At 47.2% G+C, this 137725-nt stretch overlaps 27 protein-coding genes across 27 annotated transcripts; 10 read left to right on the top strand and 17 right to left on the bottom strand.

Moving 5' to 3' along the window:
- Window positions 1-187: 187 nt before the first annotated feature.
- F5891DRAFT_963331 (uncharacterized protein) lies at window positions 188-1033 on the bottom strand (the record flags this gene model as incomplete). Its single annotated transcript, XM_041375987.1, has 4 exons — window positions 188-269; window positions 321-561; window positions 612-739; window positions 792-1033. Coding segments are annotated over 4 exons (693 nt in total), but the record flags the coding sequence as incomplete, so codon positions are not given.
- A 1941-nt stretch (window positions 1034-2974) lies between these two features.
- Window positions 2975-5773, bottom strand: F5891DRAFT_963338 (amino acid transporter; the record flags this gene model as incomplete). The annotated part of the gene is made up of 13 exons (XM_041375989.1): window positions 2975-3022; window positions 3078-3216; window positions 3273-3502; window positions 3562-3665; window positions 3720-3798; window positions 3852-3885; window positions 3936-4189; window positions 4247-4362; window positions 4411-4529; window positions 4584-4630; window positions 4675-4890; window positions 4938-5163; window positions 5235-5773. 13 exons carry the CDS (start codon window positions 5771-5773, stop codon window positions 2975-2977), a joined length of 2151 nt encoding a protein of 716 aa, XP_041218823.1.
- Window positions 5774-7509: 1736 nt separating this feature from the next.
- On the bottom strand, window positions 7510-8326 carry F5891DRAFT_986090 (uncharacterized protein; the record flags this gene model as incomplete). The annotated part of the gene is made up of 3 exons (XM_041377694.1): window positions 7510-7888; window positions 7946-8062; window positions 8112-8326. 3 exons carry the CDS (start codon window positions 8324-8326, stop codon window positions 7510-7512), a joined length of 711 nt encoding a protein of 236 aa, XP_041218822.1.
- An 8818-nt stretch (window positions 8327-17144) lies between these two features.
- F5891DRAFT_50244 (YT521-B-like domain-containing protein) lies at window positions 17145-20652 on the top strand. Its single transcript, XM_041372052.1, has 4 exons — window positions 17145-17238; window positions 17290-19038; window positions 19097-19242; window positions 19296-20652. The coding sequence occupies exons 2-4, from the start codon at window positions 17329-17331 to the stop codon at window positions 20173-20175; spliced, it is 2736 nt and encodes a 911-aa protein (XP_041218821.1). The 5' UTR covers window positions 17145-17238; window positions 17290-17328; the 3' UTR covers window positions 20176-20652.
- A 424-nt stretch (window positions 20653-21076) lies between these two features.
- F5891DRAFT_1067476 (uncharacterized protein) lies at window positions 21077-23568 on the bottom strand. The gene is made up of 5 exons (XM_041363153.1): window positions 23312-23568; window positions 23079-23253; window positions 22884-23024; window positions 21759-22833; window positions 21077-21709 (listed from the first exon to the last, which is right to left on the bottom strand). The coding sequence occupies exons 1-5, from the start codon at window positions 23409-23411 to the stop codon at window positions 21368-21370; spliced, it is 1833 nt and encodes a 610-aa protein (XP_041218820.1). The 5' UTR covers window positions 23412-23568; the 3' UTR covers window positions 21077-21367.
- Window positions 23569-27967: 4399 nt separating this feature from the next.
- Window positions 27968-30090, bottom strand: F5891DRAFT_963334 (cytochrome P450; the record flags this gene model as incomplete). Its single annotated transcript, XM_041375988.1, has 12 exons — window positions 27968-28058; window positions 28124-28390; window positions 28442-28466; window positions 28516-28572; window positions 28630-28816; window positions 28871-28884; window positions 28937-29054; window positions 29106-29221; window positions 29274-29425; window positions 29486-29674; window positions 29729-29858; window positions 29907-30090. 12 exons carry the CDS (start codon window positions 30088-30090, stop codon window positions 27968-27970), a joined length of 1530 nt encoding a protein of 509 aa, XP_041218819.1.
- An 891-nt stretch (window positions 30091-30981) lies between these two features.
- Window positions 30982-37376, top strand: F5891DRAFT_1166465 (inositol hexakisphosphate-domain-containing protein). Its single transcript, XM_041365429.1, has 33 exons — window positions 30982-31403; window positions 31458-31649; window positions 31774-31909; window positions 31964-31998; window positions 32052-32167; window positions 32237-32244; window positions 32299-32329; window positions 32378-32623; window positions 32679-32690; window positions 32747-32846; window positions 32894-33058; window positions 33163-33292; window positions 33348-33423; window positions 33488-33507; window positions 33567-33750; window positions 33800-33828; window positions 33884-34161; window positions 34219-34309; window positions 34371-34647; window positions 34701-34857; window positions 34912-35076; window positions 35126-35245; window positions 35302-35503; window positions 35559-35669; window positions 35718-35738; window positions 35793-35868; window positions 35919-35989; window positions 36036-36258; window positions 36314-36337; window positions 36387-36648; window positions 36703-36826; window positions 36879-36956; window positions 37015-37376. The coding sequence occupies exons 1-33, from the start codon at window positions 31067-31069 to the stop codon at window positions 37157-37159; spliced, it is 4242 nt and encodes a 1413-aa protein (XP_041218818.1). The 5' UTR covers window positions 30982-31066; the 3' UTR covers window positions 37160-37376.
- F5891DRAFT_49974 (uncharacterized protein) lies at window positions 37368-38421 on the top strand. Its single transcript, XM_041372040.1, has one exon. It carries the CDS (start codon window positions 37563-37565, stop codon window positions 38220-38222), a length of 660 nt encoding a protein of 219 aa, XP_041218817.1. The 5' UTR covers window positions 37368-37562; the 3' UTR covers window positions 38223-38421.
- On the top strand, window positions 38268-38810 carry F5891DRAFT_963327 (uncharacterized protein; the record flags this gene model as incomplete). The annotated part of the gene is made up of 1 exon (XM_041375986.1): window positions 38268-38810. A coding segment is annotated over one exon (543 nt), but the record flags the coding sequence as incomplete, so codon positions are not given.
- Window positions 38811-40517: 1707 nt separating this feature from the next.
- Window positions 40518-40691, bottom strand: F5891DRAFT_1067440 (uncharacterized protein; the record flags this gene model as incomplete). The annotated part of the gene is made up of 1 exon (XM_041363152.1): window positions 40518-40691. A coding segment is annotated over exon 1 (155 nt), but the record flags the coding sequence as incomplete, so codon positions are not given.
- Window positions 40692-45118: 4427 nt separating this feature from the next.
- On the bottom strand, window positions 45119-45939 carry F5891DRAFT_986085 (uncharacterized protein; the record flags this gene model as incomplete). The annotated part of the gene is made up of 5 exons (XM_041377693.1): window positions 45119-45379; window positions 45431-45532; window positions 45590-45673; window positions 45725-45793; window positions 45874-45939. 5 exons carry the CDS (start codon window positions 45937-45939, stop codon window positions 45119-45121), a joined length of 582 nt encoding a protein of 193 aa, XP_041218814.1.
- Window positions 45940-52971: 7032 nt separating this feature from the next.
- Window positions 52972-53904, bottom strand: F5891DRAFT_1196688 (uncharacterized protein; the record flags this gene model as incomplete). Its single annotated transcript, XM_041368342.1, has 1 exon — window positions 52972-53904. One exon carries the CDS (start codon window positions 53902-53904, stop codon window positions 52972-52974), a length of 933 nt encoding a protein of 310 aa, XP_041218813.1.
- Window positions 53905-54053: 149 nt separating this feature from the next.
- F5891DRAFT_963323 (uncharacterized protein) lies at window positions 54054-55092 on the bottom strand (the record flags this gene model as incomplete). The annotated part of the gene is made up of 3 exons (XM_041375985.1): window positions 54054-54589; window positions 54665-54842; window positions 54907-55092. The coding sequence occupies 3 exons, from the start codon at window positions 55090-55092 to the stop codon at window positions 54054-54056; spliced, it is 900 nt and encodes a 299-aa protein (XP_041218812.1).
- Window positions 55093-55847: 755 nt separating this feature from the next.
- On the bottom strand, window positions 55848-56448 carry F5891DRAFT_1196686 (uncharacterized protein; the record flags this gene model as incomplete). The annotated part of the gene is made up of 2 exons (XM_041368341.1): window positions 55848-56186; window positions 56242-56448. The coding sequence occupies 2 exons, from the start codon at window positions 56446-56448 to the stop codon at window positions 55848-55850; spliced, it is 546 nt and encodes a 181-aa protein (XP_041218811.1).
- Window positions 56449-56667: 219 nt separating this feature from the next.
- F5891DRAFT_963322 (uncharacterized protein) lies at window positions 56668-59885 on the bottom strand (the record flags this gene model as incomplete). The annotated part of the gene is made up of 6 exons (XM_041375984.1): window positions 56668-56942; window positions 56999-57865; window positions 57914-58111; window positions 58187-58577; window positions 58643-59149; window positions 59208-59885. Coding segments are annotated over 6 exons (2916 nt in total), but the record flags the coding sequence as incomplete, so codon positions are not given.
- Window positions 59886-61206: 1321 nt separating this feature from the next.
- On the top strand, window positions 61207-63549 carry F5891DRAFT_986082 (uncharacterized protein; the record flags this gene model as incomplete). Its single annotated transcript, XM_041377692.1, has 5 exons — window positions 61207-61416; window positions 61476-61885; window positions 61938-62038; window positions 62105-62293; window positions 62351-63549. 5 exons carry the CDS (start codon window positions 61207-61209, stop codon window positions 63547-63549), a joined length of 2109 nt encoding a protein of 702 aa, XP_041218809.1.
- A 69-nt stretch (window positions 63550-63618) lies between these two features.
- F5891DRAFT_1196683 (uncharacterized protein) lies at window positions 63619-64665 on the bottom strand (the record flags this gene model as incomplete). The annotated part of the gene is made up of 5 exons (XM_041368340.1): window positions 63619-63824; window positions 63873-64010; window positions 64095-64379; window positions 64434-64511; window positions 64566-64665. 5 exons carry the CDS (start codon window positions 64663-64665, stop codon window positions 63619-63621), a joined length of 807 nt encoding a protein of 268 aa, XP_041218808.1.
- Window positions 64666-64934: 269 nt separating this feature from the next.
- On the top strand, window positions 64935-68374 carry F5891DRAFT_1196682 (uncharacterized protein; the record flags this gene model as incomplete). Its single annotated transcript, XM_041368339.1, has 10 exons — window positions 64935-65081; window positions 65130-65346; window positions 65399-65592; window positions 65652-65858; window positions 65906-66133; window positions 66189-66239; window positions 66288-66594; window positions 66626-67122; window positions 67158-67540; window positions 67810-68374. 10 exons carry the CDS (start codon window positions 64935-64937, stop codon window positions 68372-68374), a joined length of 2796 nt encoding a protein of 931 aa, XP_041218807.1.
- Window positions 68375-70270: 1896 nt separating this feature from the next.
- On the bottom strand, window positions 70271-71240 carry F5891DRAFT_1196681 (uncharacterized protein; the record flags this gene model as incomplete). Its single annotated transcript, XM_041368338.1, has 3 exons — window positions 70271-70627; window positions 70675-71139; window positions 71190-71240. 3 exons carry the CDS (start codon window positions 71238-71240, stop codon window positions 70271-70273), a joined length of 873 nt encoding a protein of 290 aa, XP_041218806.1.
- Window positions 71241-71573: 333 nt separating this feature from the next.
- On the bottom strand, window positions 71574-72954 carry F5891DRAFT_986078 (uncharacterized protein; the record flags this gene model as incomplete). Its single annotated transcript, XM_041377691.1, has 4 exons — window positions 71574-72026; window positions 72082-72573; window positions 72611-72626; window positions 72908-72954. 4 exons carry the CDS (start codon window positions 72952-72954, stop codon window positions 71574-71576), a joined length of 1008 nt encoding a protein of 335 aa, XP_041218805.1.
- A 560-nt stretch (window positions 72955-73514) lies between these two features.
- F5891DRAFT_1131356 (uncharacterized protein) lies at window positions 73515-76645 on the top strand (the record flags this gene model as incomplete). The annotated part of the gene is made up of 9 exons (XM_041364656.1): window positions 73515-73648; window positions 73844-74093; window positions 74151-74457; window positions 74510-74622; window positions 74663-74850; window positions 74956-75556; window positions 75602-75708; window positions 75730-76214; window positions 76269-76645. 9 exons carry the CDS (start codon window positions 73515-73517, stop codon window positions 76643-76645), a joined length of 2562 nt encoding a protein of 853 aa, XP_041218804.1.
- A 1345-nt stretch (window positions 76646-77990) lies between these two features.
- Window positions 77991-79929, bottom strand: F5891DRAFT_986076 (uncharacterized protein; the record flags this gene model as incomplete). Its single annotated transcript, XM_041377690.1, has 11 exons — window positions 77991-78121; window positions 78225-78435; window positions 78482-78584; window positions 78609-78690; window positions 78772-78858; window positions 78920-78974; window positions 79040-79116; window positions 79189-79221; window positions 79453-79549; window positions 79700-79719; window positions 79878-79929. 11 exons carry the CDS (start codon window positions 79927-79929, stop codon window positions 77991-77993), a joined length of 948 nt encoding a protein of 315 aa, XP_041218803.1.
- A 3568-nt stretch (window positions 79930-83497) lies between these two features.
- F5891DRAFT_986075 (uncharacterized protein) lies at window positions 83498-85236 on the bottom strand (the record flags this gene model as incomplete). The annotated part of the gene is made up of 8 exons (XM_041377689.1): window positions 83498-83597; window positions 83648-83719; window positions 83787-84289; window positions 84362-84432; window positions 84497-84536; window positions 84768-84841; window positions 84957-85025; window positions 85161-85236. 8 exons carry the CDS (start codon window positions 85234-85236, stop codon window positions 83498-83500), a joined length of 1005 nt encoding a protein of 334 aa, XP_041218802.1.
- A 9189-nt stretch (window positions 85237-94425) lies between these two features.
- On the bottom strand, window positions 94426-99855 carry F5891DRAFT_1196677 (uncharacterized protein; the record flags this gene model as incomplete). The annotated part of the gene is made up of 14 exons (XM_041368337.1): window positions 94426-94539; window positions 95095-95731; window positions 95782-95893; window positions 95948-96074; window positions 96461-96578; window positions 96628-96773; window positions 96833-96995; window positions 97048-97223; window positions 97987-98122; window positions 98552-98994; window positions 99050-99214; window positions 99266-99477; window positions 99530-99663; window positions 99719-99855. The coding sequence occupies 14 exons, from the start codon at window positions 99853-99855 to the stop codon at window positions 94426-94428; spliced, it is 2820 nt and encodes a 939-aa protein (XP_041218801.1).
- Window positions 99856-102939: 3084 nt separating this feature from the next.
- Window positions 102940-104894, top strand: F5891DRAFT_1196676 (uncharacterized protein; the record flags this gene model as incomplete). Its single annotated transcript, XM_041368336.1, has 5 exons — window positions 102940-103122; window positions 103177-103239; window positions 103869-104282; window positions 104331-104464; window positions 104516-104894. 5 exons carry the CDS (start codon window positions 102940-102942, stop codon window positions 104892-104894), a joined length of 1173 nt encoding a protein of 390 aa, XP_041218800.1.
- A 1181-nt stretch (window positions 104895-106075) lies between these two features.
- Window positions 106076-108687, top strand: F5891DRAFT_986071 (uncharacterized protein; the record flags this gene model as incomplete). Its single annotated transcript, XM_041377688.1, has 8 exons — window positions 106076-106255; window positions 106301-106689; window positions 106745-106873; window positions 106931-107049; window positions 107094-107261; window positions 107318-107686; window positions 107807-107826; window positions 107884-108687. The coding sequence occupies 8 exons, from the start codon at window positions 106076-106078 to the stop codon at window positions 108685-108687; spliced, it is 2178 nt and encodes a 725-aa protein (XP_041218799.1).
- A 5533-nt stretch (window positions 108688-114220) lies between these two features.
- On the top strand, window positions 114221-114949 carry F5891DRAFT_918980 (uncharacterized protein; the record flags this gene model as incomplete). The annotated part of the gene is made up of 1 exon (XM_041373754.1): window positions 114221-114949. A coding segment is annotated over one exon (729 nt), but the record flags the coding sequence as incomplete, so codon positions are not given.
- Window positions 114950-137725: the final 22776 nt, after the last annotated feature.

Genomic DNA, 137725 nt, shown 5'->3' with positions numbered 1-137725 from the left:
TGGAGTCGTCGCTGGGAGGTACGCAGACACCTAATCTCCGAGCCTGTTTCCGCTCGCGGATTCTGGCAAGACTTCGGCGTCGCTCCTCCATCCATTGTTCCTCATCCACCTCAAGGACAAGAGAGGCCCGGCCGGCGGGATCAGATGAGACGACAGATTTCGGCTTCTCACTACGGAGATAAACATGCACCCCTGCAGCTGTGAGCACCCGAACGATAGGCGCATGTGAGCTGCGACTTCGCATTCGGTGCGCATACGATGCTGTCATTCTACAACATGGATAAGTTCGCATCAGCAGAACATCTGGAACGTAGACTAACCCTGGCCCGAGGACGAACTCGCCACCAAGCTGAGTAGGGTCTCCGGCTTTCTCCCAAACAGGCATGCCGACACGCAGAGCATTTGCGATCACCATGGCAATGCCTCCCGCGCGACTATGTCGGACGTAACTACTGCGCCGTTGCTCTGCTTTTGACTCGACCGCCTTCACAGTCATCCCAAGAATGCCATAGATACGAGAAGATGGATCGGTATACACTGCATAGGGCGTCCGGAAGATTTCTTGGGGAAAATGAGCATGGGTTGAACGAAACGAAGGGTGGCATGCTTACGTCGGTAAGACTTGATCATGTTGTACGAGCCATTGCTGATGATGACAAGGTTGATCCCTGACTGCTTGAGTACTTGTGGATCTACAGTATTGGCGATAGAAAACATGTAGTCTTGGCACAGCGGACACCTAGCATGATACGATAAGCTCAAACACGTTCAAGATCGACCTGGAATCTCACCAAAAGTGCCTGATAAATATAACGACTGTCTTCTGTTCCCGGAAGAGATCGCCAAATGGAACCCTAATGCCGTTTTCGGCCACGACAACACAAGACGCTGCATCTAGCAGCTGCCTCTTTGTCGGAAGGGCGTTCTCGTCGAAGACATGTGCGAAGTTAGAAGGAGCGGTGGAAGGACGCGACGACGGTTTCTTGCGTGACGACTGCTCATTCGAATTGAGAAGGCGCTGCTGAGGTTGCATCGTCTGAGGCCTAGGTTTCTTCGGAGTGAGAGGTGCTAGCTCAGAAGTGACAGACGCGAGACCGGAAGGAGAATACAAGGAAGAGCTACTAGGTTCAGACATGTAACCAGGCTCAGCACTTGTAGGAGAGTCATAAATAGACGTTCCCGTTGAAGGATAGGATACATCAAGTGATTGCATGTTCGCGGCAACGACTGCCGGAAATAGCATCGACATCGATGATTTACGGCGTGGGCGGAACGTGTTCTCTTCTGGTACGTGTTTCTCTTTGGACGGGCGCTCGGAACTTGCTCCGAGAGCAACGGCCATCGAGGGGAACGAGCGATGATGTTGATGGTGTTTCACGTTCGCGGTCTCACTTGAGAATTCAGCGAGACTGAGACCGCTACGGCTTTTCCTGGGAAGGAAACGCGCAAGCTTCTTGACACGAGAACGCGAAGTGTGCGTCGGCTCCGGTGAAAACGTTGATGCTCTACTACTAGGTTCAGACAGGAGGGATAGCACTGGGGCCGAGTCATGGCGGGCTATTGGGATAACGAGGGGAAGCAAGCTCTCGCTGCCATGGCCGATATGCTGCATCCGAAAAGGCTGAGAAGAATGCGCAGGGGAGGGAAATCTAGAGCTAGCCAACACATATGCCTGCAGATTTGTATGGCCATAGGGCGACGTCCCGGGTGACACGGGACACGTGTTAGTCCGCGCTTCTTTTCGCGAGACGGCTGATCGCGAGCGCCTGCGCTGGGGAGTCGGCAAAGTACGAATGCTTGGCGAATCACATCGTGAAAATTGCGGCGGCCATCGTCCTGACTCGGTAGTGTCATGGAGGTTTTGCGAAATATCAAAGCTGCTTCTAGTGCTGTATGTCGTAAGCGACCCCGGTTTTTGGTCAGGAGAAGCGACACCGGGACTGGCCGGCGGCGTGGCTTGGTATGGATCAGGAGGGAATGGACTGCCGCCGGTATATGGAAGAATTGGGAGATGTGACGTTGAGTCACCAGCGAAGGTGAGGAGGCCGAGGGTGCTGGCAGTTCTGGTGCGGAGCACTGAGAGGGGTGCGAATGGGTCATCGGGGTCAGGACAAGGATAACGTGCATCTAGCACAATACTTGGCGCTGGCTTGCGCCGGACCATGGAACGTGGCTGGGGAACGGAACTAGATACATTAGTTGCTACAGGCATAATAGAACAAAGGGAACGATATAGTGTTAAATGATGATCGTCGGCTCGAATGAGAGAGAGTGGCCGGATGACACGACTGGCGAGCTCCAGCTGGAGGGGAAAGCAAAGAATGTCAACTCTGTGCGAAGGGCATTTATGTGGCGATCAGCGTGTTTTCGATGAGGGCTTTAAGATCGGTAGAATTATAGGACAATGATCGGAAAACGGGTGTAAACACGTGTGCAGCGCATGTTGAGAGGACTCTGAAGAAGGCCGTCGTCTGCAGCGCGGTATCCTCACTTCCGTCGCTTGACAATAGTACCTCCTTATCACCCTTGCCTGAATGCTCCGAGTCTTTGCTCTGTCAACAGGTAGACAATTGTCCATCTAAGTACGGGATTAGTGCTCTTCAAATACGATCGATTCCCAAGATAGATACTTCCAAACCAACGTTCCATGCGATACCTGTCAGCATCAGTTATATACACAGCGAAGAAGCGAGTTTAACCCGCAACAAAGTCGTGGATCAAAACTTTCACCTAGAAGAACGATGATGATAATGGTGACATGATTCACAACCGCAATGAGCTGCAACGACCCTGATCTTCCCACAGTCGTGTAAGAATGTAGACATGTTGATGACATCTGGCATACGCAGAACATCATGTTATTAGAAAGGTCTGAGATCTATTAATTTATCCCTTGGTCAGGCATGGGTGTCCCTAGATGTGCTGTACTTATCTACTGATGATATCACAACACAGGCTCCTTGTCTTTCGATACTCAGCACGAGCTAGGAAGGTCAGCAGGTGGTCCAGGCTCTGCCATCAGCTGTGTATATCAGATCAGCACGGGATTACCGCTCAAGTAAAGAATGACAGAATACCTTGATGGTCAACGCAGTGGTGTACATCATTGCGGCCATACCAAATACGCCAAGAACAATGTCCCCGATCTTCTCTGTGCGCGTTTTGGCAACTGCCTTGTAGTGCAGCATCGCTGGGTATACGAAACACAAAGGAACACTGTAACCATCGTTCATCCATCGTCACTCTCAAGTGAGTATCTTTGTCGCACTTACCAAGCAAAGCTACCGATCAGCGAGACAAATTTGTCCAGGTCCGCGGCACCAACCCAGCTAATGACAGTGGATATGGCGACTAGCCCAAAGCGAAACGAGTTCTTGAGCCATTTCACACGAGGATCTTGCTTTCCACTTCGCACGAAGAGCCCATTCTCGAGAATTCGCACGGCAGGGAAGAACTGGAGGGGTATAGAAAGGAGGATGGCGAGCGAGTACAGGAATTGGACCTTGAGATCGAGAGAATGGACGTGAGATTCCATCGACGAAATTACTGCGATAGGCTTACAGATTGTGTGAGCTTGCTTGTTTGGTCGAGGTTGACTAAGACCACAGTGTTCACATCCGAACCGAAAGTCAGGTACGACAATGCACCACCACCACCGAATAGGACTGAAAGTGCACGGTGAGGCTCGACAGATAACAAAACATTGAAAAAGTGCCCACAAAGCAATGCGATCATGACGCCTGTCAGTACCTTGGGGAACTTGCGTGGCTCACGCATGGCGTCGGTAATGGGAATAACCTAACCCGAACCATCAACGTCTCTCCGTTCCAGCATGGAACAGGATGACTCACCAAACCAATGCCCTCGAAGGAAAATACGGCAGTTCTATGTCCATTCTTCAGACGCCAATCAAGCGCTCTAAGAGCGAAACTCACCCGACAAATAAGGGGAAGTCCTTGGGGTTGAACATCTGCACTTCGGCGATACCCCGTTTTCCAATGAATGTCATCTCACTGCTAAATATGTAAACCAGCCCGGCAAGGATAAACGCATCCGCAATGAGGGCAGATGCGCTAAGCTTCGCGAGATTACGGATAAGAGCCAGAGGGACGAAGATTATGAGTTGTACAAGGATGAAGTATTGTACAGGCCAATCCGTCTTGCAACTGGTGACTCCGAGCACGAACGCCTGCACGGCACGAAGTCGAATTCAGTGACGACAATTAAGAGAATGTAGCATCCTCACCTTTAGATTCTCGGCTACAAAGATCGTGTATGCAGAGACAAACCCAATCTGGGAAACTACAATGGAAGATAATATCAAATAACGCATCCAAGGACCATATAGAGCACCGCCGATATCTTCATCGCAGAGTGAGATACAATCGACTCAAACAAAATTGAACTGACCTCCGAAAGATCCGGAGACGACAAACTTGGTCCTGACGAGGAGTAGGAATGAATATAAGGAAACGAGTGCCACCACAGAAATCATGATAAGGGAAAACAAGAGACCACCATTGGCGAAGCTGGAGGACCATTCTCAGCACATGAAAGGAAAATACTGGTATGAAAACACATACGCTTTCCCAAGAAATAAGATCCCGGTACCAACAAAGGCTTTCAGAAGCTAAAAACAAGCTAAATAAACTATCCCCCTGATAGAGAATAGACGAGACTTGCCATCAGAACGGCTGATGTGACTGATGCATCTCCATGAGGACCCACAGAAGCAGCTCTCCGTCTAGAGCGCGACATTGAGCGAGGCTTGAGCAAAGGTTGGGTTTCATCGACTGCTATGTGGACCTCGAGCTCAGAAGGAGCAGCACGAATGGTAGCTTCTTCGTCATCAGCCCTGTCTTCCTCTTCTTCCTCGAGATCTTCTCCAGCCTGTTTGCTAATGAGGATTGACGCGCTACGTGAGGATAAAAACTTACGAATTGACCATATATGTACAGAAAATCGATGAAGTTGTTGGTCGGACGTGGCTCCTCTCCACCATTCTCATTCGCGCGCATCAAGACATAGTTTCGTCTGAAACCTCCAGGCTCGTGTATGTGCTCGAAGGCAGGATTTGATGGTGTCACAGAGCCTGAGAAAGAAGTGGCACGAGGGCGCACAGCCTGACGGCGCTGATCCGTGTGCCATTTGTAGATATCATGGCTTGGGCGTAGTTGTTAGCTTTCAGAAGAAACGCCAAGCCTTGACGACACTAAAGGTTAGAGCGGACTCACGTAATATCTGCACCCGGAGCTTCGTAAGGTATAGGAAATGCCTCCGATTCCTCTCTGAAAGTTGCTGGAGGCGGAGTAGAGGAACCTGTAGATGGAACTTCATCGTTGGGGACGCGACCGTCTAATTCTGAACCAGATATTGAGTTCACGTCTCCCCGGTTCTGTCTCTCCTCTCGCATCAAAAGATGACGCCTAATGACCCTGGCCTTGTGATCGTCTTGGGGAGTGCCGAAGTCAAGAGCAGCAGGATCAATACCACTTGCAGGTGTAATGGTGCTTGACGGCCGTGGGCTAATTCCAGTAGGAGGTAAACGATAGGCCTTGCCTAGAAATTCGCTTTGTGGAAGCAGGCTCTGACCTAGAGAGCCACTAGTGAGGCTTTCTGGTGTATAGCGCGCAGGAATATTAGGCACTGGAGGTGTTCCAGTATACTGCGCGCGCCAAGCGCGGAGATCGGGTGTGCCAATTGGTGTTGGTGTTCCCGAATGAAAGGCATTGTCCGGCCGTGGACTGCCAATATTGACTGGCTTTGATGACATGAATTTAGAGAGAGTTAGTGAACGTGGTGGTGGTGGTGGTGGTGGTACCGGTCCAAGGATGAGTTTGGCTGAAAAGCAGACTGTAAGTCATACGGCCTTGAGCCGGAGCCTTATCGGGAGTAATGGGGCTAAAGTACTTCGTCACCATAGACGTTAAATTTTATTTCGCTCTAAGACTCAGATGAGTCTCAATTTTGAGTTTAGTTCTTTAGACTAAGTATTCTTCAATAAGTTATACGAGCTCAGTCACTTATGCAGTACCCAATCGATGAGAAATAAAAATCAAGTGTATGGAACTGTAACCGGGTGTGACCAAGGACCAGGTCCGCTTTCCCCAATTATTAGCGTGTGAACTATACAGATTCTGCCGATTGTGTGCCGAACAGATCACGTGAAGCTCGGAAAATGGAGTCATCCATGATCCAGCTCAAATCCAGCTCGGTGAAACTTTTCAAGGGGTCAATTTCCACTTTTCACGGGTTAATTTCCCGCTTTCCTGGGGGTCACTTTCTTTTTTGGGCAAAGCAAGCCCCATCGGCACTCGGGAGCAATAAGGTGCAGGTCAAGCGGAGTTTCAAAAGTGTTTGAGCGTGATCAAGACGAGGCCCGGGACCCGAGTGCATCAAGTGAGTCTGACCTGCACTATAACATGCAGCTTGGTTCCGGATCATCCACGACTTCAAGTGTGCTTGGCACACAAGGAGTTTTCTGACTCTGAGAGCGGGACATCTATCATCCTTCACCTTCCTGAATCTTGCTTTGGACCTTAGAGTGATTCATCAAGTTTTACCAAGAAGACAGCGCGAGGACAACTCTCTCTACCTCCAGGACCAAAGCCCCTTCATTAATCCCTGGTATCATATGAACGCCGACTCTCGCATACAATGAATGGAGTGATATCTATAGCCTGCTTTTGCTTTTGCTCTTGTTTGACACCCGATATATCCGACAGAGCTGCATGCCACCATATACACTCCGTATCTTCGACCAGGATGTTATCTCGTGACCTCTGGGAAGGTAGCGCGAGCGCTTCTTGAGAAGCGCTCAAGCAGTTATTCTGACATGACCCCGTTTTTCTACGATAGAACTACAAGTGATACGATTTTGTGCTTTGAGGCCTACTCATATCGCCGCCCCTCAATTACATTCAGGACGGTTATGCGAAACTACGGCCATGTGACATAGGCACAGGTGAGCATGGGTTGTAGACTGCTTGGCGTTGCTTATGCACCACATATTTTAGACGAATATACAATCGAGCCTTTCGCCCTGAAGCCGCTGCTCTTAGTCGGGCTTCTCCATGGCTCTTTTAAGTATGATCTGCATCTGGAGATGCACTCGGCATCCATCGTCATGTCTACGGACTAAGATTTCGATTTTGAACCTCAGTGGACCCCCGGAATTATATCGTATGTAGCTCTTACAAGTACTGGCGCGTGTAGTACTGACAACTCGCAGGCGTCCCGTGAACTTCCTATGTTGGGTCATCCCTCGATAACGTGACATGGATATAGAGAAGCTAGACGGGGTGGATGTGTTGTTTCCTGCTAATGAACGTGAGTCCTTTATGGTTCGACGTGTGTGGTCTTGTTGGCGATTGCTTAGAAAAACGATGTTCGGTTTGCGATCACTTTACTTCCCTAAGTGATCTCTACTAGACACTGCGCAGTACAACGCCGCTCAACAGCCGCCGATGCCTACTTATATCACTAATATCGAAAACAAAAGTAAGGTGATCATTTGTCTACATTCGGCCGTTGAAATCGCAATTCTCTTCGAGAGTATTGCTGTATGAGCTTCGTAGCATCCGGATCGTCTACGATGAAGCACCAGAGCTCTTCAGCAGCTCCCGTCATATCCCGTAATGTCTGTGTGAGCTCTTGTGCCTGAGATAGCAATTTCCCTACCCTATTCTCTTCCGCAAGTTCTGCCTCTAATGTGCGGGCTTGCAAACTATGTCCTTCTAAAAGTTTCATGGCGTCCGAAATTATTGACAGTCGGAGTTGATAATCATTCGAGTTCTTCGTCAGGCTGGAGTAGAGATGCTCGAAGTAGTCCTCAGCATGAAGAGCAGTTGTCTCTGCTACTGCTGTTTGAATGTCTTGGATGCGTTGTCTAAGGTTGAATCCATCATTGTTGAAATAAGAAAGTGGCGGGAGCCCGAACACATACCGTAAATCGATGCGTTGGGAAGTACTGTCAGGCAGCGACTCGTGTTCACTCTCGCTATCCGATACGGATGTCTCTTGTTCGGTAACATACCCCTCGGGCTGTGGAGAATGCCCGATGCTTTGTATCGATAAGAGGAATGGAACCACGAAATAACTGAGCCACTCACGGTTGTGTGGCGTTCGCAGGCTCATGCTTTTTCATGCTCGGCTTGCGCGCACGTCGTGCTTTATATTTGGCTGCCATTTTCACACTTATTATTTTCTTGTTCCTGTAACGAATATCAATTGTTTCCGACTCGAGGCTGATCTTTGAAAACTGGCCTTTCATAGTAATCCTGTCTATATTTTCGCGCAGCAGCAGCTCTTTCTTCCGCCGTGGCATGAAGGCGGGGTCGACCCATGATAAAGAGTGCAGTCAGGTTGGTGAGAGATACGAATTACTCATGAGATACACAGCTAGGTACACTTAATTATGGGAGATTTATAGGGAGACTACTACTTATAAAAAATGTTAATTGTCACCGTCACATTTTGTGATGGTGGGTCACAAGTCAACGGCATGGATGTTGAATATTTTTTTTTTTTTGGACAAGCGAAATGTATTGGTAGCAACTGACTAAGCCTAGTTCTACGTATACGCGCTATAGCAGGGTTTCGGGAAACCCCGGTCTGAGGAAAAATGCGTTTATGCACTCCCGTATTATGCGGGGTGTGTGGGACTCTGCATTACCTAGGGGGCCTCGATCGTAGAGGGCCTGGGTGATCTAATACCCACTAAAACCTCTAGGGCGGTGGCCCAGTCTTTTCGTATTTGGGTATTGGGGTTTGTTTGGATAGTGTTTTCCCAGGTATTTGTAACTAGTTTTGTGAATTTTTTAGTTCTTATGATTTTGTTTGCGGATATTCTGTCTAGTTGTAATCTATTATTTATTCTATTAGTCCATCGTTTGATTATCGTGTCTGTTGTGTAAGTTTTTTCATTAATGGTGCTATCGCATCTTATTATCCAGATTAGATAAGCGGATTCCGAGATGAGGATTCTGAGAAGTCTTGTTGCGCCTTTTGTCTTGTCGTTCGCTTCTTTGTCGTTGTTGTTCTCTCTTTCGTTTGGGTTTTGTTCGTTAGGTATTTGTTTTTTCAATTGCAAATTCCCGCAGCCTAGGATCGTCCCTAATTTGATTCTTGGCCAGGCGCCGAATTTTGTTGGCCATATGTCTTTGGTGAGTTTCCATATTGTGTTCTGGGAGTTGTTCGGGCATTCTAACAGTATATGTTCTATAGATTCAATTTCTGCATGGCATGTTGCGCATTTGGCGCGGTGTTCATAATTAGGGATGTTCAACCAGTATTCTCCTACACGGTAAGCTCCATGTATTGTTTTGAATAAGAATTGACGTATTGTTTTTTGTATGTCTTTATTTCGGCATCCAGTCCATATGGCGCTGTCGTTTTCGAGGTTGCCTGTGATTTCTTGGATCGCATATCTTGCGATGTCGAGGTTACCTGTTGTCGCTCTTCTTGGTGGGTTTTTAGTTTTGTTTTGTTTCTTTATTCCTTTATATGCGAGTGATTGTGATACTGATGATAGTTTTGCTCCTTGTAGGTTCCATTCATTGGGAATCGAGAGGTCTATTTGGTCTTCGATGGGTTTGTTTACTCCTTCTAGGGCTAGGCGGTCTGCCTGTTCGTTACCTTGGTCTCCGTTGTGTCCTTTCGTCCATATGAACGATGTTTGTGCTGATCTTTTCCGTAGATGGTACAGTGTGGCTTTTAGGTATTCGCTGTTCGCAATGTTTATCCAACCTTTATCTTCCCATTGACTAAAGTGTTTGGTGAGTCCGTCAATTGCGTATCTTGAGTCTGATATGAATGTTATAGGGATATAGGGTTCTGTTTGTTGTAGGGCGACTAGGATCGCTGTTACTTCGGCGATCTGATTTGATTGCTGGTGTCCAGGTATTCTTATTGTCTTGTTTCGCTCGTTTCCCACTGATATCCATATTCCGCTGCCCGCTTTTGCATTGTGTTTTCCGTTATTTAGACATGAGCCATCTGTGTAGATGGATATACGTTCTTCTATGATGTTTAGTCCTCTCATTGGGGCTTGCAGGCGGTGAGCTGGTCTATCTGATTGTTTTGATGGGTCGGTAAAGATTCTAAAGCAGTCTCCGAGTGTTGTTCGTATCGTTGTTGTGGGGTCAAAGATGATTTCTCCCTGTCTTCGCTCGTGTGCTTGTTGGTTCTTCTCTTTTCTGCTGTGAGTGAGTGATAAGCTGTCTTTTTTTGGTTTGGATTTTGTATTGAATTTTGGGGCGATTTTGTTTAGTATTTCTTTCGCTATGGTGGCGCATTTATGTGGGTTTTCGCATCCTTGGTCTCTATCTTTCTTACAGTATTTGCATGCGCAGTTCTTTCGAGGGTGGTGTTTTTTGTTGCTATCGGTTGTCTCGTTGTTGGTGAGTGAGATTCTTTTGCTTATTTTAATCAAGTGTTTAATTTTCTGGGCCTTATGATTGTTTTGTAGGCATTCGTTTTTTTGCTTATGATATGTTTTGGGTGGGGCGCCTAGGTGATACCACGCAGGTAATTGTTTTTTAAGTTGTTTTGAGAGTTTGATTGGTGCGAAGCTAACGTTATATTTTTTCGCTATTTTTAGCATGTTGATTATTTCTTTTGGTATGCTATTCGCTCTTGTCCCTTTTGTTGGTGGGTTCCAGGATTGTAGGAAGGTGTTAAGGTCTGTCGTGTTATTGATTCCTGTCGGTTTAAGGTTATTGATGATTATGTCCGTTAGGAAGGCCCACGCTGGTCTTTTTGTTGATAGGTCGAGGTAGGATCGTAGCCATGTCACTTCGATTGCTTCGTTTCGTGCTTTAAGGTCTATCAGATTAATTCCTCCTTCCTCTCTTGGTTTTTGTAGTTGCTCTAGGTTGATGGGTGAGGTTTTTTCGTTATTCCAGATAAATTTCCTCATTATCCTTGTTAGTGCGGCTTCGATGTTCTTGGGCATGCCCTGTGCTTTAGCCAGGAATTGTGTCATGCCTCCTATCACCATTTGGGCGATTAGACGTTTACCGTCTAGGGATGGGTGGCCTTTGTTCCAGCGGTTTAACGTTTTGCTGATGTTGTCTAGGATTGGTTCCCATGGCGTGGCGTCATTTGTTTCGTTGCCTATCCAGGCGCCTAAAGATCTTATTGGGTGGCCGTCTGGGGCTACTCTGATGGAGTTTTCGAGGGGGGTGTCGTCTGGGTTGAGTTTTCTTGTTGTGATCACTCGTTCCCGGTGAGTTTTTGATCCTATCGGTATTATTTCTGTTTTGTCCATATTGAATTTTGCTCCCGAGGCTAGGCACCACTCATTCAGTATATTTTCTAGGTCGGAGTATTTGTCGTTTTTATTCAGGTATATTGTTGTATCATCGGCGTATAGGTTTATTTTAACTCGGTGAGTTATTCCTGGGATGTCGTAGCCTTTTATTAAGTTGGAGTTTCTTAGGGTGCACGCCAGTGGTTCTATGGCCAGGTCAAAAAGTAAACACGACAGTGGGTCTCCCTGTCTTACTCCTCTTGTTACCTTGAACGGTTCGCTCAACATTCCATTTATAGCTACTCTTGTGTGGGTGTTTGAGTATAGGGCTTTGACTGTGTTTATGAACATATTCGGGAGGTTAAAGGTTTGTAGTGTTTCTATCAGATAGTCATGGCTGATTCGGTCATATGCTTTCTCTTGGTCAAGCGCAATGAGGGCGCCATCCTCTTCTGAGATGTCAGCGTATTCAATCATCATTTTTGTGAGACGGATGGGGTCAAATATTGATCTATTAGGTATGAATCCGCTTTGGTCTGGGTGTATTAGTCTCGGGGCTGCTCTGGCTAATTGTATTGCTAATGCTTTTGTTAAGAGTTTGTAGTCCGTGTTTAGTAGCGTTATGGGTCTATAGTTGGCGATTTCGGTACGTTCTTTTTTTTTGTATATAGGGCACATCCATCCTAACGTGAATTCAGTTTCGTCTTTTACTCCGTTCTTTTGTATATTGTTTATGACTAAGGTAAGCGTTTTAATTACATTAAAGCTTGGTTCGTTGTTCTCTGAGTCGGCTAAGTGTTTTTCATGTAGTCGTTTCCATACCTCGTATGGTATTCCATCGATTCCTGCGGCGCTACCAGACTTCGAGGAGTATAACGCTTTGTGGATATGGTGTTCTTCTAGGAGCTGGCTTAGGGGGGAGTTATTGTCGTTGAACTTTTGTTCGTTTGGTATTTCGTTCATTGTTTTTTGTTTTGCTTCGTTTTTCCTCATTTGTATTGCAGGGTGTATGTTCTCTTGTTGGAGGGACTCGTGGTATTGTTTTGCAATTTCTGCCATTTTGCCGGAGTGTGAGGTGAGTTGGTTTGAGTTTGGTATTTTGAGTTGATAGATTATGTCTCGTGGTTTTTTTGGTGTGTTTATCTTACACCAGTACTTGCTAATGGTTTCCCCGGTAGCATTCCATTTTGCTTTTGATCGAAGCTGAAGGTTTTTGAATCGTTTTTTCTCCAAGTGGTTAATTTCGCATTCGAGCCACGCTTTTTGGCTTCTTGTGTTGCTGTTAGTGTCTATGTCGTCATCTCGTAGGGTGAGTTTGATGTCGTTTTCTAGTTGTTTTATTCTAGTGTTGATTTTATGTATATGTTCTTTAGACGTTTTCTTTGCCTCTTGGCGTATTTTGATCTTGAAGTCCTCCCATTCTGACTGTGTGTTAAGTCCGCCTGATTGTTGGTTTGTTTCTATTTTTCGTTGTGTCATTTGTCCTATTTTACTCATTTTGTTTAATAGTTTCTCGTCGTTTACAAGGCCAAGTGGCCATGACCATCGTCCCTTGCCTATGTGTGGCATATTCGGGGGTGCATATCTCACTAGGATCATATGGTGGTCCGTCGGAATGGCTGACGTGCATGCTGACCAGTCATACAGGCTATTATCATGCGAGGGGGAGGAGTAGATTCTGTCTAGTCTGGAGTAAGAGTTTGCGTTGCTGTAGAAGGTGAATAGACGAGATGTGGGGTGTGTTTTTCTCCAGGAGTCGTGTACATTTAACGTTTCTCTTAGGTCCCTAAGAGCGTTGGTTGCTGCTTCGTTGTCTGTTCGTGCGGGGGCTCTGTCTAGCGGGTCTTCTGTTAGATTGAAGTCTCCTAGTAGTAAGTCAATCTGTTGGTTATTTCTGTTCATTTCCGAGTCTTTAATGGTTGTCCAAAAGTTCTGGTGTTCCGCTGGGTTGTTTGGGGCGTATATGTTGAGGATAGTGAGTTCCTCGTTGTTGTGCCATCGAGTTTTTAGGATTAGCGCTCTTCCCGGTATGATCTCTTTGAACTCGATGTTTTCGGTGTTCGTTAATTCTTTATTTAGTACAAAGGCTACTCCAGCTGATGATCCTGGGCGTTCTCTGTCTTTGGAGTTGATTACTCTTAGTCTGCGGGAGTATAGAGTGTTTATTTGGTCTTCGTGTTCTTCTGTTAGGTGCGTCTCCTGTAGGCACAGGATTCCTATTTTTTTTTCTCTCATAACTTGGTGTATAACTGACCATTTTGATATCGCGCTGTGGTCTAGTTGCGAGGATGTTCTTCCTTTCATGTTCAGGGATGCGATATGGAGGTTGGCTCTCGTTTTGTTTTGCTTTTTTGGTTGATTTCTAATGTCATTATTAGGTAGCGCATGGTTGTGCGGCGCCTGATGGGGCGTGGGGTTGTTTCCACCTCCAAACTCTCGAGTAGCGTCCTCGAGGGGGGGCCCGGTGGTCTGAAGCCCGCCCTCTCTGCTTCTCGGGAGGAGTGAGCCAAGACCAGGAGTACTACCGTAATGGGGGGTGTTTGTAGGAGTTAGTGGGTGGGTGGTCGGGTTGTCAGCGTCTTCCGAAACGACCATCGGGAAGCGTGGGTTGTCATATCCCGGACAACCACGGTGGGTACATGCTCGTGCTTTCGGAGGTAGGTGTCCAGTCACCAATCTCTTTCGGCGGTGGCTTCAGCTTCTCAGCGCGGCTAACCCTTGACCTAAATAGGTCTCCGCTGTTGGCAATTGCCGTCGAGGCTACCATAGCTTTCCTGTCCTGCTGGGCAGTCAGTAAATTTGGGCTATGGGTTAAGGTGGTCCAGAATGCGCCTCGGCAGACTGTTGGGATCGCGTCAATAGCCTGTGGTCAGGAGGTAGGCTATTTTTGATCCGTCTTTCGTTTGTGTTGGATTATGGGTCGGAGTGGGGATGATATTCAGAGTGCGTAGTTACATGGTTAGCGGGTCTACAAGCTAAGTGGGTAGGAAGATATGTATGGTGGAGGTGGGGATGTATATATGACAGAGAATATATGTTCGAGTTATTCTGAAGGGTCATTCCTTAAGAGAAAGTCTTCCTTCCTCGTCCTCTACCCCTCTGGTTGGTTATGGACTTGGGGTTGTAGTGTTTCGGTCCATTCCAGAGCGGTATTTCTGGGAAAGGACATAGACCGCGCGGATGTGCGATTGAGTGACATAAGGAGCAGGCGGAGAAGCCTACTGCTGTGCCAGTGCCTTCGAGTTCGGACGGGTATATGAGGGAGTGCAAGTAGAGGCGGAGTTTGGTCCATACCGCGGGGTTACTGGTTGGGCTGGCGGCGAAAACGTTGTAGCGGGGGAGGGGTATTCCTCCGCTTACTTTGTAGTCAAGGCGTTCTACCCAAAGCGTTTTGATAAGTTCCAAGGTAGCGGAATCTTTCTCTTCATATGGGATATCGCTCTCGGCGAGGATTTCTCCTATGTCCCAGCGTGTACCTCCTTCAGACCAGGTCTCATAGACTGCGTCTTTAACGGTTTTGGTGTCCGTGGTTGAGAAGCCGTGAAGGCAGAAAAGGAGGAGGGGGGGCGTGTTAACGCTGAACTGGTGGGCCGCGAAGGTAATGTCTGGTGAAGACCATATGCGCTGTGAAAGAATGAAATTCTTCGTCTCTTCTGAGAAATTGTACGCTAGGAAACTGATGGGGTGCTCGTCATCGTCTTTGATGGTAGCGTCTGGGCACGGGGGGGAGACTTTCACTTCTTGGTTATCATCGTGGACGAAGTTGGCGATGTCCGTGATAGCCTTGCGGAGATGTTCCACAAAGATCGGGCCCTTGGCCGATGGGTTCTTCCCGTCGTGGTCGAAAACTCGTATGAGGAGTTTTGGGTGTGGGACTTTCAGCCACGCCGTAATGACTTTGGGGGCTTGGAAGTCAAAGAGCTGAGCCGCGTGGGATAGGTGGATTTGTGGGAAACCTCCTAGTGGGACGGGGGTGAAGTGCGGGATTGCTGTGAGTGAGTTCGAGCCGTTTAGTTTGACAATGGATCTGTTGGTCTCTGCTACGGCAAGGTGTGCTCTAAGGAGGTCTTCTTCAGAATGAGTGACGGGTTTGGAGGGAGTGGTGGTGGTGGTGGAGGGGGGGGTAAAGGGGTTTGGTATTGTATTTTCCTCGGACATCGCGGTGTCTTCCTCATCTCTGGGGGCGTGGATGGATTTGGATAGGTCCTCTGGGGTGTTTTTGGCTACGGGTGTGGTCACTTCTGCTGCAACCGGGGGGGGAGCAGAGGTGGGATTCGCATGGCTTCCAGGGGTATTGGTGTCATTGGGCGTGGGTTGTGAGTTGGGCCTTGGGTTAGGGGTGGGGGTTGGTGGTAAGGACTGTGTTTCCATGAAGTCCCCTTCGTCGGTCAAGGCGTTCGGGGGGAAGTATTGTGAACCAGAGCGGTATGGTCTGGGCAGCGGTTGGCGGATTCCCATCGGGGATGGGCGCGCACTAACGTTGGCAGCTTTGACAGAGGATTGGTCTTTCATTTCCGCTTATGAGGAGGTTGGGGTATTGTCGTTCGAGGTGGTGTGTATTTATATGGTTGCTGGTGGTGTTTTCGTGTATATTTTCCGGTGTGGTTCGATTCTGGCGGGTTGCGTGTAGATAGCGAGGTGCTGTCTTTTGTACGTGTGTGGGCCATGTGTTTAGGGGGTGTTGTGGGTTCTGTGGGAGCATATTCATTTCGTAGTCAGTTAGGAGGGTGTATTGTGGGCTATAATGGTTAGAGTGGGTTAGATTTACGTCGGTCAGTGTTCTTTTTGGTTCGTGTTCAGGCTCTAGGTGGGGAGTTTGACGTGTATATTGGTTCTTGGCAGTGGGGTGTGGCTCTTATCAATCCTTAGCGATGTTTTATTGGGTCGTGTTCTCGTTTGTCTTATATAGAGTAGCGTTTATGGTGTTTGTTGTCGGGTCAGGCGTTCAGCGCGGTGTGTTCGTTTTTAATTTTGCGTTTGGGTTGACTTGGTTTGGGATGTTATTCAGTCGTTTTCTTTTGTGTGTTCGTAGGGGAGGCTATAGATTGTGGTGGGGAGGCCAGTCTAGTGGACTGTTGAGCGTTGTGAGCTCAACCTTGCCCGCTTGAGAGCGTGGGAAAAACCGACCATTGTGGTGGTACGAGTTCAAGGGCCCCCGGATGTTGAATATTAATTTTGAACAAATATCGCAAGTGAGTACGTATGTAGTACGTATCGAATAATTAGACAGTACTACCTCCACCGTGGAGCACTCCATGAATACTAGGATTATTGTCAAAGGTTCAATCAAGCAGCCTACTCATCATTTTCGAGGAGCAAGCTGTTGTGGCAAGTAAGTACTGTGTACAGTAATACTACTATTGTGGCCTACTGATAGGTGCCGTGTTGCCTTCTTGTTCCTGCAGGACTGCCGACGTCCATCATGCCCTCGTTGAACAGTGAGCGGTACAGAAGCAGCTCCGAAAAGCTGCTGCAATCCATGTGTCGTCCTGAATGGAGTGAGGCGGCACGGCACGGCCCGCGGGCTAGAACGATTGAATCCATCCCTTCCCGTCATCTTGGATGGGTGATGCCTATGACTTATACATTGACCGTCCCACTTCAAAGTGTTGGATCATCGAGCCACTTCGGCCTTAAACAGATGGGGAAATTTGAAATCGAGTGAGTGTCAAATACCCTTGGCCTATCTGATTCGTAATAAGAGGAGCAGAGGGCTGTGTGGACCGGCTATGCGTATTAGCAAAAATAGAGGCAGTGCTCAACGGAGTCCCGCCAATCTCATGGGTCTCGACGTCAGAACTCCTACAGGAGAGAAGGCTGAGTTTCGTATGACATCATGTTCTCACGGCATGCGCTCTTCCAGATCGTGACATGAATCCAAAAGTTCTTAAGGACAGCAAGGTGCCTGTATCAATTCCCGTGTCATCGGTCGAACGGTTCATACCGCAACATATCCCATAAAGCAGAAACACGAACTTTAATCCCCTGTGAGTAGCATCCTTTGCGCTGCAAATGTCATAATTCAAGGGGCTTCATAGCTACTTCTTCTATTTATCAATATCGTCGTAACGTGCTATATGGCTTCCACGGGTACCGACAATATTCTAGATAGCGCCAAACGCATGCGGATGCCTCCACAGCGGCAACGCTCACAAAATCAGGTACATCCCCCTCCCAGCACATCACGCCATCCACCGCTGGCGTCCATTCACGCTGGTCATGTCCAGTTCCACCCTTCGAGCTCTAGTGGAGTCCAGACACAAACTCAAGCTACACAGGATACGTCCGGGACGCGTGTTGACAATATTCCTCACGCAAACGTTTCGCAAGGAGGCAACGTATCACCATCGTCATCCATAGGAAGTTTGCTGCGACACTACCCCCCATCATCATTCCAGCCGAATAACTATCCGGGATATACATTATCCCAGCAGCCACCTCCATTTCCAACGGCTCACCCACCAACCTATCCATATACACACGCTCGTGGATATGCACCGCACTTTCCTCTGGAGTCTGGTCCATATCAACAAAATCTACCGGGATTCGGATCCATGATGCAGGCGCGCTCACCATATCACACGGGCGGGCTTCCATATACGTTGGGCAGTAATTCTGGAATGCATTCCACCGCAAGTAGTCCCACAACTCACTCTCCGTTACCTGTGCAGCAGCCTCCTCCAGGCGCCTCTGGTTCACTACAATACCAGCCTGTGCGCTATCCCAGTCCATACACTCCTTACCGTTACAACCACGCATATCAGCCAAATCCATATCAGTGGCATTACCATTCGCCTGTCCCGCCTGGATTTAACGAGGGAATCCCCATGCATTATCAGCCTCAGTACCAAATAAACTTCCCTCCCTCGCAGGACTCTCCTTCGTCCGATTTGGAGACACATTTTTCTCAAGTCTCCATTCGTGGTAGCCCTACTTCACCTGTACAGTCGACTGCTTCATCGGCGGTTCTGCCTGTAAGGCACCTACCTCAGGTTGCATTAACAGCTCCCTCATCATTATCGGCATCAAATTCTCCCAAAATATTTGCTCGCACCGAAGGTCATGCTTCACCCTCAAGACCACCGAAAGTTAATTCTCCGTCTTGTTCTCATTCTGAACGTCCCGCTGTACGTCGACCCCATCATCCCAACCCCCCCTCCCACAAATCAGAATGGGTGATGTGGATAGGGAATGTTCCAGGTGGGACCACCCACGACGAACTCTGGAGGTTCCTGAAACGCCCTCCTGTGGACGATGACTCGTTTGAGTCTGAAGACAATGGTATTTCATCGATTTTCTTAATCTCCCGGTCAAACTGCGCATTTGTCAACTTCAACACGGAAGAGCACTTACGGCGCGCAATCGTGCAGTTCAATGGGCAGCACCTTCATCCACATGAACGGCGGGGTCCACGACTTGTTTGTCGAGTACGTCGCAAAGAGGATGATCTGCGTGCTGGGGTAGGTGGGCAAAGGGGAGTGGGCATGCACACTCGCTATATCCGTGAGCAATCTCAACAGGGACAAATGGATAACCAGGTCACTCCAAGTGAAGACGATCGGTCATCATCTACCGGTCGCCGTTCGAGCTTATCGAGTGAATCAGGGAATCCACTAGCTGTGGCTGCGCCACAGTCGATGGATGAGGAAGCTGCCAGAGCTCACCAAGGTTCGCAACCCGGAGACAGTGTCAAGGCTCAATCAAATAGCTCCTATGCGTCGACGAACTCCAGTTTTTTGTCCCGGCATTTTCCAAAACGCTTTTTTATCCTCAAGTCTTTAACACAGGTTCGTTTTTCTAGAGGATGACCAAGTCTGATTTATTTTTGATGCTTTGACCTTGTAGTTCGACCTAGACTTGAGTGTTAAAAACGGATTATGGGCAACTCAGAAGCATAATGAGGCGATTCTTGACCAGGCTTACCGCACTAGCAGCGATGTTATCCTGATATTTAGCGTGAATAAGAGTGGGGAATTCTATGGATATGCACAGTATGTACAGTTCCATGTTTGTTTTTCACAGTACTGATTTTTTGACACACAAGCATGGCTGGCCGAATATTGAAGGGCGAACACAGAGTTTCGTGGGCTTCGCATGCAGATCCCTCGGCAACCTCTGTGTCCTCGTCTCGGCGCGAGCCTGGCAGTCCTAGCCCACATGTTGCCACCGATCATTCTTTCTTCACGCCATCAGAAAATCGTCTCGTCGAGGAATCGCCAATGCCTTTCACTCCACATTCTGGAGGAAGTCTGAGTAGCAAACCTTCTCCTATGGAGCCTCATCGATCATCTGCACCAGCTGCACTCGGGCCTTGCCCACCACGGGAAGAGTCTTCAGCTAAGAAGTTGAACCTCCGTGAAAGCAGGAAGGCCATGACAGCCACTGGATTAATATCCAGGGATTTTGTAAATGTGACTCCCGAAATTGTGCTCGACAAGAATGCACCAGTCCGGGCGTTACGGAACCAGGAGAGCACGGATGGCACTAAGTCGGTGATATCTGCCTTACAATCTGTGGAGGAAGAGAATAATAGCATAGGTAGCGATGATGGCAACACTGGGGAAGAACAACAGAGAGATGATGTGATGCCATCGATGGCAGAGAACGCTGGGAACGACGAACAACAGGCTTGGGGGCAGCCGTTCAAGGTGGAATGGCTCTGTACTGAGCGTCTTCCTTTCTATTCCACTCGGCACCTTCGAAATCCTTGGAACCAGGACCGGGAGATCAAAGTCTCCCGGGATGGTACGGAGGTTGAGCCAGGGGTGGGTCAACAACTTTTGGAGCAGTGGCGAACGCTCGCGGCTGCTCCGGTGGTAATGGAGACAAGCAAGTCGCCCGCTGCGGTGGATCAACGTGCAGCCAAGCCCACGTCGACACTCCCACCGGCAACGGTAAATTCAGGAAACTGTGGGCAATCTTAATGATCAGCACGCTTTACATGGTCTCAAGGACAATGTGAAACTACAGCAGGCACTAATCATATGAATCATACATAGACATACATCATTCGTTTGACTCATTCACTTGACTCTTCAGATATTTTACGACTACAAGATATACTTCGATCTTCACGCAACAAGAATGGCCTTTTTTAGTTTAGGTATACTTACTTGGGATTGGGACATGTGGTTTGTTATTCTTGGTCTAGTGCATGTCCGTAATGATACTTTCTGATCACTATATCCCGAAGTTACGCATATCTGATATGCAAAGCCGGTCTTGTGGGTAGCCAGACCTTGCCAATGGGAAAGAAAACGGTCGACAAGATTAACTTGGTGACAAACTGTGACAAATCACCGCTTTTGAAAATTTTACTTGTCCTCTTCGGTCATGCGATCACAGCTGACTGTGCTACTAGCTGGGTTGCCCAGGATCTGAAATGGTGAACAGAACGCGTACAACACGGTAGAACCCAGACTCTGTCCATCGTAAGAGAGCCGAGAGAACAAATGCAACCAAGCGCTATTCCTCCGACGATTTTTTGGGCTACTAGCTTGAAAAACAGTCCTTGGTTGTATTTGGACTCCTCTGTGGGCTCTCTTCGACGCCCACTACCAGTAATGGATAGAGAGTCTGGGTGGAACCATGACCGTCAGGCTTAACAAATAGTAGTAAGCTTCGATCATCACGTCGAATCCCGACTAGCTGCCAGGAAATTTCTTCCTCCGTGTCGGGTCTTAACAGGCTCAGATCAGCAAACAACAACCCGTAGTCAGCCTATGATGATCCTTAATGGCTGTATACGTACCGAGTGCGACTCGGAACCAGTACGACAGTCCTTTACAGACGCACACCTCGGTTTTACAGTCATGACAGCTGCTTTTTTGGTTAAAGAGATTGTAGCAGTACGTACTCGAACAACTTTGACAACTTTGATAGAAGGCGTTCCAGTTGGAGATAAATCCAACGCCCAGTCAGTCGGAACTCAAAATCAGGGTCTCCGTACTCATCGTAGCTCCAAACAGCGCATGATGTGAGTGATACTCGTACGACTCTCACTTGACTTCAATTGATGTATTATGCAAGCGCAGCCCTGAGCGTGCGGTATGTACTAACGTATAGTATGTAATAATGTAGACAAAGGTCGCCTCTAACAATCTATCGTGACAGACATCAGACCTCAGACACCGTCCTCTGCGTTATCGAATCGTGCCATGCCCTGACCCAATCCGTCACTTGTCCCGCAAGTAACGTGCCTTCTTCTTCTCGCTTATTCATTTCAACACCTAACATACCTTTCCTACGCATTTCCGCTTTCGCATTGCGGCCCAGCGACCATGCCTCCTCCACAGCAGAAGCCCAGTCGCCAGCCTCATAAGCGACTCGGGGGAGTTCGATTCCGACTCCCTCTTGTGCGAGCAGGAGCTTCAGGCCATGCTCTTCCACGAAAAGTGGACGTGAGACATAAACGAAAGGCGTGCAAGAATCGACGCATTCCGAAACTGTTCCATATCCCTGTAAGAAGGCCGTTAGCTAAGAAAACTATAGATATGACACAACGCACCAGTTTTCCGAGCAGAACGTCTGCGACAGCTGTCAGATCGGGCATGTAGACGTACTTCGGAGCGACAAAAAACCTGTCGGGAGGATTTTCGTCTGCCCCTTCCTGCCCCCATTTTGACACTCCACATACAATCGCGATCCAAGACGAGTCCGGTAACAGCCGTGCATCGAAGTCATTTACGGCATGGTCAAGCATTATGTCCGAAACGGAGGTATCGAAATATGAGCGGGTGACGTCATTCTTCAAACAAGATTCTGTTTTGGTTAACATCGCGCATAACTTGTCAAACGTAGGGCTACGCTCAGGCTTGATGACAGGAGGGGCGCTGTGACAGCAGTGTGATGTGTCCGTTTTGCTGAGAGCATCGCTGCAAAGAGGGATCTTTGACATTTGTGGGCTATCAGTGATCTGCTGTAGCCCCGTAGGAGGTGTTCTGTATCCTGGACTTGAGTTACCCGTGCTGCTGCTGCGACTGGAAGTGGGCCTCTGGAAGACCTGTCCGCCAAATGAAACGATAAGAATCTTCGTCTCATCTGGATTGTGTAGATGTTCAGGGACACCAAGCGACGAAAGAAATCGGGATCGACCAATAGGCGAGTAAACTGTGTCTGGTCCTTTGCTAATACCACGAACGAGAAGAGGAGCTTGGATGATGCTACGTGCAAGCGGTTTCTTAGGGTGCAAGTCGGCGAAAGGTATCGAAGGATGGAGTAGGTGTGTATCGGGTTTCTGAACAAGATGAGATACAATCTCATCTAATAGCGTGTTGCTGCCCTGGTCAGTCCAGGGTGGCGCCGGTAACGACGGGGAGGTTGAGAACGATGGAATAGGTATACATCCAGGAAGTCGAACAAGAAGGTCCGCGCAGCGGTAACCATTATATATTTGTTGAACCAAGGGCTTAAGCTCTCCGTCTGGGATCGGATGGTCCGAATTGTGGTTATCAATCAAAAGTTCATCTCCTAGAGGTGTATCGACTTGGTCCACGAATTTCGTTGAAAGGAAGCTGTACACAGAGTCGAATGTAAAATTTGAAATGAGGATAGAAGGCAACCCCGTGGCATTTGCGGCAAGACTAGACAACTGATAAGCACAAGGATCTACCACGATGGATTCTGAACTCACCATCCAAGGAAGGCAGCATCGCTAAGAACACAGTCAGCCTGTACGTCGAAGAGCCACTGTCGCTCTTGCTCCAGAAGAGATTCTTTGCGTGCTAAAAAGGACCTGAGAGCTTCAACACTCTTGTGACGGTCGACCCGGTATCTAATGATCTAGCGGTTAATGAAATGAGTCAATTGTAGGTCGGTACACACTCACGCCACAGGCTGTACAACGACTGGGTCAATCTCGGCGAAGCGATATAGGACCCCGAGACTAATGCTGTCATTGAAAACATGTTTTGGAGCAGACGATATTATGTGTATTGTCGTCCGAGAATCCAGGTTAAGGAGGTGGCGAGCAAACGCGGATACGCGTGTCGCATGGCCATAGCCTATAGAAAGAAGAAGTGAGGGATCTTATGACACTACTAGACGACGTTGAATGCGTACCATGTCCAGAGCAATAGTACGCGAAAACGAGTGAATCCTTCATGGCGTGGAACGGGGAGCAATGAGGGAAGACTCTGCTACGTCGGGTCTTTATAGACATCGTACTCGCTAGCCATCCTAATGGATAAATGCAAAGCGGCAGATTTGGTTGCGCTTAAGCCTTAGACTGCCAGTGAGGTCTTGGCATATTTTAGGTGTATACAATGCGTCACAATATGACGTTTAGAATCGCTTGGAAATCCCAAGTTGCATCGCTGCTAGGCGACGAAATCAAGCTAATACTTACAGGTTAGTAGCGCCCGGACCGGAATCATTTTTACGTTGACTGCTTTGATTGGTGGGAAGGACTCGGTTGCGACTGGAAACATTTTCTTGCACTGTTCGCGAGCGAGCCCATCCTCAGACGGCCGTATGTAGAGGTATGTGAGCAGCCTGGAAATTGCGGAACATGTAATGTATGCCATTCTCGAGGCTTTGTCCAATTGTTGCCTCTAAGCCCTGGTTATCCTATTGACAATTTAGTAATGGACTATTGATGGATTACGAGAAAGACAAGCAAGCTTAAAGTTTCAATAGTACTTACCTCCCAAGGACAATAGAGGCAAATTTCGTGGATGAAAACCTGATAGATATATGGTGAAACGGGAATGTCATTTTCCAGGTTTTGGACTACATACGACACTCGTAGACGGTTTGCCGAGTAATTGGGGACATGGGAGGCTTGTGGCAATGACTCGGATATGACGAAGCCTATCATGATTATCCATCAACAGATCAGATAACGGCATCAAGCCATCGCTTAATTACCGTAGTACGTCAAAAAGATCCTCAAGTTCGCGCCGAATGGTTGGCAAGTCAGAACACGAACTTCATCTTGACCAGGGAACTTGATGAATTCGACTGGACACTCTGATCATCGTAAGAGCTAGTTCGGTAACCCAAGGTAAAGTAAATTTGCCAACTTCAAGGATGATGTAAGGTCGGCACAGTAGCTTCCGGTTTGGAGACCGACATCGGAGCTTGAACTTCCTTTGATCCCATGTCTAGCTATCACACACCCCAGCATACGACTCAAGATCTATGCAATCGGAACAACATCTGGGCTAGTGTCATATCGATAGTGTTATCAGCTCAAGTCCACATCCTCTCCATGGCTCAGGAGTCATCTCATACTACTACAGAGAGGGCTGTTTGGACCGACACAGAGGTTGATCAGTTTCTCCTCTACCTATCCAACAATCGGGACAAGATCGGTGATGCTGGCAACTTCAAAGATGTGACGTACAATGGCGCTGCAGAGGCTATTGCTGAGTACCTGGAGCATGGTCCAGCGAAGAGTGGGGCAATGTGTAAGACAAAATGGGCGTCAGTAAGTCCTATCAATATATAATTTATTTATAGACTTGATAATAGATTGTGTAGTTAAAGCAGACTTTCAATGCTATTCAGAAGTATCGCCAGCAGTCTGGTGTCCACTGGGACAATATTAGAGGGGCAAATGTCGAGGGTGAGGCTTCAACCTCAGTATGGAATGAATATGTTTCCAAGAAGGTACGTCAAGTTCACTAATGCTATTTCATGCGTCTCACTGTTTGATAATAGGGAAATTCAGTCATGCGCCCTTTTCGTGCATCGGGATGGAGACACTACGAGCAAATGGACGGCATAATACCACGAGGCAGTGGCGCCCGAGGGCGCACAGGGTACCAACCCAATATAGCTCTCCCCCCTCCCTTAAGCTCAAGCTCCAGTCCTAGCGTACCCGCAGGTGAACACAATACCATGATTGGTCCCATTATTGCCACATCTAGTGCTGGTGTTGCTGGTCCTAGCACCGCCCCTGCAGCAGCTGCCCTCACTTCTACACCTGCTTCTCCATCCTTCATGCCTCCTCCTACTTCTCCGTCCTTCATGCCTCCTCCTGCTTCTCCGTCCTTCATGCCTCCTCCTGGCAAACGTTCTCACACCGACATGGAGCTGACCGCCTCATCTGCATCTACCTCAGTTTCTCAAATGCAAATGCCGCCTCCCTCCGAGTCGAGCTCTATCAAAAGAGCGAAGACAGTATCAGGCCGCGCATCAGGCCGTGGATCAGGAGGCCATGCACAGACTCAGGGCGGTTCCACCAAGAACACTAACACGTTGGACACCAAGATATCGAAGGCCACCACAGCTGTAGCCGTGATGGGATTCCAGAGCTCTGTCAATCGCTTGACAGATGTAATTGCTGAGCGCATGGTCTATCCTGAGGATCGGGTAATGGACCAGCGCTCGAGGGCCATGCAGATGTTGCAGGTTGAGGATGCAGAGTTGCCGTTCGCAGAGCGGCTTATAATACAACAGGTTTTTTCTATGGACCCTGCAGCTACTGACATATACACACAGACTGCTGACAAGGAGATGCGCCGTGCTTTTATTCTTTCCACAGCCCAGCGGTTGGGACTTCAACTTCCTGCGCCTGGTAGTTAGTATACTCATGTAAAATGCGCTATTGACACAACATATGATGATAATGCAGTAGTTGAAGCATGGTAATGCAAACATCTTGTGCTTTGATGGCGGCGGATACATGAGAGTCGTGCTACAGTGCTACATATCATTGTCAGAATCTTCAAAGGAGTCATCTAGCAGGCCCCGCTGCTGCAAAACAGTCTGATAATCTTCCCACATGCAGCGCGCAATACGATTGCGCACTTCCTTCATGCCTCCCGCTCCGTCAAACTCCTCCTCATCATCGGGGATCCCTTGGTGCTCCGGGTTGTCGTAATCGAAGTGTTCATTGTCGTCGTCCGGGAGCACGTTGTCGTCAGGGTTGTGAGTCGATATGAAATTGTGAATCGCGCATAGCGCAGCAGGTATACGTGCCTGGATGGTCATAGGATATTCAGGTGAGAGCAACAGAATACGAAAACGGCGTTTTAACACGCCAAAGATCCGCTCAATCACATTTCGAGCGGATGAGTGTCGCAGATTGAAGAGCTCTTCTTTGGTTGTTGGTCTGCAAACATAGAATAGTTATTAAAAAACCTAAAATATAAAATAAATAAAACATACCTAAGATTAGCACGTCCCCATTCAGCCAAATGATAACGGACACTGCGGTAGGGGACTAAGAGCTCGTCACACAAAGGGAATCCCGCATCCGCTAAGAAATATTTGCCGGGAGGGATATACAAACTGCCTGAACGAGCCTCGTCATAGAGGCGTGCGTCTGTGGCGGATCCCTCCCAGCCAGTGAGAGCGTAGGAGAATTTGAGGTTGAAGGTGCAGGCGAATAGACAGTTTTGAGAAATAAAACCTTTGCGATTACGATACGAGGGGCGATCAGATGATGAGGGGCGAGCATGGATGTGGCTGCCGTCGATCGCACCGATAGCGTCCTTGAAGTAAGGCCAGAATTTTGGATTGTTACGGATGTTGCTGGAGATGTCATCGGTGTCGTTGGGAGAACATACGTATGTTGTGTAGAACGGGGGGGACGCAAAGATAAACAAGATCTTCCGGAAATACCTGGAATTATTTGTGAGCTCATCATAAATAACATTAAAAACAAACTTACTTTGAGATGGTGTCGTTTGACCGTTGAAAACGCTCCCCGACATGACGGATCGTTAGCCCTGTAACGCACGTATATAGAAAGATGGCAAGTTGCTCTTCGAGCGAAACGTGGCGTGAGCTAGCATAACCCAAAACACGAAGTTCGGCTATGAGCGCGTGAAAGACATCTGCATGCATGCCAAGTTCGCATCGCATACGATCCGGGTGACCAGTGATGAGTTCCATGACCCATTCTTCACCTGAGAGGGCCGATGTGTGGTATGCCTCAGGTACAGAGTCCTGAAGCAATGAGTGCGTAGCAGTCAGAAGGACACTGACGAGTAGTGCAATGTGACGTAGGATTCGCATATGATTCTGCCGACGGCCTGCAGCTGGCGGCTGAACAGCCTGGGCTTGAGCGAGTTGTTGGAGCAAGGGGTCAATGGTATCCATAATCTATCCCTAAAGCAATGAGCGCGATGGATAACAAGTCCTACTAATATTGATATCATAAGGTTGAAACTCAGCTATCGGCACCTACTGTGCCGGCCTTACATCATCCTTGAAGTTGGCAAATTTACTTTACCTTGGGTTACCGAACTAGCTCTAAGATGTTAGCGAGTTCCACATCCAGCTGGAATATATGATATTCCGACTAGAGGTTGAAACTCGCAAACATCTTACTAAATGTATCCGCTCGAGGCCGCGAATTGACCTGATCATCATGTACATCGCTTGTGCAAGACGATCGAGGAAGGAACACTTGCACAAGTATGTAAAGCGACTCAGATCGTGGATCCGAATTAGCGAGAAAGATGGATCAACAACGATCAACAACAACACATTATAGCATTAGTAAGCTCTTCCATATGCGAGGGAACGTGCAATGTCGAAGTAGCCGACCTGCACAGAACAACGTGCCCGAAGCATGATAAGGACATTGACTCATACTCGCTTGTTTCTCCCACATCCCGATACCGCCCGCATACAATCCTTGTTCTAGTGTGCATAATCGGAATTAATTTCAAATTCAACTTGAACTTATCGCGCATAATCATGTACAAAAATTATGTTGCCCTCCCTTGAGATGTAATTGTACAACTGACCGAGCAACTCGCTTCATGCGCTGACGTCTATTACGTCTGCAAGCTTGCGTGCAGTCATGTCCGGGTATCGGGGAACGACACGGCAAGGAAGAGATTTGGGGTGTCTGGTTTATCTCAACGATTAGTTCACGGTACTCGCTTGGATGATAGCATGGAACAAGATACTTACGAAATGAGTCCGGTGGACCATTGGAAGACAGGGTCTACTTCTTTCCCTTCATTGTCCAATGGTCTCATGAAACGGAATGTTGCTAGCAGAGATACTATGGAAATCCACAAGGAAGCATCAGCGAAGTACTTTCCAACACATACTCGGCGCCCGAAGCCGAAAGGAAAATCGACAGTGTCGTCATTCAATTGTCCATCAGCCATGAAAAACCTCTCTGGTTTGAATTCATCAGGATTCGGGTATTTTATTTCGTCCTTTGACATGGCCCTGTAGCAGTTGCCTTAACGCAACTCAAGGCCAGCAAGTACTGTGACGCACCAGATATTTGCCATAACAATTGCACCTACGTGGTGGTTAGCAATGAAAGTGATGCTATATAGAAAAAACCAGACCTTTGGGGATGTAATAGTCATTGTGCACATCGCTGTCCGTCGTGTAATGCGGTAAACCTAATTTGTCACATGTAAATGTAAGGTCCTAACATACGATGCAGGAGATCGACCCACCAAGAGGGAACACTGGATGCCATCTAAGCGTCTCGCGCAAGACTGCTTCTACATACGGCAACGAAGGCCGGTCTTCAAATGTAGGGAGTTGGTCACCTACAACTGCCTCAATCTCCTCTTGTGCACGTTTCTGTGCATCTGGATAGAGCATCATTGCAAGAACAAAGATAGTGAGCGTTGACGCAGTCTGATTATCCGTCAGTTCGTGGGAAGCACGTTGATGTTGATAAGCAGCACCGACCGTTTCAACTCCAGCTATATACGACATGTATTAGTAGCGTCACTCAGGAGATAAACCGTGTCATACCAATGAATGCTGTAGCAGAAGACGACTTCAGCGCAAGCTCGAATTCGTCCGCATTACCATGCGTTTCTAACCGCTTCAAAGACTCCGAGATCATACACTGATTCGAAGTTGCAGTCATCTACGTCTTAAGTTGATATGATTAATTCTTGTTCAGGACATGAATGCTTACTGCACGTTCTCGTGCATAGTGAAACGGAATATTAATCATGGCGGTAGCATTCCTTTGTGATTGGATAGCGAGTCTTTTGAAACTCGCGCCGGGAAACCAAGAAGGCAGTCTCAGCACTACGTTAAGTCAGAGATAACTTTCTGGAGACGTAGACTGATAAAAACTTACGAAACGGAAATGACTCCAGGATGGCTGAAGTCTGGGGGCTTGCCAGCTCTACAAATACCTTGATCGCCTTTTCAGCGGCAAGTACAAGCGGGTCGTCATTCGGCTTCGCCTCGTAATCGTATACGGCAGACATGATCACGGAAGAGGCGAAACTGGGATCACCACGTTTTTATCATTAAGCTTGCCGAAGGACAAGATAAGATATCACTTACAGTTCAATTTGGCGCTGGTAGTGCTCGGGGGCTTCTATGATGCCCTGCAACAGCTGACGGGCTTTGCGAAGTTGAATAGGCAAGTAATCTTTTGCCGCCTCGGGTCGGAATGATTGATGGAAAATTCGTCGATGCAATCTCCATTCATCAGAATATCTTAACTGGGCACTGTTAAACTCAGAACCGGTTCTATGAAAAGTGTCAGATATGAATATATAGCATGTTGGATGTTGGTTTCCTTACGCCTTTGTGCTATGGACTGGTGGCCTATCGGAATAAATACTGGAGCGATTTTCCAACAGTGCTTTGGCAACTTCCTGCGATTGTAGAACAATAATTTGCCGTCCAAACAGCTTGCAGTAGATGACGTCCCCTTAAAAAAGTAAGGATATTTGTTTCTTGGAAAATTGATGGACTCTACCGCGTGTCGATGCCCACTGAGTGAAACTGATCCATGGCTGACTGCCGTTGAGGTCGAGCAGGTTACCTAGCACCGGCAAGCCCTTGGGGCCTGGGGGAAAGGAGAGTTTGGATGAACTCTTTCGTCGAACTCGGTGAACGGCTAGAAAAAGGCATATGATGGCAAAAAAAACCTGAAAGGTCATGAGAGAGGAGGACATCTCAAGCGATGGTAAAGATCCACGCCTCAAGAGTAGCTTTAATACCTTCGAAGCATCCTAATCGAGTCTAGAAAAAAATTGCCGCCAAAATCATATTAATAACATGCCTTTCTGAGACAGACAAGCCAAGTGCCCAAATCCTATCATGACGGCCTGCACTCGCAGCAACGGATGAAGGAAAGGTTAGGTCAGGTTTCACAAAGAATTTTCCCGATCTGTGTATTTCCTGTTGGCGCAGCATGCAATGTATACGATTATACATGCTTGTATTAACGTCAGCGACAATAATGCCTGTCTCCCACGAGACATCCCTGCGAGTCCCTGCAGTGATTCTGCTGTCAGCTGCCTGAGCCTTGGCTTGACACTTCATCAAAGGGACGAACTACTACTCACGATGACCAACTTAAACGCAAATAGCAGATGAAAACCGAAATTATGGCAAAGTAGATGTGTGTGGCGAAAGGGCGGTGCGGACTCGGAAACTTGACATTGAACAAGCCCCCGATGCTATCACTGGCTGAATGAGTGGCTGATATCACAGGGATACGACACATTCGGTCCACGCCGAGTAATAATACGAAACCGAGCTGTTACGAATTGAGTAATGAAACCTGCAAGATTCGTTTCCGATCTTAGTTGGCCCTCCAACTGAACTCTATCACTGAAGTTCCCATTAGGTAGCACTGAAGTTTCGTGTTATCGCAAAGTCGTCGAAAGGTAGATAGAAAGAAAAGGGAAACTTGGAAAGCGTCGGCTGAGATTGCGCGGAAATGGCTCAACGAGCCGCCACTAGCTAGTCTGCCTCACGGTCGTTCATTTTAGCCACTGGCGTTGGGGTTCTCACGCTTCACGTGGACCGACATGACTGGTCCTCATGTGAGTCGTGTGATTGCTCTTGTGGCACCGTGGACCTTCGATTCGAGGCGTTTCAGCCAGCTACTAGTAGCTCTGGTTACATCGTATGATAGACAACCAAGCTCCCTGCTTTGTCCCATTCGAAGTAAGCACTATGCATATCAACCAGCTTCCGAAGATATCACTAGACGATGCGACCGAACGTCCAGCATCAGTACCTTTGGTGGATCGGTCGGCTCTCCAGTTAGCATCTAGAGATGTCAAAGCTCTCAGAACATCTCGCGTTGCTAGCGAATCGGCAATATCGATGACAGAAAAACAAGCCGTCGTACCTGTTGATCTCATGGCCAATCTGAAGCGAGCAGAACCATCCGTTGTCAAAACGAGAACAGGAAGCGTGTTGTCCAGAGGCTTCATCTTGAAAACCGATTATTACCCGTCTGGTTCGCTTGATTATCATTGGCTGCTGTGAAGTCAGTTCATAGCGAGTTTAATAGGCCGAGCTCTTGATCTCGATTTGAATGTCCATGGTGCTCCCAACTTCAGGGCATCACGCAACACAAACGTCTTCGGAGTTGCTCAGCCTCGCACACAGGGCCTACGAGCTATTCTTTCCATCTTGCGCTGTCGTCCTGGTACTGCCAGTCCGTCTCATGTCGTTTGGTTTTCTACGCGGGAGGAACCGATCGGTATGTTTTCCTCGCAATCTTCAGATCATTATCATGACGCAGCTTAATATATCACATCCCTTGCATCCTATTTATGATTCTCGGCGACGCATTTGTTTTTCTGCCTCTCCTGCCTTTCTTCTAGTGTATATATCAGGACGACCCTTCGTATTGCGCGATTCCGCTGAACCAAGAAGAACCTTATCATTATCCGATCGCGCTGAAAATCTGGAAGCCATAGAAGAACGTTTGAAAAATGACATCTTACAGGAATCAACAAAGTGATGCTCATCCGATATCGCTTGTTGGTGACGGCACTAATTCTGTTTGACCAGGTATGGAGGCCTGATATTGACCCACAATGAACTGCGTGAGTAATACAAGATTTTTCTTCCATCGGATGTTGAACGCCATCTGTTACAGCTGCCGAGAGCGGGGACGGCGCTGTTTTACCTACCTGGACTCATGTTGACAATGTCAACGTAAGAACATCACGAGAACTCTGGGACGAAATGCGTGCAGATGGATGGAATGTAGAGGTACGCTTTCGTCTGTATCTCGTCCATTCTCCTGATTCCAGGTTTCACACTATACTCTCTTCATCGTAGTATCATCGGTATGTTGTTTATCGTCTTGGCGCCCAGGTTACACCATTGATCTATTACTTAAGTATCCCCATATCCCCCGACCGTCCCATTGAAGTGAGCACGTCATATTTCTAAGTATGGTTTACCGCTTACATCACCCAGGACAACTACTTAGATGCGTACCTACGTGTTATCACAAACACAGATCCAGTACGAAGTGCCCTTGTATTTTCTTGCGGTATGGGTGCCGTCCGAACTACATTCGCCATGGTTGCCGCCGTGATTGTCAGGAGGAAAATGCTGCTCGCTAGGGGTTTAGAAGATCCATACCCGAGTAGGTCATCTTTCTTGAGCAATTTAGGTAGCGGGTCCTATAAGACGGGTAACGGCAGCCCGGGCATCAGTACGGTAAGTTCGCAAGCTTTTCTTAGTACAAATCCAAGGCTTGACACATTTCGATCAGCCTACAAATCAGGTATGGCACCCGTACGTTATTCGGTTACGTTCGAGATGAACTTGATATTTTCTCAGGCAGCCACTGATATCAAGCTAGCTCAAGCGCTGGAAAATGCCAGTGCACAACAGGACCAAAACAAGTCACTTCTAAGATTGACATATGTATTACAGCGACGTACGTATCGCCGCGGCCTTATCTCGAAATCAATTTATCTCTCGCAGATCTCCATTCTCAGTCTGTGATTGCCTTGCTGATGGCGCAACCCACACTCTTGGAGAATTTGCGCAAAGCACACCAAGGCAACTATGGAGTGATACTAAGTCTACTTGGGTGTTTAGATCACGGCTTACAGGCTAAAAGACTGGTCGACCGTGTAATAGATGCATGTAGGTGCACTGTCATGCTTCATTCTAGTGTCTTAGATCTCATGCTTTCAATTAACATTGTTATGTATCGGGAATTGGCTGCTAACCATGTCTCGATTCCTTAGGTGATCATGTAAATAATCTCCGAGAAGACATCCTCACATACAGGGTCAAGTATTCACTCACAACGGCCGATAGTGACGAAAGCAAACGAGAAGATCTCTTATCCAAGGCTCGGAGAGCGCTGGAGAAATAGTACGTGGTTTGTTGTGACTATATCATTTGATACCTGTTACCAAATTCCCAATAGTTTCTTCATGATCACCTTTGCGAGCTATGTTGATTCTGTCAAGGACTTTGAGATAACATTTTCGGATTGGCTGAAGGTACGTTATTCTCTATGATTGATGAAATATCCTCCAATCGCCGTGGTAACATCTTAATCGTTAGGCGAGAACAGAAATTTGGAAGTAAGTCGTCCCGAGCATATCAGTGACTAAACATTCAATGGCGACCTACATGTTTACAGTCAAGTCATGTTTCTCCGCAAGATTTACGGCTCGAGGCTCAATATTTTTGCGCCCGTCAACGACCTCTCTCTCTTGTCAAGATCAGGAACAGAAGATAAATCTCTAGTGGCTGGACAGAAGAATGATGTGGAGATCGCCGGAGGTCAGCTGCTCGGCGATGAGTATAGCGACCACGTTGTCAAGGTTCGCTCTTTGAATAACACGTACCACTTGGCCTTATTAATTGCTGCAGAATCGGAGTGGAATCATTTTGCGAGACAGGTACGTCAGCACCATGCGTTTGCAACGTGTTTGACTTCTTATGTCCGTCAAACAGCACGCTTCTCAAGTCAGACCAGTGGCTTTCAGAGTCTCATCGTGTTTCAGACTCAGTCCGCGGGGCTATCAACTTTCGTAACATACCCGGGACTAACATATATGCGAGCGGCCAACCAACTGAGTCCGCAGTCGATGAGGTGGTGCATCGTGTCAAAGTGGCACACCCTGACGCAAACAAAGTTGTGTGGGTGACATTGAGAGAAGAGCCCATTGTTTATGTCAACGGCGCGCCATACTGTTTAAGGCGCGAACGTTTCTCCCTCCGGAACATGAAAGGTTTGCGCGTTTAGGTTTAAACTTTGATACTGTTCCTGAAAGATTGAACTATTACAGATTATGGAGGGATTTCTGCATCGCGACTGGAAGTCTTAGAAGAGCGCCTGAAAGATGATGTCCTTGCAGAGCTTGAAGCATTTGAGGGAAGGTGCGTCTTTGTTTACCTGCAGTTCCAAATTATAATTCACATACCCGAAAATACAATGAAGATTGCTTCTTCACACAGAGACCTCAGATGGATCTGTGATTCCCATATGGGAAGAAGTACAATCCTCAAGCGTCGCAGTGCTCAAGGACATCATGGTATCCCGTAAATCTAGATATGGGTTGGATCTCCAATATGTTCGGATCCCAATCACATCCGAGCGTCCTCCCGATTTCGCAGACATAAGTGAGCTCATGGACCTTGTTCTTCGTACAGACTCTTCCAGTACGGTTATGGTCGTCAATTGCCAGCTTGGGCGAGGAAGGAGCACTTTAACTTCCGTGAGTACAGGTGGAAACGAAGGACTGTTATTATTGATGTTCTTGCCACACAGGTGTTGATTGTCCTCATTCAACAATGGTTGAATGACAGCCGGGCGCTCTCTCAGTGGTCATCTCGGACAGAGGCTCGTTCGATGTCGATGTCGATGACTTCTGATATGTTTCACGATGAGCCTGCAAATAAGCGCCATTCATATCAAGTCATCAATAGTACGTTAATATTAGTCTTTTCTGTTGAGGTATGCCACTGAGATTGTGATATAGATCTCCTTCGAATCGTCCGGAAAGGTCCTGCAGTTAAGAACACTGTTGACGAGGTCATTGATCGATGTGCGATCGTGATGAATCTCAGAGACTCCATCGAAGACGAACGTGATTTGGCTGAGAAAGCGACTGATGAGAAGCAAAAGCGCATCCATGCTTCAAAAGGTAAAGACAATGCTTTCCCTTTTTTTATCCTAGTGTTGAACAGACCAAGGGATGCACAATTTACAGCGCTACTTTGAACTCATTCTGTTTCAGGCGTATCTGCGATCTACTGAGCCAGATACGATGCAGTCATTTGAAACATTCAAAAGTTTCATTGAGAATCGCCCAGGCAAGGAGATCATTCTTGTACCTTACTAAAGCGTTTCACTTCTCATTATGGCATAGTCATCAAAACGTTCGAGAAGGAACTCATTGCGGAAGGTTTGCGCGCCCTCAAGCCACTCGAGCGTGCGGATGTCAATGAGAGTGTAGCTCGTCCAGACGAAGTCAAGCAAGTGGTAGTAAACCGATCTGGCAGCATTCTCTCTGCATCTACCATTCTCAAGAGCGATTTCTTCTCCAACTTGCAAAAGATGTCGCTCCCTGAGTGTGTTTTTCCACAATTTCAATGAAGCGTGAACTGAATCGGTCTTCTCGTATAGGAGGATCGAAGGCTCTCCTAATTTCCGTCGCGTGCCACTGACGTTGAAGCTTGGTTCTTCTCGGGCATCTTCTCCTGTAGATCCGGCTGATGAGAAGATGTTGTGCGGCAGGTGTGTTCTCCAAGGAATGATACTAGACGTTGTCTGACTGTTCTACAGCGGAATGCCTACAGTTCAAGGGTAGGTTTGTAGTGCGATGGTTAGCAACGAACTCTCATCGTGGCATGTCTTTAGTTTACGGCGAGCGCTAGCACGTGTTGATGCTGATCCACAAGGTCACAGTATGGTGTACTGGACATCCCTGCGAGAGGTGAGGCTAGAAATGCCGATATTCGCTTCATCATGGCTGAAACGACATAGGAACCGGTCATCTATATCGCGGGCCAGCCCCATGTTCTGCGGATCGTGGACAAACCGCTTGAAAACGTAGAGTGAGTGCTTATGAGCCACATGGGATAACAGGCTGATACCGCGCAGAGCAACTGGGGTCACAACAGCCATGGTGGAGGCTATGGAGGAACGTTTAAAGAAGGACGTTATACGTGAGGTCAGAATGGGTGATGGACGTATCCTTCTGCATGATGAACTTGAGGAGCGGCCTGGCGTGTTCTCTATCATACCCATATGGGAGACGGTGGAAGAGGCTGATATTATGACCCCAAGGGATGTTTTCAATCTTATGGCTAGGGAGGGATTCAAGGTCAGCGCGACATTCTTGAGTTTCTAGGTCTGCCGTTGCTGACTCTACCTGGCAGATCAATTATGGCCGTGTTGCTATTGTGAGGAACCAGGGTTTTGTATGAAACAAGCGCTCATGGAGATTTACAGACCGACGAACAAGCGCCGTTGCCTGATGCTCTGTCACAGTTACTGGAACGTGTCCGGTCTGGATACCCAGAGGCGGATGACTTCATATTCAATTGTCAGATGGGCCGTGGTCGTACAACCACGGGGATGGTCACAGCCTGCTTGATATCAACGACGATGAATTGGCAGGGCGAAGAAAACTACATTGACGGACAGGAAGACCCGGACAGTGTTGAATATGACTCCATTGATGGTCCCTCGGAGGAACAGGCTTACCGGCAAGGTCTGATTGGCAGTCGAGCCCGAGTATTGCATGTTTAACAATATGTTGTGACAGGGGAGTACAAGACTATATTGCAACTTGTCGGCGTCTTGTCTCACGGCAAAATCGCAAAGCGCCTGACGGACCGTGCCATTGATCTTATGCAAGATGTGCAAAATCTTCGCAAGTCGATATACGAGTAAGTGAAAGAGCTGTATCATGCTTTGTTCTGGCGCTGATGGGAAGCATAGCTACAAAGTCAAGGTAGAGGCTCTGGAAAAGGGAAGCGTGAAACAACGGAAGCTGATGGACGTTGCGGTGAATTACCTGTGAGTTGTTTCCATGTGTTGTCCACACAGCTACGTGATGCGCGCCCACTACACGTAGATATCGCTATGGAACACTGATCGTGTTTGCTAACTATCTCATTGAACTACGGGAGATGCAGGGAAGAGAGACAAGAGGGTTTTCGGATTGGCTTCGAGAACATAGAGAGATTGCGAAACTGCTGGGGAGGAGGTCATTGGACTAAGGATGGGTGCTTACTCCGTGATGACGATGACGATGACGATGGCGATGATGACGACAACGACGAGGGGTTACTTAGGGCATGTCGCATTGCGCACAGGCTTTGTTCCGTCTCTATGTATACCTTGCTGCGCAGCTATTGATGTGAGATGTTACACTGTTACGGTGATGTCACAACGAGAGTGACCACTGCCACCGGTCGTTCCATCAATTAGGTTGCCGCCCGCTTTTTACCAAAGGCTTTCCTTTCATTCACATTTACCTGTGTCGTCGTTAATTCCCTCTTCGTACGACACGGCCCCAAACAGCGGCGACGATACCTCCTACGACGTGCTAACCTTGAAAAATATCATAGAGACCGCTCATTAATTTTCGTATCACGCGATAGACAGTCCGCTTGAACCCGCATGATGAAGAGCGCAATGAAGAGCGCGACATCACGATATCTGCTGCTCCTTGTAGTGGCGTCTTGTTTTTTGCTTTCAGTTGCACATGCTCCACATCAGCTACTTGAAGAGCGAAAGCCTAATCTTCATGTACGCCAACAAAGTATATCTGTGCCTCTCGTGGGAGCCACAAGTACGACCCCCACAACTACGCCGCCCACCACAACTCCTACCACTACAGCTCCGCAAACGACGACAACGCCGTCGACTACATCGACACCTCCTACTACTACCCCGACCCAAACGACGACCACGCCATCGCCAACCTCCACTACCGCCCAGACCACCACCACACTACCTTCCCAGACCATTGCCACTACCCCGACCACAGCTCCCCCTCCGTTGACCACCTCGGTGCAAACTAGCACCAATTCTGCTGGCGAGGTAGTTTACAGCACTGTTGTCATTACACCCACGTCCGACCCGAGCTCGTCGAGCACACAATCTTCTCCTACTAGCAGTAGTAGCTCTGATAGCTCTAGTGGCCTTGGCACAGGCTCCATTGTTGGTCTTTCTGTAGCGGGTGGCGTTGCAGTTATTGGCATCATCTCATTCTTTATTTGGAAATTCACCAGAAAACGCTTCGCAGACTTTGATGACAGTGCGTTTTTTGATTTATGACTTGTAAATCTATCATGACCTCACGATTTCACAACCGCATTAGATGAAGCAATCAAGTGGCCAGAACTGAACACCCATGGCTCTGATGTCCATGCGTTGCCAACTAAATCTACGGGCCGGTCAGGTTTCGGCGCAGAAAATGAGTCCGAGGTGAACCTCGCACGCGCACCCAGTCCCGGTGGATACGCCCATTCCGTAGCCGCCAACTCACTTCCTGAGACCTACGTAAATTCACCAGACCCATATGCCGTCCCTCCCCTCCCACACCTCAACCCCAACCAACCCTACCACGACGACCCCGGGACCTACGGCCAGCCAGACTACTATGATCCCTATCGTGGCCCCGTACCCAACACGTTTGGTGACGGCTTCTCAGATGGCCATACTACAGAGACCATTCAGATGACGCGGATGGCCCGGACCAGGAGTCCGGGTCCACAGATGGGATACGATGTGCAAGGTCGTGCGTCCCCAGGTCCGCAGGCGGCCATGGGGTATGCACTCGATGGGCGGTCGGCAAGTCCCGCAATCGGTGCTGGTAGAGCATCTCCAGGCCCGCAAACCGCATATGGATACGGGCCGCGATGAGCGCTTCTCAGGGACGAGGCAAACGAGGGGAGACAAGGACAAATACGAAAATAGGACAGAGTTGCTGGATATTTGCTAGATGTCATCCGGAAATTTTGTGTGGGTGGAATGCTAGTACAAGGCTGCTGCCGGCTCGACATGGACCTGCTGCGACAACTTATGGACTGCAATGGACGGTCCTTGGTTCGCCATTATGTGGTTGGTCACGTTCTAACACTTGTCTACGATATCTGCATGACCCTGACTCTATTTTTGTTGTGAATTTCATCTTGCGTTTGGTTTTTATTTGCTGCGTTCCATATGATCATTTTGATTGTTTCATGCACAGACTACTAGCCCCTGGACTCCGCCATCATCATCATTGTCAACTCTCATGCTCTCGGTACATCTATTCCTCCATCAATTTTTACTAAGACGCTCGCTGCAGCATATACGAATTCCCTTTATTTTTCTTATCATGTGTTTATATCGTCCATCAAATCCGTAGTATCGAATAAATACCGATCAGTGATCCCAACAGCTTGCGGAAAAGTTTCTACCGTAATAATTGAAGACATAGACCTTGACAGGACGACCCTTGAGCGCTTGAACTTGGGCTTTGGAGGCATGATAATTGCCAACTTGCACGCCAAGATACATTCAAACGTATGTCAAATTTTGTTGGTAGGAAAAAATACCAGGTTATCGTACTACTACAATCGACTTAGTTCTGCCGACTTCAACCACCGCAGGTAGTACTGCCGGCAATTGCCGCTCGGGAATTGCCACTGCCACATTCTGCCAACAACCCTAGAACTGATCTCCGTCAATCATCTCCCTTCTAACAGCAGACAATCTTCGATTGACAATGATATGATGTCAGTTCCCGTGCACCGTGACGGCGTATGTTCTCATGATCAATCTCACCAGGAACTTATGGAAACAATAGCTTTCGGGAATCGGACGCCAGATATCTCTATCATCATATTCTGAGCTATCTTCAGCTGCGTCTAGCCGCAGAAGGACAACAGAGGCTACTCCACCTCGGTGCGGAGTGGATATGTTCCTGGCTTTAGACTTGATGGCATCGCGGAGGGCGCTTCGTCATCTATGTCCACTGTCCAGTGATATCGGAGACGCGCGGTCTTGATTGAACCCGATCAGCCTGCTGTGTGTATCAAGTTTATAAACCACTTCATCATCGAGCGGTGGTATTTACCAAGAAATGTTACCTGGGGCCCACCTTATGAGTTTGAGGTACGGCCTTATTGTCTGGGTGAAACGTTGAACATTCATGCCTGTAGTGACTCGGAAATGCTCGTATTCGTATCGTGTATCATGCTAGTGTAGAATTTCGTGGCATTGAGATCGCCTCGCACTCGTACCACAAGTATTTAATTTTTTGATGCGTGCATTCACTCTAACATCCTGAGTCCGAGACATCTACTCAACTGCATGAATAAGGGCACAGACACATCTCTGATAAAATTAGGCTTCAGCGCGTGCTCTTACCGATGGTCAGTAATATCTGAGTTCAGTCTGTTTTTTTCGTCGCGTCTTTCAGTCGGATGACAGTAAATTCAGGCTCGGTACTAGGTATAAAATTGATGAGGAATCAAATAATCAAATGGTACAGTTGATATTGCAACAATAAAATCATTGTTACGTGGAGCTAGCAGGATTGGTGTCAGCAACCGCTAAGACGGATGGTAAAGACTAAGAGCTCACGCATCTCGGCAACTCGACCAGCGTGTTCCATGTGCCATGCGGCTCATATCAAGCTCAGGAAATCCTCTGGGTATCACCAATGAAGTCCAAGGAGTATAAAATGCATGTCGGGCAGCGAGAGGTACCCAGAAAAGGAGCTGATGGTTGGGTCCCATCATCCATCCGTCAGCCTGCAGCAAGAAAGGGGTCGAGTTAGAATTATGATGAAGGGTGGGTTCGAGCAAGTCAGCGGGATTGGGTAGAGCGTGTTCCAGGCTGGAAGAAAAGGAAACGAGGCGATCGTTACAAATGTTGGTTGGCATGATACAGCTCTCTTCAGTGTGAGGTGCGGTGCTTCGATGCAGCGGAAATGCGGAGGGATCTGACTCTCTAGACTCGGGGGATGGTTGCACTTTCATTGCATACCACAGCCGCACGGTCTTATCCCAAGAACCAGACGCGATGCGGGTACTATCAGGTGAGAACGAGACTGAAAAAACCGTGTCGGTGTGCCCCTCCAAGGGCCCACTCAATGGTCGTCCGGTCGCTACATCCCACAGCCGCACAGTGTGATCCACCGAACCAGACACGATGCGAGTACCATCCGGTGAGAATGAGACTGACGAAACTGCTCCAGTGTGCCCCTGCAAGGGCTCACCCAATGGCTGTCTCGTCACCGCATCCCACACCCGCACAGTGTTATCCCTTGAACCAGATGCAATGCGAGTACCATCTGGTGAAAACGAGACTGACCAAACTGCTCCAGTGTCACCCTCCAAGGGCTTACTCAATAGCTGCCCCGTCGCTACATCCCATAATCGTATGGTCCTATCCCTTGAACCAGACGCAATACGAGTACCATCCGGTGAGAACGAGACTGACCAAACTGCTCCTGTGTGCCCCTCCAAGGGCTCACCCAATGACTGGGACTGTCCTGTCGCTACATCCCACAGCCGCACGGTATTATCCCTTGAACCAGACGCGATACGAGTACCATCCGGTGAGAACGAGACTGCCAAAACTATGTCAGTGTGCCCCTGTAAAGGCTCACCCAATGACTGTCCCGTCACTGCATCCCACAACCGCACAGTTTTATCCCAAGAACCAGACGCGAGGCGAGTACCATCCGGCGAGAAAGAGACTGATGAAACCGCTCCAGTGTGCCCCTCCAAGGGCTTGGCCAATGATCGCCCCGTCGCTACATCCCACAGCCGCACCGTCTTATCCAAAGAACCAGACGCTATGCGAGTACCATCTGGTGATAACGAGACTGACGAAACTGCTCCAGTGTGCCCCTTCAAGGGTTTGGCTGAGGACTGTCTCGTCACTGCATGCCACAGCCGCACGGTCTTATCCCAAGAACCGGACGCGATGCGAGTACCATCTGGTGAGAATGAGACTGACAAAACCGCTCCAGTGTGCCCCTCCAAGGGCTCACCCAATGACTGTCCCGTCACTGCATCCCATAGCCGCACAGTATTGTCCCAAGAACCAGACACGATGCGAGTACCATCTGGTGAGAAAGAAACTGACGAAACTGCTTCAGTATGCCCCTGCAGGGGCTCACCCAATAGCCGTCCCGTAACTACATCCCACAGCCGCGTAGTATTATCCTCCGAACCAGACGCGACACGCGTACCATCCTGTGAGAACGAGACTGACGAAACCGCTCCAGTGTGCCCCTCCAAGGGCTCACCCAATGACTGTCCCGTCACTGCATCCCACAACCGCACAGTGTTATCCCAAGAACCAGACGCGAGGCGAGTACCATCCGGTGAGAAAGAGACTGACCAAACTGCTCCGGTGTGCCCCTGCAAGGGCTCACCCAAGGGCTGTCCCGTCGCTACGTCCCACAGCCGCACAGTGTTATCCCAAGAACCAGACGCGATGCGGGTACCGTCCGCTGAGAACGAGACTGACCGAACTGCTCCAGTGTCACCCTCCAAGGGTTCACCCAATGGCTGTCTCGTCGCTGCATCCCACAACCGTATAGTGTTATCCTCCGAACCAGACACAATGCGAGTACTATCCGGTGAGAATGAGACTGACAAAACCGCTCCAGTGTGCCCCTCCAAGGGCTCGCCCAATGACTGTCCCGTCGCCGCATTCCACAGACGCACAGTATTATCTTCCGAACCGGACGCGATGCGAGTGCCATCCGGTGAGAACGCGATGGAGTTGACTTCTTCAGTGTGCCCATTAATGACAGCCTGGACAACCGTCCAGTTCAAATCGCGCCCAGATGCCAGACGAAGGTTATTTGGAAACCCTGCCGTAAATTTAGTAGCCATGGTGGAGTTGACAGGCGAGAATGGGAGCGCTGATAGATACAGATGCGGCGTGCTGTGCAAAATTATGCCACCAAACACTTGAATGAATCTCTGCACATCCATCGTGCTGGACCGCAAATTTTCGTATCCAGAATGGCCCTGTATCTATTTATGAGCTGTTCGTCTGAAACTGCCTCGTAGGCATGTACTTACCTTCAGCCATTTGGCAATGAGTGCAAGTACAGTAGCTCCACCACTGATGGCATTGAGAAGCCCGAGCGTTTCAATCCAGAACATTAGTCGCTCGTCGTCGAAGAGTGATCTTATTTCCTTTGCGAGCTTATCGTCAAAGTCGGTCGTTTGAACATGCACAGCCCAATATCGACAGGAATAAGAGAGATGTAGGGGAATGGATGTTTTGACTCGTTGAGGCAGCCCCGTGTCTTGGGAATTAGGGAGGTACGACGACTTCAAACTACAGATATTGAAGCAAAGGCTATGTTCCATCACTCGCAGTGACGCAAATGCAAGGTTACGCTGGTGCGCCTTCGTTCTCTCGACGAAGAAGTCTCCGCTGGCTGATTTGTCCGTCAGGAATTCTTGAAAGGTCGCATGAAGCGGTCGGATAGGGGTATATGAGTCGGTGGTGCCGCTGAGGAGGGATCCCATGTGTTTGATCACTACTTCTACTTCGTAATGGTCGTGGTCCTCCGGGAAATGCTGCCGCATAGCATTGAGTGAAGCTAAAGGGAGGGGTTCGGCTATAGCAAGTATTTGGCCCATCACGGAACGAAACTTCGCTACTGCTTGCTCGTAATGGGCCGTTGTGTACTTCTCCTTTGCCATGATTTCTGTTAAGATGAGCCGATACATATCATACAACAAATTTTTCCGCTCCCCAGGATTGCGGTTCACGACAGCATTGAAGCAGTCCATGGGGGATAAGCCGGGAAGGTCTTCCCTGATGTATTCGCATGCAAGACGCGCCCACTCAAAAAGTCCACCGGCTTTCATTGCGAGGTTTGCAAACTCTTGGGGCCCAAAACGTGGCAGCCCTTTTAGCTTGTCGGATATGAAAGCATAGATGTCGCGCTCTGCTACTTCTGCTGGAATCTCGTCTATGGACAACCGTAGAACATGTTCAGCACCTTCAAACTCCTTTTCGATATCATGAAGTGGACGAGAGGTGACGAGAATCCGAAAGTTGGAAGGGAGTTCAGTGATTTGGGGAAGCCCTTCGTCCTGAAGTCTACCAGATAGTATGCGGAGGAGATTACGTCGCGTCCCCACTCCACCACTCTCGTCCAGCGCTTCGATTACGATTAGGACAGGCCCTACGCTTGACGCAGAGAACTTCTTTAGCGGTTCCATGAGAAGTTTGCGCCACTGCTGGATGATGTCCGGCGTATTCTTCAGCGAGTTTGCATTCTTGACTGCATCTGCTAACGCTCGCTTCATCCCTGGATCGCGATCAGCAAGATCGCGTGCGATGGTGGAGAAAATCTTTTCATGGCGATGGTCCGCTTCTCTGTGCCGATCGAAACAAAAACATGAACCAAGGCCTCCGGTTTTGTCGAACCAGTTGGCAATCGTGTGCGCGATGGCTGATTTGCCCTTACCTGCAGGGCCGGATAGCCACATTACGCGTGGAACAGAATCTCCGCTGCTGTTGATCCACTCGGTGATTTGGGAGAGAATGTCCGTGCGAGTGCCTGACAGACATTGCTTCGTAGTATCTAGTCCCGCGCCCGCCGCATAAGCCATTCCGCTGATATCGAGTGTTTCACCTTTAAAGGTATGAGTAGATGTAAAGTCAGAGGCGTGTATGAATCCTCACCCGCAAACTGGACAAAGATGGCTGCGTCCCGATGAGCTTGATCCCGGAATCTCTGCATAAGCCCATCCAGGGCGTTGTTGTACCGTACGATGATATCATCCGTTTCCGCAACGATGTTTTTACCGACTCTCTTCCCTGTAATCATAGTGAGTATATGATTCGTGTACAAATGCAATAGTCCGATGACTCACAGAAACTCTTTGTCTCCGAGTACTCCCTGATGAAACGGGCGCACTCGAGGGTCTGCTGAGCAATCTTTCCGATGATGTCATGCATTGATTCAACCTTGGAAAGATTCTCGGCTTGGGTAATGAAGCCATAAACTTCATCTAATTTCTGGAGAAGGCGATCTACCGATTCGTCGCGCTTCGCTTGAGCAAGAATAATCTACGTGGAATCGTGACTTCTGGACCGGAGGTAGATTTCCGTGAAACGTAGAACTTACTTTGGCTGCAGCAGAAAGTACGCCCAACGCCATCTTTGCGTATGGATGCACCTATAACTTGATTAGTTCGCTACCAGCTAAGCAGAAAAGCCCATACATTTGCGATCTTCTCAATGGCAGTGTCGAAAATCTTCAGGGGTTGGAGATAGTTGGTCTGGAAATTATCTGCGGCAGCGAGATCTGCAAGGGTATTGTTGGCGATGGATGCTACAGACTGCGCACGTCCCCCGAGTGTTTTCATATGTTCTGAAGCCTCGTGGGCACCCTGAAGTTCGGTACCAACTGATTCGGGACCTGAAGTTTCATCTACACCAGAGGGAATGCTCACAGCCTGCGCGACCAACAAAATTTAGAGACGAAAACCATAATTTGATGCAAGTACCTTCGAAATAGGTTCTCTGGGTGAGCCTTGATTTATGCAGCCACTAGGATTTTCAGATGAGGCGGGATGCTTGTTGGCGGAAGGATGTGGATGTGACACGTCCTGGATGCCTCAAATTAAAAAAACTGAAGCACCGGATTTACGATTTGGAGCACCTACCTCAACATTCTGATTCGATGGAGTATCTTGAAGGTCGACATTCAGACCTGCAGGAATGAGGCTGTGGGGACGCTTGGAGCGTGTCTGCACAATGTCAGCCATATTCACAACCAGGAACCCCAGCAGTCTACTTACAGAAATTTTCTTGGTGATGCCTTTCGCAAATTTCTGAATAGCCTGCTGGACTTGACTACGGGCTTGGCTCTGGACGAAGAAAGCATCAGAAGAGGTAATGTATTTCATGAGCGCTCGTCCACAGTGAGTAAACCCTTGAGAATACATACCGAGCTTTCACGACCGGTTGCTTTGCAGGCTTCTGGAGGAGGTTCTGCTCCATGGTCTTCACTCATCACGAATGGTCGATTACTGTGAGCGGAGTTGGGGTGCAATAACTTTAGGTGGGAGAAAAGAAAGGACCTCTGGCATGACCAGAATACCCTTATCGAAATATGGCCAACACGTTCACTGGATTCTTGAAGCGCTAATCATCGGATTATCGGCCATAGGTCCGTTGCCGAAGGAATAAGGGAGCATAGCCTTGAAGGGGCCATGCCATAGATCTAGACAAACCTACCACAGGAACTATGGATGTTGATAGAAACGAAATATGACAATGCACGATCAATTGACGAGCATACCACACGAGGTTGAAGTACATATGGGCAATTAAATGCAAGATTCTTCAAAAGGTTCGATACACGTTCAGAGTGTTTAGAGCGGGTAAGTAATTGTACTACTTACATCAATTATTGGGGTCTCTCGTCGAGTAGGTGACCGGTGGCCACCAACAGCCACCAACGGTCCCGGTCACTGGTTCAAGTTGTCCGTCGCGCATGACATTGCTTAGTAAGCATTCATCACCGCGTCACATCACACAGGCTAAGCATCGCATCTTCGTGAATTCTGGGGGTGTGCCACATCTGAGGTCCGAAACGCTCAAAAAGTTGCTTTTTGAGCGTCGGATTTGGTATAGGTCAGGTCGTGCTCACGTACACGGCGGGACTATACCTCAATTGTACTAAGTCTTATGTTTTTCGTTGACGGAGATTGAGCCGAGCCTCGGGTATGTTATCACAACGAAATCTGCATTATCAAGTCTAGATTACGATTGTAGATTACTGATAGTGTAGCGGCTGTAGTTTTTGTTCGAGGATGCGACGGACGAAAGAATGACAGAAAGAATTCTATAAACGAAAGTAGTAAGTACTCAGTCTCAATAGTCGAAGACTTGGAGACTACTAGCTGACCTATAAACGAAAGTAGTAAGTACTAGAGTAGTAGTCAGTATCGTAGTAAAGAGTCTAAATAAATAATATCATACCTCAGTCTCAATAGTCGAAGACTGAGGTGCTAAGTAATATAAAACTTCTAATGAGCGCATAGCGTATTATGTAAGCGAGTGTTGTTTGTTGTTGTCCGAATCAAAGTTATCACTTATCTATAATCTTTCAACACGCCCACTCAACGAATCAAACTCTCGCCGTTCAACACTCCCATTCCTTCGATGAATCGTCCATGCTTCTCGCGCGCAAGTGCCTTCGTCAAAACGTCGGCAATCTGTTCGTTCGTGGGAACATACTCAACGCATATCTCTCCTTCCTCCAACTTTTCTCGGATAAAGTGATACTGGATCGCGATATGTTTGGTACGTTCATGAAACATGGCATTTTCGGCTAACAGAATTGCAGATTGATTGTCGATTTGGAGAGTTATTGGGGGAGTTTCTGAGGAGTTTAGTTCTCTGAGTAGGGTCCTCAACCAAACGGCCTCCTTCGTAGCAGCGGCGGCGGCCATATATTCTGCTTCGGTACTGGAAAGTGCGACTGAACTTTGCTTCTTTGAACTCCAACTAACTGCTCCTCCAGATATTGAAAATATATATCCGGTTATCGAACGCCGGTCATTGACATCTGAGGCCCAGTCTGCGTCGACGAACGCATGTAAGTCCGTTTCTGACTTCCCTTGATATGTCAAACATTTATTGACGGTCCCGTGTAGATACCGATAGACACGCTTTAGAGCGGTCCAGTGCGCTTGTCCGGGGGTAGCTGCAAATCTGCTCAGAGCACCTACTGCGAACGCGATGTCCGGACGCGTCGCAAGCATCGCATACATCAGTGCACCTAGGGCACTTTGGTAAGTCTTCACATCGACTTCGGCTTCATTCACTTTGATGAGCTTGGTATTAGGGTCCATTGGCGTATTCACAGGACGACTGGATCCCATATCGAAATGCTCGAGTATCGATTCGATGTAGCGGCTTTGTGACAGCTTGATCGTGCGTTTATCGCGGTCGCGAATGATTTCCATTCCCAAAATCCAGCGTGCTTCTCCCAAATCGGTAAGCTCGTACTCTGCTGCTAACCGTTTCTTCAGCTCATCTATCATCTTCTTATCCTTTGACAGTATCATTTTGTCGTCAACATAGACGGCGACTATAATGATTGTGCCGTTCTCGACCTTGTAGAAGACAGAATGGTCTGCATTGCTGCGTGTGAAGCCGAGAGACTCGAAGACGGTACGTAGTCTTTTGTACCATGCTTTGTGTGCCTGCTTAAGACCGTATAGAGCACATTTGAGCTTCCAAACTTGATTCGACGAGTCACGAAAGCCAGGAGGGAGCTGCAGGTAAATTTCCTCATCCAATTCACCGTTTAGAAAAGCTGACTTGACGTCCATCTGATGTATATCTAGATCGTACTTGGCTGCAAGGGCAAGAAGGACTCGAATCGTCGAGAACTTCGTGACGGGGGCAAAGGTGTCTGTGTAGTCGATCCCTTGGACCTGCGTGAAACCTTTCGCGACGAGTCTGGCCTTATAGCGTTCAATTTCGCCATGCGGGCCGCGCTTAATTTTATAGACCCATTTCGAGTCTACAACCTTGCGGTCACGAGGGCGTTTGACTTCCTCGTATAGGCCAATCTTCTCGAAGATCTTCAATTCTTCGGTCATCGCCGTGTACCATAGATCTGCGTCTGGACGATTCATTGCTTCATGGAACGTCCCAGGCTCACCATTACAAGCTACTGTAGCCTTGTAAGCCTCCCCATGTGTCTCCGCAGCCTCAATCGCGCCCACTGCCTCAGGTATGTCTTGTATAACCGGTTCCTCTCTTTGAAGTGTTGACTTCTCATAGGCGTTTATGAAGTAGCGAGGATCATCATCTCGCATAGGTGCGCGTCGCGCTCGCGAGCTGCGCCTTACTTCAGGTGGAGGAGCTGGGCGAGGATATGGAGCAGGAGGTGCTATTTGTCGAGTGGCTGAAGTGGTTAGTGGTTGAACATGGTGTGTCTCCAACGCACGCGTGTTGTTCGGTGCTGACATTTCCTTGTTCTGGTCTTCAGGCTCGAACTTGACCATGCTTAGAGGAGCTGGTTGTCCATCGACATCATCATCCTCGTGGGGAGATTCGGTAGCTGGATTTCCCACTTCCGGTGCGTCATCGTCTGATAATTCTTCTATAATTGTTGACTTATGAGGAGCTTCCAGGCCTTGCAGGTCGTCTGTGTTGTGCTTTGCAGCAGTGACCTGTTTCTCTGGGAGAAATGTGTCTATCTTGACACGACTAGGCCCTTGCGGATCTCCTTCATCGAAGACGACGTCTCGCGACTCGAGGATGCGACCGGTTGGACGATGCAGGCATACATAGGCCTTTCGATGTTCGGCATACCCAAGGTTGACGCATTCGAGCGATTTCACACCGAGCTTCTGGCGTTTTTCATCAGGTATGTGTACATGGGCTTTGCACCCAAATACCCGGAGATGGGATACTGATGGTTTGTTCCCAGTGAATGCTTCATGTGGTGTAATGTCTCCATCTATCGCACGAGTTGGAACCCGGTTCAATATGTGCGCTGAATATAGGATCGCATCTCCCCAATATGTGTTTGGCAGTCCGGCGTCTCGTAGCAAGCTGCGTGCCATTTCAACTAAGGTCCGATTCATCCGCTCTGCGACACCGTTCTCTTGTGGTGTGTATGCGTTTGTTTTCTCGTGATGGATGCCTTTTGACTCGAGATAGGATACAAATTGTTTTGATCCATATTCCCCCCCACCATCACTACGAAAATAGTTGGGGCGTTCTCCAGTCTCGGTCTCTGCACGTTCAAAGTATCCTTTGGTGAGTGCGAATGTTTCATCCTTGGTCTTCACAAGTTTAACCACGAGATGGTGTGAATAGGCATCTATGAATGTAATGAAGTATCGGAAGCCGGCGCGCGACACTGTTTCCATGGGTCTGCATACATCAGAGTATGTGCGATACAGGACTCCTGGGCTTTCGACATTTGATTTCGTTGGGATTGGGTTGCGGTGTTGCTTGCCTTCAAGGCAAGGCTGACACACTGCCTTATTGTGAGTACTTGAACCCTTTATGTTGATCCCATTGACCATATCTTTCGAAATTAACTTAGATATGGAGTCGAAATTTACGTGCCCAAGTTGTCGATGCCATGTGTCCAGAGTTGCACTCGAATGGAGCATGCGCGAGGTGAGAGCTGTTATGGGGACATCTGGATCGAGTGGAGCTGATGGTCCTTGCAGAATGTATGCATGTGCTTTCTCGCAGGGCTTTACTCGAAGGACGTATAGCGAGTTTCGCTTATGTGCGAGAGTGGCGGTCTTTCCCTTTGCAAGGATCTTGCATTGGGAACCATCAAAGGTGACTTCGAGACCTTGTTTCGTGAGGCGGGGAACTGACAGAAGGTTCGCATTCAGGTCTGGTATGTGATAGACTTCCTGCAGGATGGAGTGGATGTACTCATTTTCACCAACATAGACGTTTATTTCAGCACGTCCGATACCTATCGCATCTATCGAGCGTCCATCTCCGATGATTACTTTTTCGGGTGGGTTCAGTGTGCGATATTTGATGAAAATTTCCCGCTGACACGTCATGTTTGCAGATGCGCCAGAGTCCACTATCCAATCATCTTTGGATGCGGATGTAGAGTGCCCATGTGCCATGAATAATTGGAGTGGTGTGTCATGGTCCGACGAAATGCGTGCGACCTTCGCAGATAGGTCCGTTTTTCCTTTGTCTTTGTCCACCTGCTTCCCACTCTTTTCAGCGTCTTCAGCAGCTTTCTTCTTTCGACAGTCCTTCTCCTCATGTCCAGGAATGTGGCAGTATGTGCACTTTTCCTTTGACTTCTTCTTGTCCTTATCCTTGCGCTTAGGCTTATTCTTTTGCGCAGGTCCCTTCACAACGAGCGCAGATTGGCTATTGCTAGCCTGTCGTTGCCTTTCCTCTACCAGCACTTGGGCTATAACAGTTTCGGTGGTGAGTTTGTCACTACTGGACATTAGGATCGTTCGAAGGGTGGCATAGGATGAAGGTAAGGATATCACCATCGCAACTGCGACCAGTGAATCGTCGAGCGGCTGACCAAGCGAGGACAGTATGAATGCCTTCTGTCGCATGGTGTTTAGCTGCGTTTCCATAGGAGATTCGTCCGTCAAGGTACTTCGAAACAATTCGCCAATGAGTTGAGCAATTGTTTGCTTTCCTCTACCCTCGTATCGCTCACAGAGCTTCTTCCAGGCATCTTTAGCTATTGGCACATAGAGTATCCCATTCAAGGGATCATCTTTCAGCGTGAGAGCTATCTGAGCTCATGCTTCCTTGTTCCTTGCTAACCATTCCTGGTGTTGAACAGGGTGCGTTGTGCTATCTGGCATCTTTTCACTTCCTTCAACAATTCCCCATAGTCCTCGAAGGTCAAGGATTAACTCGACACGGTACTTCCATAGTTGGAAGTTTGAACCGTCGTTTTCGAGGGATGGAATATCATATAGACGATTTGAGGCTTGTGCAGTTCTGCTTGTAGATGTAGAACTGGATGATATGGAAGGGATGTTCGAGGATGAAGCAGCTGCACCTGACTGGGCTGCAGACACTGAGGGTGTGTTCGACATTTAATTCTTGTTTCGGTTGATGTTCCTTTGTGGTACTGGATTGATTCTAAGCACCAGGGCTCATAACCTTTTGTTCGAGGATGCGACGGACGAAAGAATGACAGAAAGAATTCTATAAACGAAAGTAGTAAGTACTCAGTCTCAATAGTCGAAGACTTGGAGACTACTAGCTGACCTATAAACGAAAGTAGTAAGTACTAGAGTAGTAGTCAGTATCGTAGTAAAGAGTCTAAATAAATAATATCATACCTCAGTCTCAATAGTCGAAGACTGAGGTGCTAAGTAATATAAAACTTCTAATGAGCGCATAGCGTATTATGTAAGCGAGTGTTGTTTGTTGTTGTCCGAATCAAAGTTATCACTTATCTATAATCTTTCAACAGTAGTCGATCCCAGAAATCTTACATCCTCTTTTCAAGAGGTGCATGATGTACTTCTCCCACCTCTGCAATAGATGCGGAGTAGTCATGATTGTTTCCTTGATGAGGAGGAGTAGTTTGTCGTATATACCTCTGAAGGCTGCCGCAGAAAAGTTGATGCTTCGTCGAACACCATCACGGTGCTCTTGAAGACGACAGAATATAGCAGCAGCGGAGGTTGCGAGGATGTTGGCGAGTGCCTTCAGACTATCGACATACTGTCCATACCCAGCGGTCCATACAGCGTCCAGAGCAACGTCAGTGATACCGACATGCTCGAAGGCGTACTGGACTGTCTGGGAGCTGTTGTCATTAAGCTACTGAAAATCAGAAACGTTCGAGAAAATAAATGGAAACATACTGATAGAGTGTCGCCGTATATGAAAGTTAGTGTAGTCTCATCAACAAGGTCTGGAATAATCATTCTTTTGTGTGCCACCTCGTCCTCTTCGGACCAGACTGACATGTGGAGACCATATGCCCGTTGAACGACTCCATGAGCAATGCTCCCGAAACTCGACAAGAGATCTGTGACTGGCATGGTGACCGTTTTATATAGCGCGCCCAAGTTTTGGACGGCCCAGTCTTTCGTTGATACTGAAAAAAAAATTGTTAGCATGATACATTGAATCATTTTCGAGACTTACCATGACATGAATCGAGAAGTGCCTGACATGCTGTAGCTTGCTTTTCGGAGGTTGTCGGCAAGCAACACTTATTTAATGCGTCTCACATCACAATCTCACTAGCTGCCTTCGCGACAGCTTTGTGGACCGCATTTTTCGCGTCATATGCACCTTGGGGTGAATACACGAGCCCCTTCAGTGAATTCACCCATATTAGACGGACAGCTGAGGGTGACAATGTAGCAATAGAGGCAGGCCAGCCCATGTGGGCCCATGGCAACAATTGTACCATGGTAGACGAGTGGGCTGCAGGGTTGTGTGTACCTGTTGCAAACAGATGGGCCGGTGGTATATAGTGTAGATGGTAGTATAGGAATGTACTATATAGGATATCTATGTAAATAGTAGTGAATACAATGAGCTATAGAGACGAGTGGGCCGGCTGAATGGTGTGCAATGTAAATGAGTGGGCCAGGGAGATGGGTATGATGGGGACGAGTGGGCCGGGGGTATGAAGTGCAATGGAGACGGGTGGGCCGGTATGCGAAGTACAATAGAGACGGGTGGGCTGGGATGAGAAGTACAATTGAAGACGAGTGGGCCGGGGGTATGGGGTGCAATGGAGACGGGTGGGCCGGTATGCAAAGTACAATAGAGACGGGTGGGCTGGGATGAGAAGTACAATTGAAGATGAGTGGGCCGGGGGTAAGGGTGCAATGGAGACGAGTGGGCCGGTATGTGAAGCACAATGGAAGACGAGTGGGCCGGTGGTACCAGGTGCAATGGAGATGAGTGGGCCGGTATGTGAAGCACAATGGAAGATGAGTGGGCCGGTGGTACCGGGTGCAATGGAGACGAGTGGGCCGGTATGTGAAGCACAATGGAAGATGAGTGGGCCGGTATGTGAAGCACAATGGAAGACAAGTGAGCCGGGGGTATGGGGTATAATGGAAGACAAGTGAGCCGGGGGTATGGGGTATAATGGAAGACGAGTGGGCTGGGGGTCCCAGGTGAAATGGAGACAGGTGGGCCTCATGATATTCCACCCGGTGGACAATGGAAATATTTGCCGGTATGGATGATACAGATGAGCCGGAAGAGCATTGTGGGACAGAGGTGAAGGTGAGATGGATGATACAGATGAGCCGGGCGTCTGGTGTGCGAGAGGTGAAGGCGAGATGGATGATACAGATGAGCCGGATGTCCGCTGCGTGATAGAGGTGAAGGTGAGATGGATGATACAGATGAGCCGGAAGAGCGTTGTGGGATGGAGGGGGTATCTGGCGCATACAGAGTATACTAACCGGAGATGAGTGGGCTGGGGGATAGGGTGAATATATGATGTGGGTGGCATGATGCCTCATCCGGTGCATACAAAGTATATTAACCGGGAATAAACATCCGGTCCGTCTCATATATACATCCGGGTCTATACCCATACAGTACGTCTATGATATCAAACGAGATTGACAAGCAATATATGTGGCCCAATACATGGAGTTGCTAAATATCTACACGGTCATATTTTGCATACTCCGTGCTCGGAGTCCCAACAAAATTGTGGATGCTGTCTCGCATGTACCATGCAGTGACAATCCTGTTGCCCTCTTCCACGTTCATGTAATGTCTCACCAGTCGACATGATGAAGCCAATATTGAGCCAGAGTCGTAGAGAAACTTGATTCCAAGGTTCATGAAATCCATGATAACCGGGCAATAAACACCAGCAGTAGTCATGATATCAAATGCTGCCGGTCGACATTTAGGATCTCTATGAGGGGGTGTCTGGCGATTGCATATGATCGATACCACATTAAAAACGGATGTCCAGCGTTGAAGATGATGGTGCATCTCGTTCAACTCATATCTGGCAGCCCATTTACCAAGCCTGACTTGAGTTTCCATTCCGGCCCAATAAAGATCAGGGTGCATGACTCGAAGTGCAGCAGAGACAATGATACCGGACCTTTGAAGGGATGCTGTAATATTGTGACTGGCAGCACCTTTCAGTGCCGCTGATACCTCTGGCGAGAAGCCATCTTCCAGGTCAAGATTCGGGAAGCCATGTTTCTACAATACTTCCAACCAGAGATTTCAATGCATGTGGACCTGACGCACCTCTCTTCCTTGCTGAAACCATGCAGGAGATATATTGATGCAACCGGGGGTGATCATTCCATCTGGACTTGTATAGAAGTTTGACCGGTGGGTCCTCCATTGAGAAATCTTGCCTGATGTGATGCTATGCTTCAACAAACCACTCATGGAATGTGTGGCACCGTGAATATCTTTCTAAGTAATGCATCCGGGTAAGATAAAAGAACAACTGGAAATGGATAAAGGATAAAGGACCAACCATCATCATAGAGGTGAGTGCTCCAGGCAAATACCAGACAATGATTCTACCGCCGGAATCAATGACAACAGATGGTGTTGTCAAGAGGTGCTCCTCTTCAGGGGGGAATTTGTTCAAAAGAACCTCTTCTCGTGTCTCACTTCGACCGGATTCATCTTTGTCCAGGGTGTCATTGTATCTAACCATGTCTATTTTAAGATGAACTTTCTGCAGGTTAGTTGACCAGAACAGACAGGTGTGCTGGAATACATACCGGCGTTAGAGTAAGCAGCGGCCATCACATAGGCTAGCTGCTCCAAAACAATACAAGTGTCGATATCCAAGAGTCCAAGGTCCATATCCTTTACCGGTCGGTGAAGAATTGTAGATGTGAAAATCTCATGCACCAATTCACCGGCAAGGTAGGTCTGGTACAAGGCCCAGTCAAGTGGAATTGTAACCATGGCTTGCCGAAACAATTAAGTGACAGGAAAGCACCACTGTTATATCCATTGGAACAAATAGCCCCATATTCACACGACCTGATTGCATAGACAGACTCCATTTCCATTCAGGTAAATATGACGTGATGGTATAAAAGATTGGCAGGATACCGGCGGACATTGGGTTCTACTTTACTGTGAAGTGGATGCACTGTTATCTATATGTAACCGGTCAATGAGTGCCTGTGAGGATGACACAGCCCGTGTGATTTCATCAATCGGCCCAACCAATCCGGTCAACCTATCACTTGATCGCCTAAGATTTATCATCCTTGTCTGCAACATATCCAGCAACTCTCTCCCGATCGTTGTCTGGTGGCACGGCACACCAGATCTTGAACCAATTATATCCGGCGCATTATCCGGACCACGCACAATATATGGGAGAAGACCAATTTTCACATGATCCGGCTGTAATAAATGGTGTGAGCATCCGGTGCATCTGGTGTTAATAAGATCTTATGGACTGACAAGGTGTGAAAAGTGCCATTCAACCAAATCCATAACATCTTGGACAGATGACTTGGGCAACATATCTGAAACCCTGCAACAACCAAGTGATTCCTTCCACCAGTAATTGAAGTAGTCTGGCATGTGAGCAATGTCATAGTCATCGGATTTGTTTGAATCCGCAGAAAGGCGCAATGCCCGGATATCCTGCAAAATGGCATTGACATCCGGTCGCCGATCAACCAATGTGTGAGCAGTCATGGTTGAGAGCACATCCTTGAGAAGTTGAGGAATAGTAGCTGACAACCGGGTGATAAAACATATATTGATGAAAGGTGTTGCAAAGGTCTATGTCAGAGAAAAAGATGAGGGCATGGGAGTATCGGCATGGCTGGCTCCCTACCTCCATCTCCCATTTCATCAGGGTGTAGAACATCTCTGCATAACCAGGTATGGCAGTGGCAAAACTCTTGTCGACATACAGGCGCATGGCCAGCATCCGGGAATTGGCATAGAATAGGGCATGAGAGATATCTGCAGCTGTGATGTGATTGCCCTTGGCGGCAATGATGACTTGGTTGGAGGGGATGAGAGTTACAGTATTGTCCATGGAGAGGAATATGAGGCTATGGTGTGACCGGCACACTGGGAATATTTACATGCCAAACACAAGGGTATATTACCTCACAGGTCTTATCAACCGGTGACCACAATTATGTAACTAACCCGGCACCGGTACTTCTATCCGAACGATCATTTCCCGCAGAGCATCCTCTGCATATGCCGCTAGTTGTTCATATATTATCAACTGGTAATCACAATTGTGCAACTAACCCGGAACTGGGACTTCTACCCCAACAATCATTTTCCGAAAAGCATCCTCTGCATGTGCTGCCAGCAGGTCATATATGTGAGATTGTCTGGCAGCATAACATGTATGTCCGGTGAGCCCTGCAGAAGTAGCATTGTGCATGTGACAGAGCCATTGCTTGGCTCTGTGGGTGAAGAAATTAATTGACCACTGCATTTTGTGTTTGACAAGAATAACCTCCTCATTCCAGCGATCGCGCAGTGCTTTTGTCCGGAGCCAATTAACCCGGTAAACTATAATTAGAACATGTGAGACCGGACGACCTCATAATCAGAAACACTAGACACACATTCAGTCATCCAGTCATTTCCTGATGTGTCTCCCTGAACATCCAAGGACCAGAACCATGAAAGAGTGGTATCTCTCTGACCACGTGCATTTGGATCGGCCACCGCAGAGCTGGCTTTCAGGTCTTCTTTCTTCAAAGGAAGGTATTTCTTCAAGAGGTTGTGGTCAGGGAGTTTGGCCAGTTGCGACCGGCATTTCGAATATATACGAGCATGGAGATTGACTGCTGTTTCAACTGAGCGAACTCGAGTCCATGCCCTAGTAGATGAAGCCTGTGACTTGGCTGACCGGACAGTATTGTGGAATAAAACAGCTTTATCTCCTAAATGAACTCTAATGGCATGCAGTGCGTCATTGGCCTGACCTTCTCGGAGGGCAATTTCTTCTTTGATGAGATTGGTGAGACCTAACTCCCTGCACCTCACTGCACCAATGTTGGATGGTAGGGGTATGACAGTGAGCTCCGGTTGAAATATGGAAGCATTGTGTATGTCCGGATCAGGATTTTGATCTTTGTCAAAATCGGAGTAATCTTCACAATCATCCAGTGAGTTACAAACAGTAACCGGACAATCCGGATCATTGACATTGACTCCAACTCCGAGATAAGTAGGTGACATCTCAAGAAAGCTCGTGATCTGAGTGTGAAGCTTATCCCGGCATCGAGCCACTCTCAACAGTTGCATGTCCGTTGGGTGCATTCGCAAACTTCTCACATCCTTGCAGAGAGATATTTGCGATTCCTCTATGGTAAGACCGGTTGCAAGCCAAGTGGCGGCTCCTCGTTGACCGGGAGGGTTGATGACCGGATGTTCAGGGCGATTTTGAGCCTGCAACAGGCGCAATTCCTGCTGTTTCTTTGTTGGCGCTGCACGACCTCATGATCAGACCTACCAGACAGCCAATAAAAGTGGACACTTGCCTCTTTCCAACCGGACCTCATAGATGTCCATAGCCATAGGATCCTCTGCTCTGTTTGCATGAGCCAATGCCTCCTCTGCCTTCCAAAGAACTACCATGTCGGGGTTGGCGGTCTCGTTAAGATTATCAAAAGCAAGTTTGCTTTCCGAAGCCCCCTTGATGGCCTCTTTGAATTTTCTGGACAGAAACTTAGCTACTGGATGTGCCATCCGGACATGAATTGTATGAGCGCCGACAACACATGCACATCTGGAGGTGGGTGACTTACTTATATGAATCATTTTCATGAAATTACAATCATTCATCTGATAATCCAATACCTCCTTGCGATGGGGAGTTCCCATGCCCCTGGCCGATGGAGATATTATATTCAAAGGTGCCCAGAGGGTTTCCATAATCTCTCTGTCTATCCAGCCGGTCCCATGGATAAAATTTGATGCATACCGGACAAAGCAGTTGTCTTGATGTCCATGTACATGCCACAAACCGATTCCAGGAATGATATCCATACCTATGGGGATGGAAAGATACATGCTGGAAGCGATCCGGTCCTTCAAATACTTGTTATACTGACAATTTATGTCATAGAAAGTGATGGCTCGAGAGATTCTGTCGGTCTTATAGTTGAGAGCTTGACTTAATGCATAGTCCATGTTCATCTGCCTGATTATTCCACGTAAGAGTTGTAAGATCATCCATTGATGTGACCGGATGCAATATGTACTGACCTTTCGCCTTTCTGAAAGTCGACCATGGAATGTGGGACAAAACATCCATGCCGTGCACATGCACATCCTCCTATACCGGTGGCTTCCAGCCTTTGCCGCGAGGTGTTTGCTTGATTTACTGCCCGGTGATTATTGCAATCCGACCTTTGGACATTGTCTTGAGCAATGGCCAAATGGCTCTTGTATCTTTCATCGGAGACCATGAACCCCAGACCATCCATTAATGATACTTCATCGGATGGATTCACCGGATGCATGTGCTCGGCTTTGAAATTGCCATCCATGACCAAATACCTAGTCATGAGCCAGGAAGGTGTATCGTCAGGCTGGGCGACTGTACTGGTAGACAGGTCCAAGTTTATACCCGGTTGCGGACATGCCGGACAAAATAGGGCAAGATCACCATCCTTTGGCTGGTCATCTTTGTGGGCAAATCCATGCCACTTGTAGAGCTTGCATTGTCGCCACTGCCTGGCAGCTCTCATGAGCTCTCTATAGTGATCCTACAGATATTGTTCTTTAATGACCAGAATGTGAAGTACAGAATAAAACCCAGCTCACCGGAACCATCAGTGGAAAGATGCTAGAGGTGAGTCTGCGAATTTTGCTGTAGTAATTCATGGCCGATGTACCGCACTCGAGATTGTCTAACAGAAAGTCGTCCAAGACAGCGAATGTGAATGCAGTTTTTGGTCTGGTGAAAGACGCCGGAAACAAGCCTGCTTGAAAGAGCTGTATGTCTCGGCTGAGAGCACTGGGGCATTGGCAATAACATATGGAAAGGGAGTGAACGCCGGACTTGTCTACTACAGTTATTGCCGGACGATCTGAGTCTCTGACCGGTTGAATGAAAGGTCCTTCCGGATAATCGTCATCTATATTGTCATCGGTATCTGACCACTGAAAGAAGTCTGATGAGTCATCAGTGCTGCTGGGACATGGAGTGCCGTCGTGAGCAAGGTGAATGTGCAGGCCAACTTTAATGAGTGAAGTTTCTTGAAAAAATGATCCGGTCCATTGACTGATGCGATGGAATGGATGTCTTTGATGTTGAATTCTGCAACAGTCTGTGCAAAAGAGTGGCTCATTGAAACAGCCATGACATCTATACACCCCATCCTTCTTGCAGACTGAGCAAAGTTGGTTGGCTGTTGGGGCTTCTCTGATCATGAGTGAATTTATGTAGTCCTTGAACTTGCATTTCCATTGCCAGAGATATGCATTCTGACTCTGTATGGTCCGGTCAGACCGGGGAAATGAAGATAACTGTTGCTTGCCTGGGATTTTGGAAATTTAGGCTGGGGGATGTTACCTTGGTCAAACTCAAAGTCAGCACCTTCATAGAGCAAGTGAGGCGACCCAGATTTATGCTTTGAGGGTGATTTTATTGGTGATGATGTTACCGACTTTGTTTTCCTAGCCCATGAATCTTTCACCCAAGATGACCTCGATCCCCTGGTTGTAGTTTTTTCCTTGAGCTTATACAGCTGAGGTAATCGTTTCTTTGTAGGAGGGGTGTATGTGATTCCCTTTTGTTTGGTATTTGCCATATTGACTGGAAAGGATCGGTGTGCTGTAAACTTGATGACTGGTAGCCTAGCACATGACTTCACTGCGGTGCCTTCCATCAATTCCAGTTTCCAGGTGATTTGAACCGTCGAGATTACCACATTTTCCCTTCTTAGTCATTGAACTACCCAGTCATCAAGGGACCAATTGATCCGGTGTTGTTCAGACTCCGAATGGTTTGACCGGTCGGGATTACCACATTGTTCCTGTGATCTCACCGAAGATCTTGCAATGTCACCTGTATGGGATATATTAAGGTTGGAGTCACTGAGGTTGCCATAGTTGCATGACATCACAAACACCATAACCCTCCCATTAACCCGAGTCACATGGATTTCATGTTCAAGTTACATGACAATTGACTGGATAAAGTATGTCGACCGGAGGTTACATTTCAATGTTTAAATACTTCTTTCTAGCCAGCATTCTGGATTGTTGGCTGTAGAAAAATCATTCAGGTAATTACGAGGGTTCGGCAGCAATATATACTTCTTTCGATTAGATTATTGACGAGTCTGGCAAAGTCAATACATTGATTAAACTTTAGTCGAGGGCACTGGCATTGCAAAACATGCTCTGAGAGAACAGTTCAAACCAAATAACCAACTCTAGAGACAAACAGGCTTCTGGTTTGATCTTCAGGACACCGGCTGTTAATGTCCACATTCATGCTGGCCTTCAAAGTCATTTGTGATTATACTTACTTGAGCAAGTTGTGGAATATGATTGCACAGGGCGGTATCCAGTATTTGAGGGCTGTATGCTGCCCATATACTATATAATACAGGTCTAAGTCCATATGCTTTTACAGTTCTACATTCTATGAATCAGAAACACATAGGATGTTGAGGGATTCATACCAATGAACGAGTATTGGACAATCCTTTGTTCGGTTTGCAGTCACGTACATCGGTTATGTAACCTATTACTGTGAGATACACATGCATCCTTTCTTCTATCAAGACATCCACTGCTCCTCAACTACTTTGCCATGCCCCGGTCCAACTCATCAGTCGATAGCCCAAAAAAGACCAAGCAGAAGAAATTAACTGATGAAGAGGTGCTGGTCTTGAAATCCCACCTAGAAGAATGGAAGGAAGCAGCTGCCAACGATAGAAAAAAGATTCTGAAGGCCGTCATAAAAGAGGCCAAGGTGCATGCCCCTGCTATGGATGACCGGTCATTGAAGAACAGGAAATATGTGAGCAGTAGAACTTTAAATTTATACATGATGACCGACTTATATCATGATGTATAAAGACGTACTGGGACTGGTTATATAACCGGAGACCTGAAAAGACTCGAGAAAAGAAAGCCAACAAGTTCAGTCAGAAATGGACTTCCCGGTCGGTCATAGAACAACTGCACAAGGAGGAGATCATTGAAAAGACCGGAGTGATGCCAGGATCGAAGAAATTTATTGAAAGATATCAGACAACACTCACTGCAGTGGTGGCCAGTCTATCTAAAGAGGAGCTGGAGGAGGCTCAGAACACTGCGATTGAGTGGTCTGCCAAGGCTCCTCCTGCAGCTGTTCAGGCAGACTTTGCAAAGAAGAAAGCACCCGGTATGATGAAGGATCTGGCAACAAAGTTGTGGAAGCAGGCCGGTATGAGAATTTTTATATTGTCAGCATGGAAAACAGAGGAAGACGAAGTCCGGATCAATGGGTGAGTTCCGCTTCACACTCAACCGGTAAAGATATACTGATCCGGTTGAAAGAATTGACTTCAATGAAAAGTTGGAGGGGAATAGTTTTACCGATACGAAGGACTGGAAGTCCATGTTATCGGAGTGGAATGCCTATGCTGGTGAAGAGTTTGGTGAGCTTCTGTTTGAAAATCTTGCGCCATTCAGTCAAGTACTTATCTGACCTGGGGTGATACCAGACGTTGACCTGAATAATGATGACAATGATAACGAAGAGGAGGTGAAGAAGAGCAGGAAGAAAGGTGGAAAGAAGGACAATTATCCTTTGGAGGTGGATAGCTATGGGCTGCTGGTCATACCGGACGTCACAGAGCTTAACCTAGAGAGCAAAAAGCATCTTATAAGGACTTTCCTCACAAAGCACTACAGTCAGTTTCACAAATGATGCATCTGGAGAGTTGATCCGCTGACCAGCAATTTTTCAGGATTGTGCAGCCAACAACCAAAGGCGTCTGTTCCTTGGGCCTCAGTCAGGATGGCTCAGGGTGACTTTATTGCAGCCAAGTTTTTACCTACCAGCTGGAGGCTCGACGATCCGTCAAAGATTCGGCTGGCTGATGCTGACCGGCTGTTAGAGTTGTGGTGTCAAAGACAGAAGGACCAGGTTTGCCCAACCTTTGAATTTAAAGGCTGGGAAGGCGATGATAAGACAATGAGAGAACCGGCAGAGATAATCTCCGGCAATGGTTCTGATGCAAGACCCAGGGTTCCAGTGAAAAAGTCCACCGGAAGGCGCACCAGGGGGGTGGAACCGGTGTCTAGTAGTGAGGATAAGGACAAGGATGATGAAGATGAGGAGAAGGACGACGATCACTATCACGATGACAACCTCCAATCACCACCACCAAAGTCGAAATCTATCAACAATCGCCCACCGGTCAAGAAATCCATACCTGTCCCACCACCACCTTCAAAGGCAAAATGGGCCAATATGGTCCGCAGCACTAGTCCGGCGTCAGAGGAGGAAGATACTCGCCTACCGGTCAAGAAATCCATACTGGTCCCACCACCTTCAAAGGCCAAACGGACCAATACCATCCGCAGGGCTAGTACAGCTTCAGAGGAGGAAGATACTCGCCCACCAGTCAAGAAATCCATACCTGTCCCACAACCAACTTCAAAGGCCAAATGGACCAATACCGTCTGCAGCACGTGTCCGGCTTCAGAGGAGGAAGATACTCGCCCACTGGTCAAGAGATCCATACCGGTCCTACCACCACCTAAATCAAAATCATCCCAAAAGAGGGGTAGGGTTGCTCCCATTCAATCTGATTTGGAGTCAGATGGTCCGCCACCAGTCAAGAAATCAAAGCTGACTGCAAGTGGAAGGGGACAGGCAGAAGACAATACCAGCACTGGTTCTGCACAATCAACTGGTAATGATGACAATGATCCTCTGCCTTCACAACATCTTTCTAGAAGTCGTGCATTTGGCCCTACATCAGGTGTCTATGCCAAGAATAAAACTAACAAAGCACCGGTGCACAAACCAACACCCCCTGCCCCAAGAAGGGGCTCCGGCAAGAAAGCCAAAGCATCTGAAGCACAGACAACCAATCCAGAGCCAAAGCACTCTCATAGAAGTACAAAGGCCTCTTATAAAGCTCAGTATATGCAATCGTAGTAATTTGGATCGTTGTAAGCAAGTATTCTAGTGATAGGTGTAGATAGCATTTGACTATAAATATATACTTCACGTTGAAAGTCGAGATATCGACATCAGTTGACATGCCAACAATAACTCTTGTGTACAGTCAAGAACTTGCTCTCTAGCAAAGGCTTCGTCCGGTGACATTGCATTACCAGCCCAGTCCATCTGCAACCGGTGCATTGCCTCGTGCAAATCACCTACAGCCCGTTGAATTACATATCCAACTGGATCCTGTCGACTGACGGCGACTAAGTTTAAATGATCAGAACAATCTCGGGAACAGCAAGAAGGCTTACAAGACTGATCCGGATCAACACGTACCAGATCCATCTCGAAACCCATATCTAAAGGGTGTTCTTCCGGTGAAATATTAGTCCCTTTATCAAGCGAATCATCTGCCAGATATGTGTCGAAGCCCATGTCAAGAGCCCCGTCTTCTAGTCAAATATCGTTTCAAATGAGTGTCAGTTTATGAGATGTAGATTCCAGCGACATGCCTGTGTTGCCGGCCGGATCACAGAGGTCAATATCAAAGCCCAAATCGAGCACATCTTCATCATCCGGCTGTGGAGGAAATCCCAAATCCAACATCTCACCATTTGACCGGTCATCATCAGACAAGGTGGGAAATTGCATATCCAACATGTCTGATTGTTGTTGGTCGTGGTTGTCAGTCATCCGGTCATAATCTGACAAAGGAAATCCCAGGTCCAATGACCGGTCGTCATCTGCTGGCTCAGAGTTCACCATCTTCAATCTTTTACTGTCTTGCAACCCGTCATGGGCTGACGGGACATCTAGATCTTTAAAATTCATATCAATTGTCCTTACCATCGCTTAGCATGAGATGAACTCACATTCACCCATGCTTGAACACACCATGAAAGGGTTGTAGTAAGTGCGCTCCTCTCTCCTTGGCTCCAAGATGCTATGAACTGGGATGCCGGATAATATCAACCGGTACGTTGTGGGAGGTGATGGTTTCTTACCTACATCCTCACTAGATACATGTATATTATGCTGAGCAATCGCCGATGATCGCATCCTTCTTTTCTTCTGGAATGGGTCGTACAAATCCACGGACTTCATGATATCACTGGAAGAATCAATGTTCTACAGAAGGCTGCGACCGGATGATGTACTCACAGGTTGGTTGGCAACAATTGATTACTGATGACGTGTCAACAATGAGACATTTATATCTAAAAATAGACTGACAACAATGAGGCGAACAATGGACTCGGATATGTCCGATTCGGCCCGGCTAGCCGGTGATTGAAAATTTTATAAGTGTTGTTGTTTTACACGTCTCTTCCGGGTGACTTGTCCAGTAGCTCTATTGTAATCGTCTCACTATCATGTCTTCTCAATCTGCTTCTGCTGCGGCTGCCAACCAGGCTCTCATTGCTCTTGTCGCCCGGCTCGATGACATGGTTCAAGATGTTCTCCGGTTGCAGTCTCAGGATGAGAAAATGGAGTTGAGCCACGAGATTGCTTGTGAAGTGGTATGTTTGTCGTCCTGTCGGTTGCCTGTATTGATACTAGGGTCCCAGAATGTCACAATTCGTTCATATGGGAGGGACGCTTCATATGTTCCCCCTGGCCTGCTGTCACTTGCAGCTGAGATCTTTCGCGCTCAGAGGCGCACCTCACAATTGGTGGTAGTACCGGATTGGAACCATCTTGGTAACAATCAGGATATGTGCATGAAGCATCCATTGTACAGTAAGACATTGGGTCATGCGCCGCCTGCTTCACCTGCAGCTACTGGTAAGGATATTCCTCCTCATGCAACCTGTACTCACACCTGTGACTGCACTAGCTCCTGCATCTGCACCTGCACCTGCACCGGTACCTACTCCTGCACTGGTACCTGCCCCACCACCGGTACCTGCCCCACCACCGGTACCTGCCCCACCACCGGTACCTGCCCCACCACCGGTACCTGTTCCAGTACCGGCACCAGCCTCTGCACCGACACCGGCACCACGCATCAGCATTCACATACCTAAAGATGTGCCACCCGGTGGGACAGCAACAGCCAGGACATCAACAAACCAGAAACGCCGGCTCAGCAGCCCCCTTTGCCCCGTGTCAACCGGGCCCGGAAGCCTGCACCAAAGTCGAAGGCAATTTTGTCTGACACTGACACTACCGACAATGACAAGGCAAAGGGGAAGGGGAAGGGGAAGGAGAAGGGGAAAGGGAAGGCAAAGGCACCAGAAGATCATGGCGATGAGGATGGCGAGGGGATCGATGTGGATGATCTTCTGGACATTGAGGTGTGTTTGTTTCTTGAGATATTCAACGTTACTAATGCAACAAGCAGCCCCGGAAATCAACTCGTCAGGCTGTCATCGTTGTCAAAAAGAAGGGCAGTGCGTCGAAGGCAAGTCAGCGGGTTGTGATTCAGGACAATGAAGAGGATGAATTGGAGGATGAGGATGATGATACACAAGGCAGGCCAAAGGCAAGTTCATTATTTTACTTCACATTTACCGGTCTATCACTCATCACGATGCAGGCCACTGTCAGACCAGGGAAACAGCAAAAACTGGTAGGATTTGCTTGTCATAGCACAGGTGATATACAACGCTAACATTATTGAATAGTCCATGCAGCCCAAGGGCAAGGCCACCAGCAAGGGCAAAGTGCCAGAACCGGTGTGTCTTCCGGTCAATGCCATGCTTCACCATACTAATTCTCCATAGCCCCGCGTTGATGAACCCCATCCGCCTTGTGATAGATGTCTGGCCAAGAATGTCGAGTGTTTCCCCCGATTGACGAAGAAAGGCGAGATCGCCTCAACTTGCTCATTGTGCTATCTGTGGAAGATGGCATGCATCCGGACTAACACAGAGAGCGCACCCACCACCTCTGCCAACACCATTACCCCCATCACCGTCACTGCACCACCTGCAGTCGCAGTAGCCACTCGCTCCAAGACCATCCGGTCCAAAGCCACCGGAGAGAAGATGAGTTGGAAATCCAAGGCGAAAGGCAAGTCTTTTGTTTCCGGTTACTTGTCCATTCTGATGTATTCTTGTAGGCAAGGATATCCAGCACCCAAGTCCTATCGAAGAGGAGGACAACGTCAATGATGTCCAGATGGTTGCTGCCGGCGGTTCGGCACAACAACCGGCCCCTTTGGCATCCGCACACAATTTCCCTCCTGATCATTGGGTGGAGCCCGGCAATGATGAGATGCCACCTTCATCACCAGCCATGGCCTCGGAGGACAATATCCGGTTCTCGCCGTTACCGGTCGTTTTCAACCATCCCTCTCCTGTCTCTCCTTCTGGACCCGGTCATTCCACCCAATACCCTCTCTCTCATGATGAGATGGAGGCCATGTTGGCCCAAATTCGCATCAAGATGGAAGAACTGCGCACACACGATCGAATGGAAATTGACGTCCGGCATGATCGCTTGGAGAATCGCATGGACATCGCCGAGGCATCTGATAGCGCCATGTCCATGCAGATTGATGACATAGGGCGGGATATGCGTGTGCAGAAGGGACTCCTTGCTGAGTGCACGGCTGAAGTAAGAGGTATCTGAGGGAGCAAAGATCTACTTAGGTCACAGCATCAACTCCACCGGCATTTAATCCACCCCCCATGACAGCCCATGACCCATCTATCAGTGCGTTTGCTCGCACTGTGACCAACAATGTGTTCACTCCGGATGTCTCTTGGATGGGTGCCCAGACCGGTGGTGATATGTTGGGTGATACTGCAGATGGATCACCGGTTGCAAGGCACAACCGGGTGCCATCCAATTCCACCATCATCCCTTCACTGACCATGAGGGAATCCGGCCCATCTGTTCCTCCGGTTGGTGCACCACCTGTGCAATCTCCTATTCTCCCGGTCGCCGGGCCATCAAATGTGCCAGCTGATTCCCAGTCCGTCTCAGCTCCTTTGCCATGCCCGCGCTTTGGACCTCTATTGCACCAAGGTCGGTCAGTGAGTGCTAGGTATCCAAGCAAGCCTTCCGGTGACAGGCCAACATAATACTAGTCTATATCATTCATGTTTTCGTATGTACTAGTTGTCTACATTGTGTTGTCAAGCTTTGGTGCTTTCAATGTTGAAGACAATGCATCATATAATCACACAACCTGCATTTTAGTAGTGAGAATGTTGCTATACTGGATGGTATTTCCATCATCGTATATCACACAACGCCCTTCTGGCTCATGTGTATCATCCATTTCACTCAATCACACAGCGGACATCCGGCTCATCTGTATTATCCATCTCGCCTTCACCTCTTGCACACCGGAGGTCCGGCACATCTGTATCATCCATTTCACCTTCACCTCTATCGGACAGCTGACGTCCGGCTCATCTGTATCATACATTTCACCTTCACCTCTCGCACACCGGAAGTCCAGCTCATCTGTATCATCCATATCACCTTCACCTCTCACACACCGGAAGTCCGGCTCATCTGTATCATCCATCTCACCTTCACCTCTGTCCCACAACGCTCTTCCGGCTCATCTGTATCATCCATACCGGCAAATATTTCCATTATCCACCGGGTGGAATATCATGAGGCCCACCTGTCTCCATTTCACCCGGTACCCCCGGCCCACTCGTCTTCCATTGTGCTTCAAATACCGGCCCACTCGTCTCCATTGCACCCTTACCCCCGGCCCACTCGTCTCTATTGTCCTTCGCATACCGGCCCACCCGTCTCCATTGCACCCCATACCCCCGGCCCACTCGTCTTCAATTGTACTTCTCATCCCAGCCCACCCGTCTCTATTGTACTTCGCATACCGGTGTAGAGACTCGTGCATCTCATAGTGTGATATGGCGCTTTACACTAGGGAGTATACAGCACCAACTCGCAGCATCACTCTGTGTACCATCCACAGTGATTCCTATATGACGCGCAGCTTTCCTGCGCAATGCGCGCCATGCGCGCACCATTCCCGCGCTTCACGATGTATACGCGCGCGCGTTCCCGCGCTTGCGCGCCCTATAGCGCCAGCCATCCAGATGCATCCATCCACTGTCCACCAAGCTCCCTAGTGCGTATATTTCCATTTCCTTTATTAGCATAGTTCCACCTTTATTTTTATCATAGTTTCTCACTCATATATATTTTTACATACCTACTCGGTAGCGCTTCGGCTCCGCATGAGCGCGCTTAGGCGCGCTATATAAGCGCCAGCAGTACATACTATTATTTACCTTACTTTTCACCCAACTTTACCTAGTACTTACTACTTAGAAAGTCGCAGTAGAAATCTATTCATTAGCACAACACATCTCACATCCTTTATCTTGCTTATATCTTCACATAAGTTTAGTCTCTCTTATTTCCGCTTACACGCGCGCGCTTTCCCGCGCTTCGCGCTAATACGCGCGCACGTTCCCACGCCTTCGTACCTTGCGCGCACCTGCGCTTTCTCATGCTTCGCTGAAGCGCGTACCTCTAGATCTCCGCTGCACCTGCTTCCCCTTTAGGGTCGAATGCACTTGCCATCTCAAGTATCGCAGACTAGGCAACGCACAACCTACAACTTTTTAGATACAGTCAGGAGCATTTCTTTGTTCCTCTCAGTATTGTTGTTTCTACACCGGCCCACCCGTCTCCATTGCACTTCATACCCCCGGCCCACTCGTCCCCATCATACCCATCTCCCTGGCCCACTCATTTACATTGCACACCATTCAGCCGGCCCACTCGTCTCTATAGCTCATTGCATTCACTACTATTTACATAGATATCCTATATAGTACATTCCTATACTACCATCTACACTATATACCACCGGCCCATCCGTTTGCAACAGGTACACACAACCCTGCAGCCCACTCGTCTACCATGGTACAATTGTTGCCATGGGCCCACATGGGCTGGCCCGCTGTAGAAACAACAATACAATGAGGAACAAAAGAAGCTCCTGACTGTATCTGTAAAAGTTGTAAGGTCGCGCGCTGCCTAGTCTGCGTTACTTGAGAAGCAAGTGCGTTCGACCCTATAGGGGAAGTGAGTGCAGCAAGGATCTAGAAGTGTGCGCTTAAGCGAAGCGCGAGAAAGCGCAGGAGCGCGCAAGGTACAAAGGCGCGGGAACGCGCGCGCGTATTAGCGCGAAGCGCGGGAAAGTGCGCGCGCGTATGCGGAAATGAGAAACTAAGCTTAAGTAGTGATATAAAGCAAGATAAGAGATATAAGAGTGCAAAATGTAAAGGAATAGCTTTCTACTATATTCTGCTAAGTAGTAAGTGGGTAGTAACTAGTAAGTGAAAAGTAGGAAAAGTAGGTCCCGTGTAGTATGTACTGCTGGCGCTTATATAGCGCGCCTAAGCGCGCTCATGCGGAGCCGAAGCGCTACCGAGTAGGTATGTAAAAATATATATGAGTGAGAAACTATGATAAAAATAAAGGTGGAACTATGCTAATAAAGGAAATGGAAATATACATACTAGGGAGCTTGGTGGACAGTGGATGGATGCATCTGGATGGCTGGCGCTATAGGGCGCGCAAGCGCGGGAACGCGCGCGCGCGTATACATCGTGAAGCGCGGGAATGGTGCGCGCATGGCGCGCGTTGCGTGGGAAAGCTGCGCCTCATATAGAGATAGCTGCGGGTAGCGCACAGAGTAATGCTATGAGTTCGTGCTGTATACTCCTTGGTGAAAACTACCATATCACGCCATGAGAGGCATGATTCTCTACACCGCCTCTATTGCTACATTGTCACCCTCAGCTGTCCGTCTAATACGGGTATAAGTTACTGTACTATGTGAATACACAACCGATTTGGGGGCTGGAATTTGCATGGTAACTGATGGTGTGGGCACTGGAATGTGTGCGGGAACTGATGGTGCAGGCGCTGGAATGTGCGCGGGAACTGATGGTGCAGGCGCAGACATTGATCCTGCCGCTGATGCGGACATTGACACCGGCACTGATGTAGATGCGGATACTCCAGACGAATCTGACACAGAACCTACCACTCGTGGTGGCCTGACTGGGGGGAGGGCGTATTCTCGTGTGATTCTCCTTTGGATGCCTGATTCTCCTACCCTCTGTTACGGTCAGCAGCAATAGGAACATCAAGATTGCGGATACTTACATACACAACACCATCCATAAACTCTTCCTCCTGGAAGCGCATTGGCGCTAGGCTATAGGCCACTTGAAATTTGGGAGCCTGGCGGCTAACCTCGCCGCAAAAACTTGGAGGAAAAGATGTTCTGCTCGTGGAAGGGTAGGTAAGTCCATAATAGTGGTGTTGCTGGTGCTCATGCGGGAGCTGGTGTTGCAGGTGCTCGTGCAGGAGCTGGTGTTGCTGGTGCTGGTGCGGGAGCTGGTGTTGCTGGTGCTGGTGCATGAGCTGGTATTGCTGGTGCTCATGCACGAGCTGGTGTTGCTGGTGCTTGTGCACGAGCTGGTGTTGCTGGTCCGGATTTTGGTAGACGATTTGGGCGGAGTCAGTATCATAGCGTATATGTCGTGGTACATCGCTTGTGCTACCTAGCTGTGAGGTAGAGGGATTTCCAGCGATATTGTACCCCTCCTGTCGAATGACAGGCAAATTCTGTATGAAATATTATTACTGGTAGAAGATTCTTCAAACGGATTACGCACCTTTGTCGTAGATCGTCGACTCTTGCGACATTGTGGGGGGGCATTCGACATCGTGGTAGCAGTGCAAAAGAGATGCGATTATCGATACTTACTCATGGACTTACATACAATTGGCTGCGCTGATAGGAACAAAGTTAAATGATATTCATGAGGTGCCGGACGCAGTACAAACACTGATACACAACGAATGAAATTCAAAGGTGCCATGGGCGCCTTTTATGCTTAAGGTGAAATTCAGGAAGCTACATAAATTGTAGAATGTTGAACAGTTTGCGGGAAAACACAGTTACCAACACAACCTTGCTGGAAATCGTAAGGACGAAGAGTCTGGCAGGAAAAGTTGTCACACACCTTGAAAGAGAACAACATGCGCAACCTGAACGTTTAACCTCCATTGGCCTCGTGTTTGTGATCACCCGTGTCGTCGAATTTGGATTGATCCTCGCTAGAATCAGCTGATAACAGCTTCGGAATGCCGGTGTGAAAGGCATGGTCTGTGAGAGTGTCTAGATCTTTGTCAAGGTCGTCCAATGCGATACGCTCGGATTCGTGGGACGTGACAAGATAATCAAGGTCAGCAGTGACTTGATTATTGTCCCGATCAACCAGCATGTTCATAAATGATTTGACTTCTTCGGTTTTTGCATGAAGAAGTTCTCTCTCCCTTGCATGAATGTATTCGCGAAGGCGTCTCAGCTGTGAGGCCTCCTCCATCTCCCACTGGGACACAGCAAAACGAGCCCATTGAGTTTCACGGGCAGCTTCTTTGTATGTGATCACGTAGCGAACTCCATCTTGATCAAAGCATTCCAAGCCACGCGAAAATACTTGTTGATCCTAGAAATACAAAACTTAGCATCATTGAGAACCTCCTAAGTCGCAGCCTGATTACCATGGTACCATCTTCGGTATCACTAGAGTTGCCACAGTAAGGTCTACTAAGCAACTTCATGAACTTGTGTTCATCTTTGACAGAGAGCGCACTCCGCCTGTAAGGTCCATATGTAGGCCGTGTAAGTCTCTTTTGGGCACGGAGTGGCCCGACCTGTCCTGATAGGACAGCAGGAGCTTGAAGTGATTCCTCGGAGGAAGCAGACCCATCCAAATCTAAGTTGTGGTACTTGCTGGGGGAGGATAGATAGTTACTGCTGAGTGGAGAAGAGCTTCTGGGCGGGTCATCAAAGATACTGGGGCTTCTTGGGGGGGGGGAGTAGTCCTTTGACTGTGTGAGACTGGAGTGGCTTTGTGAGGGTTGAGAAATTTGGAGTTTCTGTTGGAGTTTCTGGGGGTGTTCATTCTTTGACTGTCGATTGAACGCATATTGGTTTGCAGTCTTGACATCTATGATAAATGGCTGCCCGAGTGCGTGCTTGTCACTTGATATCTAAGCACAGTATATGTTTGTTGAGAGCATGACGCACAGCAGAGTTCGAAAGACTTAGCTCAAGCGCAGTAGTAGTAACAAATATATATTTTGTAAACCCAGGGTAACTACATTTTCTTTGTTGACGCGATTGCTTTCCTTGGGCTGCTTAGAGGGGCCAGCCCACCCCCAAAACTGTTTGTGTTAAGAGTTCTGCCTCAGAGGTAAGTTAGCTACACCTATACTGTAGGGTATTGAAGATATTTTCTTCGGTTAACAAAGAAAATATCTTCAATACCCTGCAGTATAGGTATAGCTAACTTAATACCCCTGAGACAGAACTCTTAACACGAACAGTTTTGGGGGTGGGCTGGCCTCTAAGCGGCCCATGTAGTTAGCCATACCTATACTGTAGGGTATTAAAGATGTTTTCTTCGGTCAACAAAGAAAACATCTTTAATACCCTACAGTATAGGTAGGCTAACTACATGGGCCGCTTATTAGAGTAGTCAGCTATACCTATACTGTAGGGTATTAAAGATGTTTTCTTCGGTCAACAAAGAAAACATCTTTAATACCCTACAGTATAGGTGTAGCTAACCCAAGGAAAGCAATCGCGTCAACAAAGAAAATGTAGTTGGCTATACCTACTATACTGTAGGGTATAGCTAACTACATTTTATTTGTTGACACTGGGTTTTAATGTTTGACAAAACTTTGACCGCCAAAATTTCAAGTTTAGCTAGACATGTATGCCAATTTATATATTTGTTACTTAATCAAAGGTGAAAATGTCTACAGATACATGGAGTTTTCGACCACTCAAAGTTTGAAGTATTGTTTTCGCATTTTGTACAACATGTAAAGCACTCTTAAATATTGCTGACCCCTATGTGAGTATACGGCGTTTGTTGAGAGCATAACGCACAGCGGAGTTCGAAAGACTTAGCACTTTTTCCATCATGGAGTACTATGGCGCTGTGCATTCAGTTGGACAGGTCGCCCCGCAGCTAGAGTCCCAGCCCAGAAACTATGACCCTTTCGGTCCCGGATTCTTTCAAGAGTCTACCTACGATTTTGGTGATACTCATTCAAGGTTAGCATGGGTCATTTGATGCTTTACCACTACTTACTCTACCAGCACGAGGCCTGACACTGATCCCAGTATTAGGACTGATGTTGGCAGTGTGTCTTGCCCACTGTGCAATGATCATTTCAATTCACATGAGGCAGTCGTGGACCATCTTAATCGATCGTGTTATCGCCAAAACGCGATACTCCCTGCACCCAGAGGATTGAAACAAGCGCCAGAAAGCAACGTACGAGCACAATATCACCCCAGATCTGGATACCACTATGTTCTCCCGGACCATCCACCTCCCCATAATCTCTTTCAAGAAATGCAAGACCATCGCCTTCAGCCTGAACGACAAGTGAACCCATGGTACCCATTCGATGGCCCAGGAGAATGGTCACTAGCGAAGTTTTTAGTTGAGAATCTCTCACAGACTCAGATAGAGCAATTCCTGAAGTTGGAATGGGTACGTTTGTGTCAATTTCAGTCTCTTGGTCTGACTAGCATCTGTTTTGTCTCCTAGTTCAAGACACGAGAGCGACCACAATTCAAATCAAAGGACGAGTTGTTCTATTACTTGGAGCAACTTCCTGGATGTGGACCGAAATGGCAGTGTACTGAGTTTCATCTGAAGGGTTATGAGACTGAGCAGCCGATTCACCTCATCTGGAGAGACAGTTTAGAAGTTGTGAAGCAGCTTTTTTCCAATCCAGTGTACGCGAATCACATGTGTTACGACCCTCACCATATCTACAATGGACAAGAGCGTGAAATTGGAGAGTTCTGGACATCAGATGATGCCTGGAATATACAGGCATGCATTTATTTTCGTTCCTAGCCGCATCGCTGATCCTCAAATGTCGTAGGACCAGCTTCCTGAAGGTGCGACTATCGTACCAATTATCACCGCTTCGGACAAGACACCCATCACACGACACACCGGTGGACTAGAAATGCACCCATTATTCATGACCATCGGAAACATCCAATCTGATGTCTGAATGAAAGCTACATCACATGCATGGCGATGATCAGACTCTTCTTCAGACGCGATTGTGGCACAAATGTGTCGACCTCGTCTGCTCAAAACTCAAGATCGCTGCACGTGTCGGCGAATTCATGGTCGATCCTTCAGCACATAGACATTTTTGCTTTACCCCTCTCATCAGCCATATCGCCGATCTTCCTGAACAACTTATGATTGCATGTGTTTCCAAGAACTCGTCTCCCGTCACTACAGCCACACAGAAGGAGTTTGGGGACGCCATAGCATATCCTCCACGCAATGGAGTCGATACATATGAGCTCATCCGCAAGCTCTGCGATAGGGTTGACCCCTGGGATCTCTTTAGCTTCCTTAAGGAGGCGAATAAATTGCACCTGAGCGGCATCCACCTACCATTCTGGAGAGACTGGAAATACGCAAACACGGCGACATTTCTCACCCCAGAAATTCTTCACGCTCTGCACAAATTCTTCTTTGACCATGTCCTGAAGTGGGTCAAGGAAACCATGGGACACGAGCTTGATTTACGATTTCGGAGTCAGCATAAGCATGTGGGTGTGCGTCATTTCACGTCAGGTGTCTCGCATGTCAAGCAAATGACTGGCAGAGAGCATCGCAATATCCAGCGCACCATAGTACCTACAATGTGGGGAATTGTAACTCCTGAATTCATTCGTGCAGTTTGCGCGATGATCGATTTCATTTACCTCGCACAAAATCCGGTTCATACTGACACATCAATCAAGGACATGTCGACTGCGCTTTCTGTCTTTCACGAACATAAGCAAGCTATCATCGATGCAGAGGCGCGACGAGGGAAAAGTGGAGCTAAGGACGATTTTTTCATCCCCAAACTAGAGCTCATGCAGAGCTTCGCTCGCGCAATCCCGCACGTCGGCTCCCTCATTCAATACTCAGCAGATGTTTCAGAACGTCTTCTCATCACCCACTGCAAACACCCTTTTGAGAAGACCAGTCGACAGAAGGATTTTGTTCAACAAATCACGCGGATCCTTGAACGGGAGGAGACAATTCGTCTCTTCGAGCTTTACACCCTACTAGCTTCATCACCAGTGTCAGCCTCTGGTTGCACTAGCAATGACCCTCTTCTCAATGTTGTTTTCACGGAAGATGACGAAGTAGCTGGTCCAGAGGTAGACCCAGCATTAGCTTGGGTTTCTCGTGTAAATCCAGACGCTCAACGATGCCTACATGCCCCATGCCCAGTACGCAACCATTTCTTGAAAGGAATCGTGTCCAATGATGCGAAAATCGCTTTCAACGTTACCATCAACCCCGATCGCAAATGCTTGACCATCGTTGAGCTTCAAACGCTATATGACCTTGTTGACTTCTCGCAGGCTCTCTACCACTACTTCACAATCAACTACCATGGAGATCTCAATATGCATAGCAGCCGGATACTCTTGAATGCTTGGTTCAAGTTTCGAATTCAGCTACATTCAGCTTTCCACGAGCGCACCATCATGCCTAGTCAATTGTTGCAAGCTGAACCCCCCTCCAGCGAGTTCTCCTATGGCCGCTGTGATACTGTTCTCGTTCAGAACAACAGGAGCAATGGTGCGTTCTTGTAGAACCTTTCTGACATATATTAATATTAGATTCATTTCACAGTTCCTTGTGTAGTCCAAGTCCGAGCCGTGTTCCAGCCAACTGCACTGCCCATTGAAGCGCCTGCGCTTGATCAGGTGCTTGCGTATGTTCAACACTTCGACGTCATCGGAGACAAACCTGAGCCTATGACGGGGATGTGGAGACTCACGCGCTCATTCTTCCACAATGTCTCACAGCCACAGTCCAGAAAGCGATGTAGTTCTATAATTCCTATCACCGATATCACTCATGGGGTGGAACTGATCCCTGTGTATGACACTTTATTAGCCAAGGAGGTCAACTCGAGCAATTCAATGGAGATGTTTAACGACTATTTTCTCAATAACTTTGCTGACAAAGAACTCTACCACACACTAGCAGTAGCATTTGGTGTCTAGTAGTTGTAGTAGATTGAAATCAGCGCATCTTATCATGTCTTTATTTAATCTTGTGTGCGATAAAACCAATCTTTGGGCATTGCAAACACTTACGTGTCGCCATCTGCATCTCCACCAATCAGAGCTCAGAATCAGCAAGTCGTAAGAGGTCGTAATAGCTTCGAACTTAAATATTGTTAAGTGTTCATTTCACAGTTTTGCAGATGCAGCCGCCCAGCCAGATTAAAGTGGAGTTTAACCCTCAATTGGCCCTATCTACGCACAAGATACCGCCGGCTTGGTCGCAATTATGTCCATCACGTTATGCTGTGTCGCTGCACTGGTCTCCAAGTTTGTGTTTCCTATTTGCTCTTCTTTCATTACACACTCGCCATAAGCCACTTACCGCAGCTGCTACATTCTTCAGTAAGTCCCATTGCATCATAACGACTGATACCCATGCCAGATGCGAGTGTATACATATGGCCTTGCTCGATTCTCGAGACAGAGAGGTGTGTGGAGGCTGAGATAATGCTGCAGCGGTGCGAGAACTCCACTCGCTGAGTACTCGTGCTCAGCACTTGCACTCTCCTGGCTTGCATTGGCACCTGCATGCTCTGAATTAGACCCAGGCTACAGGAGTACAATCGCAGTGCAACTCATGAGCTGCCGCCTCCACAGCTGTTCGAGCCTCAGTGCTGAAAAACAAGGACTCCAGTGATCTGTGAACGAAGGTCAAGATAACAATACCGATGATGCAGTGGAAGAAGCAAGGCTCACGGTGTACATGATATCGCGCTGCTGGATAGATTGGTGCGTTCAATGTCTTTTGGGGCTTATCAGGGTAGCTTTCAGTGCCTGTTCATTGACAATGCGAAGACTTTTTATAGCTTTCTTGTGTGTGGCCTCGTTTTTGATGGCGTGTCTTTTGTTTTTGCTTTCTTTCTCTCATTTTCCTTGATTTTCCTTCCTGAGCAGTGAAGCAGCGTGGTGGCATCACTGGCATGATCCATCAGATCGCACAAATACTATTGTGTCTGCTCATGCTCGTCCTTCAAAGTGAAGTAGACTGGAGTCTACTTGTGCTTATCTTTGGTTAGACAATTTTCACGAACTTTAAATTTCCCTTTCTGCGAAATCTTTGATTCCCTAGCTGATAGAACACTTGCGACGACTTGCGAGACACCTGTTGTATTATATCACTATTCTTGTAATACAATTATACCTTTACTTTCTCGCAACTCATGTTCTCAAGTGGCAATACAATGTAATAATGTGTCATAATCCATAAGTTTATATAGGCACTGCCAGACACGACAGGTGCATGCTTATTTGTGATGTGTCCGATGAGTATCGAAGAAAACTGTCAAGGCTGAACAGAGCCAGTGAGCTGCATACCAAAAACGTATTTGATGCTTTCAAAACCCCGAAGTAGTCCATAGCAAGTGGGTACATAATTGAAATAATATGATTCCTTCAAGCGTCCACCTGTCTGCCCTATGCATTGTTGGGAGAAGGTCTACTAGCATCCTCTGAGAATCTTTTTTCGATCATATATTAGCTGCACGATGCTTTGAAGGGGCAGCTACTGTACACTCACACAACATCTGGGGTTGCTGCCATGAACGCTGAGAGAGAGAGATCCACTCCATTGTTACCAGAAGAAACACGATCCGAATTCCAGAAGTCCCTGTGCATTTGTGTGACCAAGAGAGATAGAGCAACGACCTGAGTCCTGCTGTCCAATTAATAACTACCGCTTCCTCCAAGCAAGATTGAACGAACTCTGCAATCATGTGTCTGACTGAAAACTACATCTCGCATCAATGGGGCGGCTTTCAGCGTGCAGTGACTCACCGGAAGGAAGATTGTGGCGAGGATGACACCAAGAGAGAAAGCTGTGCCATTTAGCAAGTAAGTATGCATCCAAGAATGATCTGGGCATGAACCAAAGCTGCAGCTAAAGTACAATAAATTATGTCACATGAGACCACGCATAAGACGGGTTTTGATCTTCCAGCCACCATGACTCTCGAAGCCGCGATATAGCACCAATGCCAATAATTCTGAAAGAACGTGGATGCAAGGGCGTGTAGTCAGTTTGAATTCATGTTCAAGTAGCAGCTCCTAATACCGACCAAACTCACCAAAAGCTAGCAAGCAGTACATGGCAATCACTGAAGACCTTGCCTTCATATCAAGATATATAATACCCCCAGGGATTGAGCATTCTCCTTTATCAATAGATTAGAGGTCGCGAGCTGAGCAAGTGAATGTTCTGAAAGATCTACCCACCCATTGATGGGACAATATCTTGAAAGAAGCAGATGTCAATCGGGAGTAAAACGGCCTGCAGAGGATGAGTCAGACATATCATTCTAAGAGTCGGCGACAGCCTGCTGGGATGGGACTCACAATCATATTGATGATTTTGAACACCATAAACCTTCTCTCCCGTTCCCATACTGCAATTGTTCTAAGTATGAAGATGCCTGAACCATTAGAGATGTATGCAGATGTTAGAACACATAATCAGTAACAACTAATTCGATCGATGAACCCACACTCAGCGTCAACCATCAACAGAAACCCCACACCTAATGAGGTGTTAGACGCAGAGTCAGCATGCATTGAGGTAAACCATCATTAGACCCACATATATTTGCTATATATATCCAGCGACAAAGCTATGATGAGGATATGAGTTAAATTCACATGTTTGCAATATCTGACCATACAGTGGATGAACCACGAGGCAGAAAAGTCACTGCAGAACATGGACACATTACACCTTGAGGACGATATGGAGATGCAAATCTGATGCTCACCAATCATATTCAGTAGCATGAAGATAAATGGAGTGATGCTGCATTTGAGATACAACAGCGTGCCAAGCCCGTGCCGAGAATCGAGAATAAAAGCAACCTGTGTCAACTATAGTTCAGAGTATATACTAGGGCGTTCAAGCAAATTTCCACTTGCCGAGTCCGACATGCAAAGTATGCAGTTGTATGTCTTGATGTTAAAGAAAACAATAAATCATTGCAAGGTCATGAGATAGATTCTATAACTCACCCAAAGCGATGTTAATGCAACTATCAGAATAAGAAACATAGATCAATGAAAGCAATTGATTTAATGAACAACACCCATACCATAATAGTACTGGGACGAGACATTGGTGATACAGGATTGCCTTGATTACAGAAGTTGTACTCACCTTTTATCACAAGAGCACGTCAGCTTGAGACACTTGCAAAGCTGTCATACTGGTTGATGGCAATAGTTCGCTTAGCTGTGGTCATTTATAAGATGTGCGATCCAGGCAATGCAGCATCCTGTGGACACTAGCAAAGACATTAATATGGGAAATGATGATTGTGTCATATCACAAACTGCAGCATTGAGCATATAATCTTATCTTCGTGTGGTCGCGAGAGTTGCAGCTCCGGTTGCATCAGAACGTGTTACCTGCATAACAAGGTATTAGTGCTGCCGCAGTCCGGTTCGGTCCGGTTCAGAGGCAGTTTGATGAGAACCAAGAACCGGACCAAGGTCCAGTTCTACCTTTATCGATGAACCTTAAACCGAACCTTTGCGAACAGTTCGCAGCGGTCAGGTTCGGTTTTTTTTCTGGTTCAAACACGAACCGGACCCAAATTTTTTTGCAGCTAGCGAAAAAAAACAATCGAAGTACTTGTACTGATAGCTACATACTACATATCCAATGAAGCTGCATGTCCCTCAGCCTCTGCTGCAGCAGAAAGGTGCCCATTCCTATATGCTCCCTTCAACAGTTGCAGTGCGCTGAATGTGGAGGTTGCAAGTGCGTTGCGTCGCACAGTTGAAGTGATTCCTCCACTTGAGAACACTTGTTTGGATGGAACAGCGCTGCCTTGAATGGGTAAGTAGTCTCGTGCGATGCGTGCAAGTGTAGGGTACTGTAGCGAGTGAAGCTAAGAGATGGTTAAGTAGCGAGAAAATGAGTCAAAAAATTTGCTTACCCCCACCAGACAACAATGTCATTATTGTACTCTAACGCCGAAGACAAGTAAGCGGTGAGCTCTTGCTGGGGATTGTGAGTGAGATGGTCCCTCGTTTGACGTGTCTTGATAGCCTCACACATCCAATCATCACCATAGTGTGTGTGTGCGGGTCTCATCAGTGGAGCAGATTGGTCGTTAGTAGGACTCGGCGGCGTATAATAGTCATCAAACTGAAAATGAAATCAAAAGAAAGAACCAACAGTGTAGACAAGTACTTACCACAGCCTCCAAGCGAGCCCTGCCAGTTGCAACCTCTCGAGCGTGCCACCGACCTTCGATGTATGTGAGCTTATAGTTCGGATCGAGAACTTAAATTATATTAGATATGCATGAGTCATAGAAAAATAAATACTCACCAAGACAAATGAAATAAACATCAGATTCACTTGATTTCTTGAAGTACTTGTCGACGTTCTTGAGGCCCTGCTGAATTGCATCAGCGATTGGTGCATATTGCACATCAGCTGCCATAGATCTCCATAGATCGGCGAGGCACTCCAACATAGGGATTGTGCGCCATGCAGTCGGATGCTTTGCTGACGAGAATGATTGCTGAGCAGTTGCTGGTTCCTTGAGGACTTGATGAACGAGTGTAAGGTGTTTCCAATCAGCCCGGTCAAGCTTAAAGTCATTGTAAGACTTGTTGCGAAGAGTCAGCACTTCTTTGCTTTCATCCGCGAGGTTCGTAAAACGATTCACAGCCTATTTGAATATACACATCAGACCTTTTTCAAACATTGAAGGAAAAAACTCACACGACGTAAGATTAACATGCGATCCAGACATTTGTATAATGAAGCCCAGTGAGTTCTGACCCACTGCAACAACTCCAGTTGAGGGACATTCTCCTCCTGGCAGGCCTTTTGGAAAAATGCGCGAGCTTGAGGCGACTTTTGGATCTGAACATCTTCATTATCAACAAGTATAGGCTAATGACGAGAGGACATACCTGCTCAATGAGTGTGAGAGCTTTACCAAGTGAATCACCAGCATCAAACGAGGTACCGTCATTATCGTCATTATCAACCTCCATGGAAGCAAGCTCTTGAGTCAAAGTGTCAAGTTCAGCATCATTGCCATCATCAACTGCCTGACAGATCTTTTTCACGAGAGCTGCTTGCGGAGTGGGCGAAACTCCATCAACAAAGTGTCGAGCAGCGAGATTCAGAACATGTTCTTGGCACCTGATGCGATGCGCATCAGGTGCCCATTGGGTACCATCAGGATCGATCTGACGTCCAACTTCTTTCATGGCAGTGTCATTGTTGGTGGTGTTATCAGAGGTCATCCACTCAACCTATAACTACTAATCAGTTTCAGCATGGATATGTAGACTAAACTTTACCTTATCTTGTAGTTTATATGTGTCAATGGCATCAACAATTAAGCGCACAGTATTCTGGCCACTATGATTGCCCTCGATGTGGTCAAAACTAAGTTGCTCACGGCATAATTCCCATTGCTGGGGTTTGTCATCCGGGCTCCAGATATAATGACCAGTAATGCTGAAGAAAGGGTCACCAATGATAGAAGTCCAGGAGTTGAAAGTCATCGAGACCTGACTGTCCACCTTCGCAAGATGTTCACGAATGGCATCGACTACAGTTAGTGCATGGGCTTTGATGCTCTCGGTAAGCTTAGTGTGGTGAGGGATATCACCTTCAACAAGGGCAGGGCGGACATAGGAGAGCAACCTGCGGAACACTGGTTTGTTGACGATGTAAAGAGTTGATTCCTAGTGGGCTTATACTAAGGGTGTTACCTTAAGACTCCAAAGTGCGAGTGAGATGTTCGTCCCAAGGGACTGCCTGTAGGATTATCTCTTGATATAAAATGCAAGGGATATCTTGTTAAGATCAAAGGTGAGAGAAGAGAGGTATACCTCTAGTACGTTCAGAGATCCGAAGAATAGTCCGAAGTATCTGATGAATTGTCCGAAGCATCCGGTATAGGTCTGACGTCTAGAAACGAAGGTCTGAGGTTGCGCGAAGCTTCTGGCGAGCTTCCAATGAAACGGCAAGGTTTTCTGGTAAAGTAGTATGGCAGTTATCGAAGTATAGAACTTTGCGTAGTGTAACTAGCGAAGTCCGTCGGAAGACTTAAGGATTTCAATAGTAAAATGGCAGCAGTGAGGCCAAACAATCGTTCCGAATGAACAAAGATCGATTGCGAAGTACTAAAACCCAGAAGTGACAACTACTAACTATGACTCGAAGCAAGGGAAGTGAAGTGTCCTGCGAGTACCTAGCGAGCCAGAATATATCCTACGACGTGAAAGTCTGGAATCTGCGTAGGCGAAAACTGTAGCGAGATAAGACATCCGAATGTAATAAGACTCAAGGTGAGCTGCTACGAAGATATACATGTAATAATGCACGAGGAGCGTATCTATACATATTAGCAAGGGTTTTCGACGTATGTGCCCCTAGACATAATCAATAACAGATAATCAAATGGAAAACGCACCAGCAAAGTCAAACGGACAAGGACAGGACATGGTACGGAGGATCGGAAAAGCTAGAAAAGGCCTCAGAAATGGACAGACGACCTTCGGACGACTCGGACAGGCGTGCAAAACTTTCGGAAGGTCGGAAGTGTGTCGAGGAATATAAAACATGTTTATCACCAGATACGTGTCCAGCGCCAGCCTGAGTGTTACAATGAGCTGTAAGGCCTCATCTTCAGTGACGATAAGCTCCATTATATACTCGAGCAGCCCAGCCTTGCTAAACATGGGTGGTTTTGGAACGAGGTTGCTGTTGAGGGTGGATTGCCTTGAACTACGTATGAATCAGCAATGATACAATACATGATGTGCGAGTGTAACTCACAGACATTGAGCTTCGCCAGTGGGAACCGCTCGAGGGTGCATTGTGATGCCTGCAGCTTCACAGTGTGTCTTGTACAGTTGGAAATGATTTTTTTGACTATAGATATCAGTAAAAATTCATTTGAGAGACTGAAGAGATGAACATACCGACAAATACGAGTGCATAGTGTGGAGATACCACCTCGAAAGGTGTACTTGCTTTTGGGTTCACCAGCATCCCTAGGAAACATTAGCAAGTACCACACATGTAGAGCTAAATATGTACTTGCACGGTTTGCATACCCACTCTTTGTCATGGCGAGTGAAGATAGTGCGAACATCAGCACTACGCTCACTCTTTGACAGCGTGTTTCGGGCGATTGCATCTTCAGGCTCCTCTTTGTCTTCAGGTTGGTCTTCAGCAGGTGCATCATTAGTATCAGTATCACAATCCGTGTCAGCACCAGGGACATGAGAGTCGTCATCATCAGATAATGGAGCTGCAAGTTGTAACACAACCTTTTTTGTGACTAGTGGCTCCGTAGTAGTACTGGATAAGGCACGTGCACGTTTGTGGTTTGTCAACGAGCTGGATGCTTGGTGAGAACAGGCATTATCAGCATCGCGGAGGTGGGCAGAGGGCTTAGAGGTGCAAATTGAGCGTTGAGCACCTGCAGTCAGTGGTGCTGGTTTGCATCCAGCCCTCAGTAACACTGAGAAGGCATCTGTGGGGGCAGACTCGGAAGAGGATTGAGTGCAAAGTGGGATGGTGTCGTCAGGATCATTGTAAAACACGATATCCTTGGCATCCTTAAGAGAACCATCAGCGTTGAGAGCACATGCATCAGATTCTAACATTGTGTGAGAGGAGATACGACTCACCTGGTGGGGATTGCTCTTTTTATTTGAGGACAGAACAAACAGCCAGTCTCCGCCATGTGCATTGGAGAATCCTGGAAAATATATCAAAGTTATATATCAGTTAGTTTATTAGCTTGATTGACAGTTAATTCGTACCTTGAGCTTGATTGGACAACCGGGAGCACAGATTGGACAACTGGGAGCATGAAATGCAAATGTCCGGACAGAATTGGAAGTTCATGCAGATGTCAAGGATCCCAGAAGTCGAAGTACCCATGAGTGTGGAAGGGAAGTCACTCATTGATATCGACGAAGTTTCGGTTCGCAGTTCAGAACAGTTCGGGAAGGTCCGAACCCATGACCGAACCATCCCAGGAACAGCGAACCGTGAATCTCATTTTGGTTCGGTCCAGCCAAAATGGAGAACCGTGGACTGAACCATGGATGAACCTGACCATTGGTCAGGTTCGAACCATGGTTCAGAACCGGACCGCGGCAGCACTACAAGGTATCATCCATTTGCCTTGAGCATCATCACGGCAATCATCTTCCACGTTCTCCGAAGACAGGCTATACCGTCATGATGATGCATCAACTATGATAGCAAGCCACATACTGCAGTGAATCATACCCGTACTATACGGTGGATAGGTGGCACTCAGACCAGACAGAAGGAACAGGACAACTGGAATGGGCAAAAGATGACTACTGACATGCTCTAGCTATATGTACCTATGGACCTCGAGGCTCGGGCAGGACCCCTGACACCTTGGACAGACCCTCAGAAGTCCCTTATGCCAAACCCCCTAACACAACGGACAGCCCAGAGTGACAATGACCCATACTATATGGGCCATCCCATGTGGGCCCATGGGCATATTGTAGAGGTAATACATGGATGGGCCCATAGTTATTATTGTGCCTGATCTTGACGACTGGGCTCATAGTACTAGTGTAGCCTATATGGTAGCTTTTGTAGGCTATTAATTATAATAGCCAATGCTAGTACTGGTGCATTATCGGGTCACCATATGATGGCAGAAAGATACATCAATATGATTAATGATCCATAAATTGTGATACATACTTTACTATAGTTATCCTGGCTTTTAAAAGCAGAAATTCACTCCTATTTGGCTCGTCAGGACTTCCCACAATATTGCCACACCGCATTTTTAGCCCCACAGCGTGGGAATTACCCCACAATGCCCAAAACATCGACCATTTTTGGAATCTCCACAATATCAATTATTCCCACACCCTCCCCACCTCACTGCAGCTTCACCACTACACCACAACAGGTCCCCCTTCATATATAAGTAGTATTTTGTAATATATATGTATAATATAATATAATAGACTGCTTTTTTTGCTCATTTATGTACCTGCTCCTCCTCCAGAGACCATTTAACATATAATAGGATACAGAATACTTTCGCATTTTTGCCCCTATGGTAGGGAAGTGTCCCAGGTTATTCAGAACATGTTTATGAGTATACATGAAGAGATTCCCATCTTTATTTTACCTCCTGGAGCCTTCTGCATCAATAGATATAGCATATATATGAGAAAATACAAAATATGTTCTCATTTTAGTATTTCCAGGTGGATAGACTTCAAAAAATGATCCTCAGCCAGACCCTTCAGTCACTTCTACTGCAGAACCTATTGATAGGACATGTACATTGGCCTGCAAAACCTGATGGACAGGACACCGGCCGGCCTATGCACTACCTGTGTAGGCCGGTCATGCAGAACCCTGGTAGGCCAATGTCTCATCCAAAGAATGACATCTTTGCACAACCTGTATAGGCTGATGGTGCAGAACCATTGCAGGAGATGGTCTACTGCATCTGCAGTCTGTAGGAAGGTGTCGGCCAGCTGAACAATGCATTTGAGCAAATGGGCCAGCCTCCTTGGGCAGTGTGTATACCCTGGCTGGATGGCCTCTTTCTGCCACATGGTGCATCAGGTCTGCTGCACCTGCAGTCTGTAGGATGGTGTCGGCTGGCTGAACAATGCATTTGAGCAAATGGGCCAGCCTCCTTGGGCAGTGTGTATGCCCTGGCCGGCCGACCTTCTTCTCCCATATGATAATGAAGCCTGCTGCATCTGTGTTTTTTTTGAGGGGGGGTGTTGGCCAGCTGGACATTGTATTTTGGCCAATATCTAAGCTTATCCTGTCCTGTGTGTATGACATGGCCTGCCTGCCTACTTCAACCCTATGGTGCATTAGGCCTGCTTTCCTGTAGTATATAGAAAATGCACTTAATATCACTTTGAGGCTGCAGTCAAGAAAGATTTCCTGTGCATTGCTGCTTCCTGCTACAATTTTGGTGAAATGGAGTTTTCAATGAGCTTCTTAATGATGTGATACACTGTGCCAGTCTACCCCATACTCTTAGATGCCTGTCTTCTATATCCATGAGTGAAATAAAGTCATAAACCAACTGCCCATGATGCTCCATCCCACATGGGGTAACATGTGTTTGCAGCCTGCATTCCTGGGCCGGCCGCCCTGGTGGTGATCTATGCTTTAGTTGGCCAGACATACCATGCAATCTGTGTGAGGTGAACAGCTTACATAGACCAGCCTGCAGTCCTGGGCCAGCCGCCCTGGCTGTGATCTATGCTTTAGTCAGCTGGACCAGCATATCAGGCTGCAATATAAGCAACAAAACCATTGCAATGTTGGGATAATCAAACTGTGATTGAGCTGTGGTTGATGTAGCATTCAAGTAAGCAGTCCAAAAAGATTCAAAGTGAGGAACATTAAGGCTTAAAAGTAGCCACAACCATGCACAAAACAAGTTTGGTGTATGTCACTGTCTAGCAAGCTGGGGTATAGGTGAAAGCCAGGCCGGCCGGCCCAGTATTACATCACCACTGTGAACAGACTGCACAGCCTGTCCAGCCAACTGGGGTATGGGTGCCATGTATGCCGGCCGGCCCAGAGGTACAGGCTGCAATAGCAGGCTGGCCCAAATAGAATATGGCACCACATGACTGGTTGTCCACCTCATACAGACTGCACAGCCTGTCTGGCCGACTGGGGAATGGCTGGCCCAGCACATCAGGCTGCAATATAAGCAATAAAACTATTGTAATATTGGCATGATGAAGCTGTAGTTGATGTAGCATTCAAAAGCCAGGCCAGCCAGCCCGTATTACATACTGCACAGCTTGTCCAGCCAGCTAGGGTATACCACATAGCTAGGCCAGCCAGTCTAGCCAGGAGCCCATTCAGTGAATTTCACCCGTCTCAGACGGACAGCCCAGAGTGACAATGTACCTATAGAGACAGGCCATCCCATGTGGGCCCATGGCAATAATTGTACCATGGTAGACGAGTGGGCCGAGTGAATGTGTGTACCCGAGACAAAGGGATGGGCCGAGGGTATATAGTATAGACAGTGATATAGAAATGTACTAGTATATAGGACATGATGAATGGTGAATCAGGTTTACAAATTACAATAGAGACGGGTGGGCTGGACAAATGTGTGTACCCAAGGTAAACAGATGGGCCGGGGGTATCCAGTTCACAATGGAGACGGGTGGGCCGGACAAATGTGTGTACCCAAGGCAAACAGATGGGCCGGGTATAGTGGGTCTGGTTCATCTAGCATCAGGTGAATGGATCATCCGATAGGTATATTATCAGGTAGGTATATGGTCCGGTAGGTATATATAACATACTACTGGCCGGTGCGATTTTAGGGGTGGTTTGGTTGTGTCAATCAGTTCATATTTGAGTGAGATATGGGCAATACAAAAGTCTGTGCTAATTGACCGGGCAGGTGGATATCAGGTTGGATTGACCGGCTCAGGTGAACCAGTCCATATGCCACATTATACTACCTGCCGGTGCAATTTCAGGGGTGGTTTGGTTGTGTCAATCAGTTCATATGTCATTGAGATAATGTCAATACAAAATTTGGTGCTAATTGACCGGGCAGGTGGATATCAGGTTGGATTGACCGGTTCAAGTGAACCGGTCCATATGCCCCATATACTACCGGCCGGTGCAATTTCAGGGGTGGTTTGGTTGTGTCAATTGGTTCATATTTCATTGAGATACGGTCAATACAAAATTTGGTGCTAATTGACCGGGCAGGTGGATATCAGGTTGGATTGACTGGTTCAAGTGGACCGGTCCATATGCCCCAATATACCACCGGCCGGTGCAATTTCAGGGGTGGTTTGCTTGTGTCAATCGGTCAATATTTGATTGAGATACAGGCAATACAAATTTGGTGCTAATTGACCAGGCAGGTGAATATCAGGTTGGATTGACCGGTTCAAGTGGACCAGTCTATATGCTACATTATACTACCGGCCGGTGCGATCTCAGGGGTGGTTTGGTTGTGTCAATCGGTTCATATTTCATTGAGATATGGTCAATACAAAAGTCTGTGCTCATTGATCAGGCAGGTGGATATTGATTTGACTTGACTGGTTCAAGTGGACCAGTCTATATGCCCCAACATACTACCGGCTGGTGCAATTTCAGGGGTGGTTTGCTTGTGTCAATCGGTTCATTTTTGATTAAGATACAGTCAATACACAAGTCTGTGCTAATTGACCGGGCAGGTGGATATCAGTTGAAATTGACCAGTTGAAGTGGACTCATCCATATTTCCACCAGGCCTCTGGACCTTCAAACTACCTGACCATCAGCTTTGCAACCAGTATTTTGCAACCGGTATTTTTGCAACCAGTTGCTTGTGGTAATGTAGTACTTGATCAGGTGATTCCACCGGTGGTCTGATCATGTAAAATGGTTAAGATTTGACAAAGTTAAGAGCCTTGCAAGAGAGTCATCAATTCAGAAGAGGATATGTTGTATCAGCTTTGCCACCGATATTTTTGCGACCGGTTTCTTGTGGCAATGTAGTACTTAATCAGACAATTCTGCTGGTGGTCTGATCATGCAAATGGTTAAGATTTCACAAGGTTATAAGCCTTACAAAAGAAAGTCCCAAATTCAGAGGATATGCCACTTTGCAACTGGTATTTTGGGACCGGTTGAAAACATAAAATAGGTTTGCATATTTGTATCTCTAGGTATATTTCCTTGTGAATACTGTCCCCAACATCTATTCTAACATAGAAACAATGTCTTAGGAGCTTGGGGTCACAGGACAAGACCTTGTGATCCTGTGTACCCACCTTCTCCTGGTGGTTCATCCTCTGCGAAAAGTTATCCTGCAGGAACACAGCTGCAGGAAGATATAAGGACCATTCCTAGATGTATGTCCACCAGGTTAGCACATCATGACACCTACAGGAATCTTCTATACAGGCTCAAACCTCTAAGATCATAGTTTTTGCATTTTTGGTGTTTTCCCCTACTTTACCATTGTGTAAATGATCCAGGCTACTCATATATTATCTTTACTACATATATACCTACTTCTCATCCCAAGGATCAGTTAGAAATATGGCATAACATTGTTATCTAAGGCAAAGAGGGTATGTCTACTGATAAGGGGCCTACATTTGACAAGGGACAAGATCTAGTAATCAGATGCTTGCAATATATTCTAAGCATGGTCAACATTATGGTCTTAGATTTCTAGAAGGATCCACTAACAGTTGAGAGCTAGGGCAGTGAAATACCTCTGAAATAGAGTGTGGGAAACCCCCAAAGCCCACAACATCAAAACTCACCAGTTTGGTGTACATGTAGTAGTCAGACATTTACTCACCAATCCTAATACTTCTTCACCACACTTGTCTAAAAACACTCTACCTGCAGGGAAATGTGTAGTGTAGGTTCATTAGGTAGTCTATTATATATACTACTACATTTTTTCATAAAATCTTCGACCTGTATGATATAGCAGTGACTTTCAGTGACAGGGGTCAATTGTCTTATGTCAAGCCTATGTTCCTTATCTTGCATTAAATACTTCAGGGATTTTTCCAAAACTTCAGGACCATAATTAGGGACATATATAGGACATATCCTAAGTATCTGATCACCAATAACATCCTTGGTAGTGTTGGGGGCTCCATATCAGTTACATTTGTATGTAATATGCAATATGTTTGTGCCTGTATGTCAATCAAAAATGAACTGATTGACACAGGCAAACCACCCCTGAATTTGTACCGGCCAGTAGTATGTTAGGGCATATAGACCAGTCAACTTGAACTGGTGAATCCAACCTGATATCCACCTGCCCGGTCAATTAGCACCAAATTTTGTATTGCCGGTATCTCAATCAAATATTGACCGATTGACACAACCAAACCACCCCTGAAATTGCACCGGCCGGTAGTATATTGGGGCATATGGACCGGTCCACTTGAACCGGTCAATCCAACCTGATATCCACCTGCCCGGTCAATTAGCACAGACTTTTGTATTGACATTATCTCAATAAAATATGAACCAATTGACACACCCAAACCACCCCTGAACTCGCACCGGCCGGTAGTATAATGTGGCATATGGACCGGTCCACTTGAACCGGTCAATGCAACCTGATATTCACCCAGCCCAGTCAATTAGCACAGACTTTTGTAATGCCCATATCTAAATCAAATATTGACCAATTGACACAAGCAAACCACCCCTGACATTGCACCGACCGGTAGTATATTGGGGCATTGGACCGGTTCACTTGAACTGGTCAATCCAACCTGATATTTACCTGCCCGGTCAATTAGCACCAAATTTTGTATTGACATTATCTCAATGAAATATGAACCGATTGACACAGCCAAACCACCGCTGAAATTGTACTGGCCGGTAGTATAATGTGGCATATGGACCGGTCCACCTGAGCCGATCACTCCAACCTGATATCCACCTGCCCGGTCAATTAGCACAGACTTTTGTATTGCCCGTATCTCCATCAAATATGAACCGATTGACACAAGCAAACCACCCCTGAAATTGCACCGGCCGGTAGTATATTGGGGCATATGGACCGGTCCACTTGAACCGGTCGATTCAAATCAATATCCACCAACCTGATCAATTAGCACAGACTTTTGTATTGCCCGTATCTCAATCAAATATCAACCGATTGACACAACCAAACTATCCCTGAAATAGCGCCGGCCGGTAGTATGTTAGGGCATATAGACCGGTCAACTTGAACTGGTCAATCCAACCTGATATCCACCTGCCTGGCCAATTAGGACAGACTTTTGTATTGCCCGTATCTCAATGAAATATGAACTGATTGACACAAACAAACCACCCCTGAACTTGCACCGGCCGGTAGTATATTGGGGCGTATGGACCGGTTCACTTGAACTGGTTGATTCAAATCAATATCCACCTGCCCGGTCAATTAGCACAGACTTTTGTATTGCCCGTATCTCAATCAAATATTGACCGATTGACACAAGCAAACCACCCCTGAAATTGCACCGGCCGGTGGTATATTGGGGCATATGGACCGGTCCACTTGAACCAGTCAATCCAACCTGATATCCACCTGCCCGGTCAATTAGCACCAAATTTTGTATTGACCGTATCTCAATGAAATATGAACCAATTGACACAACCAAACCACCCCTGAAATTGCACCGGCCGGTAGTATATGGGGCATATGGACCGGTTCACTTGAACCGGTCAATCCAACCTGATATCCACCTGCCCGGTCAATTAGCACCAAATTTTGTATTGACATTATCTCAATGACATATGAACTGATTGACACAACCAAACCACCCCTGAAATTGCACCGGCAGGTAGTATAATGTGGCATATGGACTGGTTCACCTGAGCCGGTCAATCCAACCTGATATCCACCTGCCCGGTCAATTAGCACAGACTTTTGTATTGCCCATATCTCACTCAAATATGAACTGATTGACACAACCAAACCACCCCTAAAATCGCACCGGCCAGTAGTATGTTATATATACCTACCGGACCATATACCTACCTGATAATATACCTATCGGATGATCCATTCACCTGATGCTAGATGAACCAGACCCACTATACCCGGCCCATCTGTTTGCCTTGGGTACACACATTTGTCCGGCCCACCCGTCTCCATTGTGAACTGGATACCCCCGGCCCATCTGTTTACCTTGGGTACACACATTTGTCCAGCCCACCCGTCTCTATTGTAATTTGTAAACCTGATTCACCATTCATCATGTCCTATATACTAGTACATTTCTATATCACTGTCTATACTATATACCCTCGGCCCATCCCTTTGTCTCGGGTACACACATTCACTCGGCCCACTCGTCTACCATGGTACAATTATTGCCATGGGCCCACATGGGATGGCCTGTCTCTATAGGTACATTGTCACTCTGGGCTGTCCGTCTGAGATGGGTATAAGTTACTATATTATGTGCAGCCAGCTGGGGTATACCACATAGCTAGGCCAGCCAGCCCAGTATTACAGGCTGTTACAACAGGCTGGCCTAGCCAAACTTGGCTAATCTTATCAGACTTGCTGATATGATGAAGCTGTAGTTGATGTAGCATTCATGTAAGCAGTCTAGCTTAAAAGTAGTCATGACCATGCACAAAACAAGTTTGGTGCATGTCACTCTTCAGCAAGCTGAGGTATAGGTGAAAGCCAGGCCAGCCAGCCTAGTATTACATATTGCACAACCTGTCCGGCCGGCATGGAAATAGTCCACAGCCAGGGTGGCCGACCTAGTATTCTAGGCTGCAACACCTTTTATGTCTATGAGTGAAAGAAAATGAATGGTTTCTGTAGTAAGCACATCATTTTCATGATGCTTATTTCAGATGCTCACCTTCTATATCTATAAGCGAGAGAAAGTGGATTGTTTCTGGTGCTTGTATATCATTGCCATGAAAATGATGTGCTCACAACAGAAACAATTTACTTTCTCTCGCTTATAGATATAGAAGGTGAAATACATAGGCTCGACCAGCCTGTTGTTTTCTATATCTATGAGCGAAAGAAAGTGGATTGTTTCTGTAAAATGATGTATTCACCACAGAAACAATCCACTTTCTCTCGCTTATAGATATGGAAGGTGAGCATCTGAAATGAGTGAGGCTTGAACAGTAGATAATCAGACTTACTCTACTAGAGGAGACTAGTTGTGAGATTCCTTATAGGCCAGCTTGTTATTGCACCCTGTAATACTGGGTTGGCTGCCCTGGCTGTGTCCTATTCCTACACTGGCCGGACAGGTTGTGCAATATGTGATACTGGGCTGGCCAACTTGGCTTTTACCTATACCCCAGCCAAGTCTGGCTGGGCCAGCCTGTTGTTATATTCTGTAATACTGGGCTGGCTGGCCTAGCTGTGTGGTATACCCCAGCTGGCTGGATAAGCTGTGCAGTGTGTAATACTGGGCCAGCCAGCCTGGCTTTCACCTATACCTCAGCCTCCTGGATAGTGACATGCACCAAACTTGTTTTGTACATGGTCATGGCTATTTTTAATCTGGACTGCTTACATGAATGCTACATCAACCACAGCTTTATCATGCCAACATTGCAATAGTTTTATTGCTTATATTGCAGCCTGATGTGCTGGGCCAGCCATTCCCCAGTCGGCCAGACAGGCTGTGCAGTCTGTATGAGGTGGACAACCAGTCATGTGGTGCCATATTCTATTTGGGCCAGCCTGCTATTGCAGCCTGTACCTCTGGGCCGGCCAGCATACATGGCACCCATACCCCAGTCGGCTGGACAGGCTGTGCAGTCTATATGAGGTGGACAACTGTTCATATGATACCATATTCCATTTGGGCCAGCGTGTTATTGCAGCCTGTACCTCTGGGCTGGCCAGCATATGTGGCACCCATACTCCAGTCGGCCGGATAGGCTGTGCAGTCTGTATGAGGTGGACAACTATTCATATGATGTCATATTCCATTTGGGCCAGCCTGCTATTGCAGCCTGTACCTCTGGGCTGGCCGGCATATGTGGCACCCATACTCTAGTCGGCCGGACAGGCTGTGCAGTCTGTATGAGGTGGACAACTATTCATATGATGTCATATTCCATTTGGGCCAGCCTGCTATTGCAGCCTGTACCTCTGGGCTGGCCGGCATATGTGACACCCATACTCCAGTCGGCCGGACAGGCTGTGCAGTCTGTATGAGGTGGACAACTATTCATATGATGTCATATTCCATTTGGGCCAGCCTGCTGTTGCAGCCTGTAACTCTGGGCCAGCCGGCATATATGGCACCCATACTCCAGTCGGCCGGACAGGCTGTGCAGTCTGTATACAGCAGCCAGCCACTCATCCCACATCGGCCAGCCTGCTGTTGCAGCCTGTAATATAGGGCTGGCTGTACATCATCTGGTATGTTTAGAAGTCAAGTAATTACATTATGAAGCCATCTTCAATATCAACTTGTCATGCTCCATTTTCCCTCAAAACTCTTTATGCCCTCAGCTGCAAACTCAGCCCACATGGAAGCCTGCTTTTCAGCATATGCCCTATGCCCATTCTTGATGCTTTCATCTGCCCTTGCTCTCCACTCCGACTCCTGGTTCTGAAACCACTGTACTGTCCAACACATTTCATGCTGTACTAACTTCAACTCTTCGCTCCAATGGTCATATCATGCTTTTGCTTTCAACCAATTCACTCGATAAACTAGGAATGGAGAACATAAGCTCAGTACCTTAATAAAAATCAGATAAGATTAAAACTCACATTCATTCATCCACTTGCTCTCTGGCTGTCCTCTGCACTGTTGATTCTACAAAACCAAGCCAGCCTATCAGAACCCTGACCATGCCTATTTTCCTCAGTGACTTCTTTGCTCACTGTAAGGTCCTCAGCCTTTAGGACTTGATATGATGCCAATGTATCAGAATCAGCCCCTAATCGTTGCATTGCTGCCCTTGATCGGCGATATTCTCGAGCATGTTTGTTGATGGCCAAGGTGATTTTTCGAAGTTCCTTTGTTGATCTAGTACCCTGATGATGGACTGATTTGTTGGAGTGCGATTTCTCCCGAAATATCACAGATCTGTCGCCAAGAGCTTGACGAAGCTTTTCCAAGCTGTCATTTGCTTGACCCTTTCGAAGCTCTAGTTCTTCTTGCTGTAATGCCATGATAACATCATCCATGATGACATCAGATGCCTCCCATGACGGCATCCAAAGTTCTGCAACCTCTGGATGAGAGTCAGCATCATCTCCGAGGTCCAAATTACCATCTTCCTCTATATCATCAATTCCTGAAAAAATAAGTCCTTTAGCCTCCCCCAGGCACAGTTCAGGGTCATCATGTTGCAATCTCTCTCGCCCTTCTAATTCCATACCATTTGTTATAACCACCGCAGTTTCGTGGAATTTATGAATCCGAGACAAGAGTTTCTGTCTTTTTTCTTCTATAATGATTCTCTGAGAAGCAGTTGGATTGTCTGACTGTTGTCTTATAGAAGATCTCAGGGTGTCTCTAGTAATATCATTTGAGTCAATCATATTTTGTGAACTTGAATATCTAACTGAGTATTTTCTATATTGATACCCTCGATCAACCACGAAATGGCCCCAGTCCTACCATGGGAAGACAGTTCATTTTCAGTCAACCTCAGCCTTATTTCAGCCATGGTTGGAGCTTTTAATGATTTGAAATGAGGACTCAACCAAAATTCAATTTTACCGAACTTACCTTTATCCATCTTAAGCTGATAGATGTCAAGAAGCTCACCATGATCAAGAGCTGCTAGTTCAGCTTGCTTCTTCCATTTCTGGACATCATTTGAATTGAGAGAATTTGTTAATTCTTCATATGGACCCTGAGTGTGGTTAACACCCTGTACAGCTTGATGATACTTTTTCAGTAATGATTTAACTATTTAAATGTCATGTTAGTCAAAGTTAACATTTTGAAAGTAAAGGCACTTGCCAATTGCGACAAGCTTCTTCCAATTAGAATCCCTCATATGGTCATCCAAGACTTCCTTTCTGTGAGAGAGAGTCATGGATCTCGCAGTGGGGGAAATCTTGTTAAATGGGGCCCAGAGGGTCTCCAAGATTTCCCCATCAATATGACCAGCTCCTGTGATAAAATTGAGGCTGTATCTAGCAAAACATGGTAGCTTATGAGACTCAAATGAAACTTGCCAACTGCTGGCAATATTTTGATTGATTGAGGAAGAGATAGGTGGTAGCTCTGATCCACCTGGTCATGGAAGTTGACACTCCACTGGCATGCAACATCATAGATTATGAGTGCACTGCCAATATTTTCTGATGGATATTTCAATGCATTGCAAATAGAATAGTCCATGTTCATTTGCCTGACTAGATAGTCAGCAAAGGTGGTAATACAATGATGTAACTACATACCGTTCTCCTTTCTGAAAGTCTACTACAGAATGAGGAACAAAACATCCATGCCTAGCACATGCTGTTGCCCCAACACCGGTAGCTCTTAGATTGCTTCTCTGAACATTAGCTGCATTCACAGCACGGTGATTGCTACAAGATGATTTCTGAGATTATCTTAGATGTTATTTTCCAAGGAAATGTGTCATGAAATATGACAACTTACCTCATTCTTTTCGATAGATTCAGTTATGTGAGCTTCATAAGGTTCTTTTGTTACCATGTATCCCTTTCCATCTGCCAGTGAAACATTATCTTCCGGAGTCTTCATCTTCATATGTTGTGCTGTAAAATTTCCATCGACAACATATCTTTGCATAACCAACCAACTACATCCACCAAAATTAGCTTGTTTAGCAATTTTTTAATAAGGAAACTTACTCATCATAAGAATCCTTCCAAGAAGAGGGTAAATTGATGCCAGGCTGGGGACATGCTGGACAATAAAGAGCTAGATCCCCTGGTGCAGGAGATCTGTCTGTCTCATGCCCAAACCATATTCTATTCATCAAATCCCTCCATATACGGGACACCCGCATAAGTTCACGGTAACGATCCTTTTTATCATGTAAGTCAGAAGTACAATGATACAGAAATTGCTCACAGATATTTTATGAGGGAAAACATTGTTGGTGAAATGTCATAGCTTTTGATAGAAACTCATGGCTGAAGTCTTGCACTCCAAAGCATCTATGAGGAAGTGATCTAGGACATCGAAGGTGAAAGCAGATTGAGGGCGAGTGATGCTGGCAGGAAATAACCTCGCTTTTAAGAGATGTAGGTGTCTGTCCTTATCAGCACCAGGACACTGACACCAGGATACACGGTGTGAATAAACTCCAGTGGAATGCACAATCACCAGGTTGGACAATTCTAACTGAGTGTCATAAATAGTATTCCCCTCTCCATGTCCAAACACATCTTCCATTGCTCCGAGATCTGACCAGGGTGAGGGGTTGGACTGCTGCAACAAATTGGGGCAAGAATGTCCACCATGGCCAAGATGTATGATATATCCATGGTCCTGTAGAGTAGTAGACTGGTAGAACTTGCCATTCCAAAGTTGAAGGTTGTGGAAGGGATGGTGCTGGTGGGTTTGACAGCACATGAGGGACACCAACTGTGCTCTCCTGAGCAGGACAGACAACGAATAAAGCCCTCCTCTTCTCTACAATCCTCACATTTCCCATTGTTGATCAGCTGTTCCAACTCCAACAACACTGAAAGATATTCATCACAACAAGGCAAGTATTGCTGAAGAAAATCATTTTGGGTCTGCAATATTAGCAAATTGTTGATAATGGTGTCAAAATAACTCACTTTGGTTTTTCGTTGGATATCATTGGAGCCTCCTATATCGAAATCACCATACACCTCTCTGTCATATTCCACCAGAGAATAATCTTCAGTACGTTGTTGTTGTTTTCGTTTCAAAGGTGAGACTGGCTCTGTTTCGCTATCAGAGTCTTCATAGACAATTGAGGCATTGGCTTCTCTCCACGTATTTTTTTCCCCTTCGAGTTTTTGATGATATATATGTATACTTGTAAGCACCCCGTTTTCTCTTTGTTGAACGAGTATCAGATGAAGATGGAGCTACTCTGAGCCTATTGTGCCTCTGTGTGCCTTTTGAGCTCATTTAGATTATGAGTGAATCACAATGACCGGAGTGCAACATGAATTTTTGCATGGCTACATAATCCCCCCCAAAAAAACAGCAAATATCTTCGGGATGTTCCATTACTATTTTCTACACATTTTCTCCCTCTTACCCTTCTGCCTCCTTCCTACTAACTCTAAAAAGAAGCTCCGCATGGGAAAACCTGGCCTTGGCACCCCCACCCTGTTGTGCACAGCATCCTTCATAAAGTGGGCAATTACGAACCTTTCTCCATTAAGCCAGGGTCCAACAGAGTGTTCTAGCACCCTTCCTGAGATATAAACCATTGTTCCAGGAGAATAATCAAGCTCTGCTTTGAGGTCTTCCAAGGCCAATGTTGCATGATGGTTTCTTCCCAAACTGACAAGAAGATCTAACAGTGAAGGAGATCCACCAGCATCTCTGTGGCTAAATGTGACCCGATTAGCAATGATGTCAAGTCCTGAAAAGATTGAGGGCCAATATTCCACTGGGGTAGGTTTTTTTGGGGGGCGTCGCACTTCCTTGATGACCTCACAAAATGCTGAAATGCCAGCTTGGAAAAGATCTGGCGCCACCACAGCAGTTATAGCATTCCATAGAACTTCTGATGTTGTCAAAGCTGCCATCCATTGTTGGACCTTCTTCGATCTATAAGACTTTGATGTCACCAATGGATCCATTAGTCGCTAAGAATAGAGTTAAAATTAGACTAAAAATAAACACTTGGTAAAAATACAATACCTCTTGTCTTTGCATGAAGTATGCAGGAACCACTGTTATTCTACCAGCCCCAAACTCCCCCCCACCATCTGGGACCATATAGCCCTCATCCCTCCAAGTGTTCTTATTTTTAAGGGATTTGAGAAGAGTATCCCTTAAGCCAACAGTGATGTGGTTGACATGCTCCTGATTATTAATTAATTAGCCTTGAAGGGGAATCCCAAACCAGAAACATACTAGGCGAGAAGGTGTCAAAATATTAGGGAGGTAAACCACTAAAAATTTTCCGTGCCTGTCTATAACTGTTGTTGGAACCGAAATTTTGCCAAGCACTACTTCAGGGAAGAACTTCTTCAGTCTATCCGTTTCAGCAGATGGCAACCCATCCAGATTTGGTGGTGACAATTTGACCTTATCAGCATACCGGTCCACATCCCAATCAATATTGACTGTAGTTCAGCATGTAAATTCATATACAGCCATAAATTTCTCTTCACTCACTGGGGTTGACCATGGCATGTGCAATGGTCAGGGCGGCCCGGGTGATTTCATATTCTGAAATTGACCCATCATTGAAGGTTGAATTATCAGCCGGTGATTCCAAGCACTGCTGAAGCTGTACTGCTATTCTCATCCTTGATTCCCTCATTAATTAATAGTCGGCTACAATCAATACTAAACCATAGTTACCTAGCTTTATGCAGTAATTCAGTTTCAACTCTACCATCTTGAAGGACACCTAGTTCAGATGAATTGCCCATGATCTCTCCAACCCTCCTAGTCAGAGCTGCCACTAGCTCAGTTGTCTTGCTTTTGAGGTTGTCCATTATGAAGAAGAGGAAATGAACCAAAGTTCTCGCGATCTGCGCTAATGTCTTGTTTGGTCGAATTAAGCATGATGTAATTAGACAATCAGACCATATGAAGGCAAATTTATTGTGACATAATAATCTAATATGGTCTGATTAACTTGGCCCCTTTAGAGCCATTTGCAGAACGCCAGGCCAAAATTGTGGCAAGAAGTATTTCAAATGGCAAAGATATATTGAATGGATTTGTGAGGCTGTCTAGCCAAGCTGACTCGCTCAGTATGAGAATAGTCAGATTATTCACTAGTCTTGTACTGCATACAAACATTATTGTGTCTTCCTTACAGTACAAGAATAGTGATGAAGACAATACTCTCTTCATGTACACTCTGTGTGCGAGAATAGTCAGATTACCATCCTGTACTGACTGTACAAACATCTGCCACTAAGAGGACCAGTAAAGCTGGATGGCGTGCTTCTGGAAGTGTGAAGAGTCCCTCATCTGCTGCTCTGTCAGCATCTGCTCTCAAGCACTCTGCTACTGCAACCATGAAAACATAGTGCAAGAACAGAGAAATAGTTTACTATTCTTATACTGGGTGAGCTCACTCACCTAATGTGAGAATAGTCCGACTATTCACTATTCTTGTACTGGATGCCAACATTATCTTATCTTCCTTTAGGCAATAGCATGGGTATGAGTAGTTTGTGGGTTAGGTATGGGTTATCATCTGGCGACCTACCACTCTAGGTCATGGGTATGGGTGATTTCCTACATAGTTGTATGACTAAAGCATGGTCATGTGGTATGATGTAATGTAGCTCATTTGGACCCCCAGCTTTTGAAAGCTGGGGGTCCAAATGAGCTACATTACATCATATTACATAATCATACAAATTCTGTTGCCTATTACATGATGTATTGGTAACTCACTTCCTTACAGTACAAGATCACAACAGACTGAAATATTAAGCAATAAGGATTATTCCTTTGTTGCAGCGGTGAAATTCTAATCTTTGGACGGTATTGCCCTTTATATCACTCTCACACAATCACGTGACTTAAATTTTGAGCAAAAAGTTATGAGTCACATGACCAAATAATTTCCATCAAGGGCAATACATTTGCGCTGCTTCATCTAATCTAAAGTGTACAAGTGTGAAAATTTAAAAAAGACACAAAACTAAGGTAAGTGATGCAAGACATGGATGGAGGGGCCCTCTCCATCCAAGCCTTGCACCCTACAGTACAAAATATAGGTAAAAATGTGCAGTCATTGATAATCTAGTGTAGTGAGTGAGTATGAGACTGAATATGAAATTGGCGCTTACCAGATTAGACCAATGAAGGAGTAGTGAAACCCAAAATACGGAATAATTGATAATCTAGTGTAGTGAAAGTCAGTATGAGACTGAATATGAAATTAGCGCTTACCAGATTGAACTAATGCAGGAGTAGTGAAACCAAAACCATCTATAAGGCTGGAGAAAGACATGCAGTTAGTATTAGAGTATGTAGGAAAGAGAGACAAAAAAAAAGGCTCAACAAACAAGGCAGGTGCGCCAAAAGCTAGAGAAAATGCAGTTAGTATATGAGTATACATGAAGCACAAAAAACAGGCTCAACAAACAATGCAGGGGCGCAAAATCTAGAGAAAGAAATGTAGTTAGTGTTCTAAAGTTCAAGGCGCCAATCCCTGGGGACATGGATAGCCAAGAACACATCCCCCAGATCTCAAAGTGTCAGGCGCCAATCCCTGGGGATATGGATAGCCAAGACAAAGGCGCCAGTCCCTGGGGACATGGATAGCCAGGAACATATCCCCCAGATCCCAAAGTAAGAGGTGCCAGTCTCTGGAGACATGGATAGCCAAGGACCTAAGAACAAAAGAGAAGTAAGAGGCGCCAGTCTCTAGAGACATGGATAGCCAAGAAACAATTCAAACAAAGGAAAAGAAACTGACCTTGAGGCGCACTATCAAGAAGCTTGATGTGTGCCAGCTATCAAGCGCAGCTGGGAATAACAAATGGCAAGTTAGTACTGCAACAAAGGAAAGGAAACTGACCTTGAGGCGCACTATCAAGCTTTTGCTTGATAGTGCGCCAGCTATCAAGCGCAGCTGTGAATAAAAAATGGCAAGTTAGCACTACAAAACATAAGTAAAACAAAACATACTAAAAGCGGTTGAAATTTAATAGTAGCACTGCCTTTGACCACTTGCGGCTGCAGTCTGCAAGTGGCCAAAGGACAGGCCACAGGATATGAGTGGATGATAGAGCATTAAGAGAGTGAGGTTGGAAACATGGTTGAAGTTGAGAAAGATGAACCATGTGAACAATATTGACGGTTGATGTATTGTTTGTTTATTTGTTGATGTTTGCACCGGCCGTTCCTGCGCACAAATCCTAGGGAGCAAATAAGTCCACAATCGGACTTTGCTGATAGACATCACGTGCATCTTTGATTGGTATTTGCACAAGTTTCTTTCATCAACGTGTCTCTTTTGTCAACGTGTTCCTTTTGTCAACACGTCTCTTTGTCATGTGAGTTTGTTTTGTTTGTCCCATGTGATATACTGACTAGTTCTTGGACATCTCAGCGCGTCTTTTTTTCAGCGCCACTTTTCTTTAACACATCTCTTTGTTAATGTAAGTTTGTCTTTGTGTGGCCTTGTGATATACTGACTAGTTCTTGGACATCTCAGTGCATCTTTTCATTAGCGCCACTCTTCTCTAACATGTCTCTTTGTTAATGTAAGTTTATGTTTGTGTGGCCTTGTGGTATACTGACTACCGGCTCTCTTTTTTCAGTGGATCTTTGGTCAGCGCATCTTTTTGTCAGTGCCACTCGTCTCCAACGTGTCTTTTGAATGTGAGTTGTCCTTATTTTGTTTTTGTATGGCGCATGCATGGTATACTATACTGACTACCGGCTCTCTTTTTTCAGTGGATCTTTTGTCAGCACGTCTTTTTTATCAGTGCCACTCTTCTCCAATGCGTCTTTTGAATGTGAGTTGTGCTTATTTTGTTTTTGTGTGGCGCATGCAACTCTGCTAACACTGTCTACAATTCTAGCATTTTGCGCACTCTCCCTCATCAATAATGGCCCGCACCAAGAATACCGCCAAGAAATGTACCAGTGGCTCAGCGCCACGTGTCCTCCTCCAGATCTCAAGAGTGCGACTCTCTGGAGGGGACCGCCAGAAAATGAAGGCTTTGAGCACCACCAGGGGCGCCTTACCTGTGGGAGGTGGAGACTTAGAGAAGAGGAATAGTCAGCATGAGGTTAGTCTATGTTCTGTCTTCTATCTGCTAATTCACTTTATCTTTCTTATCAAGGCTTTGACCGCCACCAGGGCCGCCACCAGTGAGGACTTAGAAATGAGAAGTGCTCACAATGAGGTGCGCACATTCTCTCACTCCTCTATTTGCTAATGTACATTGTTCTTCTTATACAGTGGCTCAAAAAAGTGTCCCAATGTTTGTAGGTTTTCATGTAATTGTGTTATTGCGAGCCAGGGTGTGAGAATCTGACTAAGTCAAAGGGAGGTCCCAAAAAGCTCCGCTTCTCGGCTACAATTATGTCCCCTATAGCGTGAGAATCCATTGACGCCGTGCGAAGATATGGCCATTTTAATTAAGTGACTCATTGGGACACATTTTTGAGTTTGAATCAATTATACATAATCTCTATAATTCTAGTACTTAGTGTTTCCTCCCTTAGCTTTAATGACTGCTGCTACCCTCCTAGGCATACTTTCTATCAATTTCTGACACTCCTCCTTAGCAATCTTTCCCCACTCTACTACAACTCTCTCCCATAACTGAAATAGTCCATTAGGTGGGTCTTGATAGGCAGCAAGCATTCTCTTGAGTAATTCCCAAAGATGTTCAATGGGATTGAGGTCTGGAGACTGTGCTGGCCATTCAGGTGCATATGCTGCCATCTTAAGATGGAACAAAGTGCCGCCTACTTTGTGAGTTTTTTTGTCTGTTGTTCATGCCTCATTGATAACATCACATTACTACAGGGTTTCTATAAAAGCAACGGCCTTCCCTTCTTGGACAAGTTCCTATCTGTCACTGGTGCACTTGAGGTGTCCGCCCATGCTGAAATATCGGCGGCTCCAGTCATTTTTATTCACCTTATCCTTGTCGACTTCGGAGTGGCTGGTAGCCCATTTGAGTTTGCTCACAGCTTCCTTAAGCCATACTACTCCGGCGATGGCATCAAATATATCGAGGTCTACTATGACATTGGTACTGATGTCAAGCTCGCCCCCTACAGAACCCACATCTGCCAGATCATTAAAGGTTTGAAGAACTCATTCACCTGGGAGCGTGTTGTCATCGGCTTGTCCACTCACACTGATGAGGACTTCGGAGACCCTTTTGCTGGGTATGGAGATGATTCAAAGGGCTATGTGAGCACTCCGGTCAATGATGTAAATTTTTCTTTCTTTGGAACTGGCCAATAGTGACTATTGTTACAGTTCTTGGATATAATCCTCCAACCCTGGCAAAGTATCATTGACCATGCCCAAGAATCATATCTCTGGATGCTATGCTGCGGCTCCCTTGTCAACAACCTAGACTCATTTCATGGCTTGCAAGAGGCTGTTGTCCGGTAAGTTTTTTTTTGCCTTTATTTGACATGGTTTATCTAATATTTCCACAGACACAAATTAACCGGTACCATCGCCTTCAATGCTCCTCGTTTTCAACCTTCTTTTGCCTCGCACTTGTTCATTTCATTTACTGAGAGGGTTCTCATTGAGCAGTGCCCACTTCAGTTAGCTTTCAAGGATATGCTCTCACAGTCCTGGGACCTAGGCAGCCACTCTGATATATTTCTGTTGACCACTGTCAAGGAGGGCGGTGTAGAGAATCATGCCTCTCATGGCGTGATATGGCAGTTTCCACTAAGGGAGTATACAGCACCAACTCGCAGCACCACTCTGTGTACTGTCCACAGCAATTCCTATATGAGGTGCAGCTTTCCCGTGCTTGCGCCAGCCATCCAGATGCATCCATCCACTGTCCACCAAGCTCCCTAGTGCGTATATTTCCATTTCCTTTATTAGCATAGTGTTCCACCTTTATTTTTATCGTGGACTCTCACCCATATATATCCTTACATACCTACTCGGTAGCGCTTCGGCTCCGCATGACCGCGCTTAGGCGCGCTATATAAGCGCCAGCAGTACATACTATTACTGACTTACTTTTTCACCCATCTTTACTTACCTACTTAATACCTAGAAAGTCGCAGTAGAAACCTATTCATTAGCACATCTCGCACTCACATCTCTATCTTGCATTATATCATCACTTAAGCTTAGTCTCTATCATTTCCGCATATGCGCACGCGCTTTCCCACGCTTCGCGCTAATACGCGCGCGTGTTCCCACGCTGCGCTCCAGCGCATACCTCTAGATCTTTGCTGCACTCACTTCCCCTTTAGGGTCGAACGCACTTGTCTCCTCAAGTAACGCAGACTAGGCAACACTCGACCTATGACATTTTTAGATACAGTTAGGAGCATCTTTTGTTCCTCTCTGTATTGTTGTTTCTACAGCGGCCTTAATATTTCTAGGTTTGCATGGGCTAATGTGGAGGTCCGTCCTTGGGGCAACCCCTTGCCTATCCAATGCAGTGGGTGTGGTAGGGTTAATTCTTGGAGGTCCGCCTATGTCAAGGACAGTAAGGCTTACATTTTTGAGTGCAAAAATGACTCTTGCAAAGTAAGCCACACATTCACTCAGCCACCAGGGTCCACAGTACTCTATTCTGGTAGGAAGAATGGTAGTACCTGGTTGGATATTCCATTGGAGGCGCACTTAGCTTAATTTACATGTTTTTTGTCTTACACTGTTCTTTGCTCATGTTATCACTGTTCTGAGTTTGAGCAATCTTTTGTTTTTCATATCTGAATCTTGAGATTTGGTGTATAAACTAATGTCATTAAGTTTGAGTTGGTCAGAAAGTGCAACCAGTCCACAACTCACTTGACAACAGATCAACAAACCATGTCACATGATCAAAACACGGTCATGTGCTCATCAGGTGACAATGGAATGTTGGGGTCACATGTGACCCCACCATTGTCACCTGATGAGCACATGACCGTGTTTTGATCATGTGACATGGTTTGTTGATCTGTTATCAAGTGAGTTGTGGACTGGTTGCACTTTCTGCAAACTTATACTGGCCTACGTTCTTGAGGCTTTTGCATATAATGGCTGACTGGACACATGTATTCAAGAGTGTTTTGGATGAGCACAAGGTTGCCTATGTTTCTGCCAAAGGAAACACTTCCAAGAGGGCTACAATCCTCAAAACCATCAAGGATACTATAATTGAAACTGATCGAGCCAAGGATCCTTCTATAATGCTTCCAGACAAAAACTTTCGGAAGGTAGGTTTCCAGTGTCTTTATATCTACAATAATCTAATTTTATAGGCTATTCGTACATATTACTTGCGGTTCCTGGAGGATGATGAAGATCGGGACCTCGAGGAAAAAATCATACAGGAAGGTCATAAATTCCCATCTGGTCCAGGGATTGTCACTGTAGACATGGTCAGAGACCGAGAGGATGACAAGCCTCTGGATGCTGCAGCATTCAAGACTGAATTATCACCTTTTGATGTCGCTCAGAAGTTGTTTAAAGAAGAAATTGGGGAGTATGATAAGAAGCATCGTGACACCTCTGACCTGAGGTCCATGGGGACAAGGACAAAGCTTGTCCGGTCCTGGCACAATGCCCTCTCACCAGATGTGCTTGAGGAGCTCAGACTTGTGGCCGAAAAGTGGAATAATGAAGGTGCTCATTCTGACGTCAAAGACAGGTATTTTTTCAATACTACATTGATATATTTAAGATAACCTCATGTGTATCTACAGATACCGTGGCCGACACCAGAAGAAACTTATGGAGGACTTCATAAAGATGGCAGGAAGAACTATGGGTTTACATCTTGTGATTCTTGCAGCTCATGATCGAGGGGAGGGAAAAATGCCTGGAACAACCATGTCAGTGTTATGTTTTCTTTTCTCATCAACATTTATATTAATGAATTATGGGCTTAGCTGGGAATCCTGTCCCAGGAAGTCGAATAAAAATTTTACTCTCACATCCAAAGAAAATAAAAAATGGGCAGGAGAGTCTCAAGACCGCCTTGCTGACTGGCTGACTGAAGCAGAGTACAGTAAGTCTTGGCTACTGTAATTGATTTACTTGTGAATGATCTAGCAGCAGGCATAGATCCTGAAGACCGATCTGACAAGGAAGATGAGAACTTGCCCGATTTAACAGTGCATGTGGACGATGAGGGTTATCCTCGCCTACCAACAGGGTTTGAATCTCTCATGCTCAAAAATCAGCAGAAGGTTGTACGAAAGGTCTTTCAAAAGGCTTATGGTGATTTATTTCTATTTTTGAAGTCATGTATTTTTCTGACAGTTTACATTCAACAGCGGTCATCTCAAACAACCCTCAGGCTGCAGTCCCCTGGGGTCATATCACTCAGGATCCAGACCATTACCTTGACATGGACTGCATCCCTCGGAATGTGGTCATCAAGGATCCTTCTCACCTGCAGAAGGACGCCATCAGCACCATTTTTTTACTTTGGAAGTTCCGTGCTAATCGTAATGAACCAATTTTACGATTCGTTGGGTATAAGGAAGGTGACTTCTATGATTCTCTGGCTAAGAAGGGCGATGTAAGTCAAAAACCAAGGAAGAACCGAAAATATGTGGAACTATCAGATGATGAGGACGAGGTACTGAAGAAGGTCCCCCAAGCCAATCTTTCTTCAGATGAAGAGGAAGACTTGGCAATAGGTCCGAGCCACACCTTGTCTCTTTCCCATTCCTGCCCGAAATTCCATATGGATGGTGATACAGTTGGTTATCTTCAGTCCCTCTCCACTCTCCCATCATACCATCATCTGTTGGCCACAGTTCAAAAGCTTGCCGAGACAGTATGTATAATTCATGAATTTTGTGATACAGCACTGAATTTGACTTGTTTTTGAAAGCAAACTACAGATTCTAAGGGCAAAGCTAGGAAGCAACATCTGCCTGGTTGGTCATCTTGGATGTGGTCTGAGGAATATCTACCTCAAAATATGCACTATGATATTCAGGCATCCTTCACTGCTTTGAAGGAACTAGAGAGCTATATCATCAGATCTCATGGTTGGGGTATGATTGTTGTCCTTGGACTTGGACTCCTCCTTCGTGAGTGTCGCCGTGCTCAGGAGTATGAAGCAGATGAGGCCAGAGATGACATATCAGAATATTTGGGCGCCTCCATCCTTGGCATTCAGGTAGGGGAGAAGATTGAGGAGGCAATTACTAGAATTCAGGTGAAGGTGGAGGCAATGCTGCCAGATGCTCATGAGAAGCAGATGTCAGTGAGTGAAGAAGTTCATATGAGGCGTCTGGAGAACAAAAGGCAGGTGAAAGAGAGGAGGGAAGCAGAGCAGGCAAGGGTTGCTGCAGAGAAGAAAGCTGCTGAGGAGAAGAGGGCTGCTGAGGAGGCTCGAGTGGCTGAGAAGGCTCGAGTGGCTGAGAAGGCTCGAGTGGCTGAGAAGGCTCGAGTGGCTGAGAAGGCTCGAGTGGCTGAGGAGAAGAGAGTGGCTGAGGTGGCTCACATGGCTAAGAAGAGGGCTGCTACATTCAAGAAGGCAAGTGGTACTAAAGCTGGGGGAAAAGGAAAGGGTAAGCGGCTAGCAACAGATGTGAATGATTCACCCATGAAAAAGGTGAAGACATCTGCTCCTCCTGCCCCTCATCATTCTGCCAGAGGGAAAGTACCTTCAAAGAAGTATGAGGACTGAGAAACTAGTATTAGCACAATGTCTTAGAATTTTCTTTTTGCAGTTTGTTGTCATATACACTTTAATTTTCATGTCTATATTTATATTAGCACTGGGGATACTTTACTCTATGTATGATATGGTCTATGTAATTTATGCAGGTGGTTGTAATAGGCCTATGCACCTCTGCTGATTGCACAGGTAGGACGGCCTGCCCCACAAGAACATATTGGCCTATTAGGCCAGCCAGTCTATACCATATGTAGGGCCTGGGCGGCCGTCACCTGATATCATATTGGCCCATTGGGCCAACTAGCCTGTGTGGCATGTAGATCAGGTGCGGCCGCCCTACTGATCACATTTTGGCCCATTGGGCCAGCCTGTTTGTGCAGCATGTAGGCCAAGGGCGGCCGACCCTTGATAATATATTGACCAATTGGGCCAGCCAGTTTGTGCAGCATATAAACCTAGGCCGGCTGACCTCTGATAACATATTGACCAATTAGGCCAGCCAGTTTGTGCAGCATGTATGCCTAAGCCGGTTGACCACTGATAACATATTGACCAATTAGGCCGGCCAGTTTGTGCAGCATGTATGCCTAGGCTGGCCAACCACTAATAACATATTGACCAATTAGGCCAGCTGGGTTGTGTAGCATGTAGGCCTAGGCCAGCCCACCATTCATAACATATTGACCCTTTGGGCTAGCCTGCCTAGTCACTAGGTAAGGAGTGTAGTTGTAGACAGTACTTTTTCTTCTCAATATGTCATAGAATTTGGGTCACCATCTATATCATCCTATATGAGATGAGTGAGGTTAGCTAGACCTAATACTATATGGAATCTTATGTTAGATTACAGTGTACAAGACAACCTGCATATCTATCCAGGATGCATGGTAAGTCAGATCTACATGAATATGCTGGTTTCACTAATATAAGTAATGTAGGAATGTCATTCTCTATATCAGGTATGAGCTTGCAGGAGTTCTCCATCATTAGCCTACATAGGTATGGCAGAGACATTATTGTGTGTCTGGAGCATCGGCCTGCACAGGTAGTGCAGAGACATTACTGTGTGTCTGGGGCATCGGCCTGCACAGGTAGTGCAGAGACATTACTATGTGTCTGGGGCATCAGCCTGCACAGGTAGTGCAGAGACATTATTGTGTGTCTGGGGCATCGGCCTGCACAGGTAGTGCAGAGACATTATTTTGTGTCTAGGGCACCGGCCTACAAGGATTTTGCATGGCTGGCCTACACAGGTGGTGCATAGGCCGGCCGGTGTCCTGTACATCAGGTTTTTCAGGCCAATGTACATGTCCTATCAACAGGTTCTGCAGTGCTATAAGACTGAAAGGTGTGGACGAGGAAGGCCATAGCCAAACAGCAACCCGCCCTCATGACTGCCATCAGAAAGTTTAATTTATATTGTGAGCAGTTGGAATCCCATTATGACATATCTTCTGGCATTCCGCTACCATCACCTCTTCCAATGAAGCTTGCAGACTTGCACGCTGATCCCACACTCATGGAAGACATGTGGATCACCCCTTCAGTTGGTGAGGTACCTCGGTGGTTGGAAGATTATGAGGTGAGGGATGGCATACGCGCACTTCTTAAGCATGATCGCTGCCAAGAAGGACAGCTGTGACTTCACACTGAGGCAGACAATCTGTGCTGTTTTTTTGGAGAAGAGTTAGCCGCACTCGAACTCGCTGTTCATTGTTCAGGAAGTACGTATTAATATATCAAATTTAAGCTTCATTTTCTGATGTCAAATCTGCAGGTGATCATTTTACAGCTACCCTGCAATGGCGCCACAGCAACTTCCTTCGGACTCAATCATGCTGGACCAACCCGCTAGCATCTTCGGCACAGTTTGCCACCCAGGTGAACAAAGCACAATGAATTGTTCTTGGCGTTTCTGGCGACTCTCTGCATACCACCATCACCTCAACCCATACTACTACATTAGAATCGCCGGACTTAGAGGGTGATGATGATCCAACTTTCACTGAAGATATACCGCGTGTCAACTCAGACCAAGCTGCCCTCGCAGACCTTCTGGAGGGTGATACGGGGCCCTTAGATCATGACGATGCCAATGACACCACAAAATTTGGCAACATTGTTGATGTGAACGTTCTCCAGTGGGATGTCTCTAAGGTAAAGTTGCTTGCTTAAATTAAATCTGGCTTTTGTAACTCATTTTGTTCTTCCAGAATCTTCTAATCGATGACTACATTCCAGCTTTTGAATCAAACATTGTCATGCCTGGCACCCTTACAGCGCAAGTCTGACCTCCCTGTGACGGATTTCCCCATCAGATTTTTGAACCGAAAGACATTGACATTCTCCGTTCACCTACAGCATATCTCAATGACATCTGCATTAACAGTTGCGCTGCTCTACTCTATTCCGAACTCAAAGTTCCCAACGTCTCTTGCGCGATACTCTCCACTCATGAGCTTCCACGCATTCAATACAATGTGCCTGATGAAGTCATCTGGCGTCAATGTTCATGGACACATTATTGGGAGAAGGACATATGGGTGCTTCCTATACATTGACCCTCCCGCATTGGGCATTGGGTATTTTGTGCCATTTACCTGCCCTCCAAAGAGTTGCACCTCTTCGATAGCCTTGGGGATCAAAAGCCTTGGAAACATGACGTAAAGGTATGTTCTTATTATTAACATCCGAATAACAAAATGAATCACAAAAAGGACATAATGAAATTGATTGATTGGCTCATTTTGCTGGCGCACAAACATCAGTATCACCTTCCCGTTGACTTCAAAGGATGGGTGGCTCGACAACTCAATGTAAGTCTCTTCACCTGATGAGTCCGACTGGTCTCATTTCATTCAGATTCAACCTCTTCAAACCAACAACCACGATTGTGGCATCTGGGGTTTAGCTGCAATCATTGCTGTGCTTTGTGGGTGGCATGTCACAGGAGTATGCGAGGCTGACATTGGTCATTTACAGTATTATCTTAGCATCCTTGTACTTTCTCTACCATCAGATGTCCAGGAAATGTCTTAAATCTGTTGTATGATCAATTACCCGCCCAGTGTAAGCAGTGTGGTGTCAGATTTTCGGATGATACACTAGGAAAGAAAAAGATGAAGGATCATCTTGACATGCACGTTAGACAAAATCATAAAGCAAATCAGAGCCTTGGCCGTGGACATAGTCGTAGTTGGTTTGTTGACCTGATTTCCCTTTTTGTCGGACCCCAAACATGCTCACCATCTTTTGCAGGATTGGGTTAACGAGGGTCGTGTGGATGTGAAGGGTTGATAGTCCTCAGCCTATGACCAATAAGGCTGCACTTGGGGTAGATGCAGCACGACATGATGCTGAATTGCGCATGCACCACACTGGTGGTTCGTTGTTGTGCCATCGGGCAACGAAGCGAAGCCCTTGTATATATTATACTCGCTGTCATGGTCATACATATGGATTCTTGCCAGTAGCTAAGCAATCTGCCTCTCGTCGGTAATCCAAGATTGTTCTTGCTAACCCTTGCAGGTAACACTTGGCCACAAGCTCATGTCTCGAGCATCCCTGCAAGTTGGCGACACAAGCACAAATCCCCTCCCAACCTGCAACCAACCTCTTCTCCACCTCTCGAATCTCCATAAGATTCTTGGAAGTGTCTCCCGCCTTATACACGTCAGCGCGATGGCTGCAAGCCTCTCTTTGGATGTGCAAGTACTGTCTGTGCATCACATCAACAAGGTTTTCCGTAAATTGTGCTTCCTCTGGCGAGTTGAGTGGAACTGGATAATTATAAGGAGGGGGTTTATCCCACTGTGAGAGATCGGATTCATCAATCAAGTCAGAACCAGCATAGGATTGGTGAAAGAGATAGGAGTCGGGAAGAGGAAGAGTCGCGAATAGAAGCAGGGAGGATGTCAGAGAGTCTGGCAGCTCGCTGACTTGGATGGTTGTACGAGCTCCACGTCGTCCATGATGCTTGACATAGGCACAGGCATTCTGAGCTTTGCAAGTAATCTTACCTCTGTGGCAACAGTAAATCATGATACCAATGCACAGAATATTTACAAGATACTTGCCGTTCTGACTGAGAATAAGATGCTTTTTGACGCTTTCCAGCTGTCAACTTCGCTTCTAATGTGAAGTATTTGGCTCTGTGGCCCATGGCGGGGATGGATAGAACAATCATGAAAATGTTACAAGTAAGACCGAAGTTGGTATTGAGTTCTTACTGCCGTGTTCCTTGCGTACCCATCGAATGTAGTGTAGTCATCAAACCCATAGTTCTCATCCAAACTTTGGTACTAGTAGGATGGGGCGTGCTAGTGGAATCTATGAGACCAGTTCAGATGGGATTGTTGGCAGCAAACACCTGCCGGTTTGTCTTTCAAATTTAGTATGATTTTTATCCCTGATGTTATTGGCTCGCAACTGTCATTCTGGAGGCTGAAGCTTCTAGAAAACCCTACGAGCTTCCTCTCCATTACTATTGGTTACCACTCGCTCGTACATCCCCACATTTCGTGCATCTTCCAACATCCAGACTCTATATGATACCGCATTGAGGCCTACTATCAGTACCACGGCACATCAAGGGCACACCTATGATTGGTGTGTGAGGATTGATACATCGATGTAGATCATAATTTGCCTCCCACCGCTATATACTTTTTGATGATACACTAGGAGCAACTATATGTGCTCGATTTCCCATTCTTCCTCCAAATGCAGGTACAAAGCTCAGTAGCCCTAGAACATTTTGCATGAGGCTATCATGCCCACTGATGGAGGCACCAGTGGTCCTATCGAGAGCATTTCACAAGTGGCTATCGTGCCTACTGGTGATGGCACCAGTGGTCCTAGAGCATTTCACAAGTGGCTATCGTGCCTACCGGTGATGGCGCCAGTGGCCCTAGAGCATTTCGCAAGTGGCTATTGTGCCTACCGGTGGCGGCGTCAGGGCCACGCAAGAGGTGCAACAGAATATTAAGGGGTGTTGTATTAATAGATGGTAGAGAGGTTGAGTCTCTTAGACCACTTTTCCACGACATAGAAAGTGGGTCTCTTAGACCCTTTATTGGTACCAAAAAGTGATGCCTGAGGTGCCATATGAAAAATTGGTGGTTTTTTCAGACAACATGAACACCGTAGCATTGTTCAACACCCTGGCGGCCCTTCCGCCTTATAACTGGTTGTTGATGGCAGTCGTTGATGTCTTATTGACGTCTCATGTTGATCTCTGAGTATTTTTTGTACCGGGTCATCATAACACGGTTGCTGACTCTCTTTCTCGCTGGAAGAACGGCGACGCTATCCAGACATCTCCTGGTTTGGAGATTTTGCCCTTTGAACCCCCTCGGAATACGCTGGGGGCAGCGAAAAAATGATCACTATTTCGACCAATGCCAGGCAGCCCAAAAGGGAAGCTTGGTCCTTGGAATGTCTCATTCTTGAGCATTCTATTTCTCTCGGTTTGGCTCCGGATACATCTACGATGTGTTCATATTCATCTCATCTCAACTCATATCTGTCCTTTTGCGCGGCTCATCATTTTCCCGTGGAACCTTCAGTTGACACCCTATCCTTTTATGTTGTGTATATGTGTCAACACATTCAGCCGCGCTCGGTTGAGTGTTATCTGTCCAGTATCGTTAGCCAGTTGGAACCCTACTATCCGTCTATTAGGGAGATTCGGCAATCTCAGCTTGTACACCGTTCTCTCAAAGGTTCGGCTCGGCGCTTTGGTCAAGTGGTAGTCAGAAAGCAGCCGTTACTAAGGGAAGACTTGGTATGGGTTGTGAACACTATCATTAGACCACTGTCATTTGACAATCATCTCTGGCTTGCCCAACTTCTGGTCGGGTTTTTTGGTCTTATGCGGCTGGGCGAATTGGTATGGCCTGATCAGCTTGACCTTCAAGATTATGCCAAGTTGTCTCAGCATCATTCAGTTTGCTTGGATACAGACCACTTCTCATTTCTTTTACCCCATGATAAGGCCAACATTCGGTTTGAGGGGAATCAAGTTCTGATTCAGCATTCAGTTGGAGAGGATGATCCGCTCACACCTTTCGCGACGTACCTCAACATGAGGAACTGCAAGTTCCCTCTACAACCTTTCCTTTGGTTGTGTTCCAATGGTAGACCGCCCTCTCGGGTATGGTTTATCCGCCGGCTGTGTCACTTCTTCGATGCCAGAATTGCAGGACATTCCCTGCGAGCAGGTGGCGCAACTTCTTTTGCTGCTGCTGGTGTACCTCTGGCCAGTATTCAGCGCATCGGGCATTGGCGCTCTGACACTTGGGAGCGTTACGTTCGAAAAAATCCTGTGCTATTGCAGGCTTTACTCTTTCATGAACGTGTGTCTATTCATGAGGTTCAGGCTTGATCTGGTGCGTCTCTTCCATCACTTCATTTCAATTATCTTTATCTTACCTTTCTTTCTACCCTCCCTTCCCTCCCTTATTTTTTAACACCGTTATAGCGGTCGAGACTTCATGTTTTTGAGGGGATGGTATTGTTTTTTCAGGTGTTTTTCGCTTTGGCTTTCTCGGTCCATGTATTACTATATGATTGTGGTGTTTTCTCTTGGGTTCCTCTTCCCTAGCGTATCTTCAAGTTGGTTCAGGCTCACTTGTCATGTATTATTAGTCACAATCTTCATAGGGCTCTCTGGTGCCTACAGGGAGCCACTTTTGCACCGGTTATTCACGCTCCACACTTTCTCTGCCTTCCGCACGGGCCAATTAGACGTTGATGTCTCACAAGTATTTTTCAGCACGAACATTTGGACAAGAGGTATGTCAATATTAATACTATCACCAGAACCCGTCTTGCTAATAATCCTTTTGTAGGTCAAATTGGTCTGGGTGAGTACAGTCTCATGCCAGAGGAACATACATGAAAGTACACTTAATTACAGAGACAATGGTGGTTGCTCATGACAGTGCTGTATCTCAGTGTATGTAGCTTGTTTGTTGTGAGTAAAATTTGGGCTGACTTAAAAGTATACTAGGTGCGTTACCTTGGAATCCTATCTGCTGCGTATGTTCCGAAGGCAAAATAATCGGTGTTGTGCTAATCGTCTATCTCTTATGATCAGTCTGTCCATGGTTGGTGTGTGTCCTTGGTACTTTCACTGTCATCTCTTCTTCTGACCAACGGCATCAGTTGGTGTTCTGACCATCTCGCTGACAGACACAGTGAGTCTTCTGCACAAATGCCTGCCATTCCCCTCAAATTAACTGTGGTGTTCTGTAGCAGTGGGTGCGGTTCTTTGCTGACTTCTCAGTCCACTAATGGCTGCCACGCTATACTATCAAAGATGTGAGTCTGTTTGGAGTCTGTGCTACCTGAAACTGCTTGCTGATCGGATTTGTCAGGCTGGATGATGTACACTATATGGGTTTGGTTGGTTTTTGTGGTATTTGTGATGCTGTGGGGTGAGCTTTGCACTTGCAAGATCTCAGTGATATTGGAATGACTGAAACATGCTGCAAGTCATCATCATCACTCGGTTGCATGCCATGTATCAACAAGACAGAAAGATCCTGATATTTCTCGTTGTCACCTTCCTGGCGATCAACACTTTTGATGGAGTGGCAACCGTAATGTCAACGATGCATACTTCAGGAGGTACACTTAATTGTGGATGAAAACGAATGTGCATGGGGCTCATTGATGGATACCAGAGGAACTCATTCTCTCCAGCACCTACCAGTGCAGGATTAGCTATACAGGAGATGTCCTAGTTCTGGATTCCGCTATTTGGATACTCTACATTGTGTGGGAGGTCCTCACACTATGTCTTGCAGTCTGGATTGCGGTAAAACACTTCCATGAACTGCGATTACATGCGGCAGGAGGGATTATCGGGGACTTTTTTACGGTGTTGATGAAAACTCATGTGCTCTATTTTGTGAGATAAGTTCATATTGTGATTATTGTTCCCTTTTTCCACTGAAGGGTTGGACTTGGTAGCTTTGTTGCTCTCTCTTGCTTCAACCTCATTATTGAATTCTCTCCAACATTTTCAATGGTATGTCAATCTTTCACTTACCTCTACATGTGACCACGATCTATCATTTCTATAGAGCTAATATCTCATAGAAGATCAGACTTTGTCTGGCTTGTTTCAGATTTTGGAGGTCGTGCAGATGTTTGTGTTAGGACCACGGCTGATCCTTGGCATTCGAGAATATAATGCTAAACTAGTCGCTGACTCCGACACAGCAACCCACATGACCTCAATCACTTTCCAAGAGTGTGCGCATATATCAACTGGCAGTAGCATGTAATGCTCGGTGAAGTTGTCTGCTCTGCAGGGAGCACGGAAAATTTGTTGGTTTATCTCCATTCCAAGCCTGGTTGTCGTACTTAAGTAGTTCTTTAGTGTCACAAAGTAGATTCAAATTAAGGAGACATAGATTTGAGCAATATAATGTCAGGAGCAAGGCAGGATTCTTTGAACGTCAAGCTCGAATCAGCGGGCGTGCAGCCTCAATCCGCATGGGCCAGACACCTGCGACTGCTGCAGATGTAACATTCAAGAATAGAATGAATTGACGTAGGTGAGGGATTCAAGATGATGTCGGTGGAGAACCATATGTTGTCATCCTGTCGCTAGACAAAGGAAATGGATGCTGTTACGCACTCAAATAGATCTGTTATGCGGAACCCTAAGAGGGGCGTCGTCCGCTAACGTTCGTGACGTAACCGGAAGGGTCCGGTGTAGCGACTGAGACTGGCGACGTCGAGTCGGCAGATATCAGAGACGCGCGTGTCACGTGACTTCTAAGACAGATGTCTTCAAAGTCACTGACGTTCTCAAAGTAAGGACAGTCTTGTCCGAACGATGAGGTGGTCGATCGAGGTAGACTTAGGCGCGATGAGCACCTAAGAAAAGATACTAGAGACTGAAGCTGAAGGGGCTTCAGAGGGAAGTATGTTCGAGGGAAGATTGAGTAGATTCAAGTTAGGGAATCTAGTACAGAGTGACCGACTACTTATACTAAGTGGAAAGGGTTGAGGGCAAGGCTACCGTACTGTAGGTAAGGGCAAAGGGGAAACGGAAAGGGTATAGGTACGATGGTGGCAGAGCCTTATTAGTGATGTAAGGTCGAATGCGGAATGAGACCGAGAAACGTTGGAACGAGCCAACGGTAAATGATACAATGTGCAGCATGCACGAGTCAAAGGAAAGATAAGACAAGATAAGGAAAGCCACATTGGTGGCACGAGTCAGAACGAGTCATAGCCCGAAGGCACGTGCGCACGTTGGTGCGATAGGAGGGGGATGAGGGACGGGAACGGTCCCGAGGATCCGGTCAACGGATAGTCGGTAGAGAAGTGCGAGCCGGAGGCATACGAGGGCGAGGACGAAGGGGAAAAATGATAGGGGGGCCATGTAGCCGATGTTACTTGTAACATTACCCCCGTTTCAAGGTAGAGTTCCACGAACTCTTTAATCGTCGTCCAGAGGAACGTAGTCGTCCTGGTTGTTATACCATGCGGGGTCGAAGTCGAGGTCTTCGAGCCAGGAGGCGGCTTCGATTGCATTCTCTTCGCGTTCTTGCTCAAGGCGAGCGGCGTCCTGGTCATACGCAGCTTCAAGCTGCTGCATGTCCCTGTAGAACCGGTCGGAAGAGGTTCCACGGCGAAGGATCTTTCTGCCGTCGAGTCGAGGGCAGAAGGGAGTGAGATGTTTTGGGGCAAATTGCCCACAAATGCGGCAGAAGTATGGCGCGCAGTGTTTCTGTTTATGTCCGTAGACACGGCACTGGCGGCAAACAACGTTGCTGCGGTAGACCTGGGTGGTCTCGGTGGCATCACGACGCGCGTCGTTGATGGCGTCTTCCTGGGCTTCCTCGCGAGGATAGTGCCTAGTGAAGTTCTGGGTGCGCGGTCGATGCGCATGGGAGAGGGGTAGTCCTAGGGACAAGATGGATCGTGCACGAGCACGGTGATTTCGGCGTTGCGGAGTGGGAAGGGGTTCTGGAGAACCAATAGAGAGGTGTGGGACCGTCTCGGTGGGTACCCAATCGTCGGGGTTGAGAACAGGTGATGCGGGAGGGCATTCATCCAACTCTGGGATGATGATAGAGATGGTGTCGGCATCGAGGATGGGGGAGGGGTTACGTGGAGCGTAGAGCTCGCGTTCGTATTCGTTATAGAGACGGTCGATTTCGGGGTTGGTCAACTGGGTGACGTTGGGGATCTGCTCTGGTGATTCAGAGCGGGGTAGCTGGGGAAGGAAGGGGGTCGGAGCTCTGTCATAGACAACACGCTCGACGACTGCAAGCGGGTCGGGAGGGGGATTAAATGCCCGCTCCTCCTCGACGGCCATGACGGCGGCATGGAAGTTCCTAAGTTCAAACAGATTTAGCAAGGCTCGTTTGATCTTGCCTTGGTTGTATCTGGTTGAGACGGTGGATAGGGAAGTCTCCCTAGCCAGGTCAATCCTGGCGATGTCGCCGGTGAGGGCATCGGTGGCCCTGAAGGCTTGAACGAGGTTCATGGTTATGTCGTCGTTGGTGCGGTTGAGATAGTTGTCGAGTCGGATTGCATACTGGGGATCGCAGATGACTGCTTCCCAGTAGGCCCGTTGCCTGTCTTGGACAACTGAGCGAAGGGATGGTCGTCGGAAGATGGTGTAGGAGGGCCTATCATGGCCATGCGTTGGCTGGCTCGTCGGGTCGGGGTCGGAGGCAGACGCATGAGAGGTAGCGGATCGGTGCGAGGAAACAGACGACGCTGAGGCCGACATAGTGGAGCGTCTTTCCTTGGGTAGTGGCGTAGGTGGGGTATTGGGTAGTGGGTCTCTGTTTGTCGACGGGTGTGGATTTCGTGGGGCGGTGGCGATTGCGGATTCGTTGGCGATGGAAGGCTTTGGTATCGGTGTGGATGGGTTCGCTGGTGGGGTCAGCCCTAGTGTAGTGAGGGCGGTAGGAGAAGTTGCGGTGGCGGTTGTTGATCAACATGAGATGGCGATTGAAGCGATCTTGAGTCGCTTCTTATACGCCTTCAGGAGCTCCGCTGCGGACTTTAATTCTGTTTCGGGGAGCCACGTTCGTTCGGAGGCAGGATAGCCAACCCAAGACACGAGGTACCGGCGACGCGATCCGGTACCCTTGTGTTGGAGGATAGCTTCCACTTCGTAGTGTTCCTCTCCATCGATAAGATCAGGAGGAGGTTCGGTGAAATTCGGTCCATGCACGTCTGTCTCCTGATAGGAGGAAAGTTCCGAGGCATGGAACGTGGGGTGGATACGCCAGCTGGCAGGCAACTTGAGCTGGAACGTGATGGGGGAGAGGACCTTCTGGATTGGGAAGGGTCCATATCGTTTCGGGGCGAGTTTCCTAGAAGGGAATCCGGTGATCAGGTTCATGGCGGATAGCCATACCTTATCACCAACGTTCCATGGCTTGTAACGCTGGCCATAGGAACGATCAGCCATGCGTTGCTGCGCGAGGCTGTGGCATGCAAGGGCTTCTTCGCGGATCTTGGCGAGTGATTTGACTCGGTCTTCGGTGGTTGGTAGGGTAGAGTCGGGGAAGAGATGGGGGATGCCTCGTGGTTCGTAGCCCATCATGAGATAGAAGGGAGAGGCATTTCTGGCAGAGTGTCGTCGGGAGTTATGAACAAATTCGGCCATAGGCAAGTGCTTTGCCCATTCGGAAGGAGTCGTCCGGCAGTAGATCCGGAGGTAGGTTTCGAGCTCTTGGTTGAGCCGTTCGGTCTGGCCATCTGTCTGAGGGTGATAGGCAGTGGAAAGTGCGACTTGGTAGTCGAGGAGTCGTCCTAGCTCCTTTGCTAGCTTCGAAGCGAATTGGGGGCCTCGGTCCGAGATGATCTTGTCATAGAGTCCGAAGCGCATGAACACTTTCTTGAAGAAAAGTTCGGCTACTCCTTCCGCTGTGATGGTTTTTCTGCAAGGGCAGAGAATTACCCCCTTCGTAAGCCCATGGTCTACCACGACCATGACAGAATCGTAGCCGGCGCTCTCGGGGAGGTCGGTGATTAAATCAACCGAAACCTGAGCGAAGGGCCGGAGGGCCGAGGAGGGTATCGGGGTGAGGGGAGGTGTCGTGGGGTGGGTGTTAACCTTCATCTGCTGGCACATGGCGCAGCCATCGACGTATTTCCTAATGAAGGAGCCCATTCCGGGCCACCAGTAGGATTTCTTGACGTTCCATTCGGTACCGGAACGCCCGGGGTGCCCGGCGGTTGGGTGATCGTGATGTAGAGACAACACGCGATGCCGGAGGTCGGGGGGAACATAGGCACGATCTTTATAGAAGAGAACACCATCGGTGAACCTCCAATTGGAAAGTGCAGATTTCATGGGGGGTGCGCACACCCCGGAAAGGGCGTCCAAGGCTGTTTTCACAGTCTGGTCGGAGGGGTCGTCAGAGAGTCGTTGAAACTCGTCTGCGAGTTCAGCGTCGATTAGACGGGTGAACAAGGTGTCGGGGAGGAGGATACGATCCTCGTTATCCTGACCAGCTATGGCGTGGTCTGGACGGCGGGACAAGGCATCCGGTGCAGCGAGCTTTGTTCCAGGAACATGGTGAAGTTCCAGATCAAAGTTGGTGAGCGTGAGGTGCCACCGGGCCTGTCGTCGGGTGAGTCGTTGCGCGGAGCGGAAATAGATCAGGTTCTTGTGATCTGTGAAGACAATGACTGGGTGAGGGTTTCCTTCGAGGAAGTGCCTCCAAGCCTGAAGGGCTCGGATGATGGCAAGGAGTTCTCGGTCGTAGATTTCGTAGTTCCGTTCGGCCGCGTTGAGGGACTGGGAGAGGTAGCCGCAGGGGTGGTAATCCCCATTGCTATCCGTCTGGAGCAAGACTGCTCCGGTCGCGAAGAGCGAGGCGTCAGTTGCAAGTGCAAACTGTCGCGAAGAGTCGGGGTTCCGCAGAACCGGTTCGGTGGTGAAAAGCTTCTTCAGATGCTGGAATGAAGCCTCGGTAGAATCGGACCAAGAGAAGGGGATCTCCTTCTTGGTTAGATCGAGGAGAGGGCGTGCGATGTCGGAGTAGTGGGGAATGAAATGACGGTAGAAGTTGCAGAATCCAAGAAAGGACCGCACGTCCTTGACCGAAGAGGGTTGTTGCCATTCGCTGATGCCTTTCAGCTTGGCAGTGTCCATAGCGACCTGTCCAGGTCGAATGATCATACCGAGATACTCGACTTCTTGAGAGTCGAAAGTACATTTCTCGGGTTTGAGGAAGAGAGACTCTTTGCGGAGTTTCTCCAGCACTCGGCGGGTCCTCTGCCGGTGTTCATCCAGGTTATCTGAAAAGATCAGGATGTCGTCCATATAGACGATTAACCATCCTTCGTTCAGTTCTTCTGAAAATGTCTGGTTCATGTAAGCTTGGAAGGTGGCGGGTGAATTGCACAATCCGAAAAACATTACCTTGGGCTCGAAGAGCCCGTATGAGGTGGAGAACGCGGCTTTCCACCTGTCGTCGGGATGAATGAGGATATTGTTATATCCTGATCGTACATCGACCTTTGTGAACCATTGCGCCTTGTTGAGTTTCGCAAGCAAGGGTGGTATCAAAGGGAGTGGGTACGCGTTCTTGATCGTCCATTCGTTGATGTATCGGTAGTCCTGGCAGGGGCGGAGAGATCCGTCCTTCTTGCCGACAAAGAAGAATCCAGCAGCTTGAGGAGACTTCGAGGGTTGGATGAAATCTTTGGCGAGGTGTTCGTCCAAAAATGCTTTGACAGCATCGGTTTCCTTCGGTGAGAGCAGGTAGGCTCGAGAAGACTTCGGAATGAAGCCTTCCTTCGTTTCGATTTTGTGGTCTACTCCCGGCCGAGAGGGGGGAAGTTTGTTCAGACCGTCCTTTGCAAAGATGTCAGCAAAATCATGAAGATAGGAAGGTACCAATTCCTCAAATGATTTCTTCTTCTTCTCCTGCGCGTCCTCCATAGCAAATTCTTGAGCTTTGTTGGAGGTCTTCGTGTAGTCCTGCTGAGAAGCGAGGATCCAGAGGTTCCGGAGAGGTTTTGCTCGTCTATGGAGAGCCTTCCGGATTTCTTTCTTCGAGGTCCCGTCCTTGGTGAGCGGAGTGTCGAAAGAGATGTTCTCGATGATCCGGACGGATGTTCCGTCCGAGGCATATTCCATTAGAACTTCATCGTCAGTGAGGGGATAAGTGGAGATCTCCTCAACTTTATCCGCGAGATGGGTCTGTCCGACCCAGACATCGTCCATGGTATTGAAGTCGGTGTCTTCGAAGGGCACGATGATTGGCGCCGTTTTCTTCTTGTTACGCTTCTTGCGTTTCTTGATTTCCTCGAGGCAATGTTGAGTGCCTTTGGGGAGTCGCTTGAGGGGCGAAAAGTCCTCGTCGTCGAGTTCTTCTAGGACAGCCTTTTCTCCACGAAAGAGATATGGCTTGGCCTTGCTTTCTCGCCGGGAGGCGTTGAGTTCCCTCTCCACCTCCTTTGACCTATTGGTCGCGGGCAGGGAGATCGTGTTGGCCTTCCAGTCGATATTGGGCATCATGGCACTAAGCCAAGGTTTTCCAAAAAGTAGATCATCATGCTTGGAAAGTTTCGTTACGTTGAACTTTCCATACATAAGTCTCCGATCGAGACGAATGAATAGCATGCAGTATTGGGTTACCTGTCCTGCCGAGGACGGGCTTCCGTCTACTGTGGTGATCCGGAAGGGTTTCTTGAGTAGGTGGGTCCGGATCCCATTTCGCTTGACGAAGTCATAGCTAATGAAGGTCCCACCTGCCCCTGAGTCGATGATGGCGGTCGACTGAACGGTTTTGGCACTGCAAGAAGAGAAAAGTGTCACCGGGACACGAAACTCGTTGGATTTACCAACAGCTTTAGTATACAATGCGCAGATAGAGGGAATTGACCGTTCGACAAGCCCTCTCTTTAAAAATCCTTTCTTTTGACAAGGTTGACTTCCATGTCTTCCTCGTCAGAAGACTCGTCAAGCTGGCGGACGCCAGACTTGCTTGGCTTCTTGCCTTTGTCTTCTTCGTCGTTCTTGTCTCCTCGGCGCACCTTCGGGTGGAACCGGGAGTCGTTTGCTCGATGGCCCTTCTCCTTGCATTTGAAGCAAAGGCCTTTATCGAAGCACTTCTGTCGTTCCTCAGGCGTGAGGGAACGATCAACGTCCATGGCATCAGGATCGCGTTGGCGAACCTGAGGCTTGGGGACGTGCCGGTGCCCGGAAGGGCGTACCGATCTGTTGTTGGACACAACTGCTCTTGATCGCTTGTAGTTGGCTTCCAACTGTGTCGCGGCAGTGTACCATTTATCGATGGTGTTGGGGACGACCTCCTTCGTGTAGATGGCGGTTCGAAGTCCTGGTTTCAACCCTCGCTCGAAGAAGTGGATGAGGGCGACGTCCTGCTTGAGACTAGCAGTGGACGACAGGGTTTTGAACGTTGCGATATAGGGCATCACGTCGCCAGTTTGGGTCAAACCATGAAGCTTGGTTAGAGCCTCAGTCATCCGGTCGACCGGGTGGAAGGATTCGGTGAAAGCCTTCCTGAAATCCTTCCAGCTACCGAAGTCGACAGGAGTTTTGTCGAAGGCTGCTCGGTAGAAGGTGTCAGCCCAGACGCGGGCGTCTCCATCGTTCATATACTGGAGTGCAACAGCGACCTTGGTTTGGTCGGAGCTGTAGATCGTCGGGTTGATGAGGAAGTATGTCTCCACCGAGTACATCCAGCGCTCGGCATCATCGATGCTTCCTCCATAGTTCTGTGGTACTCCAGCCTTTAGTTCAGGCTTGGATACGATCACTGTCGGTTGTGGGGTGGGGCCTCCGGACATTCTTGTTCCAGGGTTCGAGTTGAGGTTGCCGTACGGTTGTTCGTCGGGAAACTCGTCGGAGGACGTATGGTCTTCTTCCGATTCTTCTTCTTCGGAGTCTGGAGTGTTGGGATCGCGTTCCCAAGGGTACTTCGGGGTCCAGGTAGTCGTGGTGTCTGTCGGTCAATGGCCGTGCGGATGGCAGGGCGCAAAAAAAAAGGAAACTTGAATCTTTTGTTACGCACTCAAATAGATCTGTTATGCGGAACCCTAAGAGGGGCGTCGTCCGCTAACGTTCGTGACGTAACCGGAAGGGTCCGGTGTAGCGACTGAGACTGGCGACGTCGAGTCGGCAGATATCAGAGACGCGCGTGTCACGTGACTTCTAAGACAGATGTCTTCAAAGTCACTGACGTTCTCAAAGTAAGGACAGTCTTGTCCGAACGATGAGGTGGTCGATCGAGGTAGACTTAGGCGCGATGAGCACCTAAGAAAAGATACTAGAGACTGAAGCTGAAGGGGCTTCAGAGGGAAGTATGTTCGAGGGAAGATTGAGTAGATTCAAGTTAGGGAATCTAGTACAGAGTGACCGACTACTTATACTAAGTGGAAAGGGTTGAGGGCAAGGCTACCGTACTGTAGGTAAGGGCAAAGGGGAAACGGAAAGGGTATAGGTACGATGGTGGCAGAGCCTTATTAGTGATGTAAGGTCGAATGCGGAATGAGACCGAGAAACGTTGGAACGAGCCAACGGTAAATGATACAATGTGCAGCATGCACGAGTCAAAGGAAAGATAAGACAAGATAAGGAAAGCCACATTGGTGGCACGAGTCAGAACGAGTCATAGCCCGAAGGCACGTGCGCACGTTGGTGCGATAGGAGGGGGATGAGGGACGGGAACGGTCCCGAGGATCCGGTCAACGGATAGTCGGTAGAGAAGTGCGAGCCGGAGGCATACGAGGGCGAGGACGAAGGGGAAAAATGATAGGGGGGCCATGTAGCCGATGTTACTTGTAACAGATGCGAGCATGCACAAAAAGCCTCAGGTCCCGCCATGTAAAAAGTTATAGATAGAGTCTGGGAATATTATAATGACAAAACTACCACAGGTGAGGCCTAGCTGTGACCATGATAATGTACCTTTGCACATGCAACCTTCTCGACTCCAGCAAAACACCTAGTACCACCCCTGCCACCAGCCCGTCTGTCTCGATCATCGAGTCTGTGCAGTCGAGGTCCTCTTAAGGTAGTGATGATGAGAAAAATCAGATGACCATTCTCCGAGTATCTTTGTAATCAAAGTATGGGTCTCGCCGGGCGCGTCTTTGCTTGACTCACAACCACGAGTCCACGACCCTCTGCATGCAACCATGATGCATGATTCCTCATTTCTATGGGATCAAAATTCCCTGGTGATTGAGACTTTATTGCTTGTTTCAGATTTCCTCAGTCGTGCAGATGTTTGTGCTGGGACCACACCTGATTTTTGCTGTTCGCGTTAAGCTCGTGGTCGATTCCAACATACTAGCTACAGGTATGACCTACATCACTTTCTAGGAGCCTGTACATGTATCGACTGATAGTGGTGTTACGAACTAGGATAGTTCTAACAGCAAAGGCTCGACAGAGCATTTGTGTTGCTGAGATTCATAAAGCCCTTCAAATAAGAAGAGGTTCATAGACTTAGTTAAAGGAGTGCTTTAACTAAGAGATCAGTTCTGATGACTTAAGATTGGTGGTCTTAAGCAAAGGAAGTTCTGGGTAAAACCTAGTAAGATTGAAGTGACGTTTCTAGGTAAAGTACACGTGCTTAAATAGGACACTATATACGCACGGACCAAGGCTAAGGTGGGATAATAGTACACAGGTCGAATATGGAAGTCAGATCAAAAAGGGAATTCAAGAGCGAAGGAAAGGTGATGCATAATAGTGAATCGTTAAGTAAGGAGCAAAGTGATTGTAACATTACCCCCTCACTAAGGTTGAAGCTACCAGATTCAATCATCCTGGTTAGTGTGGTAGATAGGGTCGTCAGAATACTCAAGATCGTCCGACCCGCCTTTCATGCGTTCTTCCAGATAGAGTGCTTCTTCCTCCCTGCATTGGGCGGCATATGCTTCATCTTTATCGTTCTCCCAGAGTGCGAGGGTATGATAGAATCCTTCGTCCTTCCAGGTTAACGAGGTAGGAGCTTTTCCGACGTAGTGTGGGCAATAAAACGAGAGATGACCGGGGATAGTTCTCGACAAACACAGCAATAATATTCGGGACAGTGGACTTGCCTATGTCCGAGCGTTTTGCAGTATCTGCAGACGCGATTCTCATCTGGGTTCGGGGAGGTTGCCCGTAGAGGAGATGGGCCCGGTGTAGGGATTCATTTCTGGTTGGGCTTGTAGAGACTGTTTTTACCTTACCTTATGTTGGCACTTTTGTAGCTTACATAATCAATGAATCTTTTCACCAGTTACCAGTATGAGTCTGAGTGCTGAGCAAGTTTCTATGATATTTCCTCTCCTCTGAGCCTTAAGCCTAGTCCAGAAACCCTTTAGGGTCGAATAGCAGCTAGGTTCTGCAAGACCCAACATTGTTCAGACTCACCATCTGAATTGTTGTACCTTCACCGGCTTAGGGCTGAGCGCTTCATCAGCACTAGTAGCACGTTTCTTTCCTTTATTGTTACGGGCACGCTGGCTCCGTACTCTTCTCCTAGAGGGAGTGGTTCGGCGTATTGGGTGTCCAAGAGGGACATCTTGTTGCTCCGCCTCCGCGATTAGCTCAGCAGGAGTGGCAGGTTGGGTTCGTCCCAACGCTAGTACGGGTACGATCCCGTCTGTGAAAGTGTGCGATGATAACGAGTCTGGAATGACAAGCGGGGGGTGGATATGGAGCGCAGATAGTGCATGGGCTAGGTCTTGTACTTCGTAGTGGGAGAGGTACTGGTTGTTAGGGTTTTCAGTAATTTCGTCGCGAGTGGCGGAAAACACTGAGTAAAGATAAGGAGGATGTTCGATAGTTTCTATAGCGGGAGCGGGAACGGGGATTAGTTGGGGGTCCTCTTCTCTGAGGGAAGCCATTATTGCTTCGGTCGTCTGTGCGAGATTATTGACTGCAGCCAGTAGCTCATTAGGAATACCAGAGGACAAAGTAGGTACGGCGTCTTGATAAGAGGGAGGAGCGACTCCATCTGTGGTTGTGGGGTTCGTAGGAGAAGGTGGGCGAGCAACGCCTGCGGTTTGTTCTGCGATGATGTGGATGACTGTTCTAATATCATCTTTAACTTCCTCAGGAATAAGGCGCAAAGCAAAGTTGCATATGCACCTCTGCATATGCATGAGACTGTGGCGAACCACTGTAGAGACTCATGCCTCTCATGGCGTGATATGGCAGTTTTCACTAAGGGAGTATACAGCACCAACTCGCAGCACCACTCTGTGTACTGTCCACAGCAATTCCTATATGAGGCGCAGCTTTCCCGCGCTTGCGCGCCCTATAGTGCCAGCCATCCAGATGCATCCATCCACTGTCCACCAAGCTCCCTAGTGCGTATATTTCCATTTCCTTTATTAGCATAGTGTTCCACCTTTATTTTTATCATGGACTCTCACCCATATATATCCTTACATACCTACTCGGTAGTGCTTCGGCTCCACATGACCGCGCTTAGGCGCGCTATATAAACACCAGCAGTACATAGTACTACTCACTACACGAGTTTTCCACTTACTTTTCACCCAACTTACTAGTTACCACCCACCATTTTACTTAGCAGAACATAGTAGAAGTCCATTTGTCTACACTTCACATCTCTCTTCTCTTATATTGCATCATATTATCACTTAAGTCTAACCTCTCTATTGTTTCCGCACGCACCTGCGCTTTCCCGCGCTTCGCGCTAATATGCGCGCGCGTTCCCGCGCCTTGCGCGCACCTGCGCTTTCTCGCGCCTCACTTCAGCGCGTACCTCTAGATCTTCGCTGCACTTGCTTCCCTTTAGGGTCGAACGCGCTTGTCTCCTCAAGTAACACAGACTTGGCAATGCATGACCTACAACATTTTATAGATACAGTTTGGAGCATCATTTGTTCCTCTCTGTATTTTTGTTTCTACACCGCATTATCTTCAACGAGGCGACAGACTCGCTCGATGATCTCAGTGACTCGGATGATGTTAATAAGGAGGTTGATGGAATGGGCATTTCTTCCAAAGAGAACTCTGGTGAGCTCGATGGCATGCTGGGGGCAGAGGAGTGCAGCCTCAATGAGGGTGAGGTCTTCGGCTTGGGTGACGAAGGTTTCGTATTGTTCGTCATTGGAATCAAGGGGGGTGGTATCGAAGGTGGAATGGTATGGGAGCGTGTAGGTGGATGTGGGGAAGGGCATTCTGTTTGTAGATTTTGTATCTGGGTAAGAATGATGTCGTCGAGGTACTGAGTAATCTCAAAGTGCGTTTCTGGTTTTATAGGATTTGAGCGTTTCCTCAGCATTTTCCAGGTTCTTTTCGGGGATCCACTCGTTACTGGCAGAAGAATATCCTTTCCAAGATACTAGATATCGCCGACGATTCCCGGCTCCTTTATGCGCAAGAATGGCTTCTATTTCATATTCTTCTTCTTCTTCTTCTTCTTCTTCTTCTTCTTCTTCTAGAACATCAGGTGGTGGTTCTAGGAAGTTTGGGCCGTGCACGTTATTTTTGCGATAGGAGGATAATTGTGAAGCATGGAACGTGGGGTGGATTTTCCATTGCGGTGGTAGTTGGAGTGTGAAGGTGATGGGAGATAACACGGCCTTGATAGCAAACGGGCCATACCTCTTGGGTGCCAGTTTTCGGGATGGGAGTTTTAATCTGAGATTGGCAGCTGATAGCCATACCTTATCTCCAACTTTCCATGGTTGATATTTCTGTCCGAAGGATCTTTCTGCCATCCGTTGCATAGCGATATTATGACAGGAGGTGGCCTCTTCTCTTATCTTTTGAAGAATTCTGACTCGTTCTTCAGCAGCGGGAACATCTGATTCAGGAAGTAAGTGTGGGAGAGCTTTTGGTTCATATCCCATCATGATGAAGAAGGGAGACACATTTTTTGCAGAATGCCTTCTGTGGTTATGGACAAATTCTGCCATGGGGAGATGCTCTACCCATTCAGAGGGGTTGTTCTGACAATACATCCGAAGGTATGTTTCAAGTTCCTGGTTTAGTCGTTCGGTTTGTCTGTCAGTCTGCGGGTGGTAGGCGGTAGAGGGGGCTAGTGAGTAATCGAGGAGTCGTGCGAGTTTGATTGAGAATTTTGATAAGAACTGGGGTCCGCGATCGGAGATTACTTTATCATGGAGACCAAATCTCTTGAAAATGTGTTTTAGAAAAAGTTTCGCTATTCCTTCTGAGGTAATCGTTTTATGACAAGGAGTAATGATCACCCCCTTAGTAAGCACGTGGTCTACCACGACCATGATACTATCAAAGCCGGAGGAAACGGGGAGATCAGTAATGAGATCGACGGAGATCTGCGAAAAGGGGCGAGTAGCTGCGGTGCTGATAGGGTGCAGGGGAGGAGCTACAGGGTGGGTGTCTACCTTCATCTGCTGGCAAGTGGCGCAACCGTCGACGTAATTCTGGATATAGGTGCCCATGCTCGGCCACCAAGCTTCCCGTTTGACAAGTTCTTCGGTTTTAAAACGCCTGGGGTGCCCGGCCGAAGGGTGGTTGTGATGTTTCTCCAGCAAATGCAGTCGTTGGGCGGGAGGAATATAAGCTCTGTTTTTGTAAAACAGAACGTTATCGGTGATATGCCAGTCGCTAAGAGACAATTTCATAGGTGGGAGGCATAGGCCATTGAGAGCATCTTGAGCGGTAGAGAAAAAGGGATCGTCAAGAGGTGCAGTGGAGGCAATAGCTGCTCGTAATTCATCGTCGATTAGGCGGATAAACATGGAATCAGGGAGGAGGACGGCGTCGGCATTATCTTCAGAGCCATCGCCATGATCCGGTCGGCAGGAGAGGGCATCCGGGACCGCTAATTTCGAACTGGGAACGTGGTATAATTTTAAGTCGAAGGAAGTGAGGAGCAATTGCCATCTGGCTTGCCTCCATGATAGGTGTTCTGCTTTCGTAAAATAGAGGAGGTTCATATGGTCCGTGAATACGATGACTGGTTGTGGATGACCTTCAAGGTAGTGTCGCCAGTGGGTGAGGGCGCGGATGATAGCTAGCAGCTCGCGATCATGAATAGGGTAGTTTCTCTCGGCAGGGCTGAATGATTGCGACAGGTAAGCGCACGGGTGATAAACGCCGTTGGTGTCCGTTTGCAGTAGTACCCCTCCTGATGCTACAAGAGAAGCATCAGTAGCTATGGCGAATTGATGGCAGGGATTAGGGTTCTGAAGAACAGGATGTGAACTGAAACATTCTTTCAGTTTTTCGAACGTTTCCTGACACAGGGGCGTCCAAGAGAACAGGACATCCTTTTTCGTCAAGTCGATAAGGGGTCGAGCTATATCCGAGTAATGGGAGACGAAGGTTTGATAGAAGTTGCAGAAACCTAAAAAGGACCGAACATCTTTAACCATTTTAGGGATAGGCCAGTCCTTTATGCCAGCCGTTTTTCCTTTATCCATCTCTACACTTCCTGGTTTGATGATCATTCCAAGGTATTCCACTTCATCCGCATCGAACGTGCATTTTTCTGGTTTGACAAATAGCTTCTCTTTTTGGAGTTTGTCTAAAACAATGCGAGTTCGTTGTTGGTGTTCGGCAACCGTTTCTGAGAAGATGAGCATGTCGTCCATATAAATGACAAGCCATCCTCCGTTGAGTTCCATTCTGAACATGTCATTCATATATGCTTGGAAAGTAGCGGGAGAATTGCATAAGCCAAAGAACATGACTGTGGGTTCGAAGAGTCCTTCTTCCGTAATGAACGCGGCTTTCCACCTGTCATCTGGGTGAATCCGAATGTTATTATATCCGGATCGGATATCAATTTTGGTGAATATTTTTGCGCCATGCAATCATTCAACTAATGACGATGGAAGTGGCAGGGGGTATGCATTTTTGACAGTCTGGTCGTTTAGGAAGCGGTAGTCTTGGCACAGTCTGAGTTCTCCACTTTTCTTTCCTACGAAAAAGAATTCGCTTGCTTGAGGGGATTTAGATTTCGTGATGAACCCTTTGGTAAGGTTTTCTTCAATAAATCTTTTTACTGCGAGTCGTTCATTGAAGGACAGGGGATAGATTTTAGACGTCTTGGGGATAAATCTGGTTTTAGTTTTGATTCGATGGTCGATACCAGGTCTTTTGGGGGGTAGTTCTTTTAAGCCGTCTTTTGCAAATACGTCTGAGAAGTCATGGAGGTATTCCGGTACCAGTTCTTCAAAGGTTTTCTTTTTCTTTTCTTTTTCTTCTGAGGCGAACTCCTGTGCCTTGTTACTAAACTTGGAAGTCTCTTCGATTTGTCGGAGATATTCCCCACCGTCAGTAAGTTCGGTTAAAGACAATGGTGACATACTCCAAACATCTTCTTTTGTGTCAAATTTCTTTGTGAAGAAAGTTTTCTGCGGTCGGGAGGTTTGCTTGACGTATTTCTCTATCTCAGTAGATTTTTCGGTTGCAGGGAGGGATATTGTTTGTTTGGTCCAGTCTACGGCGGGGTTCATGGCTCGAAGCCAGGGGATCCCTAAAAGGATTTGGTCCTTTTTTCCTAATTTGGTAATGTTGAATTTTCCTATCATCATCCTTTGGTCGATTTGGACAATCAGTGTGCAATATTGTTCTACCGGTCCGCTACTGAAGTAGCTTCCATCGGCTGTTTTGATGTAAAAGGGGTTTTCGAGTTTCTTGGTTCCGATATTATGCTTCTTTATGAAGTCCTCGGAGATATAGGTTCCGGAGGCTCCAGAGTCAATTACTGTGGTTGTTTCAACGTTTTTCTGACGCATTCGAGATATGAGAGTTATGGGGACACAAAGTTCTTTTTTTTCACCAACTGCTCATATTAGGCATACAGGTTCTTCTGGAGGCGCTATCGTCGATATAGGTCTCCTGTTTAAAAATCCTCGTCAATCCTTCTAGCTTCTTCTTCCTCTACCTTCCTCACTGCTGGGTAGGGAGTTTTCTTCTTCTGCGGGCATTCCCGTGCCCGATGTCCGGTCTGGTGACAGTTGAAACACTTTCCTGTCCTCATGTATTCTTGTTTAGTTTCATCGGTAAGCCGATCAATAACCATAGCGTCCCTGTCTCTAGTAGGGATGAATCTTTGGTCTCCGCGACTGTTCTTTTTCTGGTTTTGTTGTGGTGAGAACCTGTTTCTGCGAGCTTGCAGTCTTGCGTAGCAGTTGTCCAGATCAACTACTGCAGTGATGTAGTCGTCTAGGTTCTTGGGTACCCCTCCTGCATTGAACATCTTGGTCATGAGTCCTCCATTGAGACCGTTTTCGAAGTGATAGATTTTCATATGCTCTTCTTTGATTTTTGCTTGGGCAAGCAATCTCTGGAAGTCTGCAATGTATGTTTGCAAGCCTTCTGGGCCTTGTCTCAGCTCCAGGAGTCGTGCCAGCGCAGTCCCAGCTGGGTCAATCGGTCCGAAGGCTTTTTCAAAGCTTTCGTTAAATTCTTTCAGGGTTCCATAGCCCTTCTTCTGCCCGGTTGAGTCAATGAATTAGACGTCAGCGAGAAATTCCTCTTTCCATGACCTAGCATTCCCTTCATTCATGAACGAGGAGATGAAGATCACTTTCTGAGTGTCGGTCTTGTAGATTTCCGAGTTGATGTCAATATAAGCATTGCATGAGAGCATGAATGACTTGGACTTGTCTCTGTCGCCATTGAATGTGGGAGGATGGTTGATCTTGAATTCTGTTGTTTTAGATGAGGCCGACATGTTCAACGGTGGTACAGGGGTACCTAGGTTCAAGGCTTGGAAGGTAGGGGTGAGTGAAGTCAGATTGTCGCCTTTTATTCGCCTGCACTAGCTGTCTTGCTCAGTCAGGATCTTTTCGTTCGGGTTTCGGGTTTCTGTGACACGTATGGGTATAGGCGTCTTTCGGTGACTTCAATCTTTTGTTACGAACTAGGATAGTTCTAACAGCAAAGGCTCGACAGAGCATTTGTGTTGCTGAGATTCATAAAGCCCTTCAAATAAGAAGAGGTTCATAGACTTAGTTAAAGGAGTGCTTTAACTAAGAGATCAGTTCTGATGACTTAAGATTGGTGGTCTTAAGCAAAGGAAGTTCTGGGTAAAACCTAGTAAGATTGAAGTGACGTTTCTAGGTAAAGTACACGTGCTTAAATAGGACACTATATACGCACGGACCAAGGCTAAGGTGGGATAATAGTACACAGGTCGAATATGGAAGTCAGATCAAAAAGGGAATTCAAGAGCGAAGGAAAGGTGATGCATAATAGTGAATCGTTAAGTAAGGAGCAAAGTGATTGTAACAAGTGGTATGTGATGCCCAATGAATTAACAGTTGTTTTAAAAGCTCGCATACCTGTTTTTCGCCAATGCAGATATTCCGTTGCAAGTATCTGTCATTTACTTGGTGTTAACAAGACATTTGTAAACAGAACTATCCGTCTGGCTCAGACTGCCAGCATTGCATCTCAAAATGCAAACAACGGGCATCGTGGTAAGCGTTGCAACCTCAGTATCGACGACATCGCCTTTCTCACTACTAGCCTTCGTCGAAATTCCACCGTGTACTGGACGAGCTATAGCGTGAATTACGAGCACGTCGTGGTACTACTGTATCTGCACAGACACTTCTCCGCACCCTGCACACTGGTAGCCACAATGTCAACTTTCAAATTCAAATTCAAATTCAAACTTTAACTCCTTCATGACCATAACTTCGTACGAGTTACAACCATTCTAATAACACGACTATTCTCTTGATCAAATGCCGAGGTTGATACTAGTAGTTCGTGCGAGAGCTTCACTCACTTAGTACTCGTGCTCAGCACTTGCACTCTCCTGGCTTGCATTGGCACCTGCATGTTCTGAATCAGACCCAGGCATCATACAGGAGTACAATCACAGTGCGACTCACAAGCTGCCACCTCCGCAGCTGTTCGAGCCGCAGTGCTGAGAAACAGGGACTTCAGTGACCTGTGAACGAAGGTCAAGATAACTATACCGATGATGCAGTGGAAGAAGAAAGGCTCACGGTGTGCATGATGTTGCGCTGCTGGATAGATTGGTGTGTTCAATGTCTTTGGGGGTTTATCAGGGTAGCTTTTGTTGCCTGTTCATTGACAATGCGAAGACTTTTTATAGCTTTGCTGTGTATGGTCTCATTTGCAATGGCGTGTCTTTGTTTTTGCATTCTTTCTCTCATTTTCCTTGATTTTCCTTCCTGAGCAGAGAAGCAGCGTGGTGGCACGATCCATCAGATCGCACAAATACCGCACTTCTTCATATCAAATTTTATGCATCCATGGAGCTATCAGGAGCTACCTGGAGTCATCACCACTCCATCGAGTTGCATCAGCGTGCTGGCATCGTGAACTTGAACCCCAAAACCAAACCGAATGAATGGCTATGCACACCGTTCGAGGCTAACGTATCTCCCACAACATCACTTCGTCACTCTCGGCCCAACGTTGGTGCGCAGCGCAGCATCGGTCAGACCCGTGAGTTGCCTGCATGCACACATCTAAACAACGTCATAGTGATTGATCCTATAAGCCCCAATCCAATTTTGGTGCGATAAATATGAGCGAACAAAACCGAATGGAAAAAAACTCCTGCCAAGAACATGTTCTTGAAAGCAGAATGCACTTGAGCTCGGTACAAGCACTGCAATCTGTTTACCAGTGTATTCCAGTCTCCAGAATGCTTCCCTCGTCAGACCTATGGTGGAGACGCTTTGACAGCTCGTCCTAGTTGGAGGCGCCCATGATACACCCGAGATTGTTTTTTCTCTGGTTCAGAGATAGGATTGAAAACATTTAAGCGGGTCTTCAGTCCATACTACCATAGCACTCGTGCAACACCAGGATTGAGCATTCATGCTTGTCCAGTGCTCATCTAACCCTGTTGTGCTGGAAATGACACCATGAAATCCATCCTCGACAAATAAAGTCGTGGAAATCGTCCTCGAGGCGCTGGAAGGCGTTAGTCCTTCGGAACTCATCAAATAGGACAACGTGAATGAAAAATCCCCGGGAAGCATGGTTCAGATAAGTCTCTTTCATTATACGAATTTACATACTAAGTCGCTAAGGAAAGGGAAAGTGCTGATGGAAGATAGATGTTCGTTGCGCCGGTAACGCACGACTCTTGCAACGTGTTATATTGAGACTACCCGAGTCATAGTAGCCTACGAACCTATCCATTCAGGCAGCTAAGTGCAATCAACAAGATATGTATCCATTTGTCAGACCTATCAACCTCAAACGTACTTCAGAAATACCCAACAACTTATGTAAATATTAAAATAAGTATCACAATGAAGCTTCTGACCAATGCAAATCTTCCACTCTCTGCAGAGTTGTCATATCCCATATATTCACGCTTCTCTTCCGGACTTCGGACCCTGAGATCCGGTCCGGTCCGATGTATAGATCCGCTTCCGATCCGATTTACGATAAGCTTTCTAATTCATTTCCTGTTTCATATAACGTTAAACACAGCCTATTCGGTATTTCCTCTTCCCGGTGTTTCGGTTATGCTTATTACCGGTATGATTACTGATCCGTTAACCTATGTCTCATTTCCGACTCGCGTTTGATAACCTTTGCACATGCTTCGTACATAGCCTCGGACCCTTGCTTACTGATACTTCCGTTATCCTCATAGTATATAAACTCGTGTATATGTCCTGTAGTACCTCAGTTCGAATATCATCTTAGTTTGTCCTCTTTCTGTCCTCCGGACTTGAGTTCTCCTTACTCTTGTCACTCTCCGAGACTTCGGATAGATTCCGATAGTCTATATCCTCGGCTCTACCTTCGGGTAGTCTTTACTCTGTTAGTTTCTAGTTCGGATACGTCCGGATTAGCCTTATACGCGTTTCCGATATCCGGAAGACTTCCGGATATACTACGAGACCCGTCCGGACCTTTGGACGCGTTATCGTTAGTACTTTGAAATAAGGGACAGTACTTGGGAAAGGGGCACAGCGTACGAGCTGAGGCCGAAGTCCTTCGGATCCGATCTTACGAGAGTACGACCTTAACAGTATATTCGAACTCACACCTTTCCAAGTACACTTACTCATATCATGGCTCCTACTAAAGTAAACCAAGCCGCTTTGCACGCTGTCGGACTTTCGTCCACCCGACGCGATCCGACATCCGTAGTTAACGCCTTCACCAGTTTCTCTCAGCGCCGTGTATCACGCGGTCCTGCTCAAAGTATTTCGCAACTCATGAATCGTCCGCATCCGGAAACCCCTACGCGCACTCCTGCCGGAGGTGATCCGGATGACGAAGAACCTCCGGACCTTACCTCCAAGTTAGGAAAGGACGGGAAGCTCACGTCCGAAGAACGTAAGAGACGGATGGATAACAAACTCTGTCTATTCTGCGGTGGACCCGGCCATTCGGCTCAGGAATGCACCAAGTCTACTTCGCGCGCTGCCAAAGGCCGCGCTGCAGTAGTAACTCCGGAAGACAAACCGGAGGCTTCGGATGAAGCAAAAAAATAGTCCGCAACCCTCCCGACTCCGCACGGGATGAGGGTTGCGTTGACTCTACCCGTGCAACGGAGCTACGTCTCAATGCTGTTTCTCTTTCCGATCCGAACTCTCTTTGTCCATACGTTTCTATTCCTACTTTTCCTGATATTTCTGATTTTCCTTCACTAATTGATTGTGGTTCCTCTCACTGTTTTATAGACTCTGATTTCATCCGAAAAAATAAAATTCCTACATATCCGATATCTCCGCTTTCTCTCCGTTTGTTTGATGGTACTTGTAATAATATGATTTCCGAAGCTATAGATTTGCCTATCTGTTTTCCGTCCAGTGTAGTTACCTCCGATACGTTTTACGTTACTCCGTTGGATTCTTCTTGTTTTATCGTTCTTGGATATAGCTGGCTCACCCTACACAATCCGTTGATTGACTGGGTTTCGGGCAGCATCGATTTCCGAACGACTTCTCATGGAATGCCTTCGACACCTCCGACGTCGCTTCCGTCTCCAGATCCGCATCCTCCGATGGAAGATTTACCTCCTCCGACTACATCCGGAACCTCCGCTGATAAAACCATCCCCAACATTTCCTTGATCAATGCGGTTGCCTTTTGCCGGGCCTGCAAATT

Source organism: Suillus fuscotomentosus (assembly GCF_016647785.1).
Source record: "Suillus fuscotomentosus strain FC203 chromosome Unknown F5891scaffold_105, whole genome shotgun sequence".
In the NCBI taxonomy this organism is placed as follows: Eukaryota; Fungi; Basidiomycota; class Agaricomycetes; order Boletales; family Suillaceae; genus Suillus; species Suillus fuscotomentosus.
This window is presented reverse-complemented; position numbering and strand designations above follow the sequence as displayed.

Coding starts and splice junctions, on each gene's coding strand:
- F5891DRAFT_50244 (XM_041372052.1), top strand. CDS start 17,329: ATGGCTTCCACGGGTACCGACAATATTCTAGATAGCGCCAAACGCATG. Junction 19,039..19,096: donor TCCTCAAGTCTTTAACACAG/GTTCGTTTTTCT, acceptor TTGACCTTGTAG/TTCGACCTAGACTTGAGTGT. Junction 19,243..19,295: donor GAATTCTATGGATATGCACA/GTATGTACAGTT, acceptor TTGACACACAAG/CATGGCTGGCCGAATATTGA.
- F5891DRAFT_1067476 (XM_041363153.1), bottom strand. CDS start 23,411: ATGTCTATAAAGACCCGACGTAGCAGAGTCTTCCCTCATTGCTCCCCG. Junction 23,025..23,078: donor GTCGTTGTACAGCCTGTGGC/GTGAGTGTGTAC, acceptor CTAGATCATTAG/ATACCGGGTCGACCGTCACA. Junction 22,834..22,883: donor GATGCTGCCTTCCTTGGATG/GTGAGTTCAGAA, acceptor TCAGTTGTCTAG/TCTTGCCGCAAATGCCACGG.
- F5891DRAFT_1166465 (XM_041365429.1), top strand. CDS start 31,067: ATGATAGACAACCAAGCTCCCTGCTTTGTCCCATTCGAAGTAAGCACT. Junction 35,504..35,558: donor CAAAAGATGTCGCTCCCTGA/GTGTGTTTTTCC, acceptor CTTCTCGTATAG/GAGGATCGAAGGCTCTCCTA. Junction 35,739..35,792: donor GGAATGCCTACAGTTCAAGG/GTAGGTTTGTAG, acceptor GCATGTCTTTAG/TTTACGGCGAGCGCTAGCAC.
- F5891DRAFT_49974 (XM_041372040.1), top strand. CDS start 37,563: ATGATGAAGAGCGCAATGAAGAGCGCGACATCACGATATCTGCTGCTC.